Source organism: Syzygium oleosum, unplaced genomic scaffold, assembly GCF_021117445.2.
Source record: "Syzygium oleosum isolate NSW1041296 unplaced genomic scaffold, Sole_v2.1 Sole_v2.15, whole genome shotgun sequence".
Taxonomy (NCBI): Eukaryota; Viridiplantae; Streptophyta; class Magnoliopsida; order Myrtales; family Myrtaceae; genus Syzygium; species Syzygium oleosum.
The window spans coordinates 4834593-4951232 of NW_026607499.1; the positions used below are offsets into that span (position 1 = coordinate 4834593).

Genomic DNA, 116640 nt, shown 5'->3' on the forward strand with positions numbered 1-116640 from the left:
TTCTTCGGCCTTCTCTGTCTTCCTCTTGAGATAGTTGATTTCTGCTTGGCGCGTTGGCTTCTTGGTCATGTCCGGGATCTTTGGGAGAAACTCGGTCGGGATCTTATGCCGACGGATGTATCGGGCCGTGGCATAATAAGTCTTTTCTTTCCCTTCGAGCTCGTCTTCAGGCCAACTTAACTTCTGAGCATGGCGGGCGAGCCAAGCCTGTTCGGCATGGCGAAGTTCTCTTTTGTAATCTCCTCCCTTTCTGGTAAATCGGACTTGTAGCGAATCTGGCTTGAGAGGAGGTGGTAGATCCTGGACGACCCGATATTGGCGGGCCACTCGGAGCGGGTAGTAGGAAGTGATGCCGGTGATTCCCAGCAATGGGATTGGTTCATTATTGCCATGAGAGAGACGTCCCTCGCGAAGTCGGAACCACTTAGCTTGCCATAGGAAAATCTTGGTTTTCGGATTTTTCAACAAATTTACCCATTCTGAGAAAGAAAGATTCGGAGTCCGATCCTGATGATTCTTAAATGCCTCAATAGGGTGATTAGACTCACTAATGTCATTGATATTCATGCGAATACCAAATTCACTTGTATGAGAGAAAAACCAGATTTGTAAAAGCTCGACAGGAGCACGGAAAACTTTTTCTTCATTTTCTTTAAATCGGGTGAGTGATAAAAATGTTTCAGCCAAGATAGTATTGACAAAGCTAACTCCACCACATACTTGTTTGACCACCCATGCAACGGAAGGATCAATAGCATTCTTGCGAAAGGGAAAAATTATGAACCCGAAGAAAGCTAGAATGAAGATCTTACCTTTTAAAAGGGTCTCAGCATTTGCAAAACACTTACCTAAGAAAGAAAGTGGGCATGCATGGCAGTTTTCTTTTAGCACCCTTCCGATTTGATTCTTGTTCATCCTAAGAAAGTCAGACAAAATTGATTCCGATTTAGACCCGAGGGGTGGATCGATTAACTCCAAATCCAAAGGTTTTCCTATGGCAATGCTATATTCTTCCAAAGTCGGAGTCAACTCATGCTTATGGAATATGAACGTGGACGTTTGGGGACACCAAAAATGGGCTATTGCTTGCATGACCCCACTTTGGATGTCGATGTCGAGAAGAGGCAAAAGGCGACCAAGTTTGTTTTCCACATAGGCTCGGCCTTCACGATCCAACTGATCCCACCAATGCTTGAGCTCGGCCTTCGGAGTAGGAACGAATCGAATGTCGGATCTTCCCATTGCATATAGATCAAGACTCGACCAACCTAACTGTCATGGACTAGCCAAAGCATAAAAGTAAGTAAATTGCAAAGGAAAATGGTAGGAAACTTACTTCACCAAACAATTATGACAACCACATGGACATACGCATGAAGCGTGTGGCTCGACTTCTATTCTAAACGGCTTAACAAATTGGAGCTACGAGGGTGTAATGACTAGTCGCGGCCTCGCGTACTAAGCCAAGTCCTCGCGACTCCGGCTCAGTCGGGAATAATACCTCAATGCGACGCGGCCTCGCGGGCAAAGGTAAACATTCTCGACACCAAGAAAGAAGCTTTCGGGATTGAGTTGGGCAACCTCTACTACGCGGCCTCGCGGTCGAAGTCGTATCCAACTCAATACCATCCTAAACATTCCTAGTGCGGCCCAGGACCGACGGCGGGTTGTGTGTGTGCCATAGTGTAGTGCTAACGCAACAAAGGCATACACAACGATTCTTATGCAATCACCACTTCAAAAAATGCAAAATAAACATTCATTCCAAAACCCCCAAACCTGCAAAACAAAGGTTAACAATCATCCATTCCCTTGTAACTCCCAACTGCATGAACATTCACATTAAGGACATGATTGGACAAGATAAACGGCCTAAGTCCACTAAGAATTTTATTCGGTCCCCAGCGGAGTCGCCATGCTGTCGCGACCTCCCCGAACCGGCCCCGCCGCCTAAAGGGGTTTGGCTAATGGATTACTAGGTTAGATCTAGCTCGAGCTCTCCCAAGCCCATACCAATTCGCGACTTAAGTTTAAATTGTTAACATGCAAATCAATTTCATCTAGGAGTCGCCACTAATCGATTTTTGGTGGGTCGATTAGACACCCAAGTAGAGCACGGGAGAAATGCTTTACTTCTATGAACCAGGGATTCAATGGGTACGGGGACTTGATTACACTAATTGACCAATTAGTGCCCTTTCGGTACCTAAACTTGTTCAATTCACCACCTAACGTGTTCACACTAATTAGGAGTCTCAAAATTCCGTTCCTAATTGAGCTAAGGAAAGCAACAATTAACATCTAAACCTAACACGCGTAATCGACCCCATGCGAAGTTACGTTAAATGCACAATTCAAAGTGTATGAATCGATCAACATGCAATAAAAAAAGACACTAGTCATGCAAAAAGGGCAAGAAAAGCCAATTCCAAGGCCTAAATAACATTTTTTAATTTTCGAAATTTTTTAATTTTTTATTAAAAAAATAAATAAAAAAATTTAATATTAAAATAACGAAAAATAATATAAAACAGACCGGGTCGGATCTCCACATCCGACCCGGATAAAATATATTTTCTGGAATTTTTCTTTTTTTTTTTTTTAAATAATTGATTTTTTTTTTAAAAAATTAAATTTTTTTTATATTAAAACAATAAAATAATATTAAACGGATCCGGGTCAGATCTCCACATCCGACCCGGATCGGGACTGACCCGGGCGCGCCGGCCCGGGTCCACGATCGGACCGGGTTCATTTATTGAACCCGGTCTGGCAAATTAAAGGCAAGAAAAAGGGCCCAGCCCGAAATTTTTCATAAAAAAAACAAACCATAAAAGCCCAATTTTTTTATTTTCCCCAATAGTAAGTAAAGAGCAGATCCGCAGCCACACGAACATTATCATGGTAGCCAAATAGAACAAGAAAATTAAGAACAAAAGGAAAAGTGAGCTCCCAATTTGATCATGTTGAGATAAAAAAAAAAGAGGCACAATTTCATTTAAGTGACACAATTTAAGCATACGGTGTATGTCCGTCACAATGTCCAAACTCTTATATTAAGCAAGTTGGGAGTAGGGTTATAAAAGTCATAAACTTATTGTATTTGTACTAATTTAGTTCCAAACCTTTTAATGGTGCCCATTTAGTCCTAAATCTTTTGGCCTAGCACTTAACCCGTTACCCGAAATCTTCTTTTGGCTTTTATTTATAAAATTTTGGTGCCCTAATAGGCCCTATTAATGCAAATGTGCCTAATGTCTATATGCCATGGAATTTAATAAAAGTATTTTTGGCTTAGGGTTAAAGATTAAACCCTAATTTTTATGCGATAAAGCCCTAAATGATTTGGGTAAAATTTAGGTGTCAACAGCTACAACCAGCGCTGACGTGGACAAATTTTTAATGATATTTTAATATTTTTATTTAATTTTTCTTTTTCGTTTTTCTTCTTTTCTTTATTTATTTTTTTCATTCCCTTTCTCCTTTCTCCAGCCAGTCGTCGAAACTCAGTGATCTGATAGAGGCCAGGGCCAGCGAGTTCAACCTAGCCTCGTAGGATTGAGTGAGGGTCGAGCCTCGCTGACCATGGGCGAGGCCCGACCTTGCCAGATCCAGCGAGGTTGTGCGAGGCACACCTCGCCGAATCTAACGAGGTCGAGTCTCACTAGTGGCCGGCGAGGCTCGCTGGAGGCCGGCTAGGTTGGACCTCTAGCCGGTCGTCGAGGTCCGGCAACCGGATGAGGGAAGGAGGAAGGGAATGGAAAAGAAAAAAAGAAAAAATAAATAAAAAGATTTGAAAATTTTGAAACTAAATTGGCACAAATACAATAAGTTTATGACTTTTTTGACACCTTTTTAAAGCAAATCTCATGTGAAATTGATAAAATCGAATCATTGAGACAGATTGTGCGGCTGTATAATCGATAGGTTATGTGGTCTCTTTGTTCCGAATTTGTTTGAAACGCTCATGTAGAACAGCCGGGTGAACGAAATGGAATATACCAACAGCCACATTTTGCGGTCAATGACAACCAAACTTTTGTCTCCATACTCTCTCTGCCCCCTGCCCAATAGAGATCTTCAGCCCCTTTCACCAAAGTTTGCATGTGAGATGTGACTTCAACCTGGAATTTAGCTAACCAATCTTCAATTATATATACATGGATTCTCCAATAATTCAGCATAAAATATGGCATTCCATTAAAGCTTGAAATTGAACAGCTCATCACTTTAGATTTTTATTCTTGTAAAATCATAGGGTCAATCGAAACTACGCGACTACCGTGTTCAACATCAAATAAAAAATATGTCGCAATGCGCTTGGTGCACCCGATAATTAGGTCCGTATGAATCAAGGGCCACGTAGCAAGATGCGAAAGGCACACATGTATAGGTATCGATGAAATGATGCTCACAGGATACCATAACCACTCTATCTGTACTTATGCATTTCGGTGTTGCCTAATCGTATGGTTGATCTGCCCTATTCTTTCCGAAAAGGGATGATGGTACGAACAATTCATGAACTTTGGCTCAATGTACAATATGGTAATTTGTTTAATATGATCCTTGAACTTTTTGTACATGTTCAACTTAGTCCATGTTCGACAAAAAAAAAAAAAAACTCAGTCCTTGAATTATATGAAAATGTTCAGTGTTGTCTTTCCATTAATTCAAGTTCAGGGAGAACATGAAACATTTTCGTACAGATCAGGTACTAAAATGGACATGTACCAAAAGTCCAGAGATTATATTGAATAAATTGAAAGTTCAGGGATCAAGTTACACATTAGGCTACAGTTCATGAATCGTATTGAACAGATTAAAAATTTAAGGTCCATGTTACACGTCGAGGCAAAATTCAGAAACAAATTTTTGTCATTTTTTCCTTCGAAAATAAGTGGCCGGCAAGGCCTCGCCGTCCTGGGGAAGAAGCTAAGGACTAGGGGTTCCCGAATCAGCTCTAGGATGTAAAACACCCGCAAGGGACCACCCAAGGTGGAAAGCATCATTTAGAAGCCTCGATGCTAGGATTGGGTCGTTTGTCCCTGTCCGAAAAAAGGCCAAAAAAATAAAAAAAAACAAGTGATCAAGTTCAGTCGGTCACCAAAATAATAAGAGATTTAATCGAGTTCCAAGAGCATCTTCTTTTCCTATTTTTTCATTATTCCGGCGTCATATGAGAAAGTGGGAACTGCGGTGTGCCGGCTCTCTTCCAATCACCCACCTAAGATTGATTCCTGTGTCACGTCGATCGGTTGTCTCGAAAAGGTTGTAACGCCATGTTTTCCACTTTTTAATTTCTTTTGGTTACGTCTGTAATTGTATAGTTACGAGGAATTGTTTCGATTATCCAAGCGTTTGGCTTCATAATACACCCACTTGTGAATATATCATAGCTAATTTGGCTCCGTTTTTTGCTCAGAAAATGAATTATTCGGAATATATTTTCTAGAAACTAATCGCTTATATCACGTGAAATAATTAGTCAATAACAAATAATTTTTATTATCGACATTAATCCAAGTTTGAATATTTTCGTGGATGACAAAAATCATTCATTTTTGTGTAAATGATACAAGCGATCATTCATAAAAATGATTACCACATCAGTTGTAAACATATTGTACAAATATCAATTGAGTCCTAAACTTTTGAACTTTGCCAGTATAATCATAAACCTTTTTATGAAATTTCAATGCGCTCATTACATCTAGTTTTGGTCTGAAATCGCTGACGTGGCGTCTCGTTATCGCCGGCCATCTTACGCGACATCTCTGCTGATTTGACACGAACGACTACGTGAACCATCACGTCAGCATTTTCCGGCAGCAATTGGCCGAAAGGGCTATAATGAAATTTCGCGCAAAGTTTTATGACATAATTAACAAAATCAAAATGTTTATGATCGAATTTAGTATTTGTACAATAGGTTTACGACCGATTCGGTAATTTTTCACCGGAGGTAAGTGTGGAACTTTTGTCTCCTAGCAAATGTGGGACAAAACACCGGGGTGGACCATGTCGTGTAGCTTCATGCACCGGCCTGACCTACTTTACATAGAACGCCCCGTAGTAATTGGGTACAGACTGGCCAAATGTGGTCGTGGGCATAATTCCATCTCTCAAATTAAAATTTGGACAAAGAGAGGCCACGGCCACAAAATTCTGGAGAAAGAGACCACGGACACACATTTTGCCGTCGAAAGGATAACGAGAGCTTTCGTCTCCACACTCTCTGCCCATGCCTAAGTCCAGATCTCAGTCCCATTCCCTGTGCGTCATTTCAATCTTGAATGGGAATTGACCGACCTGCGTGTTTATTTAATCTTATATCTATCCTTCAATTACAATTACGTGGATTTTATAATAATTCGCACATGCGCTAACATAAGCTCGAAAGCCTACGGTTCATCACTTAACTTTTATTGTTTTAAACTAAAAATCTTTACTTCGATCAGAATAACATGTCCAACGTTAAGTAGTAATCTATCTTTTATTCTTTTCAATTATTAAAAATTATCTTATATCACTTGTTTATACTCTTTACGTACATATGATCTATTTTCACTTATCAACTTAAATTTTGAAATTAGACTTTTAAAATGTTCTCCTCCCTTCAGCTTAACTTTATTAGATTTGACATTCTAACAATAAGCTTTTCTCGAATTACCGTCTCCGAAAAATGCGTCTCCCCTTCCCTATAAAAATATGACCCACGCAAATCGATGGCCCTCACGGTCAACAATGTCCCCCACCATATCCCATCCCCTTCTACACAATCTGCTTTCGTGGCACGATTTCTCGCTGCCGCAGTTACTTCTCCTTCTCTCGGGCATTCTAGCAATCAGCTGTTGGGCATGGCTTCGTTTCGCCGAGAAGAAAAGCTCGCCGCCGCTGCCGCCTGGACCGGCAGGCCTCCCCCTCGTCGGGAACCTGCCCTTCCTCGATCCGGAGCTCCACACCTACTTCGCCGCCCTCGCGAGGACGTACGGCCCGGTGCTGAAGCTCCAGCTTGGCAAGAAGCTCGGTGTCGTCGTCACGTCCCCGGCCACCGCTCGCGAGGTGCTGAAGGATAATGACGTCGTCTTCGCCAACCGAGACGTGCCCATTGCTGGGAGGATCGCGTCCTACGGCGGCTCGGACATCGTGTGGACCCCGTATGGGCCCGAGTGGAGGATGCTCCGGAAGGTGTGCGTGCTCAGGATGCTGAGCAACCACATGCTGGACTCCGTCTACGAGCTCCGGCGGAGGGAGGTCCGGAAGTCCGTGGGGTACTTCAGGAGCCGGGCCGGGTCGCCGGTGAACGTTGGGGAGCAGGTGTTCTTGACGGTGCTCAACGTGATCACGAGCATGCTCTGGGGTGGGACGGTGCAGGGCGAGGAGAGAGACAGCTTGGGTGCTGATTTCAGGCAGGTTAGTTGGTGAGGATGAAGATCGAGTAGCATTTGTCTTTCTTTCTTTCTCATAAAGAATTAGCGTATCCAACTGTCAGCATAAAACAACATTCGTTTGGCCAATCCTTTGCTCGAGTGTTTAAACTGCTCATCCAGTCAAAGCTCGATATAACCGCTATTTGTGTTATGCTTACTCTTTTCTAACACAATAATATGTATCAGGCTCTCTTATCTTATTTTAGACGGGACCATTTTGGGTTTTGAGGGTTTTGCACGACTTATTTTCCAGACCAAGTTGCAATGGAACATAACTGAAGATCTTCAAATTAGGCTGGATTGAGTTTATGATTAGTTGGTGTCACTAGAAGCTCGCTCGAAACTGCTCTTTGTGCCCGTTTAGGTAGGGTAGTGGGCGAGCCCCCTAGCCAGTTAATCATCAATATCTATGATCAGTACCATTTCTTATGTTCCAGACTAACATTTTACAAGTTTTCTATTTGATTTTCGGCTTGAGTGAACGTTAAAAATTTGGATACTGATTTTGTTATCTCTTTCTGATTTTCCCTCCTCTCGATAGGTGGTGTCCGATATGACGGAGCTACTTGGGAAGCCGAACATTTCGGACTTTTACCCGGGTCTGGCCCGATTCGATTTACAGGGGATAGAGAAGCAGATGAAGGGGTTGGCAAAACGGTTCGATGGAATCTTTGAGAGGATGATTGAGCAGAGGTTGAAGATGAAGAGAGATGGCGGAAGCGAGTGCAGAGATTTCTTGCAGTTTCTGCTGAAGTTGAAGGATGAGGAAGATGCCAAGACTCCTCTGACAATGACTGGCCTCAAAGCTCTGCTCATGGTGAGCTTTTTTTCTCTTTCTAATATTATTATTGGCAAAGCTTGCTTCCTTAGACTTTACTCTTTTGTTGTGAGTAACATTAACGTTCTAAGAAGATAAATTTTGCGGGGATCGCAGTGACTAGTTTCTTTAGATGATAATTTTTAATTTGTCATATAAGTTAATTCCATAAATTAATGGCATAAAACGGGGTTAGGAGTTTTACGTAAATGAAAAATATACCTACAGTAATAATCGATTTCGAATGCGTGACCTAAATGCCAAGATATGCATAGGGATTGATGTTTACATATGCAAATGAGTGCTCATGCTTCCTCAGGAAAAATTACCAAAAATTCCTAAATATATTGCATTTGTACCAATTCAGTCATAAATCTTTCAACTTGGCTAATTTAGTCATAAAACTTTTGAAAATTTGCCAACTGAGTCCTTCTGGCCAATTTTATCCGAAAATCACTGATGTGAATGATAACCGCCTTACGTGACATGACCGGCGTTGACGTTGATAATTTTTTTGAATTTTTTTTTTTAAAATGATAATTTTTTTTCAAAAGGTTTAAGATTCAATTGGCAAATTATCAAAAGATTTAGGACTGAATTGACACAAATGCAATAGGTTTAAGACTATTTTAGAAATTTCCGACGCTTCCTCTTCTAAATGTCTAATGTTAAGTTTGGAGTAATGCTTAAACTTATTGATTCTAGCTACTAGTTTATTTTCAATCATGATCAGGACTCTAAGGAAAAGATAGTGATAACTTAACTATGTGATGTTATTAATCTTATGGTATCGTAAGACAAATTTTTTGTGTTCATAACTAGAATCTTCGGAGTCTACTAGGTGGAGAGGTTCATCTAGATCCTTTAGGGTTGGCGCAAGTGATTGGGTTGTCAAAGGATTTGGATTTAGGAACCGGAGGTTATCTATTTAAATTTCACCAACAGAATGCAAATTACTTTGAGTCAAAGTCACATATGCATCAGTCGAAGCTTGAACTTAATCGGTTCATGAGATTTGTAGGGTGTTGTATGAACTTTTATATACTCAGGCATTTGTACTTGTGCCACTAGATTATGGAAAAAAACAAATGTCATCTGACCATCTTAGGAGTCGATTATATCAAAAGATTCTTTCATATGAATTGAGGGAAACAAAAGAAAAAAGAAAGAGAGCACGATCCTAGTGCTTTCACTGTGGGAGGATGAATATTTCAACTCTTAAGGCAGGCCTAAAGTTAAGCGTGACTTGGAGTTTGTGCGGCCGGCCAGATTGTTGATTTTTTTTAATCCGTTTAATCATCGCTCATAATCTTTCGTTTACATAAAAGGGCCAGATTTAGGCGGCAGTTCTTATGTAGTTTGAAGCTGACACAATTCTATTTTACATGTTTATTGGTCTTTTTTGTTTCTAAAAACTTTAGCATCATCTATGATCATGCGAAAGCCGACAGGATGTTTGTACCTTTCGTCTTCGGATGCAAAAAATGCTAATTTGACAATTCCCAAGAAGTACATTGTTCCTCAGATAGGCCTGAGAGAGAGAGAGTAATCCTATGATTTTTTTATTGAGAATTAACATTATGATATTGCACACTTTACCTCGGCACACTTATCAATAAGGGGTTTTAATTTTAATTCTTTTTTTAGAGAGAGAGAGAGTAACCCTATGATTTTTTATTCAAAATTTACAATATGATAATGCACGCTTGACCTCTGCACACTTATCAATAAGGGGTTTTATTTTAGTCCTTTTTTTTCGGTTTTAGGGTTATATTGCTTTGGTACTGATAAATCCAACATTTCTCAATTATGCAATCTTATTCAGCCCTGACCTCAAATTATGTGAGAATCTAGCGTATACAATGTCCTACTCAATTTCCCAGCCCTGAAACTTTTTTCCACCCGAGAGTAATAATTTCCGGACACAATACCATAAACATGATTCAAAACTATATGACCCGACATGTTTTGATCCGTCTTGAACATAAATTGATTTTGTCATTGCATAGGACCAAAGTTAAATTTTCAATCGCATGAAATGAGACGAACATGAGAGCGGGCAATAACACGACTTGCCATCTCTACTAACCTCTCAGCGATTTTTCCAAGTTGCGTTAGTCATGGCCACGGGCCGGTTTTGGCCCGGAACCGGCCCGGTCAAACCCGGGCCGGGCCCATTGACCGGGCCCGCGGTTCGGAACCCGAACCGACCAATTTTGGAATCGGAACCGGAACCGCCGGTTCTGTTTCAAATTATTTTTTAAAAATAATAATAATGAAATTTTTTTAAAAAATTTCATTATTTATTTTTTTTTTATAAAACAAATTGAACTCTAATTGCCATGCATTGATCTCCAATTGCAATGCTTGGCTTGGGTGTATTGAACTCTAATTATAAGGCTTGGCTTGGGTTTTATAAACAACCCATTTGATGGTCTCTTCATTCCCATTCGATGTGGGACTCTCGTTTTGCCTTGAACGCCTTCAATATGAGACTCTTGACTTGTCTTCTTGCAAATGCCAAGAGTCTCACATCGAATGGGAATGAAGAGACCATTAAGGGGGTTGTTTATAAAATCCAAGCCAAGCCATGAGCATGTGAAATTTTATGCCTTTTGTGGCTACGATCCTTTGCTAGTTAAGAGCAAAGGGTTCCATTGGACCGCCTAAAACCGGACTGGACGTCCGGTTCTATGGTTTGCCGGTCCGATTCCTAGTTCTAAAATTAAAAGACCGGTCTTACCGGTTCGGCTCCCGGTTCCGACCGGGAACCGATCACCCCTACAATTTTCATTTTGATTATAATTTATATTGAATAATTTATTATTTCATATTTTTATAATTATTAACTTTTTTATTTCATAATTTATTTTTTTAATTTTTAAATTACGAACCGGAACCGGCCGGACCGGAACCGGCCGGTTCCGGTTCACACATGGCCACGAACCGGAACCGCCGGTTCCGAACCCGAACCGGCCGGTTCCGAACCGTGGCCATGACAGTTGCGTGTCCGGTGTCATGTCATTGACTAATGAAACTCTCCATCCTAGCAATTTGTTTTGGTCGTTGGGCGTTCAAAATGGCACTAAGGCTTGAATATGGGGCACGGTTTCACTGCTAAAAGATTAGTTTCATAAGCCTAACTCTTGCTTGCGTGCTTTCAAATTCTTCTCCTTGACTTCAATTTCTCTTGAGGACGGTTCTGTTGAAAATTACACGCAATTGCATTACTTTGACAGGATATGGTGGTCGGTGGATCGGACACATCCTCCAATACAGTTGAGTTTGCCATGGCTGAGATCATGAACAAACCTAGTGTTCTGAGAAATATCCAACATGAATTGGAAACTGTAGTTGGCAATGACAACATAGTAGAAGAATCTCACATTCCTAAACTACCTTACTTGCATGCCGTCATGAAAGAGGCACTGAGATTGCACCCAGCGCTTCCCCTGCTGGTCCCCCACTGCCCGAACGCGACCTGCACCGTCGGAGGCCACACGATCCCGAAGGGCTCTCGGGTCTTTATCAACGTGTGGGCAATACATAGGGACCCTTCGATATGGAGCGACCCGCTGGAGTTCAACCCCGAGAGGTTTTTGCATGGTAAGGGCGATTACAGTGGGAACGACTTCAACTACTTCCCCTTTGGGTCCGGGAGAAGAATATGCGCGGGGATAGCAATGGCCGAGAGGATGGTGATGTACTCGCTCACCACGCTCTTGCATTCCTTCGACTGGAAGCTGCCCGAGGGAGAGAAGATGGATCTAAGAGAGCAGTTTGGGATTGTCTTGAAGAAGAAAATGCCTCTAGTGGCTATTCCTTCGCCGAGGTTCTCTGATCCTCGCCTTTATGAATGAGTACCGCTGCATGTTGGTATGGTTTCTTTATATAATCTTATGTGAATGGAACCAGGGGAAAAATTGCATTTACCTATGTTCATGCGGTTAATGAAACTCCAATCTATGCGGTTATTTGATCATGTTTACATATCGCAGAGATACATATTTTTAAAGTGAAAAAAAAAGTCACATGTTGCATCACTTTCTGTCCATTATCCATCGAGAAAACCGCTTTTGACGTGCGATGTTCGAACAATATGATGCATCCATCTCCAATTTATATATAACATGTGATTAGTACCAAAAATATTTTGTTTGTGGGTGCACACATGATGGTGAGCCGTATCTTTCTTTTCTTCCTTTATTTATTTTTTTGGCTAGGCCTTGACTTAAATAGCCCAGAAGACCCACAGAAGAAGTTCCTGAGGCCCAGCCCCTTGATTGCACACATGATTATTTTTTGTTACCGAGGCAATAACTTGTACTCATGTTAAATCAATGGGGGTAATTGGGAGCCAGTAAAACTTGAGGAATTTCACGTATCTTTGCGTTGAAAAGCTAGAATGTTGGAGCAGCAGCTTATGTTTGACTTTTACTAGTTCGCTCATATATTAAGTAGAGGGGCAAAAGAGCCTCTCAAATAAGAAAACGTTTAAATAGTTTTTAATTTACAAGGCGTGAGTAGACTTGATGAAAAGAGTCAATTTGCTGTCAACACCTTACATACTTTGATTAATCCTTTTCAAGCCGAGTGGTCCAACACAAGAAGCATCGAAGCCATGTGACGATCTATTCAGCCTATGAGATAGAGGATAAAACTTAGTTCTCATGCCCCTGGCGTAATCTTTTGTATCCAATCAGCCCCCAATATGTACTTATCTAATCAACACAAACTTCTCCATCTTGACCATAAAAAAAACTTTCCATCTTGCAATTATTTTACAGCCGTGGGGGAGTGAAGTGGATCAGCAGGCTGATCTACGAGGAGACGACCGGGGTACTGAAGATCTCCCTGGCGAACGTGATCCGCGGGCGCCGTGGCCTACACAGAGCATGTGCGGCGGAAGGCGGTGACTGCCATGGACGTGGATTTAGGAGGGTTTTGATTTATAGTACGTTGGTGATGTAGTTGTAGAAGTGTAGTGGGTGTTGTGTTCTAAAGAAATGAACTTGTGGCGGTTCGATGTACAATGGGATCTATATTAAGGTGAATAGAATATCGGCTTAAGTTTTCCGATTTCGCTTTCTGCTTGTGTTTTGGGATGAGTTTGGCATTCTATTGGTGCTTCGGAATGATGATTTTGGAGATGCGTGGCGTTGCAAAGAAATAGAAAAATTCTTATAATACGTGAGTTCAAGCAGAGTTGGATGAAGAGAGCATATTTGCGAACTCGAACTAAAAATCGGAAGCAATTGGTTGAGTTAATAAGTCAGATTAGAGTAAGCAAATTGGTGATTGTTTCAAGCAGGACAAAAAAATGAGCATGAGAAGAGATGAGAACAGAGCAAGGGAAGAGAGAGAAAGAGTAATGGAGAAGGGGAGCATTTCCAAAATCCTTAAAAAGTGGGCCCGTATGGACACACGTGAATAAAGTGATCTATGTCAATACACGTGACGAGAGCTTAATGAAGTGACCCACCATTGACGTGATTAGATAGGTCACTCCCATATTTTCTCACAATTTGCACTCAAAATAATACTAAAGGGAGTGTGCTCTTTACCCCAAAAGTTAACTCATTTTCCTCTTATATTACTTGAGAAAGGTGAGAGCTCCACTTTTCATTTATGAAAAGCTAAAATGCTGGAGCAGCAGCTTATTTTTTACTTTTGCAAGATAGGCCACTCCCATATTTTCTCACAATTTGCGCTCAAAATAATACTCCAAAAAGGGAGTTCTTTCTTGTGCTCTTTACCCCAAAAGTTAAACTCATTTTCCTCTTATATTACTTGAGAAAGGTGAGAGCTCCACTGTTTCATCTTCTTTACGTGCCTGGCGAGGTGGCCTGGCGAGGACGGAAGGCCCTGCGAGGGCCTGGGCGAGGTCGCCTCGCTAGCGACGCCGCCGGGCGGGGACCGCCGTGCGCTGTCGCCCGGGCTGCTGTCGCTCGGAAGTGGCGGGCTCGGTGTCACTCAACTCCAGCGACGCCGACCTGCGACGGCGCCGGCGGCCGTCGACCCAGCCTAGGTCGCTTATCCGTCCGCCGGCCACCTCCGGTGAAGAAGATGAATAGTAATAGGGGCAAACCGGAATATTAAGAATAAAATTGCCAAAGCCCTTTGCAAAAAAAATTTACCAAACACTACTTAAGCCAAAGTAGCTTCACAAATTTTTTTTTACCAAACACCACTTGCATTTCCTCAAGTTGGCTTTTACCTAAAGGTATTTATTCCCAAGTTGCATTTAAAAGTCGAATCAAACGGCCCTAAGTAGATGGGCAAAAGAGCCTCTCAAATAAGAAAATGTGAAAGATAAATCACTTCGTAATATACGTTTTGATTTACAAGCCGTGAATAGACTTGACTAAGAGGGTCAGTTTCTGTCAACATCCTGCAATTATTTTTGGAATTGACCATGTGATTAAATGTTTAATCCAAATATAATAAATTTTATATTCGAATTATAACATTTCAAACTCTGAACAATTTTGAAGGCCAATCATGTAATCTCATGAATGAAGTTCTACTCGAGCTCGTTGCGTGCGAGGCAGGCACAACTTGCATCTATACCTAAAAACTAATTGACTTGAAAGTTCGAATATCATTATTTCATACTACACAAGGAATATTAAGATGAATGTGAATTTACCAACAATGACTCAAAAGTTGAATATTTTAGGTGGATCGATGTCCAAAAACTAAGTGGTTGCCAAATGCATGAAGGCATTTCGAAAAGTGAAAAAGAATGGGATTTAAGTTAATCGACACCTGGCATGTTTCATCATTTAAAACCTCTTTATTATTGCCTTCAACATTTATGTCAATAAACCAAATTAATTTACATATATTTGACTCCAAAACTTACCTATTAAATGAAAAGAACTCAATCATCAATTTATAGAAAATACTTAATCGAAATAGATTACGTGATTTTTGTTTTTTTTTGTAAAAGTAGCTAACTCCTCTTATTGAAAGTTTGGTTATTTTACATCTGAAAAAATTATTTTAATCCAATTATCCATCTTAGAATATGATAGAAAACTATCTTTAGTCTAAATAAATATGATATGTTGATATTCGTATTATGTGATATACGATAAAATCAATGTACTTGTAAAGTCAGACATAGAACGATATTCTTAATTTTTGTATATAAGTGACATTATAGCTTTTGATTTATTAACCTTCATTAAAAGAAAATATTCTCCATTGGTAAAGCGAAATAATTCTCGTGAAGCGTAACATCACAACAACTCACGAGGACTTCGAAACGCTCGATGTCGAAACGGCCTCATTTGCATGAGGACAAAATCAACACGGACGATCACTTTCTGAGTCATGGCTCTCAAATTTACCTCGTCTTGATGCAAGAATATGTAACCTCCCTAGGCTCCACTTCCGCAAGTAGAGAGGCAAGAGAGCAAAGCAAGCACATCAATGCACATTCAATGAATATGACTATTCAAGTATAATGGTTGTCGTAATGCGTGACAGATGGTGATTACCTTCTCGGGTTCAGTGAATAGGGATTTGCTGTAAAAGTAACGTTGCGGATCCAATAGGAACTTTGCAATTAAATAGAGAGAGAGAACATCGCAGAGAAATAGATCAGAAAATAATAAAAAAATATGAAAATTTACGTGATTCGATATGAATATCAAAATATATATCCATAAAAAGAGTTAAATCGAAGAATTACACTACTTCAATTGCTCGACACACTCGAGTATTTTTCTACTCTAATTTACACCAAAACCCAAAATTTAGGTGTAAAACTCACTGACGTACCCCGTGGTCAGAGCCCCCTTTACGTTCCTTTTGTTTAGTTAAACGGTGGCTGAGACTAGTCATTTCGGATCTTTATTTAATTGAAATTTTTCACGAAAGAAAGCTTAAAAGACCAAAGGGACTCCATTGCATTTTAGATCGCACGTGTTCACATGACCCACGTTTTAGATCTTTTAAATGCTCCATCTTCTCTTTTACTCTCCCTCTTTCCTCCGTTGCTCTCTTCTCGTCTGCATATCAACCAGCGTCACCTCACCGACGCTCGTCACATCAGCACAAAAAGTTCCGTTCACTGCATCTTCTTCTTCTTCGAATCCTCTCAGCTTCGTTCACTGCATTTTCTTCTTCTTCGAATCCTCTCAGCTTCGAGGCCCATCGTGATTGATCACACTCTAAGGTCGCCATGTCTCCCTCCATCTCCCTTTCCCTTCTCCACAATCTTGAATCTTCTCTTTCATGGCAAGATTTCTCGCTCCCGAACTTACTTATCCTCTCAAGCGTTTTCGCAATTGGTTGTTGGGCATGGCGTCGTTTCGCCAAGAAGAAAGACTCGCCGTCGCTGCCGCCGGGACCGGCGGGTCTCCCCCTCGTCGGGAACTTGCCCTTCCTCGATCCGGAGCTCCACACTTACTTCGCCACCCTCGCGATGACGTACGGCCCGGTCCTGAAGATCCAGCTTGGCAAGAAGCTCGGTGTCGTCGTGACGTCCCCGGCCACCGCCCGCGAAGTGCTGAAGGATAACGACGTCACGTTCGCCAACCGCGACGTGCCCATCGCCGGGAGGACCGCGTTCTACGGCGGGTCAGACATCGTGTGGAACCCGTACGGGCCCGAGTGGAGGATGCTCCGGAAGGTGTGCGGGCTCAAGATGCTGAGCAACCACACGCTGGACTCCGTCTACGAGCTCCGGCGGAGAGAGGTCCGGAAGACCGTGGCGTACTTACTGCTTCAGGCCGGTTCGCCGGTGAACGTTGGGGAGCAGATGTTCTTGACGGTGCTCAACGTGATCACGAGCATGTTGTGGGGCGGGACGGTGCAGGGCGAGGAGAGAGAGCGCTTGGGTGCTGATTTCAAGCAGGTCAGTGACGATGAAGATCGAATAGGATTTCTTCCTTTTTTACCATATAATATTAAGCACACTGTCGGCGTAAACAAAACTTTAAGACAAACAGGTTTTTGTCGATCCTTCGATTGAGTCTTTAAATATGCTCATCTAACCAAATGTGGATTTGGCCGTCTTCGAAAAATTATTTTCTACATTGACAATATATGCCATGACTTCTATTTTCTTGCCATCAGAAAATAACATACGACTTTAGGGTTGCGCTAAACTTACCTTTTGGACCGACTATAACTCTTCATATTAGGCTAAATTGAGTTTATAATTTATCAGTATCAGTAAAGTTCGCTCGAAAGTGCTCTTCGTGTCTATTAAGGTCGGGCAACGGGCAAGCCAGTAAGCTAGTTAGTCATCGAGATCCATGATATATTCTATTTCATATTCATATTTCAAGAATTGTCTAGTTTTCTCTTATTTAAGTTCAAAATATATATAACCCCACAAAAAATCTTAAACTTTTGTCCGCGTGCGACACCAATACCCAAACATTTACTTTTGTCTCTTTAATACCTAAAACTTGAGAAAATTATCAAATCAGTCCTAAACCTATTCTACGGCGACCAATTCAGTCCTAAACCTTTTAAGTTTGCCAATTTAGTCCTAAACCTTTGAAATTCTTGACAATTGAGTCATTCCGGCCAATTTTGGCCGGCCGGCGCTGACGTGGCCGCCGGCCGTCCGGTCAACGCTGACGTGGCAAATTTTAATTTTTTTTTTTCAATTTTTTAATCTTTTTTTTTCTTTTTCTTTTTTTTTTCTGCTTTCTCCCCTCTGGCCGGTCCGGCGACCGGCGGCCGGCCAGAGGGGAGGGCCGGCGAGGCCAAGCCTCGCTCGCCCCGTCGGCCACCGGCGAGGGGCAAGCCTCACCGTCGCGACCGTGCGACGGCGAGGCGAGGCGACGGTGAGGCGAGGTCGAGCCTCGCCGTCGCCCGGTCGCGACGGCGAGGCTGAGGTCGAGCCTCACCGTCGCCCGGGTCGCGACGGCGAGGTCGAGCCTCGCCACCGGCGAGGCGAGCTTCGCCAGAGGCCTCGCCGGCCCTCCCCTCTGGCCGGCCGCCGGTCGCCGGACCGGCCAGAGGAGAGAAAGCAGAAAAAAAAAAAAAAAAGAAAAAAAAGATGCGGCCACGTCAACGCCGGCCGGCCAAAATTGGCCGGAATGACTCAATTGTCAAGAATTTCAAAGGTTTAGGACTGAATTTGCAAACTTAAAAGGTTTAGGACTGAATTGATCACCGTACAATAGATTTAGGACTGATTTGATAATTTTTCCCCTCTCAAACTTGTATCAGTTGCCTAAAAATTATCTTCCGTTAGATTTTCGTCTTTACACGCCGTAAAAAATGCCGATGTGACAACATGCGGGGACCAGGCAAATGGATTTGAAGTGGCAATGGACATATGCTGCCTTGTCGACCAAGAGCATGGCCACATCAAATATTTAATGTTCACGCACGCTGTGACGTTAGAATTTTTAATGACCATATGGATGGGACGTATTTCTAGGTCATTATTACAAGTTCGAGAGTTTTGGTGAGTCAAAAAAAAAATTTGATTAACGGTACACCTCGGTGAAGAGTTTTAGATTTTTGGTAGAATTATCCCACTTTTCTTTTTGGCTTTTGACTTAAGTGAATATAAAAAATTGAAGATATTGATTCCATAATTTCTTTCTGAATTTTCTGACCCTCGACAGGCGGTGTCAAATCTGACAAAACTTCTTGGGAGGCCAAACATTTCGGACTTTTATCCGAGTCTGGCCCGATTCGATTTGCAAGGGATAGAGAGGCAGATGAAGGGTTTGGCGAAGCGGTTCGATGGAATATTTGAGAAGATGATCCAGCAGAGGTTGAAGATGCAGACAGAAAGCGGAAGCGAGTCATTGGACGGCGGCGAGGAGCGCAAAGATTTCTTGCGGTTTCTATTGAACTGGAAGGATGAGGAAGATGCCAAGATTCCTCTGACCCTGACTGGCCTGAAAGCTCTGCTCATGGTGAGTTTTTCTTCTTCCCCTTCTTATGTTATTGGCAAAGCTTACTTCTTTATACTTCATTCATTTGTTTTTCTAATGAGAATACATGATGTAAATCGATTCTTTGCGACGTTTTGATCTAGTAATTGAAATAGTTGAAGGTGCATAATTATTAGAGTAATCTTAATATAAGAGAGATTTTGCGCAGATCACAATGACTAGTTTGTTTAAATGATGATTTTTGGTTTGTCACATTGCTTCATAAGTTGATTATATAAACCTTTTATTTTATAAAAAAATGAACCTACGGTAATAATTAATTTTCCGTGGTTGAGCTAAATATCAAGATGCATGGGGATTGATGTTAATACCTTAAATAAGTACTCACGGTTCCTCTTTGAATTCTCTAATGTGGAAGCTTCAACCAGTGGTTGAACTCATTAATTACACATACTAGTTTAATTTCAGTGAGTAGGACTCAAAGGAACGGATGGAAATGACTCGGCAAAAGAATTAAGAGGGGCTGAATTGGTTATGTTGGGAGAGACTATAGCATTAGCAATATCCGAGTCGACTTCTTTGCCAGGGTTCATTTAGTGATAAATCGACTCGAATCTAACAATACGCAGTAATACGAATTGCCATCTTTGTTAACCCTTCAACAGTTTTTGTCTGTTGTGTGTGTAGCGTCATATTATTAAATAGTGACTCTCTCCATCCTAGCTATTTCATTCCATTGTTGTCAGTGCAGGACGACCCTTGGCTCGAATTTGCAGCGCCATTTCACTGCTAACAACTCGTAAAAGAAAATTTGATGGGGCTAGACTTTACTGCTATTTGTCATAAGTCTAATTCAACAAATAACAACATAAAGAAATAATTGAAAAACCGTAGCTTTTTACCTTTACAAAATTAGTTTCCTAATCCTAACTCTTGCTTGCTTTCAAATCTTCTTCGTGACTTCAATTTCTCTTGAGGGCGATCCATTGAAAATTACATGCAATTGAATTATTTTGACAGGACATGTTGGTTGGCGGAACGGACTCATCCTCCAACACGATCGAGTTTGCCATGGCTGAAATCATGAAGAAACCTAGCGTTCTGAGAAAAGTCCAGCAGGAATTGGACACTGTGGTCGGCGAAGACAACATAGTAGAAGAATCTCACATCCCCAAACTGCCTTACTTACAAGCTGTCATGAAAGAGTCTCTGAGATTGCACCCGCCAGTTCCACTGTTGATCCCGCACTGCCCGAGCGCGACTTGCACCGTCGGAGGCTACATGGTCCCGAAGGGCTCTCGGGTCTTCATCAACGTGTGGGCGATACACAGGGACCCTTCGATATGGAGGGACCCGCTGGAGTTCGATCCTGACAGGTTCTTGCACTGCGAGGATAATTACAATGGGCACGACTTCAATTACTTTCCTTTCGGGTCTGGGAGAAGAATGTGCGTGGGAATATTGATGGCCGAGAGGATGGTGCTGTACTCGCTCGCCACGCTCTTGCACTCCTTCGACTGGAAGCTGCCCGAGGGGGAGGAGATGGATCTGACAGAGCAGTTTGGGATCGTCATGAAGAAGAAAAAGCCTCTAATGGCTGTTCCTTTGCCGAGGTCCTCTGATCCTCGGCTTTATGAATGAGATATTAGTGTAGTGCACCATATGCACCGGTGCATCTTGGTATGGTTTGTTTATATAAGCTTATTTGTCTAGAATAAAGGAAAAAAATGCATCTACCTACCTTCATATGATTTATTAAACTTCAGTCGATGCAGTTTTATTTGACCAAGTTTATATGTCGCAATGCCAAATGTTTTTAAAGTTAATGATTAGTCACATTTCGTACTATCTATCCACTGTCCATGGAGAAATTCGCTTTTGAAATGCAATGCTGTGCATCTCTAATTCATCTATAGGATGGAAGCAACACAAATTTCACATTTGTGGGTGCACAGATGATGGTGAGCTGGATCTTTCTGTTCATTTTGTCTCCTTTTTTATCTTTTTTGCCATTTATTGCCAAGGTAGGCCTTGACATCAATACTAATAGCCCTGAAAACCCACATAAAATGTTCCTGAAGCCCAGCCCCTTATTGCACACATGATTATTGGTTTTTTATTGAGACAACGGGTGTGACTATTATGTGTTAAACTCAAGGTATTTTGCATATATTTGCGTTGACAAACTCAAAAAAACCAAATGTTGGAGCAGCAACTTTTGTTTGACTTTCATGTTAGCTCATATTAAGAGAGAAATAGAGAAACAAAAAAGCCTCTCAAATAAGAAAAAAGCTAAAGATAAATTATTTCGTAATGTAGGTCTTGACTTACAAGCTATGAGTAGACTTGATTAAGAGAGTCAATTTGTTGTCCATATCTTACATATTTTGATTAATCGTTTTGCAAGCAAAGTGGTTTGATACAAGAAAGCATTGAAGCGAGGTGACAACCTATTCAACATAGCATATAGAGGAAATACCTTAGTTCCCGTACCTTCGGCAGGATTTTTGTTTTCAATCACCGCCCTATGCTTACTTATTAACAAAGCGTCTACATCCTACAATTACTTTCATGGTTAACTAAGTGGTTAAATGCCTAATTAAGATGCGACAAATTTTATGTTTGAAGAGTAGCATCTCGCACTTAGAGCAATTTTAACATACTTATTATTTCCTGACTGGTGTTTTGCTGGAGCTCGTTGCATGTAAGAAAAGGACAATTTGCATCAGACCTAAAAAATTAGTTGAATTGAAAGTTTGAATATCATTTCATATTACGCAAACAATACTGATAATTAATGACAATTTTCCAACAATGACTTACAAGTTGGATACCAATTGATGGTCAACAATTAAGTGGTTTCCAAATGCATATTAACGCAATTATAAAAGTGAAGAAGAATGGACTTTCGGGTAATTCACATCTGGCCTGTTTCACCATTATAAAGCCTCTAGTTTGTTGCCTTTTACATCTATTTCAATTAAACATATTCATAATTATATATTGTATGGACTCCAAATTAATCTAATAAATGAAAAGAAATCAATCATTAATATATAGAAATTACTGAATTGATATTATCGATTGAGATTAGGTGATTTAAGTTTAGTAAAAGTAGCTAACTCCTCTTATTGTAAGTTTAGTTATTTTACATCTAACAATTATCCATCTTAGAATTCTGTTGAGATATGCTATAGTCTAAATGAATGTTATACCAATCCGATATTGATATTTATTTTAGTGGTATAGATAAAATCAGAATTTTGCAATGTCACAACATAACATGAGATTTAGACTATTTCTTTATACGATTTTGCTAATAAACAGCATATTAAAACAATATTACAACATGAACTTTATTAACTGTCATTTGTAAATCCTAAACTCTAAATCCTAAACCCAAAAAAAATTATTTTTTTTGAAAAAATGAATTAATTCTTATGAAGTACACATAACAAGTACTCCAGTGCATTATTATTTCAATTATTAGCGGACAAAATCAACACCGACCAATTAGATTCCACTACCTAGATCTTGGCTCTCAAATGCACATCCAATATATGTGGCCCCTCCACCAAGAAGAGGTAAGCGTAAGATGAAAGACATGCAATGTCTTTATTTATGATATTTTGAGGTTGACAAAATCATTCGTCTATATCAAATATTGGACAAATAAATATGTTGTTTTATCCCAATTGAACCATTGATAGAACCTAGACTATGAAGTGAAAGATTGATGATGGATGAAAGTGCTAGGGCTAGTGCTATCACCTAGAGGGGGGTGAATAGGTGATTTTACAAATTAAATGATTTAAACGTGCGAAATGAATATAGTTGAGGTCAACAACTCGTATGATTAATATCAAATGGATGCATATGACAAACTTATATATAAATTATCGTCAGATGATTGCGTTTGATAACTAAGACGATGTTCTGACGAACTTGTTTAACAGATATGTATGCAGTATAATATCAGCAACAATAAATAAAAGTTTAGGGATAGAGAATACTGCACACAGATCTTTATAGTGGTTCGGCTTTATCAAGCCTACGTCTACTCTCCACGCTGGCAGTCTGTTGGCTGTGTTTCACTATTAAATCACCAGAAGATTACAAGAGTAGTGTTGCTCAGATGATAGACTACACTATCACGTACACTCTTCACTCAAGTAATTTTCTTTCTATAAACACAACGTGGAAAACAGTAATCACAAGTGTGTAAGATTGAAACTCTATTCAGACTTTGGAATTCTTGATTCTGGTTTTTATTTCTTGTACGACGTTTACACTCCTTTTATACTCCTCTACTTTCAATCTATCCGTTGGACAGTCTTCAGAGGATTGATCTCCAAATCAACCCGTTGGAGATTCTTCCCAAAATAGGATACATAGCCGTTAGAAAAAGAACCATTATCTCCGAGTGATTTGATCGCCCATACAATCAAATCAAGGTTTCCATAAGTGTAGTTCTTCGTATTTGAGGAACGATCTTGTGATTACCAATTTGGATATTTTAAAATATCAATTTGATTATCCTACATAAACTTGCCAAAAATAACACTCATTGAGTCTGACGAGTAATTTTGAGTCTGATGACAAAGTCCTTTCATCAACTAAGTTTGATGACTCAGTATTTACCTGCATCAAATAACTTAAGTGTAATTCTGGTCAGTAATAGATTGTTTTGTCATTCCTCAAAACTCATTAGGGATTTTGCTCAACAGAAAGGATTTTAATGGAGGTGAACAAGTCAGAGAACGGGAAGTTCATGAGGATTTGAAGGTACTGAAACAAGGTGAACAACCCACAAATTGTAATCATTTTTAGGAAGATAAAGTGGAAAGCAGTATGTAAATGAACCACAGGCAGGAAGCCTTGATAGACTTATGCTTTGCTTATAGAAGCAGATCCCTATATCACCTAAGAAGAATGTGCGTATTATATGAATACACTTTATGATTTGAAAACCTAGATATTCCGTTAACTATCAACCTAAGTCTCAAGAAATATTGATAGCAAGCCACAGGCTTGAAGCACAAAAAATTGACACGCAAAGGAGAATCCAATCGGTTGTCAATCAAATTGCTAGCAAGGATTATTTGTTAATATAGGCAACCCTATTCATGAAAATTACACTATTGCCAAGAATATTTGATTGTATGAATGACCAGATCTCTCGGTGATCGTGTCATTCATCTTCAACGGTTAAAGTGATCCTCTCGAAGATTATCCAACCGTTGACGTGGACTTCAAAGACTATATAAGAAGATCAACACATGCTGAAGAATATACAAATTATGAGAACGACTACAAACTGAGAAAGCTTTACTCCTTTGATACACTTATACTCTTGTTGATCGAGAAGTTCATTTACTAAGAGTGATTCACTTATTGTAATCTCCTTTGAGAAGTGTACTAGTGTCGTAGTAGTGCTTGGGATTCGACAGTGTGATCTACCAGCTTTAGGTAGAAGCAACACGGGCTACGTTGTAACCTCTCAAAGAATTACTAGTGGAATCTAATATGTTGGCAGTTAGTCTGGAAAAATGGCATAGGCTTGTCTGAGATGAATGACTCTAAGATTTGTGTGTAACTCTTCTATCTCTCTCTATTTATTTCCATACTTGTTTGATAGAAGCATACTACACTTGGTATTATCAACTTCCTCTTGCATATATTTATTTACACCGTTAAAGTCCACGTGTAATTTCACTTGTCTAACTCTCTTGTTTTTTCTTTGACTTTTTCTCTCCCCTCACCTTCGTCCAAGTCGCACATCATTTAACTGTTAGAACTCTCTCTCCTCTCTCTCTCTCCACTGAACCCAAAGCAAAGGTCCACAAAAAAACTTCATTTTCTTCTTCAGCATCTAGAGGAGCTTGAGCCTGTGAATCAGACAGTGATCTGCACCTTATATGAGGCCCTTCATTTCTGCGACTGCGACGCCATCCTCCGCATCCTCGCCCCCAACCTTGAGTGCTGTTTCTATCCTCCCCGTCCCCCCCCCCCCCAACACGTCGGATGACACCTTCCTCTTTGCATCCGACTTCGTCACCTGCCTCAGCCCTACAGTGCTCGCCGAGGGCTTCGACCCAATCCGGTCCATCTTGTGGGTCAACACATGGACGGTCTCTACTAGTGGGATGGTCACCAAGGTGAGGGAGTACTTCAACACCTTGCTCACCATCACACAATTCAGCGACTCCCACCGTCGGATCTACGACGGCCAAGATCGCCTTCCTGCATGATTGCCAATCATTATGGGAGAGCAGCGTATATAGCCGGATCAAAAAGTCCATGCCTGGTATAGTTCTCGTCGGGCCGCGATCTTATTGGTGGCGGCATTAATGCCCTTGGAGATGTGGTCCTCGTTGGTGGGGACAACTTTGTCGTTGATCTCGAGGTACAACTCAGGGTGATCGGCATATGGGTTGTCTTGGAGTCGCATGATGAGGGACATTTGTGTGCAAATGCCCTGCCCCACAGCAGGTTGATGCCAGCAAGCGACTCGAGGACGCTGTAAGATCGAAACTGCGATATTGCGCAATTCAAAACGGGAAATTTCCTATTTGAATTATGCCTAAAATCTCACACCAAATTGTGTTAGAATCGTAACTCAATTAGCTGGGGCTAGTATCTAACAATACAATCTAGAGGGGAGATGAATAGGTTATTTGAGAACTATAAAAAAACATTTACGGAAGATAACAAATTCAACTATGAACATTGCCGAAAACTGAATATAGAAATCAGGTGCATGTGCTGATGTTTAACATATGGTAATGATTACAAGCAATTAATGCTAATAGTGAAAAGATAGAAGATATTGCAAGTAGATTTATAGTAATTCGACTTTATCTCCAAGCCTACGTCCACTCTCAAACTTAACAGACACAATAAGACTAGCATCCACTAGTAATCTTCTAGACAAGTTACAATCAACAAGTATCATCTTTCCAATGGATCACACTATCAAGACTCATATACTGCTATCACTCTTGTACACTTGCTCTAGTCACTAATTACAAACATTAGCACGACCTAAGCATTGACATTAGGAATACACAGCTAATATCAACAAAAACATAGCAAAAAAGACACTCAAAGCACATGACTTGTTTGTTCGTTTCCACCCAAGCCAATTACTTTTCTTGGACTCAATATATAGCCATCCATTCCCATATGATTTGTCACTAATGTACCAATTTGAGATTTTTTATGGTAAAAAAATTAGTTTTAGGTAAATTTGTCACATGAGTACTACTTTAGGATTTTTGGTGGTCAAAAAATTAATTTTGGGTAAATTTGTCATAAGTGTTCTAATTTAGGATTTTTCGAGGTATTAACCCTTAATATATAGAAAATACTTGAGGGATTTATTCGATTTATTCTATTGGAACCGTCATTCAATTATCCATCTCGGAATTTGATTGAAAATGTTTTTTTAGTCTAAATAAATGTTAAACCAGTCCGACAATGATATTTGTTTTAGTGGCATAAATAAAATCAAAATACTTGTATAGTCAAGGCATAGCACAATATTTCAACTATTATATATGGTTTTGCTAACGAGTATTATCAAAACAGTTACTAGACAACAATTTAAAAAAAAAACCAATTCAGTTTTTAATCTATTGTTCTTTCATTGTAAAGAGTGTACCTTTCTTTTGGAAGATTAAAATGATTCTTGTGAATTAGATGTGACGAGTATTTCGGGCCACTCGTTATCCTATTATTATCCGACAAATTAAATCAACACGACCAATTAGATTCCGCAACCCAAGTCTTGGCTCTGAAATGCACATCCAATCCTTGTCTTGATGCAAGCATGTGTAACCTCCCTTGGTTCCACCTCCACCGAGTAGAGGCAAGAGCAAAAGCAAGGGCATGCAATGCACCAATTATTGTCCTCGAACACATACACATACGAACAGATAATAAATACAAAAACTATCGCCGAAAGCTCTGTTTAGTCAACTCATTGAGAATAATCGACTGTTCTTTTTTATTCACTTTCTCGGTAAGTATCAACCAACTAATTTAGTAAAATTCGTAACTGTTCAGTAATTTCTTGACATGAAGGTAATTTTTCATTAAATTAATTACGTGTAAGTTATTGAAAATTACTCACTTTTCACGAAAATTTTAAATCACGACAACAGATTCTTAGTAATTTGAATTTGTTTGATGGTATAATTCTCTTGTTACCTCTTAAATGAATGGCCAAATTGATTCAATAAAACATATCGGTGCAAATGGGCTCGGGAGAATCTAATTTGTCGGAGAGAAAGTCAGCATCAAATCATCAATAGTTGTAAATCATCGAAACTTGTCATTGAAGACCTTTTCTATAATGTTTAGAAAGAGAGAGATATTTTTAGGAACTCTTGAAATACGACTCAACCGTCCATCCATAGGAATCTTGTATTTTTTTCTAAATAAATATATCTTCACTGAAGAGCGGCAACATTTTGCTAAAGTACATGATGGAGTACATGAAATTCCATATAAATTTTTGCCGATAATTTGATTGATGTGAATTTTTATTATATTATAGTTTTATGCATATTATTTCGCTTGCGAAAGCTTAAGCCGATGCCAACATTAAGAATAATCTAACAAATGTAATTTATCCAATGCACGACAACTTGCTACTAAGGGTGCGCATGGTAATGATTCTATGCCCGGGAACTGATTCTGCTCAGAAATGATTTTTTTTTATTCAGTGCCCGGAAACAATTTCTAAGCATTTGAAGGCGTTTAGTAACTGCCCAAAATTTATATTCTTAGAATAGAAAAGAACGTAAATACATTTGGTAACTACACAAAATTTCATTTTATTAATAATATTTTAATAATATTTTGAATTTTTTAATATTTATTTCTTTTTTCTGTTTTCTTTTCCTTTTTTTTCTTTTTTTCTCTTTTTTTTCTTTTCTTTCCCTTCTCTTCCTTAGCCATGACCGGTTGTCAGCGCCGGTGACCGGCCATAGGCCAAGGCCGGCGAGGATGTCTAGGCCCCCGCCGTCGGCCTCTGGGTGGCGACAGTGAGGTCAGCCTCGCCTTGGCTGGGCAAGGTCTCATCGTCGTGGCCGCGAGCCGCCCTCGCCGGCCACTGGTGAGGGCCACGACGTCCTCGCCGACACTGGCCTGTGGCCGGCGGGTGGCGGGTGGCAAGCCGAAGAACAACAACAAACCAAAAAAAAGAAGAAAACCAAGAAGAATCAGAAATGGAAAAATTGTTCCAGAATCAAGAAGCTACTTTTTTTTGCTTCTTGATTATGTTTCAAAACTGATTTTGGGAACAATTTTTTGCAAAATTGTGCCCGGGCACAAAAAAATTAACAAACGAATTTCTATTCCCAAACTGATTCTGGGAATAAAAGAACATAAATTTTTACTATTTGGCAAGTTGTCAAACGGGCCCTAAATATCTAGAAAAGATCAAACGGTTGTACAATCTATGCAGGTGTGCCACCTTAAAAGCTATCCTTTCTATTCTGTGGCTCTCCTTGAGCTTGAACTAAATGACACCGTACTCAACATCTAATTATAGAGATCTCGACATCGGTCGCATCCCTCGTGATATTTAGGCAGCGAATGACAACTATTCTGTTTCAGAAATCAATTTCTGTTCTTGGACGAGTTTCTGAAAAAAAAAAAAAAACACGTTTGATAATGACACAAAATTTCTGTTTTCAAAACAAAAATTTATTTGATAACGGCATAAAATTTCTCCCTTTCGAGTGGCCGGCGAGTGGACGGCGAGCGGATGGCGGCGGCAAACGGCGACGCAGCCACTGCGGAGGACGGCGACCGGCGACAGGAGGAGGGCAGCTGGCGGCGGGAGACGGTGGCCGGTGGACGGTGGGCGACAACCCACGGCGGCCGGTGGACAGCGGGCGACAACCCACGGCGGCCGGCGGGGGGAGGCGGGCGGTGGCGGGAGGAGGGTGGCCAGCGGTGGCCAGTGGACGGCAGGTGGCGGCCCACGGCGACTGGCGATGGGAGGCAGGCGGCGATCGGAGGCAGGCTGAGACAAGAGGAGGGTGAGCGGGGGTGGGAGATGGTGGGCGATGGACGGCGAGCGGCGACCCACGACGGCCAGCGATGGGAGGCGGGAGGAGGGCGGCCACCGGCGGGAGACAGTGGCTGGTGGACGGCGGCAGCCCACGGTGGGAGATGGCGAATGGCGGGAGGCAGTGGCCGTGGGCGGCGATGGGCGGCGGGTGGGCGATCGGCTAGTAGCGAGGGCGAGCGATGAGAAGAATTTTAACTTCTCATTTCTGTTTTAAAATTAGAAAAGTAAAAAATTTTAAGTTCTGGTATATGTTCCAAACCTATTTCTGGAATAAAAATTTATTTCAGAAATAGAAAATGAAAATACGTTACCAAACGGATTTCTGTTCCAAATTTATTTCTGGAACAGAAATAGAGAAACAGAATGGTTATCATTCGTAGCCTTACTTTATCCGTGCATATCTATGTTCAATTCAGACCATAGAAACCATAAAGATCATCATGGAATCTCCAAAACTAAATAAATGAGAAATCCTTTTGGCAAATAAAAAACTGGACCGTTCGGGTCATTTTCGTTCAGACGATAATTGTTCGGATGTCACTGTGGGCAACTTGTACAACTGACTTTCCTATTAAAACTGTCCTAGGAAGAACTTCTTTACGTAGTGTGGCTAGAAACACATCCTCATTCTTGCTCAACGACTCCTCAAACCGTTCTCACAAGCCGAAATGCCGAACGGAGACTCCGAATGCGCCTGGCCGTGGTTGTGGCGTGCTAAAGAAGCGAGCGATGCAATTCCAAGAGCTGCTATGACACTGCTTGTCATAGCAATCGCAGCTCTTAGTTTTTTTTATCTGTTCAGGAGGCGAAAAATTGGGACGGCTCAATTGCCGCCAGGGCCTCGAGGCGTGCCGTTCCTCGGGTACCTCCCATTCCTTGGGACTGATCTCCACCAGAAATTTGCCGAATTGGCCAAGAATTATGGCCCCATCTACAAACTCCAGCTCGGAAGCAAGTTGTACGTCGTGGTTAGCTCCCCTTCCCTGGCCAAAGAAATCGTGCGGGACCAGGACAGGACGTTCGCCAATCGGGACCCTAACATCGCCGCTACCATCATGTCATACGGCGGAAGGGACATTGTCTTCTCAAGCCAGGGGCCTTATTGGAGGAATCTCCGCAAAATGTTCGTACGGCAGATAATGAGCAACGCGAGCCTCAACGCCTGTTACAATTTGAGAAGGCAGGAGGTCAGGAAAGCTCTGAGCGATCTGTATAGAAAACCCGGGATGCCGGTTGATGTCGGTGAATTGGCCCTTCTGATCTTGATTAACGCGGTGATGGCGATGCTGTGGGGAGGGACACTTAAGAAAGAGAAGCACGAAGCCTTGGGCGCCGAGTTTCGAAAGGTGGTGGCTAAATTCATGGTGCTCTTAGGTAGTCCGAATGTTTCAGACTTTTTCCCGGCACTCGCTTGGCTTGACCTGCAAGGAGTGGAAAGGGACGTGAAAAGGGTGCATCAGTGGATCGATGATTTTATTCAGTCTGTTATCGATTGCGCCACCACCGCAGGAAGAACGAATGAACTGTTCGAGCAGAAGGAAGAAGAACCTAAAAGCAATGAACAACAAAAGGACTTCTTGCAGATTTTCCTGGACATGGAGATGGATCTTGAAGATAATCAGTCATTTATGGACAAGAATAGAGCACTCAAAGCCATTCTTACGGTAAGTTTGTTAAGCTAGGTGACTTTTTCTAGTATGAATATACATGACCGTTAGACAACCTGATGCACACAAAATCGTGAATTCTCAATCTGCAACTCCGTTCTTAATTTCTTGATTTCAGTCCTCATATTGGCTGCCAAGTGCCACATTTAATCCTGAGCTATTGTTCAGCGATTATTAACAGAGTATTGTGCTCGTTTTAGAATTAATATTAGGAAAACGTTATCATAATTTTAACGCGCATCATATACTCGGGAAAAGTGTCGGAAAAGTCATAAACATATTGCACTGGTGTCAATTAAAAGTCCTAAACCTTTCGATAGTGCCAATTTAGTCCTAAACTTTTTTACCTAGAGCCAATTCAGTCCTTCCGGCTAATTTTGGTCGGATATTGCTAACATGGACATCGGCCGGCCTACATAGCACAAACAGCATTGACGCAGACATCTTTTTAATAATATTTTAATTTTTTTTCTTTCTTTTTTCCCTCCTCTTGCTTCCGATGGCTGGCATGGCCATGGTCGGCGAGGGTTGGCCTCGGCTGAGCGATCGGCCAAAGGCGAGGGACAGCAAAGGCGAGCCTTGCTAGTGGCCAGCTAGGCTAGCAAAGTCACGCCTCGCCCAAACACTAGTGAGGCTCAACCCTCACCAGATTTGGCGAGGGCAAGCCACACTAGTGGTTGGGCAAGGCACGACCTTGCCAGATCTAGCGAGGTCAACCTCGTTGGCCCTCGCCTTTGGCCGGTCCCGGCCAGAGGAAGAAGGAAGGGAAGGAAAAGAAAGACAAAGAAAAGAAAAAATAAAAAAAATCGAAAAAATATTAAGATATTATGAAAAGTTGTCAACATCAGTGTCGGTCATGCCACATAGGCCAGCCAGCTCCACGTCAGCAATATCCGGCCAAAACTAATCGAAAGGACTGAATTAGCTCTAAGTCAAAAGGTTTAGAACTAAATTGACACCATTAAAAAGTTTAAAATTACATTGGCACCAATGTAATAAATCTAAGACTTTTCTAACACTTTTCCCTCGTATACGCGATAGGATAAGTTGAAATTACACAAAAATTTGTCAATCATTTTGTGCCAATTCTCCTGGGTATGCTTGTCATATCTTGATTGATTCTCTTTCCATACTTCTCTTGTTTCACGTCCTATCATCCAACTGGGCCGTGTCCAACTCCTCCGTAAAGCCCCGTATCTTGACTTTCAGGTTGACTCTTTTCTATTAGTATTAAGGTGCTTCATGAACGACGCAACTTTATCAAACATAACAGCATTCTGGTCTTTCTGATGAAACTTTGAATGTTTGAATAGGACATCGTGATTGGCGGAACCGATACAACGTCAACAATGATCGAATGGGTGATGGCAGAGTTGCTGCAGAACCGGAATGTGATGGACAAAGTAGCGGAGGAATTGACAGAAGTTGTGGGCGTGGATAAGATGGTCGAAGAGCAGCACTTGCCCAACTTAAAATACCTCGACGCCGTCATTAAGGAGGTATTTCGCTTGCACCCGGCGCTGCCCTTGTTGGTACCTCGGAGCCCGCATGCTTCCTGCGTCGTCGGGGGTTACACAATACCGAAGGGCAGTAACATATTCCTGAACGTGGGGTCTATCCACAGGGACCCCACGATTTGGGACAAACCCTCGGAGTTTAGACCCGAGAGGTTCTTGGAAGATCCTGGCAAGTATGATCTCTCGGGCAACAACTTCACATACATGCCCTTCGGTTCCGGTCGGAGGATATGTGCGGGGCTTGCGCTGGCAGAGAGGATGCTAATGTTTACTTTGGCCTCCCTTTTGCATTCGTTCAAGTGGGAATTACCGCAAGGGGCGGAGCTGGAACTGTCGGACAAGTTCGGGATTGTGGTCAAGAAGATGAATCCCCTGGTTGCCATTCCCAGGCCGAGATTGTCCACTCCGGAGCTCTACATGTCAAGTTAGATCTTTCGTTAGAGTCTCCTCAAGACTCTTCATTTCGATTCTGCAAAATAAAAGTATCCTGCATGTGTGTTAGATGTAGGAGAAAGGATTCCTGTTGTCTATCTGTTCTTCAGATTAGTCGGACCAGAAGATGAAGTCATGTGATGTAGGCGCAAAAAGTTTGGGGTCTTGTAGAAAGGCCCATGCACGCATAGTGAGCTAGGGCTTTTGGATGAAGCGCGGGGCTCCTTCTGTTTTGTTGTATTAGAACCAGATATGACTTTTCCGTACGGTGTAATTTTCTAATTAGAATTGAATTCTAGTTTCTCCCTCTATTCCTTCCATAGCTTTGAAAGCTCACGCACAAAAGAAAATGCAGACTTTCCTAATTCAAGTGCTACATAACGAGGTTTAGTATCTCGTGACATTAACCATTTAGCTAAACTGATTTGTCAAAATTACAGTTAGTTATACCATTAAAGTTGACATTTGACCCTCATCGGACAGCTTCCGGATAACAGATATAATCTTCCGCAATATATATGCCTTAGCACTACGCTTGTGTTCAATCGGCCGGCCGGGCCTCGTGCCAAGCCTAAAAGAATTTCGCCTTCATCAATCATGTTCAGAGCATGTTCTCAGCCAGACAACGTTACTTTGCATGGTTTTGTTGCGGGCCATGTGGGCTAAAACATTGCCCAGAAAAATATTTGTGCTGCTTTGGTTGGGACATTCTTTAGATCAGTTCGACCAGAAGATGAAGTCGTGATCTAAGAGCAAATTAACCTTTGGGCTCTCTGCTCAAGTTTTCTCCTACTTCAGAATGCACGAGGAGTTCATGAGTTCTCTTTTTTTTTCTTGCGCTGGAAGGATATAGATTCGATCGACTACTGAGTGCATACGACCACTTCATCAATTATCCGGCATTAAGGAATCAACACATGACTGCTTGATCGAAGGAGGAGGTTCCAAAGCCGAACTTCCACAGCACGCATTTCTCTAGCTTCAGCGAAGAGGTTACATAGAGGGTGGATTATTAGCGCCTTTGATATGTACAGCGAGTACTGAAGCACAAGGTCCTTCAGTACAGAATAACTTGACTCCACGAGTCAAGCGGAAGCAGCGGGGTTGCACACCGGCAGGTCCTTCTCCGTGTTGGGCGGGATCCGGAGAATGGGGTTGCTCTCGAAGAAGTTGACCGGTTTCAGATCAAAACTGGCCGACACCGTGGGCATGATCGGGAAGTCCTCCTGACACGGAATGTGATGGAAGCCCAGTGTGTACCACACCACGATGTCCTTGTTCTCGATCGGCCGATCCCTGCAATTGAACAACAATTCCAGTAAAGTGCAGGTTGCAGAATCTAAGGCCAGTTGGCCTGGGCTCGTCCCGAGGCCACCAGGTCGAATCACACATGGTCTAGCCGAAATAAGAATTTCACTTGAATGCGTGCATAGCAAATGCTAGATCGCACCTGTTCGACCACTCAGCAAGAGTGTCCTCGCCCTGGCTCTGGTAAGTGAACAGCCCGCCCGCCCATTGCTCGGTCCGGTTATAGGGGGTGACCCATATTTGGTTGTTCGTGAACGCTGCCCGCTTCTGAGGCGGGTCGTCGTGAGCAAGCAGGCTAGCCGCGGTTCCCGCGGGGACAACCTTGTACCCCACGGGGTTCCCGACCCGCGTCTTCTTGTTCGAGTTGACGACGTGGAATTCGGATGGATCGTAGAGCTTGAGCTTCACTTGCGCGTCCTTCTCGGTCTTGGCCACATTCCGCACCGCTTTCAGGTAGCTCCTCCGGGGCGACTCCCCGGGGGAAGTCTCCTGCTTCCGGATGTTCACGTTCACGAAGGAATTGTCGGTGCCGTCGACGTCCATGTCGAGATGGAACGTGACGTAGTGGTCGTGGATGACGCCGATGACATTTTCCGAGAGGATCGTGCCGTAGAGGTCCTCTTGCCCCGGTACGTCATTGACGTTGGAATAGGAGCTGCCTTTCACCATCAGGATACCGCTGAGCCCGACCTGCATTTAGGTCATGCAGAAAGACTTACAAAATTCATCTCTCCAAAAGTCCAATGTGCACAGATTCCACATATCACAAGGAGGGTAAGCGTCAGTGTTGAAGGTTTAATTGTCAAAGGATATTCGAGATTTGTGCGTACTAAGAGACAAAAGCATAAATTGGTGACGATGCACGCATTCGAAGCTATGCATTTCGAGAAAACACCATTTCGTCTGTGCAAATATCTCTTGCGGGAATCAAATAGTCATCGCCGCATGTCCTTTCAAGTCATTTTCAGGACACCAACTTAAGTTGAAACGTATGCATTTGAATAGCCAATATGTCTCGATCTTTGCTAGTTTCAGCGGAAAAATCTCATTTTCCGCGGTGAGGTGGACCCACATTACGATTTTCCTGAACCTATAACCAAACATGATCACGAATTTGGCGGCTTGATAAGCCTGATTAGCCTGCTCATCGAATAAATCGACTAGGCGGATCATCTTGGACCTAATAATAAAGGTTGCACCTTGTAAAATATTGTCGCTTTAGTTACTTTAGGCACTTTATAAAAGCCTATTCTAACTTTCTAACACAGCTCAAAACAGGCAGTTCACCAAAAAAATTTAAAAAGAAGAAGGGAAAAAAGGTATTGGAAAATTGGTATATTCAAAGTGGGCCCAAGGCAGGATGCAAAGTAGGAAGAATCACTAACCTTGACTTTGATTAGCCCATCTGCTTGGAACTCCCAATCCACGATGTAATCATAGTTCGCCACTGACGCTGCCATTCTAACCACTAATGTCACTTTTGGCCTCACTTCCCTTATCTGCACATGTACCACCCAAAAAAAAAAGCAGAACAAAAAATCAAAATCGAGCACCAAATATCACCGGATTACAAGCGATTGACTACTGATGGTAGAACTTCATCATGTGATTATGTATCTATAATTACTTCATTATTGTTTTTGTAATGACGGGTCATTGGCCCGGAACCCCTTACCTCCATGCCCGTGATCGGGCTCTCGGAGTGCCTCCACCCGATGTCGCCCCCGTAGCTCTCGTATATGCACACCATGTCGGACCTCACGTAGGGCGTCCCGTCGCCCGCCGCGAACACGCCGTCCATGAAGTAGGCGTTCCTCGGGCAGTCGTTGAGCGGGTCGAGCGGCATGGCCTGGAGCCCGAACCCGTACTCGCCCGCGTCCATGTACGTCTTGAAGTACCACGCGTCGGTCGGGTCCATGTAAGGGACGAACAGCTCCGACGTGAACCCCTTGTACATGACGTCCCTCAGCTCGCCGGTGTCCGGGTCCCGGACCCGGGCCCGAGAGATGATCACTCCGGCTCTCGGGTCGGGCTTGACGTGTAATTCCCAGTTCGCCCACTTCACGAAATGCTCGTCCTCGACGGTGAAACTCGGGCCTTTCGGCTGCTCGATGGAGATCGGGTTGATGATGCGATAAGCCTGCTGGTTCCGATCGAATTGCGAGAACCGGTAATCGGTGTTGGCTGCGCTCGGGATCGGTATGTCGCGGCCTTTGTCCGTGATCTCAACCACGCGCTTCGTGTCCAAGTCGAGCAGAACGGTCAGCCCCTCGATCGGTCGCATGTAGAAATTGGCCGTGTCCTTGGTGGAGTAGCACTGGACTTTGATCAGCCTCCGGCTCTCCTCGGCCCGGCCGAACCAGCCGGCCGAGATCGGCAGGCACGCGAGGTCAGCCAGGTCGACCCCGCGGGCCACCACCGTGCGGTTGAACTCCGGGTCCGCGAGCGGGGCCAACGTGGCCGATGTCATGTCCTCCATGGTCATCGTCGGGTAGCCGGAGAGGGGCCCGGCCCCCTGCGCGGTCACGTGGCCGCTGTCGAGGTCGACGGCCAGCAGGTGCGACTCCCCGGCGACGCGCGCGACGACGGAGGCCTTCCGGGGGATGGGGTCGCCCTTCCGCCAGGCGAGGACGGAGGGCTTGTCGGGCTCCTCGAGGACGACGGAGTGGAGGGCGTAGGGGGCACGGTTGGCGAAGAGCGGGTGGGAGAGGAGGAGGGTGCGGACGCGGTTGAGCTCATGGACGGTGAGGGGGTCGAGGGGGTGTCGCGGGGCGTCGAAGATGTGGGAGTGGCGGCGGGGGCGGGGGCGGGGCACGGGGTCCTTGAGGTCGGTGGCGGGCTGCCTTTGCCTGGGCCCGAAGCGGTTCTTGGAGGAGGTGCACCAGGGGGAGCTGGCGTCGCAGTCGAGGAGGTCCGCCGTGTCCGGCAGCGGGGACGGGAGGTTGACCCACGTGAAGAGGAGGAGGAGGCCTACGCTGAAGAACAGTAGCATCAGCCGGAGGGACTGCCTCGCCTCCATCCCCCCTCTCTCTCTCTCTCTCTCTCTCTTTCAGAGGGCGAGTGTTTGGAGGAGGACTGAACTTCTCAACTTTCCCAAGAGATGGTGCAGATAAATGGAAATTGCTGAGTGGTTTGGCTCTTGAATACAGTGACAAATTTTATAAAAGAAAAGAAAGAAATTACAGGAGAAAAAATAAGAAGGGAAAGCAAAAAACAACTATATGAAACGTGTGGAACCGAAAGAGAATTCAAGCACGACCTCGAACGAAACGGTTGAAATGACGATTGTTCATCTCGATCGATAGAGATTTTCACGTAATACATAGGTTGTGTGCGCCCATTCCTTTTGCAGTTCTTTTTAACGTCGTGGTCGAATTGGATTTTGCGGCGGATTTTGCGAGCTAGACATCTACATAGGAAGTTTGTGCAACACGTGCGGTCAACATGTCTTACTTTGGTGACAAATCAGTATAGCATACGGTACACAAATCCAAGATTTACATGTATATACACGAAGAAAAATGCCCAAGTTAAGACAAAGGAAAGACCATACGGGTATAAGAATACAAATGATGATAGAAGATCCTCGTTCCAAATTTAGGCAGCCCCTCCCCCCTTGTTTCTTTTGCCCCCTTTATATAGTGCATAAATGGCGTATTGATTAGCAAACAAACCATCGTGTACATGTAGAATAAAGGTAGTGTATTCGGCTCATTAGATGGGAAGAGAAAGTAAGGGTTGAGTGCAAAATTATATCGTTGTGATTGAGCGCATATATGTACATCAAAACTACCCATATATGTTGGAGATGCACGTCAGAAGCTCGATATCATCACTTAGGGAAATCGCTAAGAGGAAACTCAAGTCCGAGCCCATCAACAGATTTAGTTGGACTCGTAGCTTTAGAAGTGGATTTTGTTATTGCTCGCGGATAGCATTTTCCTTATCCAGGCAAGCCAATGACGTTAGTGTGTGATATTTGCTCCGGATATGCTCTTAAAACAGCGCTATCCAGCCACCTACTACTTATCAAGATTCCCTAGTGTTTTTTTTAACTAAGTGTCAAGATCCAATTGAACGGGGTTTGCTTAGATGACTAGGAAACACTAACCAAATAAAGGGTGTGTATCTATCGATTTCTTACGCAAGCATCAACTTGGACAGCAGCACTAGCATGGGCAATCAGCACCAATCAATCTACAAAGATAGAATTGATTAATATGTACATGGGGGAAAGCAAAGTCCGGGGATCATATTATAATAACATCTTGAGCTGGGTCATGGATTGGCTTTAGGAGTATCAAATGAATCATGACCCTATTTGGGTCCCCACGATTCGTGACAGTATTCTTTAACCCTATATGCCCACTGATTTCCCCGCTACGAGGAAGATGACAATGCTGTCGATTCTCGATCGATGAGGAAGATGACAAGAATCTGGTGCAACTCCAACATGGACCTGTGAACTTTCTTTGGGGGGAAAAGGCTAAGAGACGTGACGAAAGACACTGACTATGGGTCCAAGAAACTAATTATCTTTGTGCCTTTTTTCATAAAATTGTAAAGTGCAGTGCATCTTTGTGCGCGCGTGGGTTCTCACCCCAATATCTTTGAATATTCCGGTGGATGGTGCTTCTGGCCTAATTGCCTAAAAAATCCCAAACTTTAGTTATAGTCCCAAATCTGCCCTAAACTTTTTTTTTGTCTCATAAAAAGTCACAAACTTTCATTTTAAATCCAAATCTGCCCTAGGGTAATTTTCTGTCCAAATGTTGACAAATTTTTTCCAACTTGTCATCCACGTGTCATCTTCTTTTTCCACGTCAGCTCGGGTTGACATTTTCTTTCTTTCTTTTTTGTTTTTTCATTCTCTTCTCCCTTTCACTTTCCGCCATGGACAACGAGAGCACCATCATGAACACAGAGGAAGCCCAGGTGCTACCACACGCCGGTCACCGCCGCAACAGCTTGAGTGTGCGTTGCCACGACTTCCTCGTCACCTCGTCATTGTTGTAAGCCCAGATGCTTCCGTTAGCCGAGCCTCCACCCCCTCTATTTGTCGGTGGATAGTCGAATTTGGGATTGGGACGTCGGATCCAACGCCGCCTAGCCTAGATTCGGAGTCGCTGGCCTTGGGCGACCCTGGATCTTGTGTCGCCGGCAGTCTCCCAAGGCTGGCGACACCATCGTCGCTTTCAATCTTCACATTGCAACCTCTCCGTCTGTCTCTGCGTTGGTCAGTCATTTGGGCCAAAATCTTCCCTTTTCTCTGCTTCTGATGAAACTCTAGGACTAAAATGGCGACCAGAGGCAGCAGATCGGAGAAGGTGAGGCGATTTTTCCAGCATTTGACGAGAACCGTGATGGAGGGCTCAACAGGGAGGAAATGGCCACGCTCGCAGTGGCCGTGAGCCCGAGGGTCAAGTTCAAGACCTAGGGCGAGTGCATTGACGGCGAGAAGGGGCTCACCTATGAGGGCTTGTTGAGGACCTACGATAATGGCACCAGCGACGTGGACCGTGACTTCAACGTGCTGGGCCTCGAGCTCAATTCCGACGACGCCAAGAACAAGGAAGTGAGGTCGGGTTTGGACAAGGTGTCGTCGTCGATTGCTAACTAGAGGGCAATGGAGATGCAGAAGAAGCAGAGGACAGCAACTTGGGCTGGTGTCGCTTAACCATGGGATGGTGTTCAACCATACTTGGAAGAATGCGGACGATTTGGAGATCTAGGTGAAGAGGTTGAAGGCGAAGGATGAGAAGCTGAAGCTGATAATTTAGACACCATGTTGTCCATGGCGGAAAGTGCAAGGGAGAAGAGAATGAAAAAACAAAAAAGAAAGAAAGAAAATGTCAACCCGAGCTGATGTGGAAAAAGAAGATGACACGTGGATGACAAGTTGGAAAAAATTTGTCAACATTTGGACAGAAAATTAACCTAGGGCAGATTTGGATTTGAAATGAAAGTTTGTGATTTTTTATGAAACAAAAAAAAGTTTAGGGCAGATTTGAGATTACAACTAAAGTTTTAGATTTTTTAGGGAATTATGCCCTTACTTTTGATGCTGCCCCAAAGAAGGACAATTATGTCAGCTTTAGAGTTTGTTTCGTTTGGTTTTCCATTTGTGTATATGGGTGCCTTTATGGGGAGAAAACTTAGAAAAAGCGAATTGAAAGAAGAGGGACTTACTCTTCGTTATAATTATGAATTCATAGATCATTGTATGTGAGCAAAACGAGACATGCATCTTCAATTTACATGTCTCTTTAGTTCGTATGTATTTGTTGAATCTCTTATGTTCATGAATCTCTTCAATGCATGTATCTATTAAATTCATGTATCTCTTTAGTTCATGTATCTTTTTAGTTCATGTGTCTATTCAGTCCATATCCATTCAAACTATATAAACGGACCTGAACTATTCTTCGTTCTAGAGAAGATGGAATGTATGGAGTATAGAGAGTATAGAGAATAGAGAAAAAGTTCTCTTCAATTTTTTTCTCTAAGTGCACCTGTTCGAGTAATGTCGGACAGAATCCGTGTTAATTCAAATGGGTTCGAGGTGTTGTATCTTGGGAGACATAATTCGTGAAACTGCTTAGTACTGTTAGGAGGAACTAATCACCTAAGGAGATTCGATTAGCCGTATATCACCTCCTATTTTATTTTGTTACATTTTATAGCAATGTTGCTCGTCCATATTTGTTTTGTATTAATGTACTCTTCACTTGTGAGAAGATTGATTCAATATATTCACTCATTGACTTGGTTATTGTTAATCTGTTATCGCTTTCTTGGTTTTATTATTTTCTGTCTAATTTTTGTGATTACAACAAATAGTATTGCGCTATATCCAACCCTCGTTCTTGGCAATTGGCTAGAATGGGTCGAGAATAGACTTGAACGATTGAGTAGGTCTTGAACCCTTGAACCAACTAATGGATTTGGGGATGGATTAGGGTCGGCTTAAGTATAAAGAGATTTGTCTGACTCCTCGAGACGGTGGAAACTTATGAGCGATCTCGTGTTTGAGCCGACGACTTGGTCGGCTCTCACCTTATTTAATCGATGGTGTTTGGGGAGATATTTCAAGTGCAAGAACCACTCGCATAAGCTTTCTTTGCCATAAGATGAAAATTAAGTCATGTGTAGTGTTCTGAATGAGCACTTCCCCGATATCAAGGCATCATAATCTTTTCAGCATATACTAACTTGAGAAAGCAGAGTCGACGGATGACAAATGTGCTTGGCCACTTCGTACTCCTGACCACTTTTGCCAATCGGAGCACATACATGTATCATTATAGCAAAATTAAGTTATGCTTCGCATTAATCGCCGGTGATCAATTGAGCAGTGTCGATCATGGATAAACCATGATAGTAGAACCATGACCCTCTTTGATGTCGAACCAGCTATAAATAGCTCATCCTAACTATTTGAAGACTCAAATTTGTCTTTGCATATGTTTTTTGTGGCCCAATACCCAAAAAAACCTCAACTATAGGTTCAATATCAATTATACCCTAAACTTTTTTTGTCTCATAGAAAATCCCCAACTTTTACGTATGTCTCAAATTTACAACCGTTAACTTTCCGTCCAAAATCACAGTTAATGAACCTACGTAGCATTTCCACGTCATTAATGAGATTCATTTCAGCAAGCTGATATGGATAAATCCTCTCCAAAACGGTGTCTTCTTGGACGAGAAATTAGGTTTGCTTTTCAATTGCTCTCGCTCTCCATATCGTCTCTCTTCCATCTCGCTCTAATCTTCCATTGCGCTCCCTCTTCAATCTCTCGCGCTTAGAGTCGTCCATCACTTGCGGTCAAAGAACTCGCGCTTGGAACACTAGGCTCAAATGAAATTCATTTCAGCAAGCCGCCATATATGGACAAATCCTCTCCAAAATGGCATCTTCTTGAACGAGTAATTAGGGTTTTCTTTTCAATTGCTCTCTCCATATTGTCTCCCTTCCATCTCGCTCTAATCTTCCATTGCGCTCCCTCTTCAATCTCTCACGCTTGGAGTCTTCCATCTCTTGCGCTCAAAGAGCTACCGCTCGAGACACTAGGCTCAAGACGCTCGGACATCTCACGCTCGGGATTCTTCCATCTCTCATGCTCGGATAGTCGTCATTCTCGTGCTTGACGGTTACGTCTTCCATTATCCTCTAGTTTATCGTTTTGTATATGGGTAAGTGAAAGCCAACTTTTATTATCGCTCGGAATAAGTCCAATTTCTTTTTCGTTATTTATTAATATTTTAGTTTTCATGAATTCTTATTTATTAATTTACCTTCGCAAGTCAACTTTCGTTTTACTCGTAGTTTGCTTGTTGAAAATTGAAGTATTACTAGGTTGAATCAAAAGCAATGGTGAGTTTATTCAATAATTAACCCTATGTTCAAATATTGTTTCTACTTTCAGTTTATCACTGTGTTTTTTAACAGAATGAAAGAGATGATGATGATAGTTCATCGAAATGGAGTGATGAAGAACTAAGAATATCCTATGAAGACACGGGTTTTGATACCGAACCTTTAAGTGGCCCGAACGATGATAATTTTGAAGAAATCAGTGTCAAGAGCAATATGATATGCCAATATCTTATTTGGCGAAATTTAAGAGAGTTAGCAAGGATGGAACATTTGATATGGAAGTTAATCTAGGAACTAAAGTATTTGAGAGGTTTTATCTGGGATTTGTAAAGTCTAAAAACGGGTTTTTAGCGGGATGAAAGTGTGTCATAGGCCAGTATTTGAAACAACTTAGTCACTCCATGTCTTTATTTGAAACAAGGTTCACCTTAAACCCTCTTTTGAGAAAATAACTCCACTTCAGGTCCTTATTTGACCTTTTTTCCCTTTTATTATTTGCAGGAACCAGATATCTACTAAATGTGTAATCTTCGTACCGAAAAGAACGAAAGAGCATCAGGACGAAGCAGCCATCGTGCACACGGGGAGGTCCTTCTCAAAGTTGGGCGCAGCACTTAGTATCGGATTGCTATCAAAGAAGTTGACCGGCTTCAGATCGAAGCTCAACTGGTCGGTCGGCATCACCGGGAAGTCCTCTTGGCACGGGACGTGGTGAACCCCGAGGGTGTACCACAGCACGATGTCGCGGTCCTCGATAGGGCGGTTCCTGATCGATCACAGAAGAAACGTTCCACGCTGCGTAAGTTCAGGACGGCTTGAATATCCAAGAAATAGTCAGATACCATGCAATATCAATCTATTTTGATCTGTGATGTGTCCAATATAAAATCTGATTCGAAACTTATCGACTACATAGTAAACGAATGTTATAGATTTAAGATACTATTGGATGTACTGTACAGTATGCAGGTTCTGAAATTTCATACCTCTCAGACCAGGTAGCCAAAGTGTCATCTCCTCTGCTTTGATACACCAGGAGTCCACCGGCCCACTGTTCGCTCCGGTTATATGGAGTCACCCAAATCTGAAAAGAAATTTCCCAGAATCACTTCTTTTCAATAAACTAAGCAAATGTAATCTTCTGTTAATACTAATCAGTTGTTTAAATCCTGTGGAATTAAGGAAAGAGAACCGGCATTACCTGGTTATTAGTGTAGGCATTTCGGAGCTGCGGAGGATCGTCGAGATCAAGCAAGCTCGCCGCGTTGCCTCCCGGGACCACCTTGTACCCCGCCGGGTTTCCCAGCCTAGATAGCCTCGACGGATTGATCACGTGGAACTCCGACGGGTCGTACAGCTTGAGCTTGATCTTGGCGTCCTCCCCGTCCGAGCCACACGGCGGTGCGCCTTCAGGTAGCTCTTCCGAGGCGACCTTCCAGGCGGGGTCTCCTCCTTCTCGAGGCGGACGTTGACGAAGGAATTGTTCGAGCCGTCGATGTCCATGTCGAGGTGGAATGTCATGAAGTGGTCATGGACGACGCCGATGACGTTCTCCGACACGAGGGGCCCGGTCATTTCGTACTCTTCGGGCACATTCTTTATGTTCTCAAACGGAGCTCCTTTCACCATGAGCATACCTGATAGACTCACCTAAATGTGGATCATTCGTACCGTTAAATCCTTTCCATTTCGAAGGACCAAATCATGGAGGCGAGGATGGATCTCAGACTAACCTTGACTCGAATCAATCCGTCCGTTTGAAACTCCCAATCGAAAATGTAGTCATAATTCCCGACCGACGACGCCATACGAGCCACCAGCGTCACCTTAGGCCTCGACTCTCTAATCATCTGCGCTCAATTTTTATCGATTTAGAATCGTATCTCGCCATTTCTACGAACGTAGAATCGTATATCATACCTCCAATCCAGTGATAGAGATCTCGGAGTGACGCCAGCTGATATCTCCGGCGTAGCGCTCGAACAAGCAGATCATGTTGGATTCGACATAGGGCGTCCCATCGGGCGCCGCGAAAATCCCGTCCATGTAGTATGCATTCCTGGGGCAGTCATTTAGCGGCACGAGGGACATGGCCATCACCCCCATCCCGTATTCACCTACGCCCCCGAAAAGACAATACGAAAAGATCATTGAGCAAGATCAGATGATAAATTGGCATCTAATCAAAGACAAGATTGTTCGGATTCATTTATAAAACAAAAGTATCATAGATGACCGACCATATTCTCTCTACCAATCCTTCTGATTTGTTTGTCGAATTGGCATGGTAATTTGAGCTTTCATAGGCCGTGGATCCAATACAGGGAACATACTAAATTTAAAATATAAACCAATCCAAATTTAACAAGCCGACTCAACATTAGAGTCATTGGATCTACTTATTAGGTCTATATTCAATTTTCTAAAAGGCAAGTATGGGGATTGATAAAAGTAATTAAATGAGCTTAACATTTTGATTTCGCAATTCTAATGGATGATGTCTTGCATGGCATGTTGAGTCCTATATGATTAAGTTTTCCATTGACTATATATATACTAGTTTTCACGCGCGCATTACGCACGCAACACTTTTGCGGTGATATTGTGAAATTGTCGACGGCGGCCACGAATAAGTGACCGCGGTTAGGTTAGCTAAATTAGAAACGGGTGGAGAGAGAATAAGCTAAGATTTTGATAATTGCGACCAAATCGGGGATGTGAATTTGATTGTATTTGGGCCAATAATTGATAAATCGAAAAAGGTAAAGACAAGCTCCTAGAAAAAAACAATATAAAAGTTTGGCTCGGTCCGGTTCATCCACGCTTTACAAGATTCTGTCTGTCTCGTGATGTCGGGCACTCCCATGGCTATCTCCACTACGCAAATGACGTACAAAATCTGGACCGTATTTAATTGGGAAAGTAAGTAGAGTCTGAAAATATTCGATCTTAAGACTTTTAGCTCTGATATTATATGAAGTTTTGTGAGATTACTGTAAATTATTTTAAAAACTTAAATTGTTAGCTGATGTTTTGATTTATTATCTATATATCCTAACAACGTCAAAATTGTAGACACTAAAATTCCAACAATTGATTGGGGAAAAGTACGAACGACCGTGGGATCGAAAACACTAATTGTCAACCGTAAGATAGACGATGATGAAATTGTCTTAGTAGCATTCAACGAAGGGCCCCATGATCTTAACTTTTGATGTAGAAAGTCTAACTGCTCGACTCAAGTTTTTAACCCGGTCGATCTCAATCACTTTCGATGTGGATCATTGCTTACGCACTGAAACGGAAAGAAATAAATAATGGGGTCCGGTCGATCTTTCGCTTTCGCCTCACTCACGCTCACGCTCACTCTCACTTTTTCACTCTTCTCGGTCGATATTCACCTTATCGTCTCCGACTCTCCATCTCCGTCTCTGTCCTTGGCTAGACCCACCCGGGAACCGGACCGGACAGGCGGTCCAGTTCCTGGGTGGATCCATGGAACCAATGGGCGGTTTCCGATTTCAATTTTTCGGAACCGGTCCTTAGTGGGCAGTTCCCGGTTCTAGGGTGGGAACCGCCCACCCAGACCATACTCATCCCTAGGTATCCCTAGGTACGTGACAATGATTTACAAACAATTTATTAAGTGAAGGAAAAAAGTAATTATATTATGGGTAAAATGTAAATAATAATCTTGTAGAAATTATTGATAACTTTTTTAGGGTTAAAATCCATTTAGTTTAACTCTTACTTTCCTTTGGAATTTTCAAAATAAAAAATATATATTTGTATTTTAATTTTTCGAAATAATGAAAATATTACATTGTGAATTTGCGCATCGATTACTTTTTATGTTGAAAGATTTTGAATATTCATAATCAAACTTTTAAAAAGAAACGAAAATAAAATAAAAATCACTCGGAACGGAATGAATTGGCGATACCCTTAAGTGGTACCTGCATCCATGAATGTCTTGAAGTACCAGCCCTCGTCCGGGTCCATGTAAGGCACGAACAGCTCGGACACGAACCCCTTGTGCATCACGCTCCTTAGCGCCCCGGTCTCCGGGTCCCGGACCCGGGCTCTCGAGATCACCAGCCCCGCCCGAGGGTCCGCCTTGAGGTGAAATTCCCAGTTCGCCCACTTCACGACGTGCCCGTCCTCCACCACGAAGCTCGGCCCGTCGGGCTGCTCGATCGAGATGGGCTTCAGCGGCGGCGCCGCGGCATCGCAGCCCTCGACCGACCCGTAACGGTACTCCGTGCCCGCACTCTTCGGGACCGGGATGCCCCGACCCGAGTCCGAAAACTCCACAAGCTCCCTCTTGTCGATGTCTACCGTCATGGTGAGGCCCTCGAGCGGCCTCATGTAGAAATTGGACGTGCCCTCCTGATCGAAGCACTGGACTTTTATGACCCTCCTCCCCTCTTCCTCCGCCCGCCCGTACCATCCCGACGACGGCGGGATGCACTTCACGTCCGACAGCGCGACGCCCCGCGCGCGGATCGACGCGTTGAACTCGGCGCTCGCGAACGGGACCTCGAGGGCGGCGACGAGGTCGTCCACCGTGAGGGGCGGGTAACCCGACCCGGACTCGATCGAGTGGGCCTGCACCCGGCCGGAGCCCAGGTCGACGACGAGCTCGTGGGTCTGGCCGCCCGAGAGGGCGAGGACGAACGCCCGCCTCGCCGGAAGTGGGTCGCCCTTTTCCCAGGCGAGGACCTCGGGCTTCTCCGGCTCGTGGAGGGAGAGGGAGTGGATGGGCGGGGGCGAGGGCTTGAAGGGCGGGTACGACCGGAGGATCGACCCGACCCGGACGATCTCTCCGGCCGTGAGCGGGTCGAGCGGGTGGTGGACGGTCTGGGGCGGCGGGCGGCGGGTCCTGGTTGTCCGGCTTCTGGGAGGCTCCTCGGGGACGGGGCTGCCGCCGGTGGGGAAGAATTGCGTCGGCCTCAGCTTCGGCTTGTCGAGAGGATGATACCAGGAAGGGATGAACACGAAGAAGAGCACGGAGGAGAAGAAGACGATGGAGAGAGAGAAGCGGAGGTACGAGGAAGGTCCTTCCATGGCGGCGACGGCGGCGGCGGCGGCTCAAGTGAGGTCCAAGGAAGTGAAAAGTTCTTGGACTATAGATGAGAGTGAAGTGAAACCAATCCAACTTCTTCTTCTTCTTCTTCTTCTTCTTCTTGAATTTCTGGTTTAGTTTCGCGAAAAAGGAACCGAATTAACAATTGTAGTATTGCCGAAGGCTAGCTTTCTTGTTACCTCTTTGGGGGGAAAAAACATGTTCATCATCGCCCTAATATGAAAAATGCAAAAAAGAAAAAAGAGAAAGGGATAGCATTTGGTTATCGTCGATGAGCCGAAATGAAATTGGTGTTATTTGAGGAATAAAAATAGTGAAAAGTATTCGTCTATTCCACCGACGATATTAGAGTCTTCCTTGATATTTTAAATCTCGATCTCGTTTTCGATTTTCTCGAGAGCGCGCATGGAAAGTGAAAATGAAAGTATCGAAAGGTTATATATTTGGCCTACGACTTGGGGTTTGGAGATCAATTTGTTTTCTTATTTGCATTGGGAAACTCTGGAATCGGATGACAATATTTCTTTGTCCCGACCCTATTTTTGGCTTGAAATAAAAAAAAATCCATTTCTCTTCCCCGGACGAATTTCTGAGCAAAAAGTAGCGTTTAATAACGACACGAAATTTATATTCCCGGAATAAAAATTCATTTAATAAGGGCGCGAATGACAACATTTCTCTTCTCCGATCCTATTTCAAAAATCTATTTCTCTTTTCCAGACGAGTTTCTAAGCAAAAAGTAGTGTTTGATAATTACACAAAATTTATGTTTCCAAAATAGAAATTTGTTTGATAACGACACAAAATTTCTGTTTCCACCTGGTGGGAAGCGGCAATAGCGGTGGACGGCTAGCTAGCGGCGACGGCGACGAATGACATGGCAATGGGCAGTGATGGACGGCATGGCGACAGGCGGCAATGGACGGCATGCCAGAGAGAGTTGTTATTTTTATTTCGCAATGTAGAAATAGAAAAGTATAAAATTTTAACTTCTCATTTCTATTCCAAATCTATTTTTAGCCAAAATTTGTCCCAGAAATTAAAACATATATATATATATATATTTTACAAAATGGATTTCTATTTCAAACATGTTTCTAAAAACAAAAAATTAGAAAAATGGAAAAATAAAATAATTATTATTCGCGCCCTCTTTTTTAGAATGTTTTGTTCACTGATTGGAATTTATCTATTTTTTCTTTTTTTCTCAATAGATGAAATCGACAAATAAGTTAATCAGTAAAAATATACAGCACCTCCTTCTGAAGTTAGATGCCTACTAATAAGTAGTTATGCGAAAAAAAACAAAAAAAGGGAAAATGCCTGCCTAATAAAACCGCAACATTTATTAATGGATGCAACCACCGGCCGATTGATTTGAAAGCACACAACGACTTCAAATGCGTTTGGGGGCAAAGTAGCACCAACACGCGATACACATTTATCAAAATATAGAAAAATTCGAAATACGTTAGAACACGCTGTATATTTATTATCTATTTTTACATATACATAATAAATTATCATTTTTAAATCAAATTAATTTGATTTAAATCCACGTATAAATAAGTAAAAAAAGAGTGTCGGACGAGTGTCGATATCCGACACGACACGGAGACCCCAGTGAGAGTGTCCGTGCTTCCTAAGTTTGGGAACGCGTTGGACAAAAGTCAAGTCCTTTGGCAATGTCCTTTTTAAGAAGTTTGAGAGATTACACATCTGCTCAGCTTAGGGCTAATGCTAATGCTAATGCATTTTTTTCCTCCAATCTTGCCCTCGTTAAATTTTCGAAATCTTGAAAATGACCTCGCAACTTTCCACCTTGCATGACATCGACAAGCAACCTAGACGGCGCACATAATAAATTATCATTTTTATGATTATTTCAATCAAATTAATTTGATTCGAATCCACAAATTTGTTTGTCTTGACGACCGTAAATAGACATTGTTTTATTTTTTGTTTATTTATTTGAAATACATACCTAAAGTCCTTTACAAGTCTTGTTTTTCTCAAACACCATTTAAACTGGAGTCGATTCCCGAGTCACTTTTTGCTGAACATTATTTGCATTTCGAAAAAAAACCTTTAACCTAAAATTCTTTGCTATCTCCCCAAAATTTCTTCGAAAGGACAAAAAGGACACTTGATCAGGCCTGCCGATTTAGAAATAATGGGCACTCGTGAAGTAGGAATTAAAGTGAGTCAAGCTATTCACGAGTAATAACTCGAACTAAACTTGATGATTGCTTGAGGTCAACCAATTTGATTTCAAGTATAGTTTGAGATCGCCAACACTCGGTGCCGAACTATATCCGTCTCAATCTTTAGTAAACTTATCAGCATTGTGCTGTCATGCGAATGGTGATTCAATGATGATTGTTGAAGTATAATCCCACGTCGCATGACAACCAGTCCTAAATGCTATATATATATATATATATAGTCTCTTTGCACCTATCAATTTAATCTTTTGGATTAAACTTATTATCGTAATATCAAGTGTTTTTCGTTTCGCGAATGTACATCTATTGCGTTAGACTTATTTCATGTCACTTGTAATCCGGCTTAAACGTGGGAGGGGGTCCTGACAGGTCGTGTTCATGGATTTCAACATTCAATTTTCATCACCATCTCCGCAAGTCTCTTTCAGGATCGGTTCTCTTCTCATCGCTTCCGTCAACCGTTGCAAGTCTCCTTTTCGTTCTCTGGCGGTTGTCTCCATTCTACTTCATCGTAATCGACGACTTCAATCACAACGCTTGCGGTCTGTTTCAAGTGCGAATGCCATCACATCCCAAGTCGAATAATACAAGAGGTAAAGGCCTCTCCCGACTTAAATCAAATACCACAGAAAATTCAATTTACCAAGGCCCCGCTGACGATTTCTCTAAACCAGAATCATTGTTAGGGGAATTTTGTCATTTTGGGCCGGACGACTTACCTATTCTGAAAGCTAATAATTGGTGGGGACGAAGTTTGGATGAATTGACAGCTGTCAAGGAAGTGAATTTGATATCACAGTGTACTATGTTTGTGAATATGGTTAAGTAATAAATAATTATATTAGGCCTGTTGACAGCGTGTGATCGACGAATAAATGAGATATGGGAAGATTCATCATAAGCTATCTGATAATACACATGTCTCTCATCCAAAGGTGCAGCTTTCAAATCTTCTCTTTTGGCGCCATAATCGACTTAATAGAAAGTGCGAAATCGAAATTAATTGACCCATGAAATGTTGGCTTAAATAACAAATGAGTTTGCTCCTCTTCTTGTTGCTTTCATTCCAGGAGAAAATTATGAATTCGCCGGGTCGATGCGAGCAAATGCGCCCTTTAAAATTGTCTTGATGGATGAGTCGAGGGACACGAAAGCTGGACGAGCACCACAATTCCGCTTTAGAAAAAAAAACATAAGAAATCGAAAAAAATGAATCGCCATCCATCCATAAGGAAATCACAAACTGCCAAATTTAAATTTTTCTGTTTATCCCCAACCCTAAAAATGGAGGAGTCGAAACAAAAACGCTCTTTGAACAGTCTCCAAGAGAAGAGAAAGAAAAGCCTCCTCCTCAAAAAGGCTTTGGATCCATATCCTTCCCTTTGGTTTCTAAAAGGGAAAACGATACAAATAAGCTTCGAAGTTTTGCTCGTTATATAATGTAATTTTTAAATTTTTAATTTATCATTATTAAACTTTAGCCCGACGTGAATATATTAAATATCTTCATATAGTTTAGAAACTCGAAAATTCAATGATCATATAAAATAATTAAAAATTTATAAATCACGTTATATATTGAACAAAAGATAAGAGGTTATTTGTGACTATATCCCTTTTAGAATTCAAATTTCCAAGAAATTCGTGGGTCAATCCGTCCTCAAACCTTCCATGGCTTCTCCTCCATGCTCACCTTCCACTCTGCAAATTTACTCCTAGATCGAGTCAAGCACGCGCAGGCGCGCTTGACTCCATAGTTGCTTCTTCGCAATCCAACATCAAGCAATCGCACATTTGAGACGATTCCCACGAGAACCCATCCGTTTTCATCACGACCCACGACCCAAAAACCCGGTCTTTTGATCCGGAGCTCCGTCAATGTCCCAGTCGAAGACGATCCCGCACTTGGATCTCGCGCCCTCCACGCCGGGGAAGCTGAAGCCCGACAAGTTCTCGGCCTACATTCACCGCCAGCGGTTCCAGTCCTCCCTCTTCAAGTTCACTGTCGGGTCGGCTCTGTTCCTGGTCCTCTTCGTCTTCCTCTTCGTCTTCTGCTCGCCGCCGGCGTCGCCGCCGCCCCGGCGGATCCTCGGCGACTCCTGGGGCGGGTCCTATTGGGAGAGGCGGGTCAGGTCGTCGGCTCGCACGCGGGCGCGCGGCGGCCACACCGTCCTGGTCACCGGCGCGTCCGGCTTCGTCGGGACCCACGTGTCTCTTGGCCTCAAGCGCCGCGGCGACGGGGTGGTCGGGCTGGATAATTTCAATGATTACTATGATGTGGAGCTCAAGCGGGCACGGCAGACGTTGCTTGGTCAAGCTGGGGTCTTTGTAGTTGAAGGAGATATCAACGATAGAGAGCTTCTAGAGAAGCTTTTCAATATGGTTGCATTTACCCATGTAATGCATTTAGCTGCACAGGCCGGTGTGAGGTATGCTATGAAAAATCCTGCATCTTATGTGCACAGTAATATTGCAGGGTTTGTGAATTTGCTTGAAGTGTGCAAGTCGGCGAATCCGCAGCCGGCAATTGTGTGGGCATCATCGAGCTCCGTTTATGGCCTCAACTCGAAGGTGCCGTTCTCTGAGAAAGACAGGACTGATCAGCCTGCGAGTCTGTATGCCGCAACAAAGAAGGCCGGTGAGGAAATTGCTCATACTTATAATCACATTTATGGTCTGTCGATCACTGGTTTGCGGTTCTTCACAGTCTATGGCCCATGGGGTCGGCCGGACATGGCTTATTACTTTTTCACTCAGCATATATTGCAAAGGAAGCAAATTGAGATCTTTGAAGGGCCTCAGCATAGTTCTGTAGCTAGGGACTTTACTTACATTGATGATGTCGTTGAGGGTTGTTTGGCGGCTTTGGATACAGCAAAGAAGAGTACCGGGAGTGGGGGGACAAAGAAAGGTTCGGCCCAGTTGCGGGTTTATAATTTGGGGAATACTTCGCCAGTGCCGGTGACAAAACTTGTGAGCATATTGGAGAAGCTTTTAAAGGTGAAGGCCAAGAAAAAGTTGTTGCCAATGCCTAGAAATGGGGATGTGAAGTTTACACACGCGAATATAAGTTTGGCTCAGAGGGAACTTGGCTATAAGCCTACCACGGATTTGGAAACCGGACTGAAGAAGTTTGTGAAGTGGTACCTCAACTATCATTCGGGTTTGAAGAAGTATTCCTCATGAAATCTCCCCAGTTTTGCGCTTAATCACGGTTTTCCTTTTATGGGTCTGGCCGATAGAATGGCATTTTTTTGGTGATCTTATGACTGGTGAGTTCACATTTTGATTGATCCTTTGCCTCGAGTTTTGCACTGCAATCAGTAACACATTGTGCAAGGAGGAGACCTTTGGTGACATTTTGAGATGGCGTTGCTGTTTGTGGAGGATTCGGAGCTGTTTCAGTTAAAAATTAGAAGTGTTGAACCACAATAGACATCCTTCTTTCTTTCTTTTTCGGGACACGATAGCAGATGAGAAAATTTACAGTCCATGGACGATCAATTACATCTGTATTGATTGGTTTTGATTTGACCCCTTTTATTAATCTCAAGCAATTTCCTCCAAATTCCAATAAGATAGTCATTTTTCTGCTTTGTGAATCATGGTTAAGGGGATCTGCATCATGAGGATTGTTTGTGTGGTAATATGAAGCAATGTCATGGTTTAACAAGTATTTGGTTTCATGCTTGATATGGGTGGTGGGAAGCTGTGGGATCTGAGAACAGAAATTGTTCGACGTGCTTGTATTGCAACCCTGTGACTTCTGTGTGTCATCGCTGCTTTGGTGCAAAAAGGTCATAGCAGAATTTATATGCACATTTTCTTCTGATAAAGAAATGAAACCAGACGTACTGTCTTTCGTTTGTTATCTTTTTCCATTGTCGAGCAGTGCGCTCTGGAGCTTTAGCATCGAGTTTGAAGATTATGCTTAGACCTTGGATGGATGTTCAATGCTCCACCCTTCATTCTTTTGCAGAACTTACTCCATGGGTTCTTAAAATGATCGTTTTGATGCTATGCTGTGAATATGTGATTTTTCCTTCACGCATTTATCATCTGTCGTTGCTACTAGTACAGTTCTTACTAGACATGCAATGCGTGTGAAATTAAACGGCACAGTACACATGATGAAGTGTCTAAGGTAGCACATCGATCCATTGTCCAATGCGCCATTAACAATGCATTTTGCCGTGATTTTCGGGTAAGCTATTATAATACATGAGCAATGAAAAAGTTTTTGATAAACAGTCGTGATCTATTTATTTGTGAGCTAAAAAGCCATCAATCGTTGGAGGAACAGTTCATTTTAGGACTGTAGAAAGTCTTGCTATGTATATTGAAACTGGGAACACAAAATGGCAAAAGCATTTGGCTTTCAATTGATCAGAAGGCAAGCAAGCAAGGCTGAGCAAAATTAAGGAAGATTTCCAGCAGGGGAAAAAACTTGCCTAGTTTTGTAAGGCATATCTTTCTTAAAACATTAAAGCTGGTGCCTTTACCAGCAGTTTTGACTTCAAGATCTAACCGCAGCTACATCATTTTCAATCTAGTGAAGAAGTTATGGAACACCAATTGGCTGTGAAAATGGTTGCAGCAGTAGCACTAGACAAAAGAATACATGTGGGAGCGGTGCTTGAATGCTCTCGGTATTGACTATCCTAGGATATTTGGTACTGTGACTGAGAGGAATTACCGCAGCCTCGGCTTGCAGGTTTTTTTTTTCTGAAAGGGCCATTGAGTGGGATGTCTATGCTTCACCCTTTTAGATAGATCACATGGTTTCTATGTCACAGAGATTGCTTAATTGGCTACATGGTGCTAAATGGATGCTGTCAGTGGCAAAAACCGACCTCATTTTTGGTGCCTGAGTTAGTGCAAGGTCTACAGCAGATCTTTAGAAAAGCAACTCAAGATGTCCAGCCTTTGGGTTTTGGATTTCTTGTTTCCAACGATGTTTACTGTTTTGTTGATATTATCATGATCATTTGATCTACATTGTGTAAAAACTTTGTTTTGCTCATATTCTGCACTCGGAGGTAAATTATTCTGGACGGCTCTCTCACCCTAACCTCCCCAAACTCTTGGGATCTTGTTGAGAAAATGACCAAGCTCAGCTCATGTACGAGTTCATGACAAAGGGCAGCTTGAACGATCACACGTCCCGACGCAAGCTTGTCCTCCTAGGCACATCGATACAGCACATCTGCTGCGCGCACACAGTTATATTTGCAGAAACCTGAGGCTTATGCTTGTATCACAATTGAAGCAAGTTTATGGCATATGACTTCTGCGCATTACCTTTCGCTTCACATTGGACTGGTGCGGGGGCTGCAAGAGTCCTGGCTTTCTTGCACTCTTCTCAAGTGAATAGGTCATACAGAGATTTCAAAACTTAGAAATATTTCCTGTATGGGGTTAAGTTTTCATTCGCGTTTATCATGCTTTCTCTCAATTATCATAAAATGCGTAGGAACTCTGGCAATCTGTCATTGCCAACTCGGACAAGTGCGATGGAGATGGATAAGGTTGAGAAACAAATGTAACATTTCTAAGTGTGAGATCCTGGCTATATCATATGAAAACCATCAACGAATCGTGACATCCCTAGATTTCAAGTTGAAGACTAACTCGTTTCATTTCTAAACTGATGTTTGATCAAAAGACCGCTATCGGCATTTTCGACAACACTGACAGGGTACGAGAGACCACAAGATTACCAATTCATCTTAAACGAAGTGAGCTTGGGTTTATCGTAATCGCATTCTTAATCCAACAAGGAATTAGCCAAGTGGGAGCCATATATTCACAATTTAATTTAATTTTCCTCGATACAATAATAAGTTTGCGATTAAAATTCCACTTATATGACCCCACGTTGATCAATGTAATTTTTTCTACTAAAGGTATTATAAGATCTTTATACTTCATATGCATATTACAAGATAAATAATTGTGTGTTGGCATTATACTATATCTATGGTAATGTTGTCTCTCCAGGTGGTCTATATACCTCCAAGCTTGTAACATGAATGCATTGCATTTGCCATTAAAAGTAGGCATTAGCTACATCTCATATATGAAGTGACAATTTCCCACTCTTTTCATGATCTTAATTTTGTCTTAAACAATCCGACCCAATTTCTTTTTTTTTTGTCTTAAACAAATGATGTTTCGAATGATTGTAGAAAGAAATGATTTCCAGATTAAAAACATGCCCTAGATATCGAAAAATTACAAGATGAAAATGGAAAGACCATTAATGCACATCACTAATCTAGTGATCTTGCTAGGTAGAGAGAATAAGAACAGTCTCCATTCTGTGTAGTTGCTAAATGCTAAAATATTTCCAGCCGAAACAGACAGTCTTTTCATTTTGCTTCTCTCCCATTCCGAGTCTTTGCTAACAAATTATTTCAATGTGAATTAACACTTAAGTGATGAAGTAAAAATGGTCGAAAGAATCAAATATGTCATTTGCTCTATGTAGACTTGATCATAGATCTGACGACCCAAAGTATAAATTGGACATGTCTGAGCAAACGGGATCTTTTTTTGGGCTCGAACCAGCTCATTCAAGTCTGGTCATTTGATGAAGAAGAATCTAGTATCTTAAGAACGGATCTAGACAATGACTTCATAAGATCTAGCCATAGGCACGGGTAAATCAACCATGTAACGGATGTTGCCCAGCCCCAAAAGGAAAAGCTTTCAGCCAATACACTGCTTAAAAATGACATGGAATGGAGCCATCTATTTTTCTTTGGAAGGAGAGAGAGTGGTGCCCTGCATGATAGTCGGATAGCTCAGGCTGACAGAGTCGTTTAAGCGTGTCGAATTTGTGATCAAAATTAGAATGCTCTATGGCTTAACAGAAGGAGGGCTATCTAGCTGGTTGATATCAAATCCTGAGCTGTGTCAGTGCCCTGGGATATCGGCACTTGGTGTTGATAGCTTAATTCTGAACGGAGGGTGCGTTCTAGCTTTGTTGATCTGAGCCATGTTTGTGTTCTGGGACATGGGTCCTCTGTTTCTGCCCAGGTGGATCTTCTTTGGGACATCGACACCTGGGAGAGGTGCTCGCTGAATCGGGGAGGGCCTGTTGGGACATTTCTGGGCTTTCGAAGTGGAGTTGGTTGGGCCTGGTTTCTTGGGACGGTAGGTTGGTCTTTTGGAGAACGTGCTGCCATGGTCTGCAAATTCAGGCGTTCTTGTTCTTAGTTTTTCATGTTTTTTATAAAATGGTCTTCGCTCGGACAAGAGATGGATGGAATATCCGATAATACAAGAAACGCTGACGAGCTGTTGAAGAGGGGCTCCGTCAATTGACTGCTTATCGATTCCACACCTCCACCTACATCTCCATCCACGTCCCACGTGCTGTCTCTCTCTCTCTCTCTCTCTCTCCCTCCCTCTCGCATGATCTTCTCGTCAATTCCCACTCATCGATCGAGCCGTGGAATTAATAATTGGGAGGAGAAAAAGCAAAGGAGAGAGCTTTGCGAACAGAAACGGTCCGACTGGACGCCAAGAAACGATCCGGGCATCGTCAATGATTGATTGAACGGCGAAATCGGTGACGAGACGGCTTTCCGCACGATGTCGCGATAGATGGGTCTTCGTCGACGACGACCGCGGGGGTGTTGAGCCATGAAAGGCGTCTCTTCGGCGCCCGGCGATTATGTCCACTTCAAGTCTCAGGTCCCTCTTCACAAGATCCCCGTGAGCCTCTCTCTCTCTCTCTCTCTCTCTCTCTCTCTCTCTCTCTCTCTCTCTCTCTCTCGATTTCGAATTTAAATTTCTCATTCTGGAATTGTCGTAGTTGGTTTGTGGGATTAGCTTCGTGGTGTTAGTGCGCGCGCGTCTGTGTGCTTATGTTGGCATTTGTGTTCCCTTCTTTTCCTTCAATTTGGTCAATTCTTGATTTGCTGCGTTTGGTTTACTGATTGTGACATGGAATTCTTGTGCTTGTTGTTGCTTCTTGCTCGATTAGTCCGGCTGAGCTCTACAGTTTCTTCTCTGTGGTAAAGATTAGGTCCAAGAACTGGGTGTGTTCACAGAGTAATGACTTTCAGTGAGATGGTTAATTCTGGCAAGAAATATTCTGTCGCTACATTATGTTCTCTGTATGCTCAAAAGCTCACAGATCAACCATGTGATGCTGACCCAATTGGTTGCTCAAATCAACCCCCTTTTTTGTGTTCTGTTTGATTATATCAGGTTCTGATCTCCAACGTTTATGCTGTTTTTTTTTTTTTTTTTATCTAGATAAGCAATTTTCAGTGCAAAGATTCCAAAAGAGCAGGGGCCAACCCTGCAACAGGACTATAAAGCCCTGGTCGTGAATCGATCTTGTGTTTGGCAGCGACCTCTGCAATAATGATATCATGTAGAGTTTAGTTGTTCTTACACTGTGACTTTGTACTATAATCATAGTTGTCGGGTGAAAAAATAAGGGCCAATGTTATATTTACCATTAACCATCATATCTGGGTTCAAGTTCAACAAAGATATCAAGTGAGTAATGCTGGATTTTCGATGACTTAAAATGGTTTCAGCATTTGCTTGCTTCCGTGATATGCAGTAGCATGTCATGCCCCTAGGTTCCATAGAGTATTTGACATCTTGCACGTTTCCGATTTTACATATTAATGTTAACATTTGATAGTTTTGATTCAGTGGTGTATCTTGTAGCTTTATGCTACGGGATATCCTTTATCTGTTGATTATATTGGAAATTCTGGAATTCTTTTCTTTTGACAATTTGTTGAAAAACTTGATGCTTCAAATAGTTTCATGCAACATTCACGAATTCAAAGTGTCAAGAGTATTGATTTGCTCCTTTGGTCAATTTTCATATAGCTTATCCATTGTTTATTGTAGTCCTCACAAGAACCTTGGCTATCCTCATACTCTAAGCTAAAGTGGCCGTGTGTAGTCCTCACAAGAACCTTGGCTATCCTCATACTCTTAGCTAAAGTTGCCATGTTTAGATGCCACCCTTGAGCCCCAACTTCCAGCTTGCTCCAGCAAAATTCCATGCATTATGTTGTTTCATAGCTACCTAACTGATGTCTTTTTCTTTTTGCCAGATCGGCGTAAAGCAATGGAGATATTACGATTTTGGTCCAAAAGTGGTGCCACCGCTTATTTGTCTTCCTGGCACAGCAGGAACGGCAGATGTCTATTACAAGCAGGTCATGTCATTGGCAATGAAGGTAATTATTTCAGTATTATAGAGATTTTTCAGCAACTGCAACATGAGCAATGATGAGAAATTTCTAGTTATCTGCTATTCATTTTTATATCTTACACTTTGACCACTCACTGGTCACTGCACAACAAATTCCTTTGGTGTTGTTTCAAGGATACAGAGCATGAGTAATCCATAATTGGCCTATTTTGAAAAATTTCAGGGTTATCGAGTGATTTCTGTTGATATTCCACGTGTTTGGAACCATCACGAATGGATTCAGGCATTTGAAAAGTTCTTGGATGCTATCGACGTTCATCATGTAAGTACCTTTTGGAATTGGAATTACTTTATCTATCTGGTTGGCACTTGTTTACATTTTTTGTGACGCTCAAGACTGCTTGATGCTACCTTTGTGGTATTCTGTTAGATGATTTCTTAAAGTGTTGTCCTTCATAGGCATCATTCTCAGATATCTTGTTTTAGATGTGATTTACATTTATGATGAAACTTTATTGGGATAACTTGGCTGATTGTGCTTAGGGATGAAGTTTCTAGTGCAAAGTAACCACACCCCTTGATTCATTCTGCAATGCTGAATGTGTATCTGAAAGTGTATTTCTTCATCCATTCTATGTCGGTTATTGACTGACAGCTTTATTATATTTAGGATGTTCCGTGAACCCATTAGCTTGGTTTTGACAGATACATCTTTATGGCACCTCTCTGGGAGGCTTTCTAGCACAACTATTCGCTCAACATCGTCCCAGGCGGGTCAGATCATTGATTTTATCCAATACATTCTTGGAAACGCAGAGCTTTGCTGCTGCAATGCCATGGGCTCCAATGTATGTTTGATATCTTGATTCTCTTGATTGGTGGATATTGCCCTGAGCATTTATTTCTTTTTTCGTTCATGGCTGTCCTTCACTTCTATCTGTAGAGATCCTTATAAGGACACGCATGCATTAAGAATACACTGACATTCCATTTAATATGAATTTTTCGGGTTACATTTTCAATCAGATAATACTATGGATGTCCATCCTGCAAATGCCGAAATTGACTAGAGAAATTGCTAAAAATTTCAGATTATTTCTTGTTCGGGTGTTACTAAGTTTGGCTATATATCTGCAAGTCACTTAGCTGGAGTGCTAAACCCGCGAAATAGCATTCCTGGTAGAACTTTTCCTCGTTTCAGTTGCAATGGCTCAGCCCTGCTCCAATTGCATGTCCTGCCTTCGGAGGATAAATTGAATGTCCCGTTTGAAGCTCTATGTTAGGTTTTGTAATTACATTTTAATCTTTTGATTAAGGAGTTCTTGGGAGCTCATACAAACGCTTTCTTTTCTATATGGAGAGTTTTGCTTATTTGATTATGATTTAATTCTTAGTTTGGAAGCACTTGATAGTTGATACTGCATCTGACATTCAGCTGGTTGACGCTCCGGTATTGACTTGCGCAGTGTTAGCTGGACCCCTTCTTTTTTGCTTAAGCGCTATGTATTAACTGGGATTCGTGATGGCCCTCATGAACCATTCATTGCTGATTCTGTGGACTTTGTCGTCTCTCAGGTATAGTACACAAAGGCCATTTCTCTAGTTGTCCGCATGACATCATGACCCTATCTTAAGTAGGATGTTATTTTACAAAGACGGCAGATTAAAACAGCTTGTACATCCTTGTTTTATTTTCATTCAAATTACTTCTTCACCAACAAGCAAGCTTTAGAGGAAGCGAATAATGGGCACTCATTGCCTGATTTAACTTTTACAGACTTGATGTCACATTCTTCTAATGAATTACCTGCCCATCTGTCTTGACGCTTGAATCTGCCGCTCGAATGTTAACTAAAACAGGCATCTTACTGTGGATTAGTTTTGATGATATTTGAACACAAATAATATGTGGTAATTGACAGGTTGAGACTCTCTCCAGGGAAGACTTAGCCTCCAGGTTAACTTTGATGGTTGATGCTGCTTCAGTTGGATCTCTTCTGCTGTCGGATTCATTTATCACCATCATGGATGTAAGTGACCTTGCTTTAACAAGTTATATATTGATTCTCTGTAGAATCTCTCTCATATCAGAAGCAGGGAAACATGAAAATTGTCTTTCTTTCTGCTGCTTGAGACCTCATTCTAATTCTGTTGCGGGTTTCTTTTTCATCTGTAAATAAGGCCACGTGACTGGAATTCACTGCAAAAGGCAATTCAAGTTTGAGAAGAAAATAAAGCTATAAACAGTGCAGAAACTGATCTATAGCATAACTGATTTAACCATACGGGAACAATTACAAAGTTTGGAAAACCCATAGGCTGTCTTTGGAAGTGATTCTGAATGGTTTTAGTTGGTAAACAAAGAACATAGTGAAGTTTTGGTATAAACTGATGACCTCGATAATGGACTTTGCTAGGAAGGCCATTTTATTTTAAAAGTTAGCCACATACAAAATAAGCGATGCTTAATGCTATGCGGAAGTGCTTTTGACCTTGTACAATTTGTAGTACTGCTTGCTGTAGATTCATAAATTCATATTGGTGATTAACTGTTTCACTCTTGTAATTACAAAGACATCTAGACATATTGCTGATTGTGCATTTGTCTCATTCGTGGCCATATCCTTTCTCAATGAAGACGAATGACTATTGTGCTACTCCTCAAAACCTCAAAGATCAAGTAATTGAGAGGTATCCCGAAGCAAGAAGAGCACAACTGAAAACTGGAGGAGACTTTCCATTCCTTTCCCGCCCAGATGAAGTGAACTTACATCTTCAGGTAGTGAAATTCGACAAAGTAATGCTTTTGTTTGGTTTACTCTTGTCCCCTTGTGTAGAGTTTAAGAATGAAGATTTTGTTAACTGCGTTCACCGTCTTGTGGCAGCTACATCTCAGACGAGTTGGGGTTGAAGCTCGGCCAGACTTGGTTCGAGGAGCCAAGGCTGCAACAGCTGTCAGTGCCAGCGACAGCAGTAATCAACATGGAGATCCTTCCAAGGACAACGAGGAAAAGTCTCCTCCTCCTTCCTCCGAAAATCGATCTCCTCCAGATGAAGAAGTGACAGAGACGTATGATTTTGAAGAAGAGCAAAATACAGACGAACATCCAGCACAGGAGACCATGGGAACTCATAGTTTTGAAGAAAAGCGCGCTACTGACGAAAATCAGGAAGCTGAACCAGATCCACTTGAGGTGTGATGGAGGAGCTGCCATACCTTCTTTTCCCCCCAGTGTTTTCAGTTCTTACTTTGTTTCAAGCCACGAGCTTTCAGTGTGCTGTCATTTGTTGATTTCGTGGAGAATCGGGGTTTCAGTTTCAGCGCACCAGTGTCGAAGGTGCGTACGGAAATAGAGATTCATCACAAGGGGAGTCGAAGAAAACAGCAAAAGTTTGTGGATGGGGTCAAGCTGAATTTGAGCTGTTGAGCAACTGATATTCAATTTGATGCTTTTGACTATACATTTTCATGGAGTGGTGCATTGCCACAAGCTGAGAGCTGTAGAAGTACACGTCGACAATTCTTCTTTGTTTATTGCATTTCTTTCTGGTCATTGTACATTTCGTGACTTTTTGCCTTGGGAAGTAAAGACTGTAAAATTTTGAAAGCTTCGTACATTCTTGTTTGTATAATATGGACAGACAGGGCTCTTGTTGGCAAGTTGGCGGAATTTGTGTTTTGGCCTCTCTTGGGAACGAACGGATGTCTTATTCTCTTCTACAATTCCATGCGATTATGAGGGGCTGGGGGACTGCAGAGCTGTGCTCGTGCACGGGACTAGTTGAATCTGTCGGGACGTCTCAACTTGAATTCTTCAGAATCGACAGAATCATTGTCCATTCCAGAGATAGACAGTCTGAAAGTGGCAATGGAAAATTTTCGCCATAATCCATGACTTATCGGTATGGTAATACTTCGTGGCATTGTCAGAAATTGAAAGATCATGGAAGTGACGAAACATGTCCCAAAGTTTGTAGACTTTGCATTCGTACGCGAAATATCACTGGCAAAAGCATTACTATGCGTGATATGTAAATAAGACTAGTAAACGCATTTAGGGTTTTCATGGTGTCTGTTCAAGATATGGATGGTTAACCCGTCGAATTTCATAGCTAAAAGAATCAAAATCATACAAAAAAAAGAGAAAAAAAAAACCAATTAATTTTACCGGATGGGCTATTCTCCTTTCAAGATGCTATTCAAACGATTCGAATGGCCGAGCTGAATGTATGCTGCCAAATATCAGGCTCTAACCAAAGCAAAAGATAGAGTAGGACCGACCAAAAAAAAAAAAAAAAAACCAAAGCAACAACACATGCTGTAACCCTATGAAGAACCCATCCTATTCATAGGAAACTACCTACAAAGACTAACTGGACATGACCGCCATTTTTATAGCCATTCTCTTCAGATGGCTTGAGTTGGTTTCACTACAAAAAACATGAAAGATATTTATGGTACCTCCAAAAGGGAAAAATTAACACAGCCGCAAGTGTGTTCTCGTTCCAGCAGCAGGCACAGATTGTGTTAGGCCGACTAAAGGAAAAGGGATAACCCTATCAACTTCATACAGAAAACACAGCCGATAAGCCATATTCTCCTGATTTTGACACTTCCCTCATCCATTGGGCAGACTTGTCAACCCATTAACATTCATGCGATGTTGTATTTGTTATGAAAGCCTCACACCAACAAACAAGAATACATTATTAGGTTCATCTGACCCTACAAATCCGTTAAACAAGTGAAGCAGCATAAGTTCATGGCTACTAATAAGATTTCATGGAAGAACAATTGACAGGCCAACAATCAAGCGCACGTGAGTGGAAAATCATTTCGCTGGGTCTATTTCACCGATACTCATATTCAAGAGCAAGGTGTTAATTAACCTCCAGGAGATGCAACTTGCACCATTTATTGTAAACCGAGGGCATGTAGTACCAAACCCATGACAGCTGCAGTTTTGTTCCGTCAAACAGGTTTCTTAATATTTTCGAGTCGAAGCAGGACTATTCTTGGCTTCAAGGTTTTCCAATCGGCTCATGGTTGTCACAACTTGCGCTGCACACAGCTCCAGTTTTCGTATATAACCTGAATCTTACAGCCGAATGACCAATAAATTGCCTACTGCAATAGCGTGTATAGATTAAAATTTCACGCGCTCACCCGCACTATGGCGACAACACTTTATAAACATAGATCTAGAATAAAAGGAGCAGAGAAAGGTGATTAGGTATCCCCTGAATTTAGAAATGTAATAGTGCGCGTGGAGAAAAATTCAGCCACTCGCCCACCCTACAGCGGCAACAATTTAAAAGCATAGCTCTATGATAAAAGTAGCAGAGATAGGGCACTAAGATCCCCTGAATACAGTCCATACAGCTCCATATCTAGGCTACTGCCTTCAAAATAGAATTCGGAATCACGCCCTGAAGGAGCAATTACTTAGTTTGGGACACCCATCTTAAACTTACAGGAGAAAGAACAATAAAAGAAGTTAAAGAATAGTACGTCGAGTATGAGGTATTTGCCAACTTGGGTTTCTTTGAGTCTTTCATTCCAAGCTCAAATATACAAACAGGAAGCATCTTTTGGATAGAGCAAGACTGAAACCATAAGCAAAACATCTGAAGGGACAGAGTAAAAAAGGCACATTTGCAATATTGAACCTCACATCAGTTCCCATAATCTACATAAAACACAGAGAATTGCCAAAAGGACCACGCGACTTTTATGCCGCAAGCTGCACTTCACCGCTTTCTCGCTTGCATTGCATCCATGACAAATGGTCAACTCTAGACTTAAACATTATTCTACAAACCAAAGCCGAGCCGCTGCGCAAACTAGAACAGCCAACGACACAAGTAAAATTGTCAAGGGAAGACCCAATGCCGAGACGCCTCATCGACCAAGAAAGAATGCGACGCGACGCCATTGATCCCAAAACATATAACCAACATCAGATTAGCTCGTCCTGGGAAAATCGTATCCTGTCATTCATACACCCATTTCCCTACCCGCACTCCTCTTCGCAATACGATCCGACCCGACAAGAAAAAACCCGCATTCGTTGGCGAAAAAATAAACGCAGCGTCGTGCCCGCAACGATAAACCACTATGCATTAATCGAACAAATTAACAACAGAGTAGCCAAATTAGGACGAAAAAGGGAAACAAACGAAGGGGACAAACGACTCTACCACATCGAACATCGCACAGCAACAACCAACACAATCTTCAAATCCCAAAGAGAACAACCACCGCCTGGCATAGAAGAAACGGGGGAAAAGGGGGAAGAAATACGAGTTCACAAAAAAGGACCCAAACATCACGAATTCGGGGAATTTACCCACTCGCGCCGCCCTCACTTGGCGACCATCCGGGCGATGAAATCCTCGTACCGGATCCTCCCGTCGGGGCCGACCTCGACCTCCCGGATCCACTCGTCGAACTCGGAGGGCTCGAGCTTCTCGCCGATGCTGGTGAGGATGTGGCGCAGATCGGCGACGGAGACGTAGCCGGTGGACTCCTTGTCGAGGACCCGGAAGGCGTCGCGGAGCTGGCGGTCGAAGGGCTCGGCGCGGAGGTGGCGGGACATGAGGTCGAGGAAGCGGGGGAAGTCGAAGGGGGAGGTGAGGCCCTCGCCGGCGACGATGGACTTGAGCTGGGCCTGGGTGGGGTTGCCGCCGAGGGAGCGCATGAGGATCCCGAGCTCCGAGGGGGCGATCCGGCCGTCGCCGTCGGTGTCGAAGAGGGTGAAGGCCTCCTTCATGGACGAGATTTGGTCGTCGGTCAGGTCCTTGCCCATTTCTCCGACTCCGATTCGGGGCCTGGCCGTCTCTTCTCGGGGTCGGGCGGAGGAGGAAGAAGAAGAGAGAGAGAGATTGATATAAAGAAAAATGAACGAAGCGCCGGTTTGAGAGGTTCTTCTTCGCGAGGAGAACTGTTCTAATTTTTTTGGGAGGAAACTAATATATATATATATAATTTATAATATATATTCTTGCTTTTGGTGTAGGAGGACCGAATAACAAAAAGTTAATTATAGGCCTAATTTTCTTCAGACAAAAAAAAAGCAAACTTTAGTTGCGATCTCGTTTCTGTCATGAACATTCTTTGTCCGAAAGAAATTCACAAACTCTTACTTTAATTCGAAATCCACTTTGATAATGGCAATCCTTGACACGTGGACAGATTTGGGATTGAGCTGAAAATTGAAGAGTTCGTGATGAAATTGGGATTAGATCTAAAATTTATGGGTTCTTTTAAGGGAAATAAGCCTAAATTTATATACATTTCGTGTGATTGTAACATCTGGGGTTTTTTTACGGGGAATTTGGTCTAAATTTTTGTACATTTCGCATGATATTGACATTTAAATAATATTCTAGATTTCGATGAAATTATTTTAAGTATAGACAAACAAACATTAAACACGGCAGTGACCTACACGCTACTTGTAAATTAACAACCCGGTATATGTATGAGCAAACGCAAATGCATATGAAAATTTCATAAGCCAGCATAGCAAGCTGCTTGCCCACAAGCCTTATGCTTTGATGTTCTGATACAGTGCAAGCGACGCAGGATGACATGGGAGTTATGAATCATGTGGGAGGTTTCTAGTTCGAGAACAGTGCTGCTCTTTTAGGGGAAGTGAGCTGCGTGTTGGCCAAGTGGTGTTTTGGGGAACCGTGTCCCAAATCAATCAATCATGCTGCTGCTCTGCCTCTGCAGTGTCGGGCCTTTGGGAAATGGACTTGGACATTATTATTGGGCTTGTCCGATGATCATGAAGGCTGTTTCTCCCTCTAATCAAACCCTCGTTCCCATTTAGGTGACATGATGACTTCGTTCATTCGAAGATAAAACGATGCCCAAAACGAATTTCTCTTTCTTGAGAATGAAACATTAACTTTTCTGAGGCCTTAACGATGTGCGCATCTGATGATCTTCCAGGATCACGTATTCATCTCATCTTTGCACAACTAGTTTTCCGAGCCCGTGTCTAGAGGCCAAGAAAAGATGGCATAACGATACCGTGGCAATGCACTGCAAATCTCAGGGCAACCCAACTTCAACTGCATCACTTTTTTTTTTTAATGTAAGGACACTGTTCATTAAGACCCTTATCACTACGTGCAGAGAACACCAGATCCGCAGTTCTCAGACATCCCGGGCATTCACAATGTTAGACACATTCCAAGTTCCAAGGGCGACCCAAATGATCTGAGGAAGAAAGGAATCGACTGATATCACTTATGATGAAGATGAAGCCAGTGTGACTCGTTGTAACACTGGCTCGTTAATTGAATCTTCTGTTTCTCTTGAAGATTGAACATTGCTATTTCCCTTGCAATTATTCTGACTCGGACTTTGTGTGTTAAATTACAATCCTGCTACACAATTTGTCAGAACGATCTTTCTCCTTCTAACAGAAACAGCTTTAAAAGCACAGTTTGTTCCCAACATCAGGGTGTAGAGTGAGTTGATAGTTACGCGACAAAATTTAAGCAACTGCACTGTGCCATTTAAGCTCTTGAAACCATTCTGGAGGCCACCAATCTGGTTTAACTGCCTCAACCTTGAGATCCTCTTGCCCAAGTATGGTAAGCAAACCGGACTTTTTGAGAGCTTCTTCCAACCGTAATAGACCAAGACCTTGACATCCCAGAGTGGTGGTGACTGTTCCGATTTTCTTGCCAGAAGCAGCGTGCAGGATTTCTGATCCAGGAGCAACTTTCTGCTCTACTTCTATATCAACATGGAGCATCAGAGATCCATCAGATACTTGGCATGAAAAAAAAAAGGACAAGTAACAAAAACATAGGCAGAAGATTTACCTTTTCCTTCATCGTCAAGGAACTTCAAAGGGAGCAAACGCTTGCGGATGACACCTCGGTGATGGGTTCGAGCAATCAATTCCTGCCCAACATAGCAACCCTTGTCGAAGCTTATCGCATTAAGACCTTCTAGATTGTATTCTAGTGGAATTGCCTCTCCTACATTGGTAATAGTTTAATGATCAGAGATTACATGGCCGAGAGAGAGGGGGGGCCGCAATATATAGTCATAGAGAACAGCTTCGGCTGCATAATTAAAGGTCTAAAGCACCAAGTTTAACTATGTGCCATGAAGAGAATCATCATGTGGGAAGAGACAAATCTCTTCAGATACTTTGAATGCCTCCAAAAATGTTCAAGTGGTTACTGAAAAGGATCTTGCAACGAACATCTGACAAGAAGGTTCTATATATCTCATGAAACTTAACAAATTTCAACACTACTGTTACATCTCAATTTAGAGATTGGGAAACATGATGAACCTTTGGGAATCTCTGTTGAGCCCTCTGCCACCCCCTTCTCTAGTCTCCGAAGAAAATAATTTTTTTCATCTGTTTCTTTATCTGCTTCAACCAAAGGAGCTGCAATAGACACAAGAAAGAAGCTTAAGAGTCTTACGTAAAAGAGTATGTGCAGGGAAACATAAGATGCTGGCCCAGTTTTCAACACCATGACACAAAAGACATGCGAGAAACCAAATTGAGAAAGGACAAGAAACACAAACGTTCTGAAGAAGATGGAAATATTCCTCTATAACCCAGAGAGTCTAATCTAGGATCTTTGAACCACTGCCACCCTTTTTCATTTCCTTGTGAAGCAGACATGGCGGATTTGTCAACACCAGCACCCCAGCCAACACTAGCAGCATCTGGCTCCTCTGCTTTTGAGGACTTGTGAGAGAAGTTACCACTGTAACGCTGCCAACAAGAAAAATCTTGGGCCACATTTTCAATATCTACTTTTGCCCTCAATCGGTATCTGCAGCGACGGGAAAATGAGAAACAGTACAGATGAGTCCAAGGGAAAATCATCATTTTATTTTGTTGGGAAGGCCAAAGTTCCTGGTGAACTAAATATGTCCATTGAAGAGCATCCATTTACCAGAAACCAATAACCAAATCATTTCACATGCATGTGAATGCAGAGACATAGGAAAACTGCCTACGGAAAGAACTAAATAGAGGTCAAAGAGAGGTCGGAGGCGATTCTAAAGATCACTTTTATGTGATTGAGTTTCCACTTTCCAGATTGGGCGAAAAAATATTAATCAACGAAAATTCATCATCCTAACCTGATATACAGCGGCAGAAAGTTGCCACTTTACAGCATGCACTTGGCCTAAAAACTATACTTCATATTAATTGGAGAACCAAATGAGGCAAGAATGATATCAAACCAAGATCTTCCCACTAAGATTTATCAAAAAAGACACATTTTTTTTATTATGCTGAACTTCTGTAAGAATTGCGTGCCTCAGACCTTAAAAATTGCCTCCTCTTGAATATAGACCACATCTGACGGCTAAGATCAGGGTAAAGCACCTAACTTCGTGTCTGCATAGGAGCTTCATCTGCAGCAATGCAGCAACCTCAACGATACCAGATACTTCTAACGATCGGTAAAGACACCATAGGTTCAAAAACAAAAGAAGGATGGCGCGTCAGATCATCTTGAGGGACGAAGGTCAGCTATTACGTGAGTGGTGAAACTGGAGAGCAACACTCTTATCATATTAAATAGCAGTTATGAGTAGTTCTTGCAATCACAGAACTGGCATGATTTGACATTTAAGTACATGTCCTATATAAAAAACCGCTATCGACCTAAAGGAAGGCCTCGTGACATGGATATCTGACAATTGAAGGTTTGGAAATTGTTCTGATCACCCAGATAGCATTCATGTCCAGAGTTCTTCCTTGACTACAAAACTTCAAATGCAATTGCACAGACATTTCAAAAGATTGACCTTTAAAACATTGGAACAAACGGAATTTATCAGCATCCCAAGACTCCAGAGAACCACACAAAACAGCTAAGAGAGCCGATTTTGTGCCATGTTTGGATGATAAACTGAAGGGCAATGGCAGGAAACTATTCCCAAGAGAAAAACTAGTAACAGGCGCACCAACACGCATAAACATTTCCATCCTCCCTTCACTAACCATCCACAAATTCAGACATTACCCCCATAAACATGACAGATGATTCGAAATTGTCAACCGGACCCACCTTTTGAATGTCTGCACAACCTCGTCCAAGACCTGCGCATCCATGTCCGCGAGCAGCTCGAGCTCCCCGTCGTCGGCCCCGGGTCCGGACCCGGTCTTGTCGAGCTTCTCTTCGGGCCTCGCGGGCCTGTACAGGAACAGGTCATACAAGAACCTCCCCTGAGGGGTCAACAGAGCAGCATACATCGGAGGGACCGTGCGCACGGGCTGGTTGGGCGTGGGCAGGTTCGAACCCTTCTCGCCAGGGGTCTCGCCGAACCGCCGCACATCGTTGGTCAGTAGGCCCTGGAGGAACTTGATCGTGTCCGGGCCGCGGAACCTGATCACGGACCGGGTCCTGAGCCGGGAGGCCATCGACCCGACATTCTGGAGGTCGTGTTGGTGGTGGTTACGGCGGAGGGTCAAGTAACTAGACGCGATGGACTTAAACCGGCGCATCTGTTCTTGTCTTCCGGCAGATCAGGGACTGAATGATTTACAGTTTTGGGATTGAAGAGGAAGGAGCAGTAGTAGGGCAGGAACGATGCTTAGTGGCGACGAGGGAGCTTCGAAGAGTGACACGTAGCTCCTGGCGCTGTGCCACGTGGACGAGAGAGCGTGGCCGTGGCTTCTACTGGCGGACGGTGATGGTTAGTGGGGTGGCCGTCGGCGGGACGAAGCCGAGAGGGGCTTGTTCGATGAGTGTTGATCAGCTGTTCGACGAAATGCTTCAGTGGCCGTGCAGGCTTCTTGCTCATGCGTCGGGGCCGAACGCGACGAGCCTCGTGTCAGACCGATTCTGCGGTTCGCCGAACCGAACTCCTGACTCGATTTTACGTTATAGACATGGGAAGACGTCGTGGTGTGATCACCAATATCTATTGCCGGCACGTTATGAATTTTGTCCTGCTTTTTACTATGTATGCATGTATCTCGTTTGTGATTGATCAATTACATCACGTGTAATGTATTCATCACTTGAAATGCTTTCTTCCAAACTCGGCTATCGATTTGTGTATACAATTTCATATAGTATCAAAGTCACGTCATATGAAATTTAGCCCGACAGGAACATTGCGCATTTATTAATCGTGTCACGACTTTAAGATCCAAAATACAACGAGTTTATTAATCGGTGTGTACTTATAGAGCGAGCTATAGTAGTCCCTCACGGTGAGGCAACTTCATCTGTAAATCATGTCAAAGATCTAAGAATTGCATTGGTGAATTCTAACTTCGTTAGGGTTGTTAGAGCTGGAATGTTAGGATAGGCCGAGTGAGAAAGCCGAACTTCGTAAATTGCTTCTCTTTTATCCTCTAATCTTTTTACATCTCTATAGATAGAAGATATTTGCCCTTTGTAACGCCTTTCATCTACCAAGACTATTTCATCCTCTATGCGTTATTTTGCACGAAAAAGTTTTAAAAAACCCAATAACAACATAGTCTAATGTTGTGAAGCGGTTCGAGACGGCCCAAAGGAACTCGAAGAAACTACGCTTTAACGACCAGCCATGACAATCTTAGTCTAATGTCATTAATCTCCCTCAACAATCTAGGATAAAATGCGATGAAAAAAGATAAATTTTGCAATAAAAGGTGAAAATCGAAAGAGAAGTACTCGTGGAAATGATTAATTTTGTGTTTGAAGTGTTTGATATAACGTGTAAACTCGCTGAAATAGCATGATGTTGTAAAACAAAGAGGTATTTCTGCAAAAATTTCTTATCAAGGTTCACCTTTGTGTTTACTCACCCTTTATGTCACATATCCTGCGGAGAGGGAATTAGAACTTTAAACGATGGTTCTCTTTTTTTTTTTCCTTCGATAACCGACGGGTTAGATCGAGAGAGCTCGTCTATCTAGAAGTTCATGAAACATCCTGCAAGTCAATGAACCGATTAAGTTCGGCAATTTGACCAATGACCCGTTTATCATCGAAACTCGTTCTCTCCGTATACCAAGATAAGATAGTTTCCTTCTTATATTTGCCATTGCCCCTCGTTGGCATTCATATAAAAATGAAATAATGTTAATTAAGTTGACTTTTAGGCTCCATTTATTTCACCAGAAATGAATATTTTGAAAAATATTTTCATATAATTAATTACTTGTACCGTTTGAAATAATAAGTCAATAAAACATGTTTCCATTATCGACAATATTTTATGTCTAAACATCTTGGTGGACGATAAAAATATTTTTCGTTCATTCATTTTCGTAAGAAATATAATCGATCATTTTTTTAGAAAATATTTTCAAAATCATTCATTTTTCGCGAAACAATCGAAGCTTTAAAGAACAAACAAACCGTGCAAGTTGCCAAAGCGTTTAAAACCTGTTAAGCTTTGAATATCCAATCTTTATTCCCTCGATTTACATCGCCAAGAGCAATTTTTTTTTTGTTTAATGATATCGCCATTAATTTAAACGTGCTCTAATGCTTCTCAGTCGAATATAGGAAAGATTAACCAGTTTTGACTCCGCCTGAGTGTAAATAAATCTATATTTATTTCCTCGTGACTTTAATATATCTTCTCTCTCTAATCATCATGGATTGACAACCATTTATGTTATAAAGTGGAAACCTTCGATAAAAAAATTGCAATTAGCTCAAATTTACTAAGTCGGCTGCTTATATTATAATTGGATCGATTCCTCAAGTATGCACGAACCACAAAGTTCGGATACTTAGGTAGCGAATGATAATCATTTTGTTCCAGAATGAGTTCCTGAAACAGAAATAATTTTTTCTATTTCTGGTTCCAGGATGAGTTTTTGAGAAAAGAAACCCGTTTGATAACGACCAAAAATTTCCATTTCTGGAACAGAAACCCGTTTGATAACAGCATAAAATTTCTATTTCCTGAAACAAAAATTCGTTTGATAAACAACACAAAATTCTATTTCTAGGAACAAAAATCCATTTTTTTAAAAATGGAATAAAAATAATTAGAAAATCCAAAAAATTCCTAAAAATCTCAAAAAAAATTGAAAAATTCTAGAAAAATTCATCACAATTTCCAAAAAATAAAAAAAATTCGGATTTCGGGAAAATAGGAAATTTGTTGAATTTTTTCAAAGAAAATCAAAAAATTAAAAATTTCAAAACTTCATAGAATGGCTTAAAATATACTGTGTGCCACCCACTTTTAGTGAAATTTAAATTTTTTTAGGTGCAAAAAATCAAAAAATCAAAAATTTCAAAACTTCATGGAATAGTTTAGAATACATGTGGCCACCACTTTGAGTGAAATTTAAATTTTTAAGGTGCCAAAAATATTCAAAAACTCAAAAATTTCAAAACTTCACGAATAGCTTAGAATACTGTGGCCACCCACTTTGAGTGAAATTTTAATTTTTGAGGTGAAAAAAAAGAAAAAAATCAAAAATTTCAAAACTTCACAGAATGACGTAGAATATCTGTGACCACCCACTTTGAGTGAAATTTAAATTTTTTTAGGTGCCAAAAAAAAAACATAAAAAAATCAAAAATTTTAAAACTTCACAGAATGACTTAGAATGGCTCTAGGCACCCACTTTGAGTGAAATTTAATTTTTTTTAGGTGTTCAAATGGTATTTTTTATTTTTTGATTTTTTAATTTTTTTTCGTCACCTAAAGAAAATTAAATTTCACTCAAAGTGGATGGCCACATGTATTCTAAGCCATTCTGTGAAGTTTTGAAATTTTTGATTTTTTGCTTTTTTTTCTTTTTTTCGGCACCTAAAAAAAATAAATTTTCATTCAAAGTTGGTGGCCATAGGTATTCTAAGCTATTCTGTGAAGTTTTGAAATTTTTGCTTTTTTTCTTATTTTTATTTTTTTCCGGCACCTAAAAAAATTAAATTTCGCTCAAAGTGGGTGGTCATAGGTATTCTAAACAATTCTGTAAAGTTTTGAAATTTTTTATTTTTTTTATATTTTTCGGCGCCTAAAAAAATTTAAAATTCGCTCAAAGTGGATGGCCACAGGTATTCTAAGCCATTCTGTGAAGTTTTAAAATTTTTGATTTTTTGCTTTTTTTATTTTTTTAGGCACCTAAAAAAATAAAATTTCGTTCAAAGTGGGTGCCCACAGGTATTTTAAGCCATTCTGTGAAGTTTTGAAATTTTTACTTTTTTGTTTATTTTTATTTTTTTTTGCATCTAAAAAAAATTAAATTTCGCTCAAAGTGGGTGGCCACAGGTATTCTAAGCCATTATGTGAAGTTTTGAAATTTTTTATTTTTTTTATTTTTTTCGGCATCTAAAAAAATTTAAATTTCGCTCAAAGTGGATGATCACAGGTATTCTAAGCCATTCTATGAAGTTTTAAAATTTTTGCTTTTTTTTTTATTTTTTTAGCCACCTAAAAAAAATAAAATTTCGCTCAAAGTGGGTGGCCACAGGTATTTTAAGCCATTCTGTGAAGTTTTGAAATTTTTGTTTTTTTGCTTATTTTTATTTGTTTTGGCATCTAAAAAAAATTAAATTTCGCTCAAAGTTGGTGGCCACAGGTATTCTAAGCCATTCTGTGAAGTTTTGAAATTTTAATTTTTTGCTTTTTTTAATTTTTTTTGGCACCTAAAAAAAATTAAATTTCGCTCAAATTGGGTGGCCACAGGTATTCTAAGACATTATGTGAAATTTTTAAATTTTAGATTTTTCGATTATTTTTTATTTTTTTTGGCATCTAAAAAAAATTAAATTTCGCTCAAAGTTGGTGGCCATAGGTATTCTAAGCCATTTTGTGAAATTTTGAAAATTTTGATTTTTTGATTTTTTTTATTTTTTTCGGCACCTAAAAAATTTAAATTTCGCTCAAAGTGGGTAGCCACAGATTCTAAACCATTCTGTGAAGTTTTGAAATTTTTGATTTTTTGCTTTTTTTTCCCACCTCAAAGATCGTGACTTTCAGATGAACATGTGTTTTGAAGAAAGAGTTCTCTCATAAATGATTCTCATTTTTTGTCTAGAAATAGAAAACCTACTTTTTTTTAGTTCTAATTTCTGCTTCAGAATCGGTTATGGAACAAAAAGTTGTGCACAAATAGAAAAATGGAATTGCATTACCAAACGGATTTCTGGTCCAAAGCTATTTCTGGAACAGAAAACCAGTTCTGGACAGAACCAGAATGGTTATCATGCGCTACCTTAAGATCCAAACATATGATATCATCTGATCATCTGCAAGTTTGCTTCACATAATTCAATTCTTAAAGAGTGATTGAAGATTGCTATCACGGGCGTTAGCATCACATCTCGCTATTCTTTTTCTCACGTGTTTTGCGCGCGATTACAAATTCCAACCTTCAATCTCTTAGACCTAAATGTACATCATGCACTATTATATCGCAACTACACTACCTGGTAACTGTAGCTTATGTAAGCCAGCTCCTTAAATAAGGGAACTTGAGCATTATATGAATAATCATGTGTGCGTTTGTGTGTGTATATATATATTGCATATATTTTTCAAATGTGCACCTTATTGTAGTTCATGTCTTATGGCCGACGGGAGGCGGCTCACAGCAAGCAAAAATGGCGATGGGAATGACAGCTACCTACGCATTCTCAGAAAAAATATTTCGGACACGTAACATCTTGAGGTGGTGGTGGAGTGGAGAGGCTGGATTACAGTTAGCGATGCAGCCACGTCAGCCACGCAGATGGTCAACGCGTACGCCGGCGGCCAATGGGAAGGGGCGACGGAGTCAGATGGACGTCGAAGGCAGCAAAGCTGGAGCGACCTAAAATTTTTTCTGCAGAGTTCAAGGGAAGGAAAGACAGCAGCTCCGGTTTCCTACCGCTGTTGACCATCATATTCTATGCGGTCGATCTGATCCCCACGTACTTCGAGATGAATCAACATATGCTGGGCTCCATCAAACTGGCAAATAGTTTGACTTTATCTATATGAACAGAAAAGAAACAAATTCAGAAGAAGAAGAAGAACCAAAGCCCGAACCCACAGAGTCGTTCTACTCCGACCTTAGACTTGGCTCCGAGGATCACTCCGCTTTTTCGACAAGTTCAAGTTCAATTTACCGTTCTTTTTTGCTATGTTTAATATGGTTTGAAACAATTAGTTCGAACGTATTGCGGAAAGAAACGCTGCACTTTAGATAAAGCTATTGAGAAGCATTTTGGGGAGTGGTTTCTTTCAAAGTTGCCTGCCATCTGATCTATTAAGTGTTGTAGTTTAAAACATGTGTTACGAAACGCATAAGTCACAACACTTTATGTGTTAAACTCGTCATACGGTCGGGTCAAAAATGATCCAATTCAAATTAACCCGTTCTGATCAATTTTCATGCAATGCAAATCTAATGACCCCATACTTAACCCAATCTATACTAAATCCATATCCGATGAGACCCATATTACTAAAAACACTTACATATTTAAACCCAATTGAAGAAAACTCATGCAAGACCAAGTGAGGGTGAGAAAGAGTATGGAAGTGGATTGGGTTTAAGTAAGTAATGAACCCATTTAATACCTATAATATTTTGAATTTTTTCATTTTAAATTTATTTATAATGCATTTACTGAATATAACTAATTCATATAATAACTCAATCTATTAAATATTAGTCTTGGAATGGGCGTTTTGACAGGTGTACTTATGGTTTGAACATAGCCTTCACCAGATCAGGCTTCTTGACTAAAATCTGAGTTAAAAACCAGGTCAATGTCACGAGTGATTAGCAGGAGGCGTCAGACTCCAAATCTGTAAGTTAGTTCGCACACCAAGTGGCAACTTACGTGTACGTGTCCGAATACACTCGTGTAGCCTTGACACTTGACAAGTAAAAAAAACAAAAAAAGTGCTGCTTCAAATCAAAAGCCAGGTTGGTGCTCGGAAACTGCAATATTTTATCAAATTGATGGGGAAAATCCACTGGAATCCCAATCCCGCACGTTGGATTTGCGCGGATCCATGTCAAGTCAACCCACCACGCTTTCTTCCTCAGATATAGATACCCCTCCTCCACATTTCACCACTCATCGCTTCATCATCATCATCATCTTCTTCTTCTTCTTCTTGTTAGAAGGCAGTCTTGATACTTTCTTGCCGAGGAACAACGAAAGAAGAAGCCAAGCACAGAGCTAGAGAGTCCGAGAGAGAGACAGAGAGAGAGAGAGAGAAGCGATGAAGCTAGTTTGGTCTCCAGAAACTGCGTCCAAAGCTTACATCGACACCATCAAATCCGTAAGCTCTTACCCTTGTTCAAGATTTCCATCGTTTTGTCCTGGAAACTTATTCCCCTGGAGTTTGCCTGAAAAATATGTCAGTCCCTGAAGTTTCCAACCGAAACTTGACGATTCCACTGAAAATTGCTCTGACCAAATGCAGTTCGAAGCTCGGCAAGAGTCCGGAGTCCCGGAGCTTGTGGCCGCCATGGCGGCAGGGTGGAACGCGCAACTCATTGTCGAGACCTGGTCGAGGGGCGGCGTCATCGCCACCAGCGTCGGCCTCGCGGTAGCCGGCCGCCACACTCTCGGGCGGCACGTGTGCGTGGTCCCCGACGAGGTGTCCCGGTCGGAGTACCTGGAGGCGATCAGAGCTGCCGGTGGGGCGGCCGCTGAGATGATCGTCGGGGAGCCGGAATCAGCTATGGAGGAGCTCGAAGAGATTGAATTCATGGTTATCGACAGCCGGCGAAGTGATTACTCCAAGGTGCTGAGGATGGCCAAGCTGAGCAGTCGCGGGGCGGTCCTGGTGTGCAAGAACGCGGCGAGCTCCGGAGCAGGCGACGCGTCCCGATGGCTGAGCGTGGTGGAGGGAGGATCGCGGCGGCTGGTGCGGTCGGTGTTTCTGCCCGTGGGGGAGGGCTTGGACATCGCGCACGTGGCGAGCACCGGCGGTGGAAAGGGTCAGAGTAGGTGGATCAAGCACTGGGATCAACGTTCCGGGGAGGAGATTGTTATACGAAAATAGCCTTCTTTTCTTCGTCTTTCTTCTTTGCTTCTTCTTCTGTATTAGGTTTTGTTTTTCATCAGAGCGAAGAGAAGACATTTTTGGAGAGGTTAAGGTTGGCCAAATATGAAAAATGTACAGGATTACACGTCATGAAAGAACATACTTATTGTTAATTTGTGATAAAACATGTTTTTGTCGGATAATAAACATATGTATTTTATTCTAACCCCATGATCATTGTTAATTCGATCATCTAGATCGATTTAGACAAACTTCTAACTTAAATAAAGCTTATCATATTGCGAAAACTCCTAAATGAGAAGTTTTGGGTTTGTCCTAGATTCTGGTTATGGACTTCCCATTGAAATAGATAATGCGTTTCAAATCTTAAAAGATTATGATGAACTTGACTCAAAATAATGTCGTGAAATAACGCTGAAAGATTTGCTTGTGCCATGCACAATTGCGATAGGCTAATCTGAGTTAAAGTTATATAAACTATTTTCATCTAAAAAGACATGATACCTATTCTTTTAGTCACGTAATAGTATATCGTAGGAGTTTACTTATGCGACCCTTCTACAGCCTATTAAGCTTGTGTTCTTCGATTTCTTTCCCATCTTTTCATGACTAGCACAATCATCATGAATTAATTTTAAAAAAGGGACAATGAAATCTGTACATTAATTGTTCACTTACCATGGCACCCTTTTTTTCTTTTTCTTTTTATTTTATCTATGAAACGCGGTTTATTTACAATATCAATTTAATCCATTATAAGTAGAGCATAATTTTCTGTTTATTCAACTATTAAGTATAGTTTTAAGCCAAATCTAATTTTGATTTTTCAATTACTCGGTCTAGAATACCCTAATGTGTCCAAAGAAAATGTTAATTGTGAAAATAATATATAGAATATAATCTAGATTAAATAAGTTGTATATGAAGCTTTGTCTTGTGGAAAATAAATTTGTCATCTACAACAAAAAATTGAAGAAAATTTTCCTCATCATCTCCATATTAAGGTAATAACACTGGCCAAGAACAAGTAATAACGTCGCCATTGATTTAGTATGAATACTTAATAAAAAAAACAATTTTAGAACAAGAAGGGTATGAATTTAAATTAGCGTTAAAAAGAGAAGAAAAGAGCTAACTAACCCGTTATGGGCTAACAATTTCCCTTGCTCTTACAGGGGAATGGTCTCTATCTTGCGGTGAAGACTTGGTCAACCCACCAAATTGCATCATAGGAACGAGCATGGTTCCAAGATAAAATCTCGAACCTGATAATCGAATTGGTGAAAACTTGTCTCGTTTCAGGTTTTAGGATATATAGAGTAGGTTACAGGTTACGGGTAGATTTCAGGTTATAGGTAAATGGAATTTGGAATCTGGAATAAGTTTTTGTGTTTTTCTTGGTCTATGTCTTCGCGCGGTCCTGCGGTATTCCATGACGTCTGATAATGAGTATATAATTTGGAATCACTAGTTTGAGCTTCTATTTTATAACTAAGACTTTTAGTTTGTTAATGTTTCATATTTTTCGTGTGTCTAATTATAAGTTGTGTCCAGTAGATTGTAAAAACAAGTGGTGATAATTAAAAGGCGATGTTTACTACAATCGTTCAAAACATAGTAAAAATAGATTATGAATAGACTTTGAAACCGACCCTGGAACCTGTGACAGGATAGGTTCCAGGTTTCAAAAAACAAGGAACCTGTTTCAATAGGTTTTCAAGTGAAATCTGTACAGCATCTGGAATCGTTCACCCTCAATTGCATGTAATCATAGTGCAGATACTTGATTGAAAAATATTTTACAACAATAAGGGTATGAATTTAAATTAGCTTTAAAAACAAAAAGAAAAGAGGAGCTTGCAAAAGCCACTCTAGCCAAAAATTGACCTACTCTCACAAGGGTACCCTACTTTCTCTCTCCCTATCTTGAGGTCAAGAGTCAGCCAACCAAGCTCCAGGCATTAAGATTTTGTGCAACTTTAAATGCTTGAGATGTTTAATGTTCATTAAAATTAAATCTTGAATGCCGGAAGCAAAAGTGAGAATTCAAAATGAAAGTAAAAGCGACTCAACATAGACCATTGAAGGGCCTTATCGCTGTTGTTGTTAAACACGAGATGTATATAGGATTATTTAGGAGCGACAAGGGACTAGACTGGGCCAAACCCTTAGGTCGGGCCTAATTTGTTGCACAAACCACCCATAACTAAATATACTTGCATTAATATCGAGACTTGGCACGAGCATCATAACTAAATAGCTCTGTCCAAACCCGTTCAAAAGTTTCCTTCAAATCCATATGTCCCGAGCAGGGCCGGGCGCGTGCCTAATAGGATCATATGGTGCACACCATACTTCATGTACTCATCACGTCCATGAGAACGGACATCTCATGTGCGTGGATACACACCAAGTTAGGCAATCCAATTAACAAAGACAAACTTTCCGTTCGAGGCCCAACTTTTTTTCGCATGGAAGACGTTCCTTCTACGGGCCAAGCCCATCCCCATAAACTCTGCCGTCACGCCGTGTCTACAGATGGCCCATGTCGAAGCCGTTTCGCACGACATCCGCCATGTTCGTCCTCGTCTGAATGCTCCCCCTATGGACGACGGGAGCCGCAACCCGAGATCGGGAAGTGGAGACCTGGAAAAAGGGGCACACTTGGGGGGATCACGATCCCATCCCATCCTCGCGAAAGACGACGACACTGCCTCTGCCTCTGCCTCTGCCTCTTCTTTTTGTAAGCTTTTGCTGCCAACAGCGATCGCGGGGGACCACGTTAGCCAAGCAAGCTATCCTCATTTACTCTTCTCACATGCCCTCTCTCTCTCTCTCTCGTTCGCTATATAAATGAGGGTGAACGCGGGTGGTTGTGGGAGTTGACATGGGGCTTTAAATGCGACAACTCCTCCTTCCAGCATCCCTCATAAATGTACGACAACTACTGACCGGGTCTCTCGCACTCGTCCTAGCCAGCCCCCCTTCCCTTTAACTCTCTCGACAAACGTTGCTTTCCCACTTCACCCACCCCTGAGGCAATCATCGATTAAGCAGAAAGAGGTCGCCCCCCACTTATTATTAACCCAAAACCCACGACTCTCTTGATGAAACAAACCCGATGGGAGCAAGCTTTCCCTTCGCTTCGATTGCCAATGTAGAAATTCGATGCTGACTCCATTTATAGTGGAATGAACCCTCCCCCCTCCCCCCCAAATAGGAGCTAGTCCTCCTAGCCCTAGCAAAGCTAAGCACTCGGGGGGCATTTATTTTTTGCTGGAATTCGAAGTAAGCATGCGAATGGCTCCCTCCTTCAAGGTCCTTTTCCTCCTATCTTTTCGCACTAGTAGAAAACTCCATTTTATGGTCATTTTACAGCGTTAGATGGTCTTTTTACCTGCCATAAATACACAAGCATTTACAGCCATGTCGTCGTGCGTGATACATGAGCACGAGAGAAAGCACTGCATTGGAGCAAAAACCATGATCCTGACGAATCCGATGATGATGAATGAACTTAGATCCCCATAAATCGCGCAGAGTTCACATTCTCTCGTCAAAATTGGACCAGGCGGATGGCCATAAATGTATCGTTTGGATTACGACGGCCTTAAATTCTTCAAACCATTATGATGGCCATTATGGTGGAGTCATTGCTTCTTACCAATGACTCCACCAAACTCAAAATTGCACACATTCGTAACCAAAGCCCGCGATCTTGTTCACGATGATCATATAATATGCTCAACATCATCGTAAGGTTTTCATCTCACCGAGAGGTATCCAGCCCTGTGGACTGTAGAGAGAGAGAGAGAGAGAGACTCACATCTCTCCTGCGACTCCTGTCGTTTAAAGAGCAGGATTACAAGACGGACAAAGGCAACCTAGACACACTCGCTCTCTCCTTCCTCGGGATAAAACTCACCCCACGTACAGAATGACAACAATATATTGGAGTGTGTCCCCAACAGAGAAAGAACGCAGAGCATGATCGTCAATCCTCAGACAACAAGAATGCCTCGTTCCAAACCATCCTCTTCTCCTTCTTCCTCCTCCAAATCCCCACCTTCCCCTCCTCTCTGTTTCCCTCTCCAATCCCCCCACTTCACTCCCGTAAGCGCGGAACTGGACACCCTTGTTCTTGTTGCTTCGTTTTTCGAAAGGGAACAGCTGGTTTGATCTCTTGATTTTTGCAGATCCAAGAATGCCAAAGAGAAGAAGAAGAAGAGGAAGATGCTAACAGTATCGAGGGACCGACCTCTCATGCGCGGCCGACGCCGACCACTCCGAGGCACCACCACCAACCGACGCCGCTGCACCATGACCACAGAAGCGGCAAGCCGGGGAGCAAGAAGCGACAGGAATCGTCCGGCGGCGATGACGTCTCGGTGTCGTGCAACAACTGCCGCCCGCACGCGCGCGAGAAGATCTCCGTGGTCCCCCTCGACAACGGCGGCCACCACCACGGCCTGGGGCGGCACTCGATCCCGAGTCCGAACGGCATCTTCAGGTCCATCTTGTCCACGCTGACCAAGAGGAGCCCGCGGTCCATCGACGCCCCGTCGTCGGCTTCCTCCTCGGTGATGGAGGAGCAGTGGAAGATCGCCCTCGCCGAGCTGTCTCACAAGCTGATACAAACCACGAGGAAGCGGGATGAGGCGATCCTGGAGGCCTCCAGGCTCAAGTACTCCATGGCCGAGCTCGAGAAGAAGCTCAACAAGCTCGAGCTCTATTGCCACAGCCTGAAGACCGGCCTGGACGAATGCAATAACTCTCCTTATCGGACCCTCCGAAACACCCACCACGTCAATCCGATCCCCACTTCTAACGACAAAGTCATCGAGCCCTTCCTCGTCGCGGTGTCGGGGGCTCGGTCTTCCGTCCGGTCCCTGAGCCGGTCGCTCGCCATGCAGCTCCGCGACATGGGGGGCAAGCTGCACGAGCGGGTGTCTCTCCTCCTCCTCCAGCCTCACGACGTCAAGGCCGCCTCGCCGCCGTCGAGGAGCCCCCGGAGCCTGCTGCTCCAGCTCGAGGCGCTCCTGAACAGGGCCTTCTTCGAGGACTTCGAGTCGGTCGGGTTCCAGAAGAGCGCGGCGAACGCGATACTGAACCCGGTGGACCGGTGCGAGGCCAACCTCACGTCGTTCAACGTGCTGTGCAAGTTGACGTGGGACGAGGTGTTGAATAAAGGCACGAGGCATTTCAGCGAAGACTTCAGCAGGTCTGAATAAATTAGAATTTCACTAACATGTCATCTGACAAGCAATGTGTACGTTTTTTCTAAGTGTAGGAAGGGAGTTAATGTTCGTTTTTTCTCATCTTTTTCGGGGGCAGATTTTGCGATAGGAAGATGAGTGAGATCGTGTTGATGTTGGGGTGGACGAGGGCGTGGCCGGAACCGCTGCTGCAGGCATTCTTCGGGGCGTCCAAGGGGGTGTGGCTGGTCCACCTGCTGGCAAACTCGGTCCACCCGGGCCTGCCGATCTGCCGGGTTGACAAGGGTACCCGGTTTGACCCGGTCTACATGGAAGACATGGGCGCGGACAAGGCCCGGGACAGGCTCGTCCCGACCGCGGTCCGGATCATGGTCGCACCCGGGTTCTACGTCTACGGCCACGTGATCAAGTGCAAGGTACTGTGCCGGTACTGCACTAGCAGCAGCAGTAGCGCAAATGGTATGCTCATTGATGACGGGGACTCTGTGTCAGCAACCTCACCTTAGATAGATCATGTTTGAATTTTCGAATTCGAGACAAATCCTCTCTTTCTTACCCATCAATATTTTTTGTGGTTTTCTCTCTCTTCGTAATATGATAATAGCAGGGGACATTTTCGTGGAAGTTATTTAATCTTTAAATATGTCTGATTTTTTTTCTTTTTGGAGGTGAAGGGTGCAAATGTTTTGGCCGTTGGACTTTGGGGCCGGGGGTGTATAGAGGGGGAATGGAAACGATGTGTCATTTGGGTCAAAGTAAGATTTTGGCATTTTGTTTCTAGGCTCTGTTCTCGATCCTCGTCTGGTCTATTCGTCATCATTTCCCTCCTATCTTTATTTTGTTTTTTTACCTCGCTGTTTGTATGTTTCTTGGGGGATTTTGGTATCTGGGTTTTGTTCAGAAAAGGAGATAACACATGCCCAACACGAAAATGGGAAGGAATAATCAAGTGTTAGTATCGCCACCTCTGCCTGTGAGTTTACCTTGGATCTTCTTCTATACTGTAGCGATCTTAGTGTCAAATCCAGATTGTACCGATCACGCTATCTTTTGGATATGTGGGTGTGTGTGTGTGTTGGCTCAATTGACACTAGTGTTTTAAAAATGGACTTGGGTAGGTGTCGCTCGTGAAGCTCCCCCTCACGGGCTAGGTTAGGGTTCAGTTGATCCATTTGATATTGTTCTGTTAAAGATGAACGAGACTGGCTCGACTAATTATCTAGATCAGATGGGGGGAGGGGGGGGGGAGCTTCATTTTTTTTGCGAGCATCGTATCCTCTGGTGATTCTTGATAGTTAGAGAAGGTGGCATTGAAGAGAAGGCCAAACTAGGGGACAGTGGAGGTGTTGGTGGCGGCGGCGGGGCGGAGTTCGGAAGGTGAAGTGGATGGGCCGTTGGTGCGGGTAGAAGTGTTGGCAACAAAGGTCGTCAGGAGATGGAGGTAGTAGCATCGCGGTGGTGAAGGTATAGAGGTGACGGAGGAGGTGGATAGAGTGAGTTCATTGATTTGGGATGGACGACGAAGATAATTGTGATTTTCGCCAGAATGGATGATATACCTTTCAAATTAACAAACTAGTTGTATGGACAAAGGATTGAAGGGTCATTTGTTAATTCTTGGACAGTAAAGTAAATGGCAAGAAATTTAAAATACGGATATTAGGAACAATTGCAACCGGCATTGTAAAAAGTAAAAATACATTGAAAGTATAAATGAACATGAGTTATTTGATAGATTGATCAGTTCTTTACAAAGATTACAACTCGGGTATTTATACCCACAATTGACAAATACATAAATGGTTAATAAGAAATTAAACATGACCTATGTGGCTCCTTCTATTTAATAACACTTATCTACAAATGGTTACAATATCTGAGATTCTCGATTCTACTGCTTGACAATTACCTCCTGCACTCCTCCCCATCGGTTGAGTTGGTATACTTCATTTGTCGACTATTCGTTCCAGCACTTAGTCCTTTTTGGTTAACATCTCTGTCGATCGACCAATTTTACATCAGCTAATCGCTCCCAGCACTTGGTGATCCTTAAACACTTAGGCATTTTTTGGGTGTTAATGTATGACCCCTTTAAAAGATCGAATGGTTTATTCAACACTTTTAAATACCTATGCACAATCATTATCCTCAAGATAGAAAGAGACGTGCACATTTGATCTTTAATTTTTCATCTCACGTCTCCCTCGACGGTTAACCATAAGCACGCCATTACATCACATTATTGGAAGACCTATTTCTTCATACGATGCTACCGGACCAAAAGTCTCACCTTTTCATCTTCTTTCTTCGTGAACTACATAATCTTTAACCTTTTTCTCTCAAACTCTTCTTTTCATGACACCAATCACCACCAGGGCTTCTATCTTTACTATTAGCCGTCTTGAGATATAAATAGGTCGTTTTGATAACCTCAGGGATTCGAATGGAAGGATGAGCTTTCTCTTCAATTTATGGACGAATCCGATGATGACACAGGTTATTCTTGGCCCTTACTTTAAATGGCTTCCTTCCTCCATCTTTTGATCAATGTTATGGTAAATGTAACTAGCGATTGAAAGCAATTTCATCTCTCTACCAATTTGTTGAGAAAAAGGAAATTCCATTGAATGTATGGTTGGCATAGGGATTTCCTAAGCCAACCCAAACTGTCAAGCACATTGTGGATGGTAAATTACAAAACCAGGAAATAGTTTTTTTCGGTTTGGAAATTTAAGAGGAAGATCAACGGAGACCAAGACTACCTTCCAGAATTTCTCCACTGTGGCCTAGCTGTTAGAAGAGTAGATAGAGAGGCCAGGAATATCTGCAGGACAGAATTCGATATTAAAGGAGATGTTTGAACGTGGAAACGCCATTGATGATCGGCAAGAATGAATGGCTGAGTGTCGACCACCAAAACTGTCAAGGAAAGGAAGGCTGAGAATCCAAGTCATGATGCTATGGAAGGTCGATCGACACATTTGAGAAAACAAAGAGTCGAAACATACGGACAGATCCATACTTCAAAAAACTACGGAAAGGCCCAAAAAAGAGCTCAGAGCTTGTTCTATGCAATGATGACAATTGCGCATTTGAGATAGCTCTGAAAAGAGCAGCCAGAACAGCTCGACCAAAATAAGCAAGTCTCTTCCTTTTGACAAAAGATAAATCGAGACAGCCATTAAAGACGGAAAGCCATATGCTCCTCAGAAGAAATTTCGCCCTCGGTTAGAAAATATTCGTCGATAAAGGAGTCACGGGAGAGCTCGTGAGTAGACAAGCTAGAAAAATATGAACATGGGCTTGCCTCTATCACTTGAGCTTCGTTGCCATAAGAAGAGCGTCTAGGGATGGCAAAGATATCGAGGAGAGTAATAGATAGAGGCCGTAAAAGAAAGGAAAAAAGCAATTAGTGGAGGGAGGCAGGAAAGAACAAAGAGAAGAGAACCTATTAAACCAGGTTCTAAATTTAGGTCACAGCAGGAGAGCTCTGGAGTCGAGTCAATTCGGGCTTGTTTCCAAAGGGGTAACATGTGAGGTCTTATCCTTGAAAATCACTGGAAGAATTTCACATATAAAACTGGAAAAGCCATAAGTAGAGGATTCGTCTTTGGCCGGACTTGTTAGGAGAATACGAAAACATTGATCTAAAGATGGAGGAACAAGAAGTGATTTAAAGCGAGCGCCAAGAATAACCGGATTGATGTCATCTTCAGATTCGTCCACGCATCGAAGAGAAAGCTCGCCCTTCCATTCGAATCCCTTGAGATTATAAAAAGGAGCAATGTATATCTCGGGACGGCTAATAGTAAAGATTGAAGCGCTAGTGATTGGTGCCATGGGAGGAAGAGTTTGCAAGCAAAAGGTTGAACATAATTTAGTTCACCAAGAAAGTAGATGAAAAGGTGAGAGCTTTGGCTCACTACCACCGTATGAAGAAATAGGTTTTCCAATAATGTGACGCGATGGCTTTTGAAGAGGACGTGGGACTAAACATGCTAGATGAAAAGGTATGATTATTAACTGCATGTCTCTTCCTATCTTGAGGATATTGACAGTACATGGGTATTCAATTCTTTTAAAAGGGGTTATGTTAACACCCAAAAAAATGCCCCGAGTGTTTGGTTGACGGCTTGATGACAGAAGCCTGCTAAGATAGCAAGATCAAAGGATCACCAAGCGCTGGGCTTGATCGAGATTTTCTCCGGTTTCTTAAGCCTCCGGTCGTGTGCGTTCATTGGGCTGTCCGAGGGTGCCCGGTCCCATGCTTTCTGGACTTGGGGGCTGTAATCAGAACTCTGATCCAGGGCTACTCCAAATTTAAAAGGTCTCCGAGTTTTATCCTCTTAATTTCACGATAGAGTGCAACTGTGTATTAAGGTTGCATTCGGGAAAGCAAAGCACTTTAGGTTAAAAGAGGTTTTTCGAAATGAAAGTAGTATTTGGTAAAAATGCATTAGGAAACAACTTTTGTTTAAATGGTGTTTGGAAAAATTACACTTTTGCTATTTCTTTTTTTAAATAAAATAGCCTCAAAATTGGCAAAGGACTCAAAGGCCGGCGAGCCGGCTCTAGCTCAGTCGCTTGGGGTCACATGAACAACCAGATTTGGCCTCATCGGCCAAACTCGTGCAACTCAAGACGGAGCTATTTGCGTAGAGAAGATGAACAGTTCTTATGAGTGCAAAACCTAGAAAACGAAAATTTGGTAAAAGTAGTTTTGGAAGAAAAAAGAATTATTTAACCTTGGAAAATGACCTTCTGAAAATGCTAAAAGCCAAAAACAGATGAGGACTTGCCTTGAGCTTTTAGCTTTGCGAAGACCAGTATTTGGCCAAGAGGTTCCAAAAAAAATTTGCTAAACACTTTAAGTTTCCCCAAGGGGTTTAGAGGTTCAAAATCCCTTGGAAAAGCCGAACCTAACGCAATATATCCCTCCTAAGGTTGTTAATCCAATCATGGACCAAAGCTTACTCATTGCTTTCAACATTAAGTCGAGCCGAACTCAAGTATGGAACTATATCCGCTCATCTCCGAACCAAGCATTTTTTCAGCTTAAAGAAGCCATGAATCAACAAAATGGAAAAGCGAGCACTATGAACGGGGAATGTACACACGAATTCGTGTAATCGAGCGGCGCCGAAAATTTCTAGGAAAGGAGTGCCAATTTTTCTTGGAATGTCCCGAAATGCCTCCTAGAACGAGTCCCGCATTTTGTCCCAACAAAGGACTCGGTTGTACTTTGGCGTGGCTCTTTTTGCTTTGAAACTTCAAATGCGTGTGTATTCTACCATCGATTGTCGTCTCGTCTTCTAGTTATATATGGAACATCGAAGAGCGGTCCGTTCAACTGCGTTTCCCAACTTCCTTAGCTGTCGACCGTTATGCCTAACATCATCAAACCGTCGCCAATAAATAATTAATAAAAAAACACGCGTTATTTTCCTACGTCAAATTTCTGGAAAAAAAATAACAAAAAATAACGCGAGGGGTATAACTGTAAACGAGGCATGGCGCCCCAGGTCTTGCGCAGTCCCGTCAATTTCCTCGCCCCGGTCAATCGCCCGAGGGCAGCTCCGTGAAACGACGCTTTTGCCCTTGCTCGACGTTTGGGGCTCGGTCAACACGTCATCCCCGAATAATCACGTTGATATTTTTTGTTACGGATGCTTAATATTGTTAAATATTTGAACGGGTGTTGTCCCACGATCATTTCTTCTTTTTAAATTCCAATTGCCGGTTGCATTTATTTTTTGCGGAAATGAACTTTTGTTTTTCAAGAATAATTAATCGTTAGCTTCTTTATTTCCGAGATAATAACTTTTTTCTACAAGGTTATCGAAGTAATATTCCTCCTATCCTAAAGTCCATTTTTCATTCTTTCAAGACAAAAAAAACTCATTTTTATTGAAACGATGCCATTTCCAAATGGAATATCTTTTATTCAGAAAATTCCAATCCCCCCCCTTCCCCTTTCCTTCTCATAAAGGTAAACAGAAAATCAATCCTCTCTCTCTCTCTCTCTCTCTCTCAACCGTAGACGCACCTTCGTCGTCGACTTTGATCACTGCTCGCTTCACGATCTGCGCTCGATTCCGGGCTTCCTCCTGATCGATCGAATCGCGCGGCGGGCGTGCAGCTGCGGAGAGCGCCGGGAGGTTCTTCTTCTTCTCCTCCTCCGCTTCCTCGGCCGTGCCGGCGATGTCGTACTCCGATTCCGACTCGTCCTCCTACGGTGGCGATTACAAGAGTTTCAGGCAAATCACGCGCGATCGTGAGTTCCTCGAATCCTCTCCTCCTCTTCCTCCTCCTCCTTGTCGCCTTGCGCACGAGTCGTGGAGCTTATCGCTTCCTCCCGCGTGTTTTGTACTTTCGTCGCGACTGGGAGTTGTGTTACTGGGCAATGGACATTGGTTTGGGGGCCGGCGATTCGGCGGTCGGTGTCTTTGCTATTTTTGGTAGGATGTTGCTGTGTGATTGGGAGTGTAGTGAGCGGAGGAGGGCCTTGTCGAGCGTAATCGCAGCACTCCGTTTTCGCTAAGTCAAAATGCGGGCATTTTGTTGAACGGGACCTTTTGTTGTCAATCGTTGATCAGTCTGTGTTGAGTATCAAATAGTGCTTGAGTTGCTGCTTGCCCTTTTTGCACTGAAAGCGCGAGCATTTTGTCGAACCGGAATTTTCGTGGTCGATCGTTAATCAGTACGTGCAGTATCAGACAGTGCTTGAGTTGCTGCTTGCCTTTTAGAGCGTGATCTGTGCATCGTGTTTCTGCTCAACTTGGGCTTGTACGTGCAATTGTGTGGAACCAAAACAACACGCGAGTGGTGGCTTCTGTCGGTTGGTCATATTGATTTGTTATCTGTCATTTTCCAATGATGCGTGCGAACTGAACTTTTTTCGCTCGTCTGGGGACAAACAGGAACAGCATGTAAATGAGAGTTATCTAGACCAAGTTTAGATACAGGTCACGGTGTGGGAATCGGAACGTGGTACATGAATTGGTTAGAAAGCGTGCAAACGAGTTAGGCTTAGTCGATTCCCTAGTTTGGGTCTCAACTAGCTTGGAAGCATTATTTTGATGCCATTCACTATGTGATATGGGAATGTAGCAGCTCTTTATAGTACTCCTTTTTTTCTGAATAAGGATGTAATGTGGACTCTAGTTTTTCAAACAAACTAAACTCATTAGCAGCCAAGTTGTTTTCTATGTTTGGGAAGGCCTAGTTTAGGTATATAAATGTATACTAATTATGTTTTAGAATACGTTAGCACCATTAGGTTAATGATGATGTTATTAAATTGCATGAGTGCATGGTTGGTTGATCAGATTGCCTATTTTGGCAAACCAAGATGGAAGTTCAGATTTGTGGGTTCTGGAGGAGGTGTAGCAGTTTCTTAGACAGATATAAGCTGCAGTGTTCCTTGTAGTTGAAGATTTAATCACCATCATCAGTTTTTTTTTTTTTTTGACTTTTTGTTAGTGCGTGTCAGAAGGAACCTGCTTTGTGCAATGGACTACCTGCTATATCTGTTGCATTGAGTCCATAGATTAGAAATTGGCTGCTTTGATTTCATTGTGAAATTTCATTATATCTGATTCAGGTTAAGGGATTTTCACTTGAATTTATTTATTAATTTTTTATATTGCCTAGTTCTGTAACTTTTGTTTTTGACGGGTTTATGCTTCGTTTAGCCTTTCTTCTTTGCCACGGTTAATTTCATAAAAAAACTGAAGCTGGACATGTCGCGCTTTCATTTGCCGATGATTGACCTCTATTTTTTTTTCTTTTGTTATCTAAATTGGACATGTAATCAGGGTTGTTGTATGAAATGCTACGGTCAGCTAAAACTGGTGACTCTAAATCGACATGGAAGGTACATGCATTTTTTTGACCTCCTTTTATTTATCAAATGATGAATTCTTTTGGCAGTCAACATTTCCTGGACTTATGTTGCCTGTGTCACATGAAAGGGAAGAATTATCCATAGATTTTATCTATTCAAGTCCTCAATACATTCCATTTAGTTTGCTATCTGGTCATAGTCATTGAATATGTGTACTACGGCATACAATTTTTCAAGCAGCTCCAATACCAAACTGCCCCTCTCTCTTCAAGGGCTTTGCTACTTCCTTATTGTTGGTGGCAGTAATACCAGGATACCTCTGTTTATACCTTCCTACTCTCTCATTTTCACCCATCTCAACAAGAAGTTGTTGTACAAGCATTGATAATATATACTCGTATTATCGAGTTTTAGTTTACAATTGTCCTAGACAGTCATCTTCATGTGTTCTTGCCGAGTAATTTCACCGTATCCTTTTGTTTGCACTGTTGTTTTCTATACAGATTCTATCTTGACAAATACTTTTTCAAGCTGTTGTATAGTTTCTGATTTTTTGCGTCTGGAAAACAGTGAAGTAGTATGAAATACCGTTGAGGTATAAGCAAAGCTCGTTTTCGTTTATGTCTTGAACCTTGCTGAAATTAATTTGTGAGATATTGTATATCGATATTATGTTTAAGTGAATGTCATGTTACTTTTATGTGCCTTTTTGGGGTGAGTTTATTCATATAGTCTTGTTTCTAAGCTTTTAAAGTAGCACAAATTTTCTGCATGTAGGTACTCATCATGGACAAACTTACAGTTAAGATAATGTCTTGCTCTTGTAAGATGGCTGACATCACTGAGGAAGGAGTCTCATGTAAGAATTTATTGGATAATCTATTTGGTTTTGGAAGTCCAACTTAGCTTGATTTTTATTGTGGTTAACTTTATTTAATGCATGGCGTTAGCTTAATGCAAGAAATCCAATATGTTGTGTTTGATAATTCAGAGATCCTCCCTTATGCATGCTTTTTTCTTAATGCCTTATTTTATAGATTACCCGTACTTGCACTCCATCATCTCTTTTCAGCTTAATAATATAATTGTCCATAAAAATGTTTTTCCTGTTGTAGCACCATGAATTGCACGGCCATGGTGGAGAAATTTCGGTTACAAGACCTCGCATCATATCAGATGGGTTCCACTTCCATGTAATGTGATATATAGCTGCCCCATCAAAATTTGAAAAGTAACCCTACTGGCCTATTGGATGATTAGAAAAATTATGGTAAAATCCGTTGATTCATCTAGTGTCTAAATATATGATAGATTTACAAGTTTACTGGACAGGAGTGAAGAAATAAAAAAGAAATTGACACAGAGAGAGAGAGAGAGTCAATATAATCCCATGTGAATTACCCCCATAGCATGTCCTCACCTGAAACAGTCCCCTTGCATCTCTTCTAGAGCAATCATGAAGACATTCTTTAACTGAAATAGATGTCCTTTAACTTGAATTGATCACTTCAGCTATAAGATTTATTATTTCAGAATCCCGTATATTAAGTATTTTTCTTTTGTTATATATGATATGAACCGGCAAGTCTTGAGCTGAACTTAGAGAATCCGAAGGTGACGACAAATGAGAAATTATATCATGTGGATACATTATTTCATGTTAATGTGGTATCACCAAAGAAATTAAATGCTCGCGTTTTTCAAACATGTGCATTTGTTGTCAGTCATGTGCAATTAACGGAAATCCTTGAATGGTTTGCTGATTTTAAATAAGCATGCCATGTGTTGTAAGCTCGACACTTCTTTTTCTGCATGAATGGCTTTGTTATAGATCGTCCTTTCTAAAAGAGTATATTCTCCACTTTCTATTCCCTGGATGAAACCTCACATTTTCTATGACTGCTTACAGCTCCCAATCCTGGGTTATTTTGATTATGACTTACTTTTTATCTGTATTAAGGAACTCTTGAGGTGTCAGCTCTTCTGTATGTTGCAAAGCCAGGAAGTAGATGTTTTACATAGTCGGTTCGCTCCCCTATCTTTAGTAATTTTAAATTTGAAGACCATAACTTCCTTCTGTAGGATTTAACACCTGCATATAGTTGATATTCTTTCATTTCTCCCTCAGATATGATTACGAATTTATTTTCACCTTTGATGCACGGCGTCTTGACCAAATGCTTAATCTGCTGCTTGCTGTTAATGCTTGGTGCTACTGTTTGCTCGGCCACCTTTTGAGTTCAAGCAAATCAGATTAACTGACGATATAGCTGTCCAGAAGTATTTTCTAAAGCAATTATAGTTTTCACTATATTGTTGCATTGATGTGGGAAGTAGTTCTTTTTCTTTTTCTGGGAAATAATAACTTCCTTTTTCTGTGACCAGTGGTTGAAGACATATACAGGCGAAGGCAGCCATTACCTTCCATGGATGCTATATACTTCATCCAGCCATCTAAAGAAAAGTATTGCATTTCTCGTTTGATGGATGTTTCTTTATTCCTGGCATGCTTAACGTCTATTTAGATATCTCCTCATCATTACATTTCTCCAATCACTCTGTTTGATTCTTTTATGGATGTGGGGATGGGTTTTCCTTAATCTTTCTTACCCGCTGTCCCTTATTTTACAGTGTTACAATGTTTCTGTCCGATATGTCTGGACGATCACCTTTATACAAGAAGTATGTCGACATCTCTTTGTTTCTTTCTGTTTGCTGTTGTTCTTTGGAAGTGCTGCATTTTTTCTTCTTGTTACTGATTTTTTTATCCCCATTTTGTGTCAAGGGCGTTTGTTTTCTTCAGCTCTCCGATATCAAGAGAATTAGTCGCTCAAGTCAAGCGGGATTCAACTGTCCTACCACGCATAGGTGCACTGAGAGAGGTCATATTCTGTTGGTTAAAAGATTATCTGCTATGGAAACGTTAATTGTCTGGAAAATGAAAACCAGTTTCAATTGCTAATTCATTCTTATGGGATCTGCAGATGAATTTGGAGTACTTTGCAATAGACAGCCAGGTATCTGATCAATCTGACTAGCCTCTTCATTTGCACACGCACTGGGCTTAGCACAAAACAGCAATTAACTTTGCACTCAATGATCCTTTTTATTTGCACACACACTGGGTTTAGCACAAAACAGCAATTAACTTTCCACGCAATGATCATTTTTATTAATACTCCACAAATTGGTTTTGTAGTCGATACAATCCACGCTATCCATTTTATTGAGCTATAGCTGTATAATGTGTCAATGCAATTATAATCCAGATGAGTTGTCTCTTGTGGCTTTCAGCTATGGTGTAGAAGATTTGTTTCTTCCATGATGAGATTTCACAGTCGGTTTTACATGTCCTATCTGGGCAGTGTGTTGGACATTATGTACTGCAGAATTCACTTTGAACTACGTTTGACTTGCATGATGTGGCACATTGATAAAGGTGTTGTAGTTTTAAGGTCGGAGAAATCCTCAATACCATTTCCTTTACAGGGATTCATTACCGACAATGAACGGGCTCTGGAGGACCTTTTTGGGGATGATGAGAATACTCGCCGAGGTGATGCATGTTTGAATGTCATGGCTACTCGCATTGCTACAGTTTTTGCTTCATTGAGGGTATACACATTTACTTTTCCAATTCTTAGTTAGTGTTGTATTTCATATTTTACAAGTATGTGCCCTTAAGCTTTCAGGAATTTCCTTTTGTACGCTACCGTGCTGCCAAGTCACTTGATGCGAACACCATGACAACCTTCCGTGATCTCATTCCAACGAAACTTGCTGCTGGGATCTGGAATTGCCTAGCAAAATACAAGCAATCCAATCCAAATTTTCCTCAGACAGAAACATGCGAGTTGCTCATTCTTGACAGATCTGTAGACCAGGTCTTGCAATATGTTTTCAAATGTAGTTATACTTGTATTCTCGATTTTTTTTCCTCATTTGTACTAGTCATGATGAGGACATTTTTTCTCTTTTTGTGCTCCAGATTGCTCCTATTATACATGAATGGACGTACGATGCTATGTGCCATGATTTGTTGAATATGGAGGGAAATAAATACGTGCATGAGGTACCAAGCAAAACAAATGGTACACCTGAGAAAAAGGAAGTTATGTTGGAGGATCATGATCCTGTTTGGGTAGAGCTTCGCCATGCGCATATAGCAGATGTAAGTTCAACTATCCAATGTTTTGCTTCATTCAGAACTTTATCGATTCTCTTTGGTCATTGACTGTTTTGTCAGGCTAGTGAACGGTTGCATGAGAAGATGACCAGCTTTGTATCCAAAAACAAGGCTGCACAAATTCAACAAAGGTTGGTTGAAATTTTTTTTGGCTTTTATTGACATTACAGGAATAAAAATGTTTTATTAGAAAACCTTGTTCTATAAGATACTGAAGCTAAAGAGAAATTGTTGACCAACTGCCAAAAAATTTTGGTCAATGTGTTGGTTTATTATTCTTAGATCTGTTCGTATTTAGCCAGTGTCTCCCATGTCCTTAGTTAAACAGTCTGTTGAAAAACTTGGTGAAATAGTAAATTCTCCTTTTAATGGGTATTAGGTCATCTTTTTGTTGCATTAATCAAATTGCATCTAGATGTTCACTAGTCAAGTGTCAAGCAGTCATTGAGCACTTGATTGGAGCTTAGTTTGAGAGAGCAGAGTTTTCATGCTGTTTCACTATACATCTTTTCCATTTCAATCTTCTTGTTTTGTTTCTTTTTACCATTCTTTCTGGATAGAATGCATGAGGTCATCTTTTTACCATTCTTTTTACCATTGTTTCTTAGTTAAACAGTCTGTTGAAAAACTTGGTGAAATAGTAAATTCTCCTTTTAATGGGATATTAGGTCATCTTTTTGTTGCAGCAATCAAATTGCATCTAGATGTTCACTAGTCAAGTGTCAAGCAGTCATTGAGCACTTGATTGGAGCTTAGTTTGAGAGAGCAGAGTTTTCATGCTGTTTCACTATACATCTTTTCCATTTCAATCTTCTTGTTTTGTTTCTTTTTACCATTCTTTCTGGATAGAATGCATGAGGTGTTTGCCAAGAGCCTGGGACACGTTTGATGTAATTGTATGAAGCCTAGTCATTTCCTCTAATACACTGCACTTTGCTGAGAGGTTCAAAAGTTTGTTTAGGGTTCCGATATTCTCTCGAGTGTTGAAGCAACTTTAAGTGGGAAACTGTTCTCATGAAACATATTGGTCCTTTACAAGCTGAGATGTGGATGTTGCATTAAAACTCTGATCATCACGCTGGTTGTTGACCCACTTCTTGCGGTCTCATCCTTTTTGTTTACTTTTCTTGCTACTGTCTTTTTCCATCCACTCCTTAGAGGTTCCGTGGGTACTTATTTTTGAGATTTCTCCACTGGTCAAATTCAGTTTTTTGGCTTTGTCTCCCCTCCCTGTAGTGAGTAAATGATGATTTCTGCTTTTTTCTGGTGCTGTCTCTTGTTGTCAAAGTTAAAGCAGTGAGTTCTACTTAACTTGAGTTAAACTAATGCATCTCTTGACATGTTGACTCTTGGTTTTTATAGAGACGGCAGTGAACTATCCACTCGGGACTTGCAGAAAATGGTTCAAGCGCTGCCACAATATAGTGAGCAAATAGACAAACTCTCCCTCCATGTAGAGGTTAGTTTCCCTATGAGTAAAAACTTTCTTATACTAGAAAATTTTCTGCTTGTGAAGTATTGATGAACTAGGAATTCTTTTAGCTGCACAGCTTGGCGAAGAAGCCTGATATTCTCCTGTGTTTTTGGTATAGTGATTATCTTGAATAAGAGGAAAAGAAAAATTTGGTACTTAGGTATTGCTCGAGGGATGGCTTTAATTCGACCTGTATGGAGTTTGTTGATGTTGGTAATATCTGCAGTCCGGACCTTAGACTAAGATGTACAGCTGTTAGTTGCCACTTCTGATTTGAATTTGGAGCTTTGTTGGTAATGGGATCTGCACTTATCTCCTGTGTCTGCTTTGCCTCATTCTCAGGTCCTGGCACTTTTTTGTATCTCTTGCTTGTCTGCTTCTCATGGCTGATACAAATTGGTGATGATGTCTTAGTTTAATGTGTAGGCATTGCTAAAAGAATTCTCAATTCATGCTCTGCGTTCTTTAATTGCTCTGGAGGAAGAATATTGAACCGATTGCAACTTCCGTCTTATTCTTGTATTGTCTTGCAGATCACTAATGCAGATATTACAGTGGTTTTAGATACATACATTTAATTTTTCCTGAAAGATTCTCATCCCCCTTTGTTTGTAGGATGTGTGATTGATATAGTTTTATCATTTATATGAAAATTTTTAAATTGATGATCGTTTAACATACAATACAAGTAAATTATGCCTATACAGGTTGCAGGGAAAATCAATAGGATTATTAGAGAGATGGGACTTAGAGAACTGGGGCAGCTGGAGCAGGACCTTGTTTTTGGAGATGCTGGAATGAAAGAAGTAATTAAGTTTTTGACTGCGAAGGAGGTAATGCATATGTTGCATAATCTGCTTGATGCCCTCTTGAAGCATGATCAGGATAATATGTGACCAAAACATACTTTCCTGCAGGATGCAACTCGTGAAAATAAGTTACGGTTATTAATGATTCTTGCAGCTATCTATCCAGAGAAATTTGAGGGTGACAAGGGTCTCAATTTGATGAAGGTAGTTCTGATCCCAATTTCATGAACTCTTTTCGCAATTTCATCGTCTCTCTTTGGTGGTCCATCAACTGGTAGAAGATATAAGTGTTATATACCTATACACATACACATCCTTACTGTGCCAGTTGATTGGCCATCTTAATTCAGTTAATACAGAAATTATATAATTCATTTCTTCTTCCCTCCTTCAGCTTGCAAAATTACCCATGGATGATATGAATGCGGTGAATAACATGAGATTGCTGGGGGGAGCAACAGATACCAAGAAAAGCAATATGAGTTCCTTTACTATTAAGTTCGATATGCATAAGGTAGATGTATTGTATGATATGATCTCCTCATCAACAGCGAGTTTCTGTCTTCAAATGCCTCTTTCTGACTACCTCTATTTAAATAGAAAAAACGTGCAGCCAGAAAAGAACGCACCTGTGAAGAAGAAACATGGCAGTTGTCGCGCTTTTATCCCATGATAGAGGTAATAATTCTCTTTGACCATAAATGAAATACATTAGATGGAGTTTTTGGAAAAGGCATTAAGCACACTTGGTGGGTGAACTTTGGTTGAGTCTGAATGAGACAAATCCATTTCATGTCAGCTCTGGAATCTGAGTTAAAATTGTCATTCCCAAAAGGATGTGCTTACTCTATTTATTAGTGCAACACCAAAGGGATTAGGATAAGTCACAATACGATTTATCACCATTGATAGCACATGCAGGTGCTACCATCCTATCGAACAAAGATTAACACCAGAGATAAAGGAATAAGAAGCAAATCTTGCAGTTAAAGATTTTTTGTTGTCAGATTGGCCTCTTGTTTACTTTCCAGCAATTCGAAGGAAAGATGTTCCATGTATTCAGAAGGATGGTTGTATATCTCAGAATATAAAGAACAAAAGATTTAACTGAGTGTAATTGCTCGACATGCAAAAGACTTAGGGGAAATTGTTGCATGAAAGCCGTAAATTTAATCCACGGTTTTCTCCCACTTACTGTTTTCATTCAGTTGCATGAGGGGAGGAATCTCAAAAGACTTGATTTTAGTCTCCTAAACTGGAAGTGGGGGGATATTTTAATTGTTTTTCCAGGAAGAATAAGTACAGATTTCTTGACAAAATTTCCACTTTCTTGGTAGTCAAATGAATCATAATTTTTATATGGATCTTATATGTGTGGCAGCTATGCTCACGTGCAACACAACCTCCCTCACGGTCTTATATGTGGATACTCACACACATCTCTGGAGAGAGAGAGAGAGAGAGAGAGAGAGAGAGAGAGAGAGAGTAGAGAGGGAGGGAGGGAGGGAGGGAGGAGAGGGAAGGAGGGGTAGAGAGATGTGATCTATGAGAACTATCTCATTAACACAACACGAGGCTGATATGTCATTTGCTGTATGGTAAAAAGGAGAGGAGTATTGTTGCCTGGCGCTTAGGCCATGGAGCTTTGTTTACTGCTTTAATTGTGATGTGTGGGCCTACTAATGCGACATCTATGACTAAACTATCAGTTTACTAAGAAAAGTTAATTTGCAGAGATGGGAATTTCAGTATAAGACAAGATACTAGGGAGTGCTCATAAGCTTTCTAGATCGTCAACAGGATTTTGCTCTTGCTGGCAAGCTTATCTTTTGTTTTCTATTATTTTTCTGGGTGACAACTTGGGCGAGCTTGAAACTGACTCTACTGGTAGTTGTAGTCATGGTAATCAGGTGCGGTAGTTAATTACCTTGAAATGCTTGGTCTTTTCTCCCTTTCCTTCAGGAGCTTATTGAAAAGCTTTGCAAAGGGGAACTACCAAAGGAGGATTATCCATGTATGAATGATCCTAGTCCAAGCTTTCACGGGACATCACATGTAGTTTCATCTAATCCAACTCCAGCTGCTCATTCGATGAGATCAAAACGGACATCAACATGGGCCCGACCTCGCAATTCTGATGATGGGTATTCAAGGTGATTTTTAACTTTTGCTTCTCCTTAATTGACAGATAAAAGTCTCATGTCCTGTCTTTCGGTTTCTTTTCTCAGTTAGATATGCCTTTTTTGTCTAATTTTCTGACTCTGTCAGGTCACATAATTCATATTATGAGATTTTCCATGTCTCTTCACCTTGATCAGTGTAGTAGTTTGTTGGGGTTTTCTTATTGAAGCATATGCAATCATTGTCCTCCTCATTCCCTAAAGACCTGTGATTTCATGGGCTTATTGCTAGAGAGACTTACTTATGCGAGCAAACATCAATTTAATCGATTTGTGATGATTTTATCCCGTCCTGCAGTGATTCAGTTCTAAGACATGCATCTAGCGACTTAAAGAAACTAGGCAATCGTGTTTTTGTGTTCATTGTTGGTGGAGCTACCAGATCAGAGGTAAAAGAATTTACTAATTTCTCCGCTTGTGCTCTTCCCGGTGCTTTGTTTGCCGCTCTTGAAATGTTTCCTCTCTCAGCTTAGGGTTTGCCATAAGCTTACAACTAAGCTAAGGAGAGAAGTGGTCTTAGGCTCGTCCAGTCTTGATGATCCTCCGCAGTTTATCACGGTAACATATTTACTTGCACAATTTGGGATCAATTTCTTTTTTCAGTTACTGCCACTAGAGAGTTCTTAAAATGCTCATGCTCTTATATGTTTCATTTGATCTACAGAAGCTGAAGCTGTTGACAGCGCATGAGCTTTCATTGGATGATGTCCAGATATAATTGGGAAGGTCTACAAGCTGGATAAGCATCTGCTTACAAGTGCAGTTGACTCCCAAGCATATTTTTTAAACTTGTTTTGTTGCAAGAATGCCTCATGGTACAGTGGAGCGCCAGTACAAACTTAATATTCCTGATGAGGATCCAGCAACAATTATTCTTGATTCAGGGTTGTGTGTCGCATTCTCTCTCTTTTTTTTTGTCCTTCCCATACCTGGAGCCAACCAGCTGATTCATGTGTATAATATAGCAACCGAGAGGATGAGAACTCGACAGATGGTTCAATGCAGCTTGTAATTCGATTGCAAGATAGGATCTGTTCATGTTGGACATGTCGAGTGCATGTATGCAGAAATACCAGCACTCTTTTATAAATGTTTTTCACCTTTCTTGTGTGGACTATTACCCTGCATTAGGTGCCTTCCTGTCTCCTGAAATACTAGTGGATCAGATGCTGAAGGATGGTTAAGGAAGAAAAGAGAAATAACAAAGATTGTGGATGGACCACGAACATTTGTCTTGAGTAAGAATAAGCAGTTTCAGGTTCCTTACAGGTTTTACTTGGAACCTTATTTTTTGAAACATGAAACTTACTCATCAGAACCTGAAACCTAAAACCTACCCTATCACAAATTCTAGGGTCGGTTCAAGAGTCCAATAAGTGTTTTTTTGTTTGTTTCATTTTTAGTTAAACAAAACGAAAATGAACGTAACAATACCGAATAAGCTTATTATTCACCAAAGAAAATACAAAAGACTAGTTTTCCTTGCATTAGGATTCAAATAAATATAATTAAATGAGAAGTCATTCCGTGAATAAATACACAATAGAATTCACAAGCGATTAACATATTAATTAAGACAATATCCATATCCAAGATCACAAACAAAACGGGAAGCGGGAAAAAGGAAAGAAAGATGAGCTTTTGGTCCTCAAACATCCATGAAAAATTGTTTCAAATTCTAACCACCTAAAATCAAAAGAAACAACAATCATAATTGATAACTTAATAATAGTTTTAAATTTAAAATTGAAGTGTCACGTATCAACTATTTGTAACTGCAGCTACCACTTTTTCTTTTCATCCATTATCGCCATGGTTCTAACTATGCAACCATCTAACTTGAGATATTTCTTGAAAGATTGAATGACGAAAACAATTGACCTCACTAAAGAATATAAACTTGGCATAGATACATGACAATGAATAGCCAAACATAACAAGTTAAGCAAAGCAATGAGCATGCGAATGGTGGGCACTCCAAAACCACAATATATCAAAGGTCTAAATAAACCTTAGGAAATGTTCTACATGACAAGTTAAGCAAAGTAACGAGCACACGGATGGAGATAAGAATTTGAGAGCTAAGAAATGAGAAGTGAGGAGTAATAAGAAAATTAGAGATTTTAGACTTAGGGTTCCCGATTCCATTCTCGGTTCTCGGCTCCAGTTCCCGATTTCAGTTCCGATTTTCGGTTTTGGTTCCCGGTTCCGGTTCTCGGTTCCTATAGGAACCGGGAACCCAATCGGAACTGGTGGTTTCTAAAAAAATGGAACCAGAAACCGGAACCTCCCTCCCTAGAACCGAGAACCGAACCGGACCCATCAGTCCGGTTCTTCGGTTCCCGGTTCGACCCTGGACCCGTGCTCATCCCTAGTCTTGGGTGCAATTTGCACATATTTTTGTTTTCTTAATCTGAATGTCCGGTGATCCATTTTGGAAGAAATTATTGAAACTAAACATGCACTTTTTGCGCAGACAACCTTAAAGCTCGGGTGGACATTCTTCGGGACAGACTATTTGCGCCTCACAAATACTTAATTAGTTTTGGTCATTGACTCTTCCATTAGTCATGGCTTTGATGGTTGTTGAGAGCTAGAGGGTAAGCTTTAGCATTTGATTAAACTTTCTGGAACCTTTATATTTTGCTCGAAAGGTCAGATCAAGTTAGAAGATACTGATCATAAGATCAGGCACATGCAGAAAGCTCTTTGCCCCATAACTTCCTCTCAATGTAAGAATCATATAGTTAACATTTTACCCAAAAAGGTGGTTAATATTCACTGCTAGTAATACAACAATGTTAAGATCAACAAAATCCTGAAGAATGATCTTGAATAGTCCTGCCTTAATTTCTATTCCCTGTACCAAATCTAGACCACACCATAATCTGAACTGTCGAGACTCTCCAAGTTGTCAAACATAAAACAAAACAATCTTCTGGTCTCTTTTTCTCCAATCAGAGCATCCTAAGAAGCAACCATGGCCGAAATACTTAACTACTAAACACAATGAGAACCACAGATAACTGATATTAGCTGCAGAGTGCTTTGGCTTCCTTATCTAAATCGGTTTCTGCTTTTCTTTTCTTCACTTCGCCAACCAGCTTCTTGACATAAGCAATGTATCCATCAACATCGAATTTCCTCTTGCACCCCGCATAGTTCATGTATCGTATTTTCCCAAATATTGGTCTCTCTCGCCAACCCTGCCATTCAACCAAACCCCAACATCGAACTCGGAATTATGCAGGAGAAATCACATCTGAGGCATGAGCCATCTCTATGATCGAGTGTGTTCAGTGTAAGCCACATTCTCTATATTATGTATTAGCCAAGCAAAAGCACTCCACACCCTAAATACTAATCAAAGGCTGGTTCCGGCATGAAAGGTCAAATCATCTCCTCCAACAGGAACTATAACAAAATTAAACACGAAATGAATCCATGATAAATGCTTACCTGGTCATGAACACCACATATTGACCACATACATCCCACATAACCATTGGGATCCCGTCCATCTATTTCATACTGCATCTCAGAATATATTCAGTTAGGAAATGTGGGCATAATAGACGGAACAAGCATACAATCGCCATTTAGAAAATGAAATGCAGTTGAATCACGTTTCTTGAGTTCACTATTTTACCTTGTCATTCAAATATATAGCTGTTTCAAGTGCTTCTTCAGGTCCTTTTGTCCACTCAAGAATCTTTTTGGCCCAGTACATTCTGATAACAGTGAAATTCACCGCATCGTATAGAACCACACGAGCAAATGTAAGTGAGTAACCTATCTGACAAGATCAGTCAATGTAAAGAATACAACGCAACCAAAAAGAAAGTACTCTATTCAAGTTCCATGATGCACTTTTCTCTTTCCCCACGATTAGACAATGTTCAGTTTATAAAGCGGTTGATTAGAGCGCCAGGGGAATCGAGGAGGTGAATACTTGCCTCATGAAACCATGCATTTTTCCATGGTATACCATCTCAAGCTGAGAGGCATTCCAAAGCTGGAGAAGACCATTCAAGATGTCATGAGAGCCTGAGACTAAGGCTGCCAGCAGAGAAGGGAAAAACAGGCAAAATACAATGCACTACTCAAAAATCCAAAGATCAACTTACTGGATCAGCTGTTAGGGCTTTCTCCAACTGCTCCCTTCTACAAAACGAATAATAATTTACCTAAACTCAGTCAGGAATCTGATGTCAGAAAACATACAGATAACAATAGAAACAAGGGCTTGCCACTCACGTGTAGATAGGTTCTCGCTTGTCAGAGGCATGATCCATCAATGTCTTCCTTGCCCACTCCCATGCCCCCTTTAATGAATCATAGTGAGGCTGATAGAAACAATAGTTGTCAGCAAGTTCCCTCCTCACAATCAACTCCTCCAAGAATGCATCTACTGCCTTCACGATTGCAAGTAAAAGAAGAAATATCAAACCGCGTGTCACCAGAGGATGAGCCAGAGAAAGATAAACACATAATGAAACCAGTTGCAGAACCGCAGGAACTTTCTACAAAAAGGTGGAAGATTGTGACTCTACTGTCAGCAGAAGTCATACTTCTACGTTCTAAAAAAGTTAGAACTTGATCTACTTACTCAGCTATCTAATCTGAAGTACCTGAGGATAACTTTTCCGTACTTTACGTGCCTCTAAAGCACAGCGCTGGGCAGATATCTTGCCAAAATGCAAATAAGGAGAAAGTACAGAAAGCCCCTTGGGTTTCAATGGATTATTCCGGTCTGCTGAATAATTTCTCAATCTTTTTGTCAGAAAGCCATTTTCATTTCCCATCAATACTTCCAGTGCAGCACTTTCCCCGGGCTTACACCAACTGAGTTCAGGAACTTCCGCTCCTTTCCTATTATGTAAAGGAAGATTTGTCAACAGGATATAACAAGCAATAGAATTTCATATTTAACAATGAGATGAAGCATAAAATTAACCTCAGGACATCCGCAATAAGATTGTCCCAATCAATTGATCGATGGGCGGTATCCCATCTTCTACTTGACGGTTGCAGGGTAGGGAAATCAATCAGATACTCTGGAAGCATTTTATTGATCTTTCCCCTAATAGTTCTAGCACCGTATTCCAACTTCTGTGATGCCACCCAAGCAGGTACAATATTGTGCGCATCAACTTCATGTACTGTCACTGAATCATCAACTCTCTCGCAAATTTTCTCCTTACACTGTCGAACTTTTCTTAAGGGTGAGAAATCCGTAACCAAAAGTGAAGCCCCACATTCTTTAAGAAACTTTGGTATAGTCTCATCAGCTTCACCCTAGATAATCAATCCATACGACCATAAATCAGAGTGCATCAGATTTATACGCAACGGGCTTACTAGCTCATAAATGACCCCTAAAATACCTAGGCACGAAACCGTAGAGCACCAAATAGAAGTTAACTAGAGTAGCTCGTAGTGACAAAAACACACAACCACAATTTTCGCACAATGCAAAAATCACGACCTGCATTATCAACATCAATACAACACAACTGCGAAATCCACCTAGTCATGAAACTAAAACGACAAAATATGACGGCCAAATTTCACTCATTTACATGAAAGATACGTTTTTTTCTTGTCAGATATGCAAAAAGTTCGAGTTTCTGCATTACATTTAAGACCACTGACTTGCCATCACTTTTAGTTACACTATACTGTTCAACTAATCTCATTCGCGATCAATCCGTCAAACTCTCCGCCAAACCACCAACATGAGCGTCATGTGATTCATCGAAAAAGCACCATGTCAGCATCAGATTATTAAACTACTTCACATAGATGCAACGCGGTGACCATACAGTTGAAATCCAAACCCCGAGCGCGAACGACTAACATCACAATTCCTCAAAAGACTGCCAACTCGAAGAACGCCAGTTCCACCAGAAATCGCCGGCACTCACCTGAAACAAGAAGAAGGGTATCCCAAGCCTCTCCTCGATCTCCCGGTGCAGCTGCTTCAATCCCCGGAGCATGAACCCCAGCTGCCTCGCTTTCGCGCCCAGGAACCGATCGAACAGGTTGAAGGCCACCGCGACGGGCACGTTGGCGCGGCTCGCCCGGTCGACGGCGTGGATCAGGGCCCAGTTGTCCCTCAACCGCTGATCCCTGAACATCCAGTACACCACCGGCCCGGCCTCGCCGTCGGAGCGCCTCGCCCCTTCCTTCAAAACCCTAAACCTCCCCGGCTGAACGGAAATCGACGCCGCCATGAGAGGGAGGGAGAGAGAGACGCAGGATCGAAGCTCGGAGAGAGAGAAAAATGGAGGGAAAACGTGGAGCTGTTAGTTACAGTTGAAGCTGTGGCTCCGAAACTACCTACGTGGACGGAAATGGAACCCGCCACGTGTTCAATCGCGGATGGCCCTCGGCCCTGGAGTGGGCTTTGTTCGTGGGCTTTTTAGTTGGGCCGAAGGTGAAGATGGAGCCCAACTTGATGGGTCATTCGTGGGTTTTGCTCTTGGGCCTGTCAGATCTCGTATTGCAGAGTCCCATTCGAGCTTTGCATAGTGAATTTCGAGGCCCATACTCATCTTTCCTTTTTTTTTTATCAATTCAGTCTGGTCCTTGAGCTGACCTTTTCAATTAGGTCCCTGAACTTTTTTTTCTATATAAATGAAGAGAAAGCCTACTTAAGTAGGTGAAATCCCGGACCCGTCGAATACTGTACCGACCTCATCGAACGGGTAAGACGCAAACAAAATCCCGAGTCGAGGGACATGGCACCGCGATTGAAACTGTGCTTTTGGTTCCTCGCAGAATATGACGTAGTAAATTGAGAATTTGGAAGCGATGTCTTATAATCAACCTGGTTAGACAAGATAGAGCATTGTCGGATTGGACACGTATAGACACCACTCAAAGCACATGTTCAACGTTGAGCTAGATGAGTAAAATGGAGTACTCTGAAATTTCAGGAACGTGATTATGCCAGCGGCGGCGTTAGGGAATGAAAACTGTACGACGCGAGAAAAAGGTGGATTTTACTCGTTGATGTGTTGAAAACGCAAGTTCTATATTCGTCGGTAATTAAATAATATCTAAAACACCCTTGTTAACAAGACAAATGATGTCGAATGGGCCCGCAAGGTTAACGATTTAGAATTTACCAGTCTATTTGCCTCATCCGCGAAAGCACTGGATGCATGCACAGCTGCTGTTGAAGACTTGTGGAGTATTCGAACAAGCAGAATTTCAAAAGAACTAGCTTGGAGCAAGAATTCACACACATGAGGTGAACGTGTTCTTAATTTTTTGATCTGGGAATAGTTATGAGGTCCATAACATATATATGATAAGAAAGAAAGATTAAAAGAGAATGGTATTTATTCTCTTATAATGGTGTGGGAAACAATGTACATGAGAAGCCTTTATATAGGCTTAGAGGAGTAAAAGAGCCTAGCATTCTTCCTATGTGAGACCAAAGAGAAAGAAGAGATGTAAAGGAAAACTTACAAAACTATACAACATGTTCTAACACCCCCCCTCAAACTCAAGGTGGATCAAATAACGAGAGTTTGGAAAGAAGAAATTTAAATCGTTGTGATGTAAGAACCTTCGTAAAACAATCGGCAAGTTGATTCTCAGTTCCAACAAAAGGAAGTGAAATAGTGCGAGCTTGGAGATGATGATGAGTTAGATGACAATCGATCTCAATATGTTTGGTACGCTCATGAAAGACTGGATTTGCACCGATATGAATGGCACTCTTGTTGTCACAATGCAGAGGAGTAGGATCCAGAAGTGAAACTCCCATATCAGCAAGTAAGCAGCGAAGCCAAACAATCTCAACAGTAATGTCGGCCATAGCACGATACTCGGACTCTGTAGAGGAGCGTGAGACAATATGTTGTTTCTTGGAACGCCAAGAAATAAGTGAATCGCCAAGAAAAATGCAATAACCAGTGATAGATTTGCGATCAGTGACATTGGAAGCCCAATCAGCATCAGAATAGGCACGCAACTTGAGAGCAGAAGAGGATGGTAGAAATAAGGAACGCGATAAAGTGCCTCGAAGATAGCGCAGAATCCTTAGAAGTAGCCGCATAATGAGTTGTTCGAGGAGCAGCAACAAACTGACTGACAACATGAACAGCATAGGCGATGTCAGGTCGGGAGATAGTAAGATAAATAAGACTGCCAACCAAGGTCCGATAGCGGGTGATATCAGAAAGAGGTTCTCCATCGTCTGGGCAAAACTTTTGATTTAGCTCAATAGGAGTGGCAGCAGTACGTGAATCTGATAGAGCAGCCATGGACAAAATATCAGCGGTATATTTCTGCTGAGAAATGAGAATACCACGTGAACTGCGAGCAATCTCAAGCCCAAGAAAATAGCACATGGTCCTAGATCCTTCATGGCAAAATGTTGCTGAAGGTGCCGCTTGGTATGCTCAATATGGTCACGATCATCTCCGGTGATGACCATATCATCAACATAAAGAAGAAGAATAGTGCAGCCTGAAGAAGAGGTATGAACAAACATAGCATGATCAGCCTCACTTTGAATGAAACCAGCAGACTGAATAGCATCACTGAGCTTCTCAAACCAAGCACGAGGGGCCTGTTTGAGACCATAAAGAGCCCGTCGTAAGCGGCAAACCTATCCAGAGGTATGAGCAAGACCAGACGGAGGTTGCATAAAAATATCTTCCTGAAGATCACCGTGAAGAAAAGCATTCTTCACATCAAGCTGAAAGAGAGGCTAACTGCGAATTGAAGCAACAGATAATAAAGCACGGATAGATGTCATCTTTGTACGGGAGCAAAGGTCTCCTCATAGTCGATACCATACTCTTGCGAGAAACCTCGAGCAACCAGACGAGCTTTGTAACGCTCAATACTGCCATCAGAACGAGTCTTAATCTTATATATCCATCGGCAAGATACGAGGGAGCGACCTGGAGGAAGAGGCACAAGCTCCCAAGTACCAGTACTCTCCAAAGCCGAGAGTTCCTCAGACATAGCCTGGCGCCATTCTACATGCTGAACTGCCTCGCGATAACTATTAGGTTCTTGTACAGCATGAACAGCAGCTAAAAAGGATTCAAACTCAGTAGAATAAGAAGTAGCAGCAACATACCAGGCAGGTGGACGCCGATCTCGAGGAGAATTACAGCGTGGCTCTAGTTGTGCAGAATCGTCGAGGGCAGATACAGCACGAGGTGCAGCACAAGGGATAGGTGAAGATGGAAAAGGTGGTAATATATCTAGATCCGATGTAGAAGAGGGACTAGAAGGATCAGGTAGAGGATCAACAAGAAAATCCATAAATGGAACAGGAGACGAAACATGAGGTGTAGTATTTGTTGAAAAGAAAGGGATGTATTCATGAAACGTAACATCACGAGAAATACGTACACGTCGCGCATTTGGGTCATAACAACGATAACCTTTGTGCTCAGTGCTGTAACCCAAGAATGCACATGGGATAGAGCGGGCGGTAAGCTTTGTACGTTCAGTGAGTGGAAGAATGACAAAACAAGTACATCCAAAAACTCGAAGATGATTATAGCTAGGAGGTCAAGAGTAGAGACGCTGAAACGGGGTGTCTTGATGGAGAACAGATGAGGGTAGGCAATTAATTAGATGAACAACCATGAGAAGAGCCTCAGCCCAGAACTCAGTGGGAACGGATGTGCCAAGTAAGAGAGCTCGAGTGGTCTCTAGAATATGACGGTGCTTGCGTTTAGCAACTCCATTTTGAGCTGGAACCCCAGGACAAGATAACTGAGGAAGTGTACCATCACTAGCTAAGAGGAAACGAAAGACACTAGAGAGATATTCTCCCCCTGAATCTGAACGGAAAACTTTGATTTTTGTATTAAATTGTGTAGAAACCATGGAAGTAAAAGACTGATAGATGGTAAAGAAATCACTACGTTGACGCATAAGATAGACCCATGTATAACGAGAATAATCATCAATAAAAGATACATAATATTTGAAACCACTCTTGGAAGAGAGCGGGGCAGGACCCCAAACATCAGAATGAATAAGATCGAAGATCGCACTAGTTCTAGAGTTACTAACAGGAAAAGGCTTAGCAGATTGCTTGGCCAAAGGGCAGATAGAACATGGAGGAAGACTACCAGAAGAAATAGGACCCAAAGCACCTTGTTGGTGAAGGACGGTGAGACGAGAAGGCGGAATATGTCCAAGACGCTGATGCCACCGAACAAGATCGAGGGTAGCCAACACAGGATGAGGAAGAGAGGAAGTTGGAAGATGGAGAACCATTAGCAGTAAAGAAATGTGCTGGTTGCTTGAGCTTAGAGAGCTTAGTGAGAAAAACAGCGGAAGTAGACATATGTCTAGCAGCTCCTGAGTCAAGTACCCAAGTAGTAGAAATATCACCTGAAGGTGGAGTAGCTGCAGCGGTGCTTCCAGCAGATGAGAGAGTTGTAGAAGTACCATAATCGGGAAAAGACCTGGGCAGAGAAGGACTCAAACGGGCAAGTTGGGCCTCAAGAGCAGCAATACGGTCATCCGTAGAGGGAGAAACCAGAGTAATAGGTTGAGAGATTGGAGATGCGGTAGTGACTCGTGGTGATGCAGAAAGGCGTGAAGCATTCCTCTTCTTCCAATAATGTGACTCGTCATGACCAGGACGATGACAATACGTACATGAAAGGCGGCGAGGACCACGAGTAGGCGAAGGACGTGGTGGAGTAGCCAAAACTGTAGGCGGAACACGTGGTGGAGCAGCCAAAATAGCAGTTGAATCAGAAACTGCCGAGGGGGAAAGAAGACCAAGACGAGTTTCCTCAGACTGTAATTCTTCGACAGCGTCAAGGAGGGATGGTCTTGGAGAGCGGTGAAGAAGTTGGCTGCGAACACCTTCATAGGGAGAGCCGAGCTTCATAAGAAAAGAATGTAGACGGTGCCTATCTTGAGTCTGAAGTCGAGTAGATGGACACCGAGTACAGTTCAGGCATGATGGGCAGAGAATAGGAGCAAGAATATCCAGTTGACTCCAAAGTGAGTGCATGTAATTGTAGAAATCTCGAATAGAGCGAGACCCTTGCGTAGCACTGTAAACTTCTTGCTCCAACTGATAAACTCGAATGTCCCCTATCTGGGTGAACATCTCGGCAAGCTGATCCCATAAACTTTTCGCCTCAACAACATTAGAAAATTGTGGGCGAAGAGCAGGATCGATGGAACAAAAAATGATAGCCCATGCCTTCCGATCAGCAACATTCCATGCTCGAATTTCAGCGGCACGTTTCGCAACTTCATCAGATGATTCACTTTTAAGAGCACCAGGACAAGGACAAAGTCCCTCAACATGCTCAAACAAGTCGCGGTAAACAAGTGCTGCCATTGCCGATGGTTTCCAAAGAGAATAGTTTGAACCATCGAGTTTGACGTCAATACAGTCACTAGAATCACCCATGACGACAGAAAAAGAAATCACTAGCAAAGCTAGAAATATGGATTGAGGTGATCGAAAGGATTGAGAAAGAAGAAGCGCGGATTAGAACGAGCAAGGATGATGGCCCAAAAGCCCTAAACTCATTATTTTAATTTCTGATGCGGAAGATCCAATTTATGGCAACCGCAGAGCATACTTTAAAAGATAATGAGCTCATTGTCTTAATTTCTGATGCGGAAGATCCAATTGATGGCAACCGCGGAGCATACTCTTCAAGACAATGATCTTGGCTCTGATACCATGATAAGAAAGAAAGATTAAAAAAGAATGGTATTTATTCTCTTATAATGGTGTGGGAAACAATGTACATGAGAAACCTTTATATAGGCTTAGAGGAGTAAAGGAGCCTAACATTCTTCTTATGTGGGACCAAAGAGAAAGAAGAGATGTAAAGGAAAACCTACAAAACTATACAACATGTTCTAACTCGGAAAAGCTCATTCGGAGTGTTGATTCGCGGTTGCCAAGTAGGGAATCCGTGTGAAATCGATAGTTTTCGTGCATGGCAATCAAAACCTTTTTTTTTGTCATACTTTCGACTCAGCTGTCATTCGGTATTCGTTTCAGATTTTACCCGTTTATCTAGGGTTTACCTATGGCTTCTTTGGTATGGATGCCTATCTGTCTGTGTGCGTGCGAGTTTCAACTCCTGTGTGCTAAGTCAGATTTGTTCTACGATTCGTGTTGATTCTGTTTCCACTGCGACTGTCTTATCTTCGAAAAGGAAAATGAAAGCAGACAAGAGAGATGGACAAGGTCAGTCCAAACTGTAAAAGCATTATGTAAATTGTCTAATCCAAATTAAGTTCAAACGCGATGGAAAACTTCATGCTGTAAAACCTAACTTCATTGACTCGGATCAGGGAAGCCATCAGGATGAAAACGTATCGAGGTGAGACGAATTTCTTCGCTTTCACACAAGTGAAGAGTGGTTATGATGAAAGCTACGAGAGAAACCTAGGAAAAAGAAAAGAAGAAATATAAGGGGAGAGAAATTGATTCTTGTGACTCGTTAACCTGTCGCTGTTGCGACATTTACACTCTTGACTAGGGCTTTCATGCCGTGCAGCAAGAAATGGTTGTAACTTGCATGCATTAAGTGTCCGCTCGTGGATACGTATTTGTGAATAGTGACGTATTTGTGAATAGTGACGCGAACTCAATATCATGCTTTCCAGTTTGGGCAGCTCAGCAGAGCTAAATAGTCCCATGCGCCAAGATTGTGTTGAATTTATGATGGCTCAGTGATTATACATCGAAGTAGAATCTATGAATGAGGAAAGAACATGATAACTATATTTCATATCACAATAATCTCTTCATCATCCTTTGCGAAGGAGTAACAAAGAAAAATGTAGCCGCTAGCTAATTAAGCCATCATTAACTTTTCATTTCTTAAGCTACTCTTTTCTCGAACCCATGATGTAATTCTCTTCCTTAGTCCCTAAACATTGCAAATGAGATGATGACCAAAGTATATAACCCTACCCTTTTCAAATGCCTTCACTTAATTTCCATCATGGATTCAAATGCTGCTTTTGTCTAAGGAAAAAGACGCGCCGGATGGCCGAGAATATGGCGAAGAAAAGCATCATAAAAGGTCGGACGACCTTCAAAGAACATCTTGGCGTCGAACGACAAATCTAGCCAAAGCACAAGTTAGTACGATAATTACTCTCATCCAGCTAATTAACCCCAATTCAATTCCCTAATCAAGTATCCTCCACGTGCCACGCCCTACGCATGTGACGCCTAGCTAATTTATGCAAGGGCAAAAGAGATTACATTCGCAATTATAACATGTGTTGGACTTTGAGACGCATTAGACCAACCGCGACAACTTTCTTTTGTCTTAAGCAACCCCAATGAATATTAGGGGTTGTTTATGTACCCACTGAACTCTCTATTAGGTCGGATTCACTTTCTTGAAAATCTTTCTTCTGTGGGCAAAGAAAGGAGGGGGGAACAGAGGTATTAATATTAGGGTGTTGACATCTCCGGCCTGGGAAAGCAATTCTTTATCTTAAGCACCTAATACGCGTATTATAAACCCTAAAAGAACATTTAATCAATTCAGGGCACGATTGACCGCTTTTAAAGCTTACAAAAGTGGTGTATAAACTAATCCTGCGCAATCAAATCATGTTCACCCTTGATTCCGCCCGAACTAACACTCAAAAAGTGGCCACGAGTAAGTCATAACCTACCGTTTTTGATATATCCGTATCTTCTTAATGCTGTTGTTCTTGGCTCAATGGGTGTGGACCGCCACTGCCGAAGCCCGCAAGAGTGAGCTACAAGTTTATGGTTAGTGCCTGCTCGGGATTTGAACAAGCCATACTATACAACGTGCACACATTTTTGGGTGCCTGTAAAGAGAATCTCCTTGTACGATAATGTAATTATGGACAATTTGGGAGATGATTACAGATTGTTCATTTGGAATTCATAATGAATTCATGGTTGAAAAAAGGTGGGACGGGGGCAATGGTGGCAATGATTCCATTGGTTGTCCATGAAAGATGAGTTTTAACTGAATCTACATTTATAATTTGGATAAAGTAGGAATAAGACATCATGAAAGTGGAATTCATGACATATCAATCACTATGTGCAAGATGCTGCCACTTCTTTCTGTTTTTCTTTTCTTTTCTTTTCTAATTTTTTGTGCGAAAGAGAGTGCGAGCATATAACATGACATGATATGATTATGTAACTTTTTGATATGACTATGTACTATTATTACTCTTTTAAAATGGGATTATGATAGATTTACCGTCCGACGGGGTAAATGTAATCTATGACATGACCTTTATAGAGATTTAATTGCCACAACAAGCTCATCGCGCACATACCATGTAGCAAAACGGTGCTTTTTGAAGATTCATTTTTTAGCTACCGATGAAAATAAACGAAATGCTAATCTTAAATGAATATGCGTATAATTATATCACATCATATTCATAAAAATTATTAGGGTCGACAGAAAAAAAAAGCAGAAAGAATAAAGTTAGACTCTTTGATCGTCACAGGGTACTCCCTTCGATATCTCGATAAGTCTCAACCGTTGGCGTCTCGACGGTTGAGATATGTCGAGGTATTTAGAGAAGTACTGTGTATGGTAAATGATCTCCATCCACATGAGCAGGCACAACCACTCGTTACCGCTACGTCGCTACCAGTCATTTAAAAAGAACGAGCGCGCAAAACCGGAAGATTCAAACGCATTCGGTATCTCGGTATCTCTCCCGTCACGCATATAACGACCTGTATTCTCCCGCCGAGAGCGAGCGATCTACTCTTCCCCGGATTTTCAAAAAAGCCACGGCATCGCTTGGAAAGTTCGTTGGTGCCCAAAGACTCAACCGTCGTCATCACACGACAAAGGAGCTAATGATCTAGGGCTCCATAGCCACACACACACACACATTACTACATACCACTACATGGCTTAACATATTGACATAAAAAAGCCAAGGGGGAAACACCAAAACGAAACGAAGGGCTTTTCCTTGCTTGCTAGCTGTGCGCATCCGGTCCAATCCCCACCGTTGACATTCCCTCCCCACCCTCCCCCCACTCTGGAGATAAAACAAGGCCCAGTAGCCCAAACCCCGCCCCCACGATGCAGGGGAGGATGGTTTTAACTTTGTCTTCAAAACAAGGGGTGATTAATTAATGAGCAAGATTAACCAACTTGATTACCAAACAAAAACCTTAAGAATCATGCCCCGACCTAATCTTGTACCAGCGCCAACTACCACCTAACCCAAATGGACTACACGAGGAGGAGGAGGAGGAGGAGGACGACTACTACGACGACGACTACTACCGCCACACCTGCGACACGTGAATGTTTTTGGCTCCTTTTTAAAATTCGTGGAGCACGAAGATACACGACCCCTCATAGTACACCCCAAAGCCCAACCCCCCCCCCCACGCAAAAATCGAAAAACGAAAAGAAAAGAAAAGAAAAAGGAAGAAGATATCAATACGACAAAACGTGATTCAAATTAAGAGCTAATTGCATTGTAATTAACGAGGCTTGCAATTTGCATTGATGGAAGCGCCCCCCTTCGAAGGGAAAGAGAGAAGCAAGACGCCCGCCCCTAGGGTGACGTCACCGCCCGGGGGATGCTGGCGTCATCCGGGGGGATGTACGGACGGGGTGAGATCCCTGACCTAATAAATCGAAACAGTATCTGAGCACGTGACGGGGTCTCCCGAGTCCAGAGCTTCGGGGCGGAGGGGGTGTGCTCCGGTCAAAGCGGCATTCGGTCAAGGCGGGGCTTGCGTTCTTGGACCCTTCTGGCGCGTGACCCCGGCGCGTGCGGTGTCCCGCGCTGCCGCTAGATACGCGCGCGTCGCGTCGCTCTGCTCTACTTTTTTTTTTTTTAATCGTTTTCTTTTCTCTTCTTTTCTCTCTTTTCTTTTTCTTTTTCCTTTCCCCCCCCGGTAAATCGCAGCGAATTTTGCAAAATGCGTCGCCCGCTTTTGAAAATTCCCCCACGAGCGTCCCTTTCGCGTCTCATCTAATAAAAAAATCCCCTAGGGTGTATAACTAGAAAAGCCTCTTTTTAATCGCGTCTTCAAGAATCGCCCTTCCGTAAAGTGGATAGGTAAAAAAGTTTAAAAAAGGAAATTTACTTCCGTCCACCCACCCACCACCTGCTTCCTCCCCACCTAAAAATTTACTCCCCCCCCTTCTTTAACTCGAAGTGCCACGTTCCTTTTCTGGAAGAGAAAATGACACAAACAGTCCTTGAACTTTGGTTCAATGTACAATTTGATCCCTGAACTTTTAATTTATTCAATGGAGTCCATGAACTTTAATTCAATGTTCAATATGGTCCCCGAACTTTCAATTTGTTCAATATGGTCCCTAAACTTTTGGTACATGTTCAATATAGTCCCTGAACTTTATAAAAATGTTCAATGTAGTCCTTCCATTAATTTAAGTTCAGGGACTAAATTGAACATTTACTAAAAGTTCAGGGACCACATTGAATATTGGGTTAAAGTTCAGGGACTACATTGAACAAATTAAAAGTTCATGGACCAAATTGTATATTGAGCCAAAGTTCAAGGACTGTTTGTGTCATTATCCCTTTCTGGAATTGCTCTTTTAATTTATTTATTTTTACTCGTATCTATTTAGTTTAGTACACATGCGGAGAGCGTGCTCGACACTAATTCATTATTATTATGCCTGCATTGACGTGTCTTCATTGACCTCACTATTAGAGTGAGATCATGCGAACACCCTCGTTCTTTATTATGACGAAAGCCTGAATAAGATTTCGTTCTACACTTGAATGATTAGGGTTTGAAATCCTACTACTTTGAAACGTGAGTTGGAGTCGGGAGAAGTTCAAGTGTCGTCTTTAGGTCGTGTCGGATCGCTTTAAGAAGGTTCAACAAATCCGAATTCTCCAATTTTTTCGTGTGTTCAAAATCACATTTACATTGT

The 116640-nt window shown here is 41.9% G+C and overlaps 13 protein-coding genes across 15 annotated transcripts; 8 read left to right on the forward strand and 5 right to left on the reverse strand.

Moving 5' to 3' along the window:
• Positions 1-6621: 6621 nt before the first annotated feature.
• Positions 6622-12293, forward strand: LOC115687845 (flavonoid 3'-monooxygenase CYP75B137-like). The gene is made up of 3 exons (XM_056318602.1): positions 6622-7416; positions 7975-8250; positions 11490-12293. The coding sequence occupies exons 1-3, from the start codon at positions 6712-6714 to the stop codon at positions 12108-12110; spliced, it is 1602 nt and encodes a 533-aa protein (XP_056174577.1). The 5' UTR covers positions 6622-6711; the 3' UTR covers positions 12111-12293.
• A 3935-nt stretch (positions 12294-16228) lies between these two features.
• On the forward strand, positions 16229-20975 carry LOC115668328 (flavonoid 3'-monooxygenase CYP75B137-like). The gene is made up of 3 exons (XM_056318604.1): positions 16229-17116; positions 18852-19148; positions 20148-20975. The coding sequence occupies exons 1-3, from the start codon at positions 16442-16444 to the stop codon at positions 20766-20768; spliced, it is 1593 nt and encodes a 530-aa protein (XP_056174579.1). The 5' UTR covers positions 16229-16441; the 3' UTR covers positions 20769-20975.
• An 8815-nt stretch (positions 20976-29790) lies between these two features.
• LOC115687792 (flavonoid 3'-monooxygenase CYP75B137-like) lies at positions 29791-33172 on the forward strand. The gene is made up of 2 exons (XM_030613460.2): positions 29791-30875; positions 32192-33172. Exons 1-2 carry the CDS (start codon positions 29880-29882, stop codon positions 32822-32824), a joined length of 1629 nt encoding a protein of 542 aa, XP_030469320.2. The 5' UTR covers positions 29791-29879; the 3' UTR covers positions 32825-33172.
• A 580-nt stretch (positions 33173-33752) lies between these two features.
• LOC115687790 (amine oxidase [copper-containing] gamma 2) lies at positions 33753-37300 on the reverse strand. The gene is made up of 4 exons (XM_030613458.2): positions 35811-37300; positions 35521-35634; positions 34278-34825; positions 33753-34123 (listed from the first exon to the last, which is right to left on the reverse strand). Exons 1-4 carry the CDS (start codon positions 37152-37154, stop codon positions 33913-33915), a joined length of 2217 nt encoding a protein of 738 aa, XP_030469318.2. The 5' UTR covers positions 37155-37300; the 3' UTR covers positions 33753-33912.
• Positions 37301-42894: 5594 nt separating this feature from the next.
• Positions 42895-47826, reverse strand: LOC115687791 (amine oxidase [copper-containing] gamma 2-like). Its single transcript, XM_030613459.2, is given in 7 exon segments — positions 42895-43281; positions 43502-43599; positions 43717-43898; positions 43901-44165; positions 44249-44362; positions 44436-44632; positions 46472-47826. Coding segments are annotated over 7 exon segments (2178 nt in total). The 5' UTR covers positions 47583-47826; the 3' UTR covers positions 42895-43070.
• Positions 47827-51448: 3622 nt separating this feature from the next.
• On the forward strand, positions 51449-53394 carry LOC115687793 (UDP-glucuronate 4-epimerase 3-like). 2 transcript variants are annotated; one of them, XM_056318508.1, is made up of 2 exons: positions 51449-52464; positions 52702-53394. In XM_056318508.1, the coding sequence occupies exons 1-2, from the start codon at positions 51705-51707 to the stop codon at positions 53010-53012; spliced, it is 1071 nt and encodes a 356-aa protein (XP_056174483.1). In that variant the 5' UTR covers positions 51449-51704; the 3' UTR covers positions 53013-53394. The 2 variants fall into 2 exon arrangements, with proteins under 2 accessions (XP_056174483.1, XP_056174482.1); XM_056318507.1 differs by having other exon boundaries at positions 51449-53394.
• Positions 53395-57078: 3684 nt separating this feature from the next.
• LOC115687822 (uncharacterized) lies at positions 57079-62690 on the forward strand. Its single transcript, XM_030613503.2, has 8 exons — positions 57079-57548; positions 58919-59044; positions 59243-59341; positions 59725-59867; positions 60486-60594; positions 60942-61049; positions 61658-61798; positions 61905-62690. The coding sequence occupies exons 1-8, from the start codon at positions 57477-57479 to the stop codon at positions 62217-62219; spliced, it is 1113 nt and encodes a 370-aa protein (XP_030469363.2). The 5' UTR covers positions 57079-57476; the 3' UTR covers positions 62220-62690.
• A 2433-nt stretch (positions 62691-65123) lies between these two features.
• Positions 65124-65909, reverse strand: LOC115687836 (probable calcium-binding protein CML13). Its single transcript, XM_030613518.2, has one exon. The coding sequence runs from the start codon at positions 65826-65828 to the stop codon at positions 65385-65387; it is 444 nt and encodes a 147-aa protein (XP_030469378.1). The 5' UTR covers positions 65829-65909; the 3' UTR covers positions 65124-65384.
• A 1397-nt stretch (positions 65910-67306) lies between these two features.
• On the reverse strand, positions 67307-70956 carry LOC115687773 (putative transferase At4g12130, mitochondrial). Its single transcript, XM_030613430.2, has 5 exons — positions 70093-70956; positions 68588-68841; positions 68346-68444; positions 67864-68022; positions 67307-67774 (listed from the first exon to the last, which is right to left on the reverse strand). The coding sequence occupies exons 1-5, from the start codon at positions 70527-70529 to the stop codon at positions 67530-67532; spliced, it is 1194 nt and encodes a 397-aa protein (XP_030469290.2). The 5' UTR covers positions 70530-70956; the 3' UTR covers positions 67307-67529.
• A 6029-nt stretch (positions 70957-76985) lies between these two features.
• LOC115668547 (uncharacterized) lies at positions 76986-78130 on the forward strand. Its single transcript, XM_056318585.1, has 2 exons — positions 76986-77266; positions 77411-78130. Exons 1-2 carry the CDS (start codon positions 77207-77209, stop codon positions 77993-77995), a joined length of 645 nt encoding a protein of 214 aa, XP_056174560.1. The 5' UTR covers positions 76986-77206; the 3' UTR covers positions 77996-78130.
• A 3463-nt stretch (positions 78131-81593) lies between these two features.
• On the forward strand, positions 81594-83838 carry LOC115687803 (IRK-interacting protein). The gene is made up of 3 exons (XM_056318509.1): positions 81594-82111; positions 82195-83219; positions 83333-83838. Exons 1-3 carry the CDS (start codon positions 81986-81988, stop codon positions 83718-83720), a joined length of 1539 nt encoding a protein of 512 aa, XP_056174484.1. The 5' UTR covers positions 81594-81985; the 3' UTR covers positions 83721-83838.
• A 5354-nt stretch (positions 83839-89192) lies between these two features.
• LOC115687807 (SNARE-interacting protein KEULE) lies at positions 89193-100826 on the forward strand. 2 transcript variants are annotated; one of them, XM_030613477.2, is made up of 20 exons: positions 89193-89488; positions 91032-91090; positions 91838-91919; positions 93446-93524; positions 93692-93742; positions 93846-93942; positions 94045-94077; positions 94550-94675; positions 94753-94944; positions 95049-95231; positions 95307-95377; positions 96609-96705; positions 97428-97553; positions 97638-97733; positions 97924-98043; positions 98130-98207; positions 99492-99682; positions 100008-100098; positions 100178-100267; positions 100374-100826. In XM_030613477.2, the coding sequence occupies exons 1-20, from the start codon at positions 89416-89418 to the stop codon at positions 100425-100427; spliced, it is 1989 nt and encodes a 662-aa protein (XP_030469337.1). In that variant the 5' UTR covers positions 89193-89415; the 3' UTR covers positions 100428-100826. The 2 variants fall into 2 exon arrangements, with proteins under 2 accessions (XP_030469337.1, XP_056174343.1); XM_056318368.1 differs by lacking the exon at positions 91032-91090.
• Positions 100827-102462: 1636 nt separating this feature from the next.
• Positions 102463-105998, reverse strand: LOC115687770 (deoxyribodipyrimidine photo-lyase). Its single transcript, XM_030613427.2, has 9 exons — positions 105637-105998; positions 104667-105007; positions 104341-104581; positions 103967-104124; positions 103837-103873; positions 103666-103724; positions 103359-103440; positions 103169-103240; positions 102463-102915 (listed from the first exon to the last, which is right to left on the reverse strand). Exons 1-9 carry the CDS (start codon positions 105943-105945, stop codon positions 102742-102744), a joined length of 1473 nt encoding a protein of 490 aa, XP_030469287.2. The 5' UTR covers positions 105946-105998; the 3' UTR covers positions 102463-102741.
• Between the last annotated feature and the right edge of the window lie 10642 nt (positions 105999-116640).

Excerpts from the sequence above, each read along its gene's own strand:
- LOC115687845 (XM_056318602.1), top strand. The coding sequence starts at position 6,712 with ATGACCCACGCAAATCGATGGCCCTCACGGTCAACAATGTCCCCCACC. Across the intron at positions 7,417-7,974 it reads TGGGTGCTGATTTCAGGCAG|GTGGTGTCCGATATGACGGA; the intron begins GTTAGTTGGTGA and ends TCCTCTCGATAG. Across the intron at positions 8,251-11,489 it reads GCCTCAAAGCTCTGCTCATG|GATATGGTGGTCGGTGGATC; the intron begins GTGAGCTTTTTT and ends TTACTTTGACAG.
- LOC115668328 (XM_056318604.1), top strand. The coding sequence starts at position 16,442 with ATGTCTCCCTCCATCTCCCTTTCCCTTCTCCACAATCTTGAATCTTCT. Across the intron at positions 17,117-18,851 it reads TGGGTGCTGATTTCAAGCAG|GCGGTGTCAAATCTGACAAA; the intron begins GTCAGTGACGAT and ends GACCCTCGACAG. Across the intron at positions 19,149-20,147 it reads GCCTGAAAGCTCTGCTCATG|GACATGTTGGTTGGCGGAAC; the intron begins GTGAGTTTTTCT and ends TTATTTTGACAG.
- LOC115687792 (XM_030613460.2), top strand. The coding sequence starts at position 29,880 with ATGCCGAACGGAGACTCCGAATGCGCCTGGCCGTGGTTGTGGCGTGCT. Across the intron at positions 30,876-32,191 it reads CACTCAAAGCCATTCTTACG|GACATCGTGATTGGCGGAAC; the intron begins GTAAGTTTGTTA and ends ATGTTTGAATAG.
- LOC115687790 (XM_030613458.2), bottom strand. The coding sequence starts at position 37,154 with ATGGAGGCGAGGCAGTCCCTCCGGCTGATGCTACTGTTCTTCAGCGTA. Across the intron at positions 34,826-35,520 it reads ATGGGCTAATCAAAGTCAAG|GTCGGGCTCAGCGGTATCCT; the intron begins GTTAGTGATTCT and ends ACCTAAATGCAG. Across the intron at positions 34,124-34,277 it reads CTTGCTGAGTGGTCGAACAG|GGATCGGCCGATCGAGAACA; the intron begins GTGCGATCTAGC and ends GTTCAATTGCAG.
- LOC115687793 (XM_056318507.1), top strand. The coding sequence starts at position 51,705 with ATGTCCCAGTCGAAGACGATCCCGCACTTGGATCTCGCGCCCTCCACG.
- LOC115687822 (XM_030613503.2), top strand. The coding sequence starts at position 57,477 with ATGAAAGGCGTCTCTTCGGCGCCCGGCGATTATGTCCACTTCAAGTCT. Across the intron at positions 59,045-59,242 it reads TCATGTCATTGGCAATGAAG|GGTTATCGAGTGATTTCTGT; the intron begins GTAATTATTTCA and ends GAAAAATTTCAG. Across the intron at positions 61,799-61,904 it reads AAGTGAACTTACATCTTCAG|CTACATCTCAGACGAGTTGG; the intron begins GTAGTGAAATTC and ends GTCTTGTGGCAG.
- LOC115687836 (XM_030613518.2), bottom strand. The coding sequence starts at position 65,828 with ATGGGCAAGGACCTGACCGACGACCAAATCTCGTCCATGAAGGAGGCC.
- LOC115687773 (XM_030613430.2), bottom strand. The coding sequence starts at position 70,529 with ATGCGCCGGTTTAAGTCCATCGCGTCTAGTTACTTGACCCTCCGCCGT. Across the intron at positions 68,445-68,587 it reads ATTTCCATCTTCTTCAGAAC|CTCCTTTGGTTGAAGCAGAT; the intron begins GTTTGTGTTTCT and ends TGTCTATTGCAG. Across the intron at positions 67,775-67,863 it reads CCTTGACGATGAAGGAAAAG|AAGTAGAGCAGAAAGTTGCT; the intron begins GTAAATCTTCTG and ends ATGTTGATATAG.
- LOC115668547 (XM_056318585.1), top strand. The coding sequence starts at position 77,207 with ATGAAGCTAGTTTGGTCTCCAGAAACTGCGTCCAAAGCTTACATCGAC. Across the intron at positions 77,267-77,410 it reads ACATCGACACCATCAAATCC|TTCGAAGCTCGGCAAGAGTC; the intron begins GTAAGCTCTTAC and ends GACCAAATGCAG.
- LOC115687803 (XM_056318509.1), top strand. The coding sequence starts at position 81,986 with ATGATCGTCAATCCTCAGACAACAAGAATGCCTCGTTCCAAACCATCC. Across the intron at positions 82,112-82,194 it reads AATCCCCCCACTTCACTCCC|ATCCAAGAATGCCAAAGAGA; the intron begins GTAAGCGCGGAA and ends TGATTTTTGCAG. Across the intron at positions 83,220-83,332 it reads TTCAGCGAAGACTTCAGCAG|ATTTTGCGATAGGAAGATGA; the intron begins GTCTGAATAAAT and ends TTTCGGGGGCAG.
- LOC115687807 (XM_030613477.2), top strand. The coding sequence starts at position 89,416 with ATGTCGTACTCCGATTCCGACTCGTCCTCCTACGGTGGCGATTACAAG. Across the intron at positions 97,554-97,637 it reads AGTTTTTGACTGCGAAGGAG|GATGCAACTCGTGAAAATAA; the intron begins GTAATGCATATG and ends ACTTTCCTGCAG. Across the intron at positions 98,208-99,491 it reads GCTTTTATCCCATGATAGAG|GAGCTTATTGAAAAGCTTTG; the intron begins GTAATAATTCTC and ends CCTTTCCTTCAG.
- LOC115687770 (XM_030613427.2), bottom strand. The coding sequence starts at position 105,945 with ATGGCGGCGTCGATTTCCGTTCAGCCGGGGAGGTTTAGGGTTTTGAAG. Across the intron at positions 103,241-103,358 it reads CTATATATTTGAATGACAAG|TATGAAATAGATGGACGGGA; the intron begins GTAAAATAGTGA and ends TCTGAGATGCAG. Across the intron at positions 102,916-103,168 it reads TATGTGGTGTTCATGACCAG|GGTTGGCGAGAGAGACCAAT; the intron begins GTAAGCATTTAT and ends GTTGAATGGCAG.